The 128,590-nt window shown below is 41.3% G+C and overlaps 1 protein-coding gene across 1 annotated transcript; it reads left to right on the plus strand.

Moving 5' to 3' along the window:
• Nucleotides 1-60,793: 60,793 nt before the first annotated feature.
• On the plus strand, nt 60,794-118,697 carry NTF3 (neurotrophin 3). The gene is made up of 2 exons (XM_051770745.1): nt 60,794-60,993; nt 114,333-118,697. The coding sequence occupies exons 1-2, from the start codon at nt 60,976-60,978 to the stop codon at nt 115,122-115,124; spliced, it is 810 nt and encodes a 269-aa protein (XP_051626705.1). The 5' UTR covers nt 60,794-60,975; the 3' UTR covers nt 115,125-118,697.
• The last annotated feature ends 9,893 nt before the right edge of the window (nt 118,698-128,590 follow it).

The raw sequence follows: 128,590 nt of genomic DNA on the forward strand, positions 1-128,590 counted from the left end.
TCTGCCCCCTCCCTTCTTCATATTAAAATCAGTGACTACTTTTTTTCCCCCCAGAAAATCCCTTTTGCTCATTTTCTGCTTATATGTGACGAGGCTGAAAGGAAAACCCAAGGTTCACGTTTGTATATGGCCCGATTCAAGACTTCACTTGTTTTACTGTGTTGCCATGGCCATAGGTCCTTTCCAGTCCTGTGTAAACAGGTCTAATCATTTAAACATGGAGCACAAATTCAAGCAGTCTGGAAAAAGCAAGGCTTTTTCAGTGTAAAATGGTACAGAAGTTTGAGAGAAAAAGGCAAAGAAGACAGGTAGCAGAGGTAAACCTTCTGTAAGACAACACACTCCAAGATATTTACTTTCAAAAATGAATGCAGGTAAATATTTTATTTTGCCATCAAAAAAACCCAAACATCTAAAATACTTTCTATAGGCTACAAACTTGTTTATCTAAGTTGCACAAGCTTTCTAGACATTTAAGCACTGTTAATGCCCTCTCCTGCAAACTCTGAGGCATTAATGGTTCCTCTGTCCAATTCAGCAGTAGAAGTAATAGTAATACTGTAAATTTTTAGTAATCTGCAATAGTAGTAATAGCAATCTGCAAATTTTCAAAGGAACAGGAATCTGAAATAATGCTTTGTTGCAATGAATATTTTCTTCTAAGATTCAACATGCTCCCCTCCCTCTGTGTTCTCATGCTAAGCTGGGTGAAAGCCTTGCAGTTCCTGGAGAGCAGATCCACACAGCATTTGAATGCCATGAGATGTCTGAGACATTCAAGGTTTACTCAAAAAAAAAAAGGGAGTCATCATGAGAAATGTCTGTTTACTTCCCACTGGTGGAATTTGAGACAGTTCTGAGGAAGTAGCACTTAATAACAGTGCAACATTTTTGCAGTCACTGTGACATGAACTCAGTTTTTCTTGAGAAATTACATAGTTTGGAAAACTGTCAATGCATTGAGGGACAATACATCTTTTCCTGTTCCTTTTCAGAAAATTGTATTTTTTGGTATGGCAGGACTGTTTTAACACAGGGATATTCTAAGACCAGAAGGGATCTTTTAACAGTTATAGTGAGGAAAATCAGTCTAATTCATTATGGAAAGGACAAAAGTGATGGTGTCAAATTTTTTAAAGCCTAAACCAAAGTATAGTCTATGGAGAATCTTTCTTTCTTTCTTTCTTTCTTTTTCTTCCCTCTTTCTTTCTTTCCTTCTTTTCTTTCTTTCTTTCTTTCTTTCTTTCTTTCTTTCTTTTTCTTTCTTTCTTTCTTTCTTTCTTTCTTTCTTTCTTTCTTTCTTTCTTTCTTTCTTTCTTTCTTTCTTTCTTTCTTTCTTTCTTCTCTCTCTCTCTTTCTTTCTTTCTTTCTTTCTTTCTTTCTTTCTTTCTTTCTTTCTTTTTCTTTCCTTCTTTCCTTTCCTTCTTTTCTTTCTTTCTTTCTTTCTTTCTTTCTTCCTTTCTTTCTTTCTTTCTTTTTCTTTCTTTCTTTCTTTCATTCCTTCTTTTCTTTTCTTTTCTTTTCTTTTCTTTTCTTTTCTTTTCTTTTCTTTTCTTTTCTTTTCTTTTCTTTTCTTTTCTTTTCTTTTCTTTTCTTTTCTTTTCTTTTCTTTTCTTTTCTTTTCTTTTCTTTTCTTTTCTTTTCTTTTCTTTTCTTTTCTTTTCTTTTCTTCCTTCCTTCAGGATCTTACACGTACATGAACTCTTGCAAGTGTATATTCCTCCCTTGAGGTTTTTGCTATAAACTGGCATAGCTTTGTCAAGAGTCTTTTCCTTGTCCTTGAAATGCTGAATGATTAAGATACTCTGCTGTGAAGTTAAATGGGTTAAATGCTGTAGGGTAATTCATTAATTTCCACTTGGGTTTTCCACCTCTAGGAGGAAGATCTAAAGCACTAAGATCCTGAACTGAAACAGTAAGCAGCAGAACTAGCAAAATTTATTTTATTATTTAATGCTACAGCTCCACCTCATCACTACAGAGATTTTAACTCTTCCCACTCTCTGTTCTGTTGCCTTTCAAAACTTTTTTCATATCCATTCAAAAGACTTCAGGTGCTTTGAGATATGAACTAAAAAAATAAATTAGTGGGATAAATGGAAGAGGACTATCCAAATCAGATCAGAACAAGTGCTATTTCTTTTTCTGGTTTAGAAGATGAGTCATCTTTTTCACTGGATGATCAAGTTGAGTTGTAAATCCCTGGCTCATGTTAAAGAAATCTGACTTGAGGCCAATCTTTTTCCTCTTCAAAACAAGGGCTCAGATAACACACAGGAAAGTAACTTTTAAAAGCATTTAGCAGCTGGTGAATAAATAAATCAGAACAATGAGTTCTATGAATATAATATATTAGAAAGCTTGGAAAAGATATTATCTTCCTAATTACAGACTGTGAAACATCACTGCTTTGTGGTTGTAAATAAGTGTGAAAATTGACCTTGAGTCTGGAGGAATCATCTGTAGAAAGCATGCTGGATATGTATTTTTCCTATTTATTTTTCTTCACTTTTGCTGTGACTAGTAAATCAGACCTGGTTCATTATTGGGCTTGGTTCCTGTTCTCTTATTTTTTTTTTACCAAGTTTTCACTATGTCTGCCAGTCTCTACAAAATACCTCAGGGACAATTAGGAGCAACCTGCAATAAACTATATAATCTTAGAATTTATATACATGTGTGTATACTCATAATGGGTCTCACTTTGTAATTCTAATCTTTCTTTCATGTTTCCTGAGTAAGATCAGGCCATTTGTAAGCTCTGCAATCATGAAGGAGTGAGAATTGTGCAAGCCAAGGGGAATTTCAGATTCTGTAATTTATTCGTGCAGTGAGGTTGTCATTAAGATTTCATGAGGTTGTCAGAAGATTTCATTTCAAGAGTTGTTATTATTGTGTGTCAGGAAAACCTTGGGGTGGAGAAACCATCGTGTCTGTGTGCTCAGTTGCTGAAAGGAATTTAGTCTGCTATTGGCCAAGGAACTAAAAGTTAGTATCTCAGAAAATGAATAGGATCTGATTACTAATCTTCCAGGCAACAGCAGAAATCCATATTCCATTGATTTTGGGGCACCTATAAATAGACTTTTGCTATTTTAAGTATTGTTGAAGAATAACCATTTGAATTGTTCACCGTGTTGATAACCAGACCAAGATATGACACTGCCAGGCTGATGGACCGGCAGGATCTCACACCACAGCTCTACAATGCAAAAGAGTATTCCAGAGAGTAGAGGAAGACTCAAGATGAACCAGAATTCCAGATGTGGAAAACCAGGAAAAATGGTACAACATGTGACCATCAAAGACATTTTCTGTAACTCAAGGAAAGCAAATGAAAGAAAAAAATTGTGTCATTTGAAAAAAACACCAAACAACCCAAAACTAAAGCAGAAAAAAAACAAAACAACCTTTACATTGTAATTAAAAGTGAAGGCAGTTTGGTTTTGCAGATAGAGCAACCAAGAGCAGAGGCACAAGTCTTGACTCAAGAAAGAGATAACTGAAGACTTAAATATGAGGCCATAGGAGTGGGACCACAAACAGAAGGTAAGGAAGGACCAGAAGGAAAGGCTACATGCCTTCCAAGGTGTTTTCAACATTGACAAAATGTCTGGCATCATTTTCCAAACCTCATTAAGAGAGGGAATTTCCCAATGTACTAACAGAGACCAGATCTTTCAGTAGGCAGTGCCTTATCTTCGATTTCAGATACATTGCTGAATATTGATTTGCTGACTCCAATCAGGATGTTTTTCCAAGCAATTAGATCTTGTCTGAATATGTAGGAGTTGCTGCTTGCCTCTACTAATCCTGAGATTTCAATCAATACTCACGTACAAGATCCAACCAGTGCTAGAGACAATGTGTGATGACTGACCATTTTAATGGGCACTCTGTCCACTGTGAGACATCCTCACTCCCACACAGACTCATATCTTCCAGAGAAGCCTCCTGCCTTGAATCATGCCCTGGAGGAACTGACTTCCTCTGCTGTCTGCCCTGAGTAGTCCCTGGTTCCAGTGCTCAGTTTGATGTTAGTCATATATTTCCTTTTCACCCCCTGATCAGACTGCCTGGAGCAAATCTACATGGACAGCAATGAGGGGGAAATCTTTTGTTTCTTTGGCTGTTGCAACGTGGAGGGAATATCATCATTCACTTCTTCAAGGCACCAGAATATCAGTACCTTCCCTGGCCAGAGGATGGGGAGGGAGAAACTGTGACTCAGTAAAGCATCTCTGAGTCACTGCCCTCGCAGCAAACATCAGGGTGGTGCCACCGTCACCACCCTCCTCTCCCAGAGTTGCACTTGAACTCCCAGCCTGGCTCACTCCCTGTCTGCATGAGGCTGTTCTCCTGATGGATTGAGGTTCCTGCCCTCCTCTACCTGATTTGGAAATTTGGATGACATTCTACAAACTGTGGAATAAATGTAGAATCATTTCTTTGAAAGAAAAGAAAAAAAATTTACCTGACAAACCCATTGAAAATATCCAAAGTCAGCCCTTAAGCTGAGTCTTGCAAGACTTTAGGCACTTAACTAAACATTTCTGCATGCCAAATAATTCCCTTTCAAACTGGAAATAGGATGACACAAGGGAGATTATTTAAAACTGATAGAAAATCTGAGAACAACACAGAACTGAAGTTTTCCCAAACAGTTCTTCCCCTTTCTTGCAAATGTGACAGTGACATTCTTAGACACCAAAATAAAGACCAAGCAGGTGGTCTTGCCCTACAGCATGTAACCCTTATCTGCAGCTTCTCAGCAGAGTATTTTAATCACCCTCACAGCTTCTGCAGTGTCAGGTGCCCCAGCTAACACAGTTTTCATAGTAACTACACATAAGAATTCTTACAATCACCCACAGGACATTATTTTCAGGTTGAGGAAAGTTAAAAACCATTTAAAAGCTATAAACCAGACACAAAGGACATTTATACTGCCTTAAAAATTGCACTATTTTTGCACTATTTATGAGCAAATCTAGGAATGACTCAGACTTGGTTCAGACCCATTAAGCCAAGAATTATATGCAATGCAAGATATTCTCACTTGCCATTGATATCAAGGCATTCAGACTCCTCCACAGGGTCCTTTATTTACAGCTTCTCCAGAGTCAAAGCAGCCCCAAGACCCAGAAGTGAATCTGGGCTTTGTATGAAGAGTCACAAGGACAGCAGAAGTAAAAATTATTTGAGGGCCTGCTGCAATTCAAAAGAACTTGTGTAGTCCTGGCAGAGTTTGAGGTGCTTCTGTAGGAAATCAATTTATTTCTGGCCCAGAAGAGTCCTGTGTGCATTCTGAGAGCTGAATAGGAAAAGGAAAACACTTATAAATGCATCTGGATCAGTAGTTTTCTCTCCGTTCACTGAAACTTCCTTCAGGAATTTACAGGAATTGTTTTAGTTAGTTGGTAATTACCACTCACCCACGGAAAAGCTTTTATTCTTTCACATTTTGAAATAGGCCTGAATGAACATAAGCAAGAGGAAATAAATTTAAAATAGGAATTCTGTTAAGATACCAGAGGTCATGTATGATATGAGAAAAAATGAAGGGAAGGGAAGAAGAAAACAAAAAGTTTATGTCTCTAAGAATCAGTCTGTTGCATCATCATCTTCAGAGTCATTATGCCTGGCTTTTCTGTACTTATGTGTACTGCCATCACATTTATAGTTAGACCATCCCTGAAATGTGTATTTATTCAGCTGTACTCCCTTTTTTTTATTATTATTTTTGAGTAATATAAGTTCACCCACTAGTAAGAATGTGTATTCTGGAAAAGAAGCAGAAGCAGAATGGATCCGTGTTTGTGCTATTTGGAGCCAATAGAAAGTCTGCTGAAAATGGGACTGCCAGGATATCCCTACTCCAGAATCATCTGCCCTGCCAGCACATCCAATTTGCTCCAGCTCTGGATAGAAACGGTCCAGGGGTTTCTGCAGGGCACTCAGCAGGAGGTGGAGATGAGCCCCTGTTGCTGCACAGGGTTGTCACTGATATGTGTCATCAGAAACATCAATTTAGGCCATATAAGGATTCGGCTTGGGACAACCATTTGAAAAGCCAGACCCTTGGCAAGCAACTGGTGAGTGAAAATTCAAGGCAAACCATATGAAGGGAGCTTGGGCAGACCTAGGAAGTCTGTATCAGGTCACATTTGTATCCCTCTCACTTCAGCATTTTGTTTCTGACTGCAGGCAGTGCCAGTTATTTCAAAAGAAAATCATCTGTAGACTATTGCAATTTATGCCTGGGGAAAGCCTAGTTTTATATTTATGGCCTGTGTTTTGAAGAGAAGATTTATATCTCTTTAAAAAAAAAAAAAAAAGCTTGATAAATATTTGGTCTTTTGGACAAGACACTCTCCAGTCCCTGGGGAGAAGCATTTTGAAGAACCCTGGAAGGGGTGTTGGGGGCCTCAGACTCACTGTTTAAGACCCAAGCCTCAGGGGTATGGGAGGAGCTTACGCTCATGGGAAGTCACTTTAGGCTAGAAACAGGACAATTCCCTGGCAGATGGGAAATTCCCATCCATGCCACATGAAAAGCAAGTTTCTTTTTTCATGTAGAATTTGCTCCATGCTGACAGTGAAGACTGAAAACCACCCCACCGGTGTGAGGTGCTCTGTGCTTCCCAGGGAATACCCAGCAGCTTTCAGGGAGTTGGGTTCACCAGCCCATTCCCCTCTGCCCTGCCAAGCCCCACCTGTCCCTGGAAAGCAACAAACCCATCTGATCCACAACTGGGCTCAAATGAGTCCTCTAAACCTGCTTCCTCCTTCAGAAGCACTCAGCTGACTAAAGATTTACTGGGCTGTCAGGGCAAAACAAGGCATCCAGGAGACCCCCTGATCCCATCCTCAATCTCATTAACTTCCCGCCTTGCCGAGTGCCCCGGTGGCCGTGTGTTAACGAAGGGCTGTAATTGGTAAATGAAATTGATTACACAACTCTTCAAATGAGGCAAATTGTCCATCTCCAGAGAGAAGGTATCATTTTCCCCCCGGGCATAAATCAAAGGCGGGTCTCTTAAAAGCACTAGGTAAGTAGAGAGCATTTCAAATTGGCTACAAAGTGCTGGACAAAGCACTTGGCAGAAGGAAGGGCACGGGCAAAAATGACCTTAGCAGCTCTTTTCTCTCTCCAGTTTCTGTGATTCTATGAATTTTAATTCTGCACTGCACAATTTAATTACCACTTGCACAGAGCTGCAGAAAATGGATAGCCAGGCAGATCTTTTCTGTCATCTGTCAGCTGTGAGGGTGCTTAATTGTTCCTACAGAAATGTGGACATAAAATTGATTCGTGTCTGTCCAAAGGACTGTACATTAGGGCATAACAGCTAGAAAAAGCTGTCAGAGGTAGTCCTAAAAACCCCAAACCTCTCCTCAGTAAAACAATCTGAACCCTGCCATGTTGCAAGACTACTCAACACCTTGTCATTTAATCATGTTCATATCTTCATATATCTGGGTTTGAATTGTTGCAGAGAGAAGAAATCAAGAGGGAATCAATTCCTTTACTCACTCTATTTATAGTAGCCATTTTACTAACGACTAACTTTGCTTTTTCCATCTTAGCTAGAGGAGAAATGTGTTTCTAGGCTATTCTTGGAAAGAAGCAATAATTCCCTTTCTTTGTGAGATGCCCTTGTCACATTAATATCACACTTTCAACTCTCTAAAGGAGTCCTCCAAGCCTGGTGTCAGTTTTGTTCTGAATATTCTTCATATTATGCAGTTGCTCCTGAATCTGTAATGACAGCATAGAGACAGAAAGATCTTGGTGTCTGGCCATATAAATTCCTAAATTATGACCCTGCATATTCAGAGAATCATAGAATCATAGAATGGCCTGGGTTGGAAGGAAAATTATCTAGTTCCAATCCCCTTGCTGTGGGCAAGGACATCTTCCACCAGGCCAGGGTGCTCAGAGCTTCAGTTTAACAGTTTATTGCCTATGCATCCCTCAGCATTTCTGTTTGCTGCATCATGATTTTATGATTTTTTTGGGGTCATTTTTGCTGGTTTCAGAATTTCAGATGTTGCCCTTTGCAGTTGCATATGTGATCAACATCTGCCTTGTCCATTCCAGTTCTTGGAGCTTTCTGGTGTGCAAACCTGACGCAGTCCACCAGCAGAGCTTTCATTCCTAGGGCAGTGTGTCTGTTGTAAGGGACAGGTTACATAATTGAACATTTCTTGTGCATAAATATGAACCCTATTCTCATGCTGCACCTGGGCAGTTTCATCTCACGGATTCTGTTATTGCAGGAATTAAGGATCTGGGGGCATCTCTGATCTTCATACTTTGGGGGTTTGGCCTGTGCTGGTTGAAGGTAGCAGAGTGTTCTGTGAGAAGTAGTTCTTGGTGATGGATGTTCTTTCATTCACACTAAACTAAAAGCCTATCACTTGTGACAGCTGTGAGGCAGGTTTTACAGCCCAGATGATACCCTCAATTATTATCTTATTTTTTTTCCAAGTGGAGCTATTACTTTTAAATGATTAACCTGTGCTTCTTGCATTGTGCTTCTGTTGAAAATTTTTTTCTCTTAGAAGACCTAAAATGATCCCAGACAGAAAGTCCTTTCTCAGGGGAGACCTTCTCACTCTCTACAACTCTCTGACAGGAGGTTCAGGCTCTGCTCCTGGGTAACTGGTGACAGGACAAGAGGAAATGGCCTCAAGCTGCACCAGGGAAGGTTCAGGTTGGGCATCAAGAGGAATTTATTTGCTGAAAGGGTGGTCAGGCATTGGCAGGGGCTGCTCAGGGAAGTGATGGAGTCTCCACCCCTGGAGGTGTTCCAGGAACGACTGAATGTGGCACTCAGTGCTCTGGGCTGGGTGACAAGGTGGTGTCCAGTCAAAGCTTGTACTCAGTGATCTTGGAGGTCCCTTCCAACCTTAATGATTCTACGGTTCTGTGATTCATCCTCCAAGATTTCTAAAAATGCCTAAGGATGGCAGGTGTTTAAGATTTTCTTCAGTTTAGCTGCATTTGGTAAACTTATTAGAAATTATTAATTCAGTAGGGTTCCTTAGTCTATAAAGGACTAATTATAAAATTATAACATGAATTTAGACAGGAGGACTAGGACCTTGAGTAGCTCAGGTTATCTCAAAGGAAGTTAGAGTGAGTAGTTTTTGCAATGAGGCAACAAATAATCATTTGTACTCAAATGCTCTCACTTTTGATGACTTGATTTATTCCAACTCACTTGCACCAGAAGGGAAACCACTGTTTTCTGTGATGTGCTGAATAACGAAGCCTCCCTAAAAACCTAGTTTAACAGACAAATAATCATTTTAGCCATGGGAAGGCAGAAGCAGGAAGGCGTTGAGACTTGCTGAAAGCCACACCGGGTGTTACTGTCAGAGACCAGATTAGGATTTTGCAAGTCACTCATCAGCAATCTCACTTGATTTGGTATCTGGGAGTTACAAAGAAACTTGGCAAACTTTACTGGTTCTCCTAGCACTGGCACTGAGCTAGGATCCAGGGACAAGTTTGTGTAGGACAAAGATTCTGCCACAGCTACCTTTCCCTGTCATGTGTACTTGCAGTCTAAAGTGATTGGGCAGAAAGGTGCAAAAAGTGTGGGTAGAAGCTGTAGTACACATTCTGTGGGACTGTGAAGCAAGTTATGATGGGTGGTTTACTGAAAAATCCCTGCATTATGGTTCTGCTGGATTTGTTACTCAGGAATTCCTGTGGAACAGGAGGGAACCAGACAAACCAAGATTTTTTTCTAGTTACTGTGTTTAAGGATTGTGTCCCTGATGAAATAACGAAGATAAAGATTTATTAAATCATAGAATCACAGAATGGCCTGGGTTGGAAGGGACCCAAAAGGTCAACTAGTTCCAACCCCCTGCCATGGACAGGGACACCTTCCACTAGCCCAGGTTGCTCAGAACTCCATCCAACCTGGCCTTGGACACTTCCAGGGATGGGGAAAATGGAGAATAATATCCACACACCTTCACACACATGTACCACTCTATTCCTAGAATCACTAATGAGCGCTAGGAATAGCTTTTATGGGGATAGAGCAAAACTTTAAGAGCATTTCTACTCTCCTCTGAAATTCTGGTAACTCAACAACCTGTCAATTTTACTCCGTATCTTCAAGATAAAAGGCAAAGTTCCCTTTCGTGTTCACTCTGTAGCATTTCCTTGCACTCAGTACTTGCAGCTGAAGAATATATGACATTTTAATGTCTATTGCAATGTCCTTTTTCTCCACACACTGCAGTAGTTTGCCATCTCCAGTTCCTTCTGTGGAGGAGTGGGCAAGGATGGACAGCAACAGTTTGAATAACTAATGGCATTACCCCCCATCACACCAACAGAGCTGGATGTTCATGGTACACCATTCCAGTCCCAGGAGTTTGAGACCTGCCAAGCTTATGTTGCTCAATGAATGATTTAAATCACAGTAATAGCAACACATAAAACAATCTTCCCTAACCCAAGTGGAATTCCTAACTGGACACAGACATATTCCCCCAACTGCACAGTTCCTACAAAAGTACTATTGAAAACTAAGGGGTCAAAGACATTTGCAGTTAAATTCTACTGAAAGTGATAGTGTGAATCAATCTGAAATCCAATAAGTGATGCCTAAACCCTTTCCAACTACAGACAGGAAAGCCAGCAATGTGGTACCGAAAGTGTGAAATAAAAGCAACAATGAGATTGTAAGAGTAGAAAGTATAAATGGGGAAAATCTAAGACTGATCAGCATTTTAATTTGTGGCCCAGAGGGTTTTGTCACACAAATATTGCACATTTATAAATGCATATACACAATGCAATTATATGGCTGTGTGTAAACGTTTGGTTTCCAAAATGCAAACCTGGGAAATATTACAGATATGTCAGGCAGATTGGGACCCACCATAGTTTTCAAATGCCTCTACATTTTCAATATTATGAGTACTATATTGCTGTAAATTACTGGGTATTAATTTCAGGAACAATCAGAAGAGTTACTTGGTGGCAGGTAACCGTCAGCTGAAGATAATATTTGTACCTATAGCTGGGCAAATACTGCAGGACATTTTAAAGATTATATTTTGATCAACCATTGTAGGAACAATTACCTATTCTTAGAGATAAGAAAAGAAACAAACTTGTAATTATTCAAATATTTGTCAGGTGGATATTGATATAGCTCTTTGGAAATTTATTCCTTTTCCCGCTTTTAAAAGTTTTCATTGTCCAACCAGGGAACTTAAATATTAAAAAAAAAGAGATAACACCAACCTTAGACACAGTTATTAATAGAGAATTTGCTGGCAAATAGATGATTAAAAAAAAACAAAAACAAAAACAACAAAGCAAAACACAAGGTGTTTAATGGACAATTATAAGCAATAAAAACCTCCAGATTTTCACACTTCTTTCCAAACATGGTCTTGCTCTACTTGTAAAGACTGTGTGGATCCTATGGGATCAAAGTTATCGTGAAAGTCCGAGGGCTTGAATTAGAATTAAAATTCTGAGGCTCTTTGTTTCAAGCGCTTCAATGTCTCGGTGACAGCACTAAATAGGATATCTCGTGGCACAAAAACGTGAAGAGTCCTCCCACAACAGTCCCACATAGAAAGACAGCATTATTTCTCTCCATTATGTTTGCTGTCTGGAATCTTGCCACAGGGAACTGGGGAGACTTGTCATTGCTTTGACCTCAGTAATGAAAGCCATTGCTGTCCCATGTCCTACCAGTCAGCTGAACCAGCAGCACCAAAGCTACTGGAGCAGTTTGGAATTCCAAGCTCACACAGCAGGTCTTTTGGATATTTTGCTTTCCACACTGTTCATAAAAAAGATCATAAAATTCACCTGATTTGGAGCCTTCCTGTGCTGGCTGCTCACTTAAGCTGTTTAAGCTGAGTCATGTCTTTAAGCTTTATGTTGAGTGAACCGTGACCCTTGTTCAAACTATCATGGGAGCTGCCTAAAATTCTACCTTGAGACTGACTCATCTGTAGAAGGTTTGTGAGGGCAGATGAAGCACTCTGGGTTGACCTAGTTCTTTCTTTCTTTGGTAGGCCTTTGGGTTTTATGTAATGTACAGTCTCTAATGTGCTCTGGGGAGACCCCCCCTGCAGTGCTGCCTCCAACTCTGGGTCCCCAGCCCAGGAAGGACATGGAAAGGTTAGAGTGAGTCTGGAGGAGGCACCAAGGTGATCAGAAGGATGGAGCAGCTCTGCTGTGAGGAAAGGCTGAGTTGGGAATGTTCAGCCTAGAGAAGAGAAGCTTTGGGGTCAAGTAATTGTGTTCTTCCAGGACCTGAAGGGAGCCCACAAGGAAGATGGAGAGGGACTATTTCCAAGGGCCTGGAGTGACAGAAAAAGGAGGAATGGCTTCCAACTGACAGAGAAGAGGTTTAGATTGGATATCAGGAAGAAATTCTTTCCTGTGAGGGTGGGGAGGCCCTGGCACAGGTTGCCCAGAGAAGCTGTGGCTGCCCCATCCCTGGAAGTGTTGAAGGCCAGGTTGGATGGGGCTCTGAGCAACCTGGGGTAGTGGAAGGTGTCCCTGCCCATGGCAGGGTGGTTGGAATGAGAGGATCTCTAAGTTCCCTTCCAACCCAAACCATTCTAGGATTTTATGATTCCATGATTCTACGGTGAAGTGCCAGGCAAAGGTGAGCCGTGAATGGAAACTGGAAAATAGTTCCTTTGATCCAAACAAAAACTTGCTCTGGTACATTCAAAACCTACACATAGGCTGGTGTTTTACTTGGGACTCCTCTTCTTTTTAGAAATGGTAGCAAAATCCCAAGTCTACACACTCCAGAGTGCTCCATTTTTCAACTTCCATTATTTTTCAGCTTTGGCTTGTATCTTCAGAGCTGGTATATACTCTATCACAAATTCCCTTTGGGTAATTGAGAGAAGAATCATTAACTGTGTAAGTAGGTTGGTAATAAATAGATATTTTGAGACAGTAGTCAAGATGTGCACAAGAAAATAGGGAAGGAGAAGGATAAAACCAGCCCAGGGCACTTGCCTTAGAGGCATATCATAACTGTGAAACACTCAGTTCCCAGTAAATTTATATCTCTGCCAAGTGTCTGCTTAAATATTTGGCCCCATAATCTAGGCCTACCTTGAAAAGAGCTTCCTGTTAGGAAAACTCTCTATTATCCAACTGCCGTATTCCTTCTAGTCTTTGTTTTGCTCCAGTCAAAGTTGATTTTCATTTAAATGGGGTAAACATAACAAGCTCTTTCATGAAATGTTAGATGTCAGCTGAATTCCCCTTTTTATTTAGTATATATTTCTTTACTTCATTTAAAAGAACAATAGTAAAACCACAAACTGAAACCAAATATCATCAAGCACTGAAAACAAAAAGGTGCTTATGTGATTGGAGTGCTGGGGAAAAAACCATCATTTTATTTCGCAAAGTGTTTAGAAAAGTATATTTGATCTTCTTATTTCCTTCTTTGGGGCCTGATGTTTCAGCCATCGGTCCTGGATTTAATTCTGTGTGGTCCTGCCAGCAAATCTGGGATCTGTTCCTGATTGTGCTGGTCACCTACTGTGTGACATGGATTGAAGACCTTTAAGCATCTTGCGGTGCTTAAAGTCACCTGGATTTAAAATGGATGAAGAGGTGTATTTAATTTATTTTAATAAATTATTTTTATAAATTATATTTATTAATTATATTTATTAATTATATTTAATTTGTGGCTTGATGCCAAAAGGCTTAAACATAAACAGTCTCCTCCTATTCATAGTACCTAAATGGGAGATAAAGCAGAATCATTTTGTCTCAATTCTAATTTTTTGGGTTTGATGAACATGCAAGGTGTGATCTGGGACTGCCCAATGCAAATTGCTCTGCATCTTTCTTTCTCCATCCTCAATGCCTGAGCTCAAACCTGCACTTTGATTAAGTACTTTTTTGGGACTTCCTTTGCCTTAACCTATCTTATTTCCAGACTCAGGTACCGTTTTCGGGTGTCTCCTCAATATTTCTCCCTCCAGACTTATTACCTCAAACTTTAAACCATTTTTTAAAAAAATAATTCTAAATCAAGCTAAAAATACAGACCCCAGAAAAGGGCAATAAAGAGAAATCCCACCTCTCACATGTTTAATTTCTGTCCTTTTCTACTTTCATGCTTCATAAGATCTCTCTCATGTTTGGACTCTCTGTTCTGTCTTGTGTTTTGTCCACTCCAAGTCTACATGTGGGATATTTATTTGTTTGAATTTTGCCATGCTATTATTTCTGGTAATATTCTTTTAATTTAATTTTTATCTTTTTACAGTCCCAAATTCTGGAATATCCTTTGAAATTATTTCTGCAGGAAGGACTACTGGACTGTGCTTTTCTCTCACATCACAAGCCTTTAGCAGATACAACTACTCCATAAATAAACAAAATAAATAAGTTGAAAGATTTTTTGCTATCAGAACTATTAATTAGCATGAATTACCTTGGTTTATGTTCTATAGTTCTAATTTGTGATGACTTATATACATTTCTATAATTTTTATATTTGAGAAAGAGACATTCTGCCATTTTGTACCTTTTAATAAAACAACCTCCTTCCATGAACTTTCATATTTCAAGTGTTAAAATACCATTATATAAAAAAATACATTTTTATCCTTCTTAACAGAAGTATATCTTTGAAAAACAGAAGGATGTTAATTATCCAGCATTATTCTCCATAATCAGTCCTAGAAGCAGTGGGAAACATGAACATTGATAACTGGATAAACAGCACATTGACTGGGAATCTTGTTCCTTGGGTAGTCTGTTAAAAGCTGTAACTGTAAGTGGGATAAAATAAATTTGTATGAGTAAGTGTAAAAATATTACAGGAAATCTAGATAGAACTAATAAAAAATATTTAACACTGAAAAGAGAATTAGTAACTTAGTCTCATAACATGTTGCATGTGGGCTTCAGTGTCACATGTTAATAAACCAGACATGTCTCTTCCTTCATTTGAATCTACATAAAGCAAGTGTTGGTTTTAAAACTTCTGGAGCAGTCAGTCTAATACTTCAGAGTTTCCCTTTCCATTTGTATAAAATTATACCTGCGTGTACCCCTGTATTAAAATACATGATTTTAATTTACGTGCCACCTATGTATTTTTCTGTTCCATTCTCATGGTTTGGAAAGATTAAAGGGAATAGAACAGAATGGCAAGGCATTGGGTACTTGTCATGCTATGATTTTCCCTGAAAAAGCAGGATTTGCCACAGCAAGCAGGATTCCAGTACCAGAGACACTTAGACTTCAGAAAGGGTGTGTACAGGTATGCTTTTATGAACTTGATTTCAATGGGACAAGTTCATGTGCAGGATTATCGTGGATTCAAAGTAGGACTTGAATATCCTCATATTTCAGTCTTACAAAACCTCTGTAGATCATTTCCTACCACACAGCTCTGATAATAAACAACTAAATATGGTTGGAATGTAACACATGAGAAGAGTAGTTTTCAAAGGCTGCTTGCTATAGGTTAAGTGGGAGAACAGCAGTTTTTCATTTATTCCTCTGTAGATCTGCAGTCAAGAATTCCAGAGAAGGAAATAGATGTAGCAACAAACAGATGAAGTGGTTGGGATTGCTTGGTCTAATGATATTTTGCAAGGATTTTTTAAAAAATGGAGGCATTTGTTCCAGATCCTTATCCAAACATTTATTTGTTTAAGCAGTTTCCACAGTAATTGGCTGTTGCAAACACCCAGAGTCTTACGGGGCTGGCATAATGGGCCTGCCCTTAATTTGTGCAAATAAATCACAACTTAGATGTCACTTTGCAATTCCATTTAGAAAACTTATAAAGAATGGTGAAAATATGCTGGTTTACTTCCCTTTTTTTTTTTTTTTTCATACCGTGGCAATGAAATTTCTCTTCAAAGCTGAGCAGAACCTCAAGACAACACAACAACATTGATACTGGTTAGCACAAGCTGATACTTTGGGTCATCATTGTTTCCAGTGTGGAAAATGGCTTTTAGTGAACTGTGCATGACATAAGTCTTCAAGTTATATCCAGATATGCACAGATGCCATATAAATGAATATATTTTCTATGTAAAGTTATTCTCTGCTGGTAATTTTCTGAAGTTCTGTGAGCATCTTCCCCAGAACTGGTAACAAGTACCAGCTAGAGCTGACTGGAAGACAAAAGTTTCCATTTTTATTAACATCTTAGGGGCTTCACCATTTGTTTGGTCCTGCTGTTTTAGGGAAAAAAAAACCCCAGAAACATACTGGAATAAAAATTTCACTGGAATGAAATCTTTCTTTCTTAGGAGAAATGAGAAATGAGAAATCCCAGCCCTAAGACTGCAATACATATTGAGGGACATGCAGCACAACCGTGCCAGTGAAGGAGACCAAGGTTCTGTCCTCTGCTTTGTCTCCTTTGGACACTTGGATGACTGCTGTGGCCTCTGGGCTACAAAATGGTAGAATCACAGAATCAGAGAATATGACGAGTTGGAAGGGACCCACATTGAGTCCAACTCCTGGCCCTGCACAGACACTCCAACAATCCCACCATGTGCCTGAGAATGTTGTCCAAACACTCCTTGAGCTCTGTCAGGTTTGGGGCCGTGACCACTGCCCCAGGGAGCCTGTTCAGTGCCCAACCACCCTCTGGGGGAAGAACCTTTTCCTAACAGTCAACCTGAATCTCCCCTGGCACAGCTTCAGGCCATTCCCTTCACTCCTGTCACTGGTCACCAGAGAGAAGAGATCTGTGCCTGTCCCTCTGTTTCCCTTCCCGAGGAAGCTGCAGATGCTGTGAGCTCTCCCCTCAGTCTCCTCTTCTCCAGCTGAACACATCAAGTGCCCTCAGCTGCTCCTCACGCGGCTTCAAATCAAGGCCCTTCACCATCTTTGCAGCCTCCTTTGGACACTCTCTAGTGGTTTAATGTCTTTCCTATACTGTGGTGTCCAAAACTGCCCCAATGTTGCAGGTGAGGCTGCCCCAGGTCAGAGCAGAGGGGGACAATCCCCTCCCTGGCCCGGCTGGTGATGCCGTCCCCGATTCACCTCCAGGACAGGGTTGGCCCTCCTGGCTACCAGGGAACTGCCAACTCATGTCCAACTGGCCACCAACCAGGACCCCCAGGGCCCCTTTCCCAGCACTGCTTTCCAGCATCTTATTCCCCAGTCTGTCTGTACACTGGGGTTTGTCCCATCCCAGGTACAGGATCCGACACTTTCCCTCGATGAACTTCACAGGGCTGGTGATTGCCCAGTCCAGGTCTCTCTTTAGGGCCTCCCTGCCTTTGATGGAGTCAACAGCTCCTCCCAGTTCTGTGTCATCTGCAGACTTGCTCAGTGTCCCTTCCAGTCCTGCATCCAAGTCATTCATGTGGAAGAGCACAGGGCACAAGCTGGAGACCTATGAAATCCCACTAGTGACAGGTCCCTCGTCTGATGTCACCCCAGTCACTGTTACCCTTTGTGCCCAAACCATCATCCACCCATCACAGGATGTGTTTATCTACCTGTGTGCTGGAGAAAATCAACCTGTTGTCTCATTAATAGACTCTATGTTATTTATATAATTGAAAAAAAATGGCAATCAAAACAAACAGTCTTTGTTGAAATTGTCACTTCCAAACCTCCTGAAATATTTCCACAACAACAATATTTAGCAGTTATGCACAAGAGAACCACAGAAACCACAAACTCTGTATTTGTGCATGTAAAGCAGGACAAACTTTATCCAATGCACCAAAAGTTAGATTAAAAAAAAAATAAAATTTTTGCCCCCAGACAAACTTTTAAACAACAGATAAATGATAGGAACAACCATCCCTCACGTTTTTCACTAAATAATAGTTCTGTTTCTGAGCTGACAGAGATGATTTTGCAGGGAAGCAAACCTTTAAAATGTGCATCTGGAAAAGTGACACTTTTTACTCTATTAGATACTGCAGCAAACCGACCTGGTACAGATACTGGTTTTGTAGCTCATTGTAATCTTGTCACCCCCATGCTCCTCCAAAACATTTAACTACTCCCTTTCATCTCAATTCAAATGGAATCATTTAAGACCTTTTAAAACCTATATTTAGCTTTTAGTTTAACATTTTGACAGACCCAATTGTATGTGGTTTTTTTTTTCAATCATTTTTTCCTCTTTTCCAGCTATGCCCTGCTGGACGAAGGTGGTGCTATATTTCCCTGCTACACTTGCTTCTATTTCTCCTCAGAATATTACTTAAAACATCCCTACTATTAAGTTGTATTCTTCAAGTTTCACTTCAATTTCTGATGGCTTACAGTGAAGGTGAAATGCAGTGTTTGAAGTAGACTGTAATGTACCATCCTCCTGAAAGGACCTTGTAAGGCTTTTCCATCTCTGCTGGTAGTTGCTGTCACGTTTAAGATAACAGAAAATGCCTTGTAACCTGTCTTGTATGTAATTTTTGTGTTCTTAAATGGTCCAAAAAACCAAACTAAAGCCCTCTGTCATTCTGCTGCTCCAGAGATGCTTTTCTCAGCTGTCTCTCCTCTCAGTGTACGTGACATGCACTTGTTTGAAATATATCCAGTCAACAGCCAATTTTGACACTTAGGGAGACAAAAGGACACCTGCAAGACTGACTGGAAATAGCAGGTCCATGAATTTTAGAGAGGTGAGTGAGAAGGGGCACCAGGAAGGACTGGAATAAGCATTGCAAATCATGCAGTTTTGTTTATTTCGACCTATAATTCAGAAGCAGAGGGAAAGCAGTAGAATTAGAAGTCATTACATTTAAAACTGATTAAAGGGAAGGGATATTTCAGTTAGTGTCCAATTAGCTCCCCTCTATCTGTGTGTATTTTTCACAGCAAAAGAAGTGTAAAACCAGAAATACTCTATGTTCTTTTCATGTTAGAAAGTATAACTGAATATATCCCAGAAGTAGTTATATTAAGTAAAGAGGTATCAGACTTATAAAGCTACTGTAAAGCTTACTAAGCCAGTTACTAATAGAATCATTCAATTTTTAAAATACTAATGAATACATATTTAAAAATATATATTGCACAGTTTATAGTTACTATGAAGGAAGAACTCAAAATCTAATATATCCTTTAAAGTCACTTGTTTCTGAACATAAAATTTTTGAAATAATGAACGGTAGGATAATAGTCAGTCAAGACAAGGATGGTTTGAATACAGTGATGTGCACATAAATGGGAATGCTGTGTGTGAGGAACAGAGGATTAGGCCTGTTCAGTTTAAAAAAAATATTTTAAAATATTAAAAATCATGAATTCAAAGAATTGTAAGAAACCACTCTCTCTTTAAAATAATTGAGATAAAAAGTAGGCTGCCACAGACTTTAAGAAGTCACCCAGTCCATTCTCCCACCTCAGGCAGGGTTACATATAAGCAAACTTCAGTCTTATAACTCACCTGGCAAATGTTTGTCTAAATCTCTCTTTAAATCTCCAGTGAAAGACTCCACAAATTCCCAAGCAAGCTAATCCAGCGTTTCACTATCTTACCATTAAAAAGCCTTTTTTTTTTTTCTAATTCCCACCCTAACTCTGTTGAGGCAATTCAAACACATCCTGTCTTGTCCTGTTCCTAGTGGCTATTATCATGTCTCTCCACATTCTTCCCTTCCCTAGACTAAACAAACCCAACGAGTTCCACCTTTTCTCACAAGCCACGATTTCTGAACCTCTAATAACTCTTGTTGTTCATCTCTGGAGTCTTGCCAATTGGTAGAAACATTTCTCAGACTGTTACCTGTCCCAGATGGGCTTTATCCATTTGGGAAAGAAGAATTACTTCCCATATCTTCTATGTACTCCCCATTTATACAGATTGTATGAGGATTCCTTTTTTAGATCAGGGTAAATCTGCTAACTCACATTCAAATTCCCTTTTGTAGGTCTGCTGCCTTGGTCCACATCTTCTATTTGTCCCCTTGACTGTTCCTATCACTTGGTTTTCCTCATTATTTTTTTTCATTGGGGCATTTCTTTGAACTCTCATATTAAAAAAAAAAAAAAAAAAAGTAATTTCTTAGTTCAAAAGATGAGATGTTCCAATCCAAAAGATTAATTGTACATAGGTTTACGATGATGGAAAGACGGGGAAACAACAAACTTGCCATACAAAATTAGATTAATTTTCAGTACTCCACAGTTATCATTTTCAGTCTCTAATATCTTCTTATAAATGGTGAGAAGGAAGTGATCTCTGGTACAAATTGCTTCCTTCTGGCAACATTTGTATTTTGACTTAATGAAAAGAATCAATAACTTCTTACTTATCACGCATAAATAAAAAGAAAAAAAGTATGGGATCACTAAGCAAATGAATGAATAGAAGGACTTCAGAAAAAAGAAGTGAATGGATGTGTGGGATTTCCAGTGTTGTCCAGAAAATTTAGGAAGAGGGCAGCATTTTCTTCGTATTCTTTTAAGTTTTTAGAGTAAAATTTTTCATTCACTTCAAGTAAAAGAACAAGAAAAATTCCATATTTATATAGAAATACTTCATTCACAAGTCTTTGTCTTTCCTAGGAGCAAGAATTGTTCCATGATCAGCACAATGCCTGAAGCCTGATACCCCAGGTTTTGTGGTTGAGCTCTCCTCTCAATTACAAATTCTGGCCAAGCCTTGCTTCATGACTAGAGCACTAATATTGCCCTGCTGCCCTGGTTTCCAATAATATTTTTCTTCTCCAAGCTTTCTCTCATTAAGGATTGCTTTGGATCTTTTGTCCCAGCCCCCAGTTTATTGAAATTTGCGGTTTAGTGCCTCTGAAAACTGAGGTTATCTGTCAGATCTAGCTGAAATTGGAAAAGGGGCTAAGATTATGGATAGAAAGGACAATGGCAGGTATCAAACAGCTTGTTAACTTCAATCATGTTCCCATAGAAAATCAAACTAGAAAGTCTGCAGCTCTCCATGCATTATCATACGCCTTCCTACAAAATACAAACTGCTTTGTTCAGGCTTTCTAGAAATAAATGGAATCAAAAAGTAAGTCTTGCTATAAGGGAAACTTTTTGGGGATCTGGGTATGAAACAAGACAAAGGAAAATTCTCTGTTGTCCAGAGAGAGTTTGGGTAAAACTTGTATGAACACTGAGAAAAGGGGTAAAATGAAAACCCCAATTTCATGCTGAATTGCAGCTGGCATGAGGGAAATCCTCTCCCAATTCACTCTGTAGCAACATTATAATGACACTATCATTTAAATACCAGTGATAACACTGCTGAAGAACAGACACAGAATTTGAGCTGGTCAAAGATTTTAGGTTTTCCATTTCAAATGGTTCACACATTTCTGTCATTTACCCCTCTTCATTTAGCGCTATTGGGAACCCTCAGGTCAAAAGCAAACTGTGGAAAACACTAGGAAAATTTATGAGACCTCAGCCTAGAAGTTTTCTGTGTTCATGTATCTGAAAAGTGAAGCAAAAGCCTGCTTGTCAATTTTCAGTTCTGATGTATTTTCTTTTTCAAGGGTAAAGTCCAGTCCTCACCTCCTTCCTTCCAAACCAAAGAACTGTCAGAGTCATAATTACATGTATTTCCGCTTTAATATTTATTTCTGAGGAAAAATATTTTTTAAAAGAGTAAGACAGGAAATAAACTAGCAAAAGTATCTCTGCTCTGCTTTGAACTTGATCATTAAATTGATAAGTTTTCCTACCTTCTTGCTTTTCCAAGGTCCCCTCTGTCTTTCCTTCAGAAATTCCTTGCATTGTTTCAACAGCAGTTCCTAGTTTATTAATTCAGGCTTAGGCATCCAGTTCTTTTAAAACGGAGTTCCCTCAATCATTTTCTGGTCATGCAAGTAACCTTCTTCTCAAATAGTATTTTTTTTTCTCTCAGAAGCAAATCCACCAGTATTATATTTCCCTATCAGAGAACAAATAGATGAATTACAAATTCTTCCTTCTTCCCCCACCCTCCCCCCCCACAACAGCCCATTGATTTCATGCACACTTTCCCAGAAAATCCAGCAGCTTCGCATTCTCCCTGCCCCCAAATCCATCAAGTTTCCCATTCCCACAGTCTACTCCAGCCACTCTGAGCACACCACGCTTCTTATTCCCAAGGACTCAATAAACAGCCCAGGAGTGAAGTGTCTCCTCTGGCAGCTCCTCTGTGTAGCAGCACCAGCATGGCAGTGGCAGCAGATGGGCTGCCTTTGCAAACCCCTGTGAGCAGCACGACGTGTCAGACCAGTCTTCCTGTGGGGCTCCAATTTTTGGCTGGTTGGCTGGGTAGGAAGTGGGAGAATCCGACCTCCCTCGTCTCAGTGAATGAGACATGAAACAAAAGCCTTCCCCTCCCTCACTGATTTCAGGGGGAGACAGGATTAAGTCCTTCACGTTGTGCAGACAACATAGACCTCCCCATCCTCCTTTGCTGGCTGGAAATGCTTCCCACTGCTACATCACCTGCTGGAAAGGTGATTCCTGCTGTACACCTGCCTCCCTTGCTCCCAAACCACAGAAAAAAGGCAGAGATGTTCCCCTCATTCAGAAAAGAGCAAAATACAGTGTCTGTGTGTGTGTGTGGTAAAGCTCCTCAAACCTTTTGGAGATATTTGGTTTGAAAACAATACTAATTTCTATCATGATGCCTTGAGTGTAAGTAATTAGTGAATTTTCGAGTATTGTATTCTGTGAAGTTAAAGAAATATAATTTAGGTATTTCTTTTTTGCTTGTTGGATTTAATAGGTTCAGCCCCCTAAACATCTATGAATGTTTTTATATCACTTAAGTTATTATATGGATATCAGTCTAGGCAAGTTCATGCAAGCCAAAGACAACGGGTGTTAGGAAATTCAACTGCAAATTTGAGGTTACTATAATGAAAGACAAACTATTTCATTTGCCCTCATGGCAGAAACAAAATGAAGATCATGATTTGCAACGTTACTTTGAGGAACAAGTCCCAAGAGCTGCCTTTTAATACTCTTTTGAAGTAATTAAATTTATTATTATGCGACCATCCAAACATGGCTCATGGAACTCCATAATAAACAAAGGATGCTGTGTTTTGTTAATAAATATAACTTAATTAGCATTTTCATTCCAGTGACGCTAATACTTACAACATGAAAAATTATTTTATTTAGAGTATATCATAAAATCAAAATACCTGATTTCTCACAGTGCTGATCTTGTACAAAAACCGACTTTCTGTCTCCTTTCTCTGCTTTGGAAACACGCTCCAAATCTGATAAACTGAGAGAGCATAAAGTAGTTACAAGCTAATCCTTGTGGAGTGAGAAATCCTGAGATTTCTTGTTCCCCTCTCCCTTGGCAAGTATTAAAGACTTCCTCTTTCACATGGCAAATGTCCTTTTCCCACATATTTGGTGTCAGAGCTGTGTTTCACTAGGCCTTACAAATCCAAATTCCTTCAGTTCTCTTTTTTTTAACTGAAATCTATATTGTACAGGGAATACAAGTAGGAAGAATACACACACTCTTCCTCCTCCTGTCCTTCTCTTTCCGAGCAGTTAGTTCCTTTCCTTGCATCCAGTACCACACAGATGGGAACTAACAGCCTTGTGTTTGTAGGGTCATACATACCTTGCATATGTGCAGGAAAAATGCTGTGATTCCTGTTGGATCACTCATCCATGTCACCTCTTCCTCCATGGACCATTTACCCCTATTGCTCCCTTGCTGCTATTCCAAGGAGAGCAAACAGCAGAGTTGAAGAGGCAGCACAGATGTGGAAAAACATGGAGTAGAGGGTGTTTTGCCTCGATAGAGGAAGTTCAGCAAAACCAGAATTATTATTACTATTATCACTAGTTTCACATTGCTTAGGGCTTCTAGAAACCCTCTTGGTTCCTCAGTTGACACCTCCTTGCATCAGTGAGGCTTAAAACTGTCCATCTTTCACGTGAAAACCAGCTGCAAACACTGATGTTTCTGCATGAACATAACTCAGTAGTTTACTTGTAACAGTTCCCACCCTTTTGCCTTGGAAAAGTTGGCTCATGTGTTCCCACTCCCACTGCACATTCATAAGTCTCCAACTGCTACTTTTAATAAACTGATTATGCACAGATCTCTACAGCTGAACTTGATGTGAGTTCAAAACTCCCCTGTAAAATTAAGCACAGTGTTTTCAATGGGTTTGTAAGAGGTTCTGTGAGATTAGTCATATCTTAACTTTCGTGGTGTGAAAAGCACAGTGATTGTTTGTTCCTGTACTCATCTCTACTGTCTTTGGTGAAATGAAGCTGAATGGAAGGTGAAAGCTTTACACCTCCTGCAGTGAACCTAAAGAGAGAGATTCCTTCTAAGGCAGCTTCTGCATGGGAACCAGTAGAGGTATTAAAAGGGGTACACAAGTGACACCTCGGGTAGGAGATCCCACCTAAGTCTAAGCATCAGTCCTAATGTGGAACCAGCCTTGCCTTGAGGATCTTTTCCAGGCCCCTACTCACCTCTTCAGCAATACTTTTGAAGGGGCTTGACCTGCAAGAGTTTGCACTTCTTTCAGAAGCCAAGCTGACAATGATTTTGCTGTTAGAAATTGCTTTTTGTCCCACCTTCTGCATTAAAACCCTCACAGACAGCAGCTTTACAGAGCCACAGAATCATTAAGGTCAGAATGGACCTCCAAGATCAACAAGTTCAACCTGTGACCGAATCTTGTCATTTACACCAGAGCACTGAGTGCCACATCCAGGAGTTCCTTGAACATGTCCAGGGATGGGGACTCCACCACCTCCCTGGGCAGCCCCTTCCAATGCCTGACCACCCTCTCCATGAAGAAATTCTTCTTGATGTACAACCTGAACCTTCCCTGGTGCAGTTTGAGGCCATTTCCTCTTATCCTGTCCCTTGTTCCCTGGGAGCAGAGCCCGACCCCCATCTGGCTACAATCTCCTGTCAGGAAGTTGTGGAGAGTGAGAAGGTTCCCTCCAAGCCTCATTTTCTTCATTCTGAACACCTCCAGCTCCCTCAGCCACTCCTCATATGACTGATTCTCCAGACCCTTCCCCAGCTCTGTTGTCCTTGGCTGGACACCCCCAGCACCTCAATGTCTTTCTTGTACTGAGGGGCCCAAAACTGGACACAGGATTTGAGGTGTGACCTCACCAGTGCACAGCAAACCTCCATCTACCACATCAGAGATGCTCTGTGGATGTGCCCTGCTACGTGCAAAACATGCTCTACAACTCGAGCTGTGAGTGAACTCGCTTTGCTGGGATCTAGAGACATTGGCAGAAAAAAATTCCAGTTGCTCTTTTGAAGTGCAGTGGCTGTGCCAGAGCAGGAGCCTTAAAATGCACCACGCAGTTTAATCTGCCTTTGACATGTTTGCTTTTAGCCCAGTTGTTTCTTATTAGAAAGCACTTTCACTTCTTCTAGTCATTCATCAGCACTGCTGTATGAACACAGTGTTTAACACGAACATTGTGACCATCAGCTTCAGACATCAGCTGTTTTTCTGTTAAAAAAACCCAATCCTTCTGTGTTGGAATAACTGGGAAGTCATCTGAATCTCAAGGACACATTTTTATTAGCAGTGTTTAGGCTTATGTATTTTTATGTGCCCAAGTCACATGCACCCTGATTTACCAAATATATATTTCTACATTTGTGTAAGTAAACAGACTGAAACACTAACTTACAGAGCTCTGCAGTGAGTGTTTAATGGGAAACACACTCCCTAGCACACTTCTGGCTCAGGTTAGATATCCTTGGTGTGGTTCAGGGAAGGTGGTAGCCCAAAACCTGCATACAACAGGCACTTCAGACGCATTCAGGGTGGAAGAAGTTTTAAGCACATGGACAGAGAGCCAGATCGTGGCACTTGGCCCCTGGGCCAAGGCTGGTGCACCAGTCTGGGGCTGTTTTGTTTAGCAGTACAGAAGAAATCTACGTCCTATGCAATGGGGGTTTGTATTTCTCCTGCAAAAAATAACATATGGAAATAGGTGACTTTGATTAAAGGAGCAACTTAAAACACTCTACCACTAGTGTTCCATTGGCCACATTTCCCCTCTGCTCACTCTCAGAGATTTGTTTTTTTTGCAAAAGGCTTTAGCAGTGTCAGCAACACACAGCATTTTTGGAGGAAGGGGGGTGAGGTCTGAACTGATATACACAACGCAGAGCATGGTTCTGGTCAGGTTGCACAAGGTTACATGGAGCAGAACTTAGAACCAGTATATTATTATTGTATGTTACCTATTAGTTTGCTTGATGTCCAGAAAAAGAGGGGTTTTTTTGATCTAGAACCACTGCAAATAACTGGTTAAGTAAGTTTTACTTTCAGGTTTTTTTATAATTAAATTTTTGTACACAGTATAAGAATGCTCGAGAATCAATGGTAATATTAAGCAGTATTTCCATGTGGTTTGCTTGGGTTTTTTTTTGTTTTCTGTTTCTTTGAGAAAGCACTTTGGACAAAACTTTTTAAATACTAGACATGATCACGTGTTCAGGATTTTCTAGAAAAAAAAAGAGACCTTTGCAGAAAGCATAGCTGAGTCAAATTGTTTGGATTGCAGGAAAATCCTTTGTAATTACAACTTGTGAATTCAAAGCTTTCTTTTTTCTGCAGCTTTTTCTCTTGGTCTAATAAAAATGTTATCTGACCCTGCAAGGTTTGCCTGTCACTGTAAAAGCAGACAGGATATACACTGCATATTTAACTAAAGACTGTCATTTTCTAATCAATATGATAGGTTAGATGAGAATAATCTAGATTTAGACTCTCCAGTGTTTAGGATTTTGAACCACTAGTGGCTTTGAAAGAGTCAGTTAGTCCTACAAATATTTCAGGGCTTATATTGCTGTGGATTGGGCCACTTTTGCACACTGGTGCATAGATTGAGAAGCTCATAATCTGAAGATATAACTCAGAAAAGATTTAAAACTGTGCTTCATTTTACATGTGTAGGCAGTCTCAAAGAGATCAATGGGATAATTCATGTACATAAAGTTAAATGCACCCATAAATCTTTGTGAAGCTCTGACCCGAGGGGCCAGTCTTGTATTTATCTTCAATATAGATTTTAGTACTAGAGGCAATTTCATTGATGACTTAAATATGCTCATGCATAGTAGTATCTCATATTCATGTCTGAATGTATATAGTTGATCAAGTCCTTAGATAATAGAAGGAATGACAGAAAAGAGAGAACTCATTTTTTCAGTCTGCTCACTTTCAGTATTGTAACCCCAACCACCTTTAAATCCTTCTCTTTCCTTGCATTTTTACTCTTAAAAGTCAAAAGTCAGAAAATATTCATTAATTCTGAATTAATATGTTTCTTCAGTCTTCAGCAGGACTTCTGATTCTATCACTGATGGGTCTTAACTTTAGTTTATAAATAGATTATTAGTGATGAATTGGCCTTCTCCTTACCCAAGTTTGGACTAGATCTTATTTGATTTTTTTTATTATGACTGGTCTAGTGTTCCCTTTCCTATAGGAATTCACTTTCCCTTCCCCTTGGCAAATATTATCTACCTTCATGTAAACTGCCTTGGTTTTGACCCTTTGCCAGTCACTAATGCATAGTCAAGCATCTTCAATTAAATATAATGGGGTTCAAAAAAGGACTGACCTCTTATTTTTACAGCTGTATCGCAGTTTCTTCTCCATGAGGATTTCAAATTTTATTTGTTTCTACTGTATATAGTAACAAATTTTATTTGTTACTACTGTATATAGTAACAAATTTTATTTGTTACTATTCATCACTTCTTATTAAAGACGTATCATAAAGATCTTTTTTTATACTTATTGTGGGTCTCTGAAGCTGACACACATCCACCCTAAAATTCTAAAATTTCTGCTGTTTATCAACTCTCTTCAAAGAATTAATGGGATTCTGATCACTTTCCTTTGAAGGACTGTTACCTGAAAATTGTCTTCACAACTCAGTTCTGTAAACTTGAAACATTTTTTCCTAATGAGTTTCTTCATTAGTACCAATTGTCCACTCTGACTTTGAGCCTTGGCACAGTGTAGCTCTACAGAATTTAAGTAAAACATGCTGATATGAAAACACTGCAAAAGTAGAGGAAGAGACCACAACAATTTCAAATGTATGGCTTGGAACCATGATTCTGGTTTTCCTTCCTGAGTTCCACGAAAGATGACTTGTATTAACTGACAGAAGTCAGATTATGTTGGTCCAATAAAATATAGGATTGGAATCAATCCCTACATAAAATGATTAGACAGTTAGAAGCTGGAAAAAATGCAATCATTCATATTTACAATAATCTGAAAATCACTCTATATTGGTCTGAAGAACAGGCAGCACCTATAACCTGAATTTAACCAGTTAATAGGTGCCCATATGGGCCTTCAGTGACCACGATGCTTTAACACCCAGCCAAGGCCCCCTGTCATGCCCAGTCTGAAGGCAGGATTAAAAGGCTGTTAAAGCACAAATTTGACTGATAAATATCCAGAAGAAATAGACTGGAGATGACATGTATAGCAAGCCTGTGTAAGAGTATTCCCAGACAGACCACTTCATGGTAACGGGATGGCTCAAACAACAGCCATGTTCACTGGTCATGGGCCATAATGAAAACCCTTGGGATGAGCTTGGAGAAGTGATATACACCCTTCCTGGACATCTCTGGTACTGAGGAAAAAGGCAGGTGCTCCTAGAAATCACAAAATGCCTGTCTTCCAGGGAAAGTTTCAGATGCCCGAATTATTGATAGTTTTGAAGAATAGTACTGCTTTCTGATTAAAAACAACAGCAAAAAAAGAGAGAGAGTGAACAAACAGATCAGCCACAAAAGCCCCAGTTCTTTCTAAATGCACAATTAAGTCTGTTTGGAAGTTCAAATCACACAGTTCAGCAAAACTTGAGCCCACAAACCCTAGGAAATTAAGGCTGAGGGTACACAGCTGCAATTTTGCTGTTCCAAACAGTCTGCTAAAAATGCCCAAATGCACATCCTCTCCCTTTGTATTGCACAGACCTCAAAGGTCTCATGCAATTTAACAAGGCCAAGTGCTGGTGCTGCACCTGGGTTGGGGCAACTCCTGCTGTCAACCCAGGCTGGGGATGAACAGCTGGAGAGCAGCCCTGGGGAGAAGGACCTGGGGGTGCTGGTGGGTGAGAGGCTGGACATGACCCACACCAGAAACCCCCCATGCCCTGGGCTGCACCCAAAGCAGTGTGGGCAGCAGGGGAGGGGATTCTGTCCCTCTGCTCTGCTCTGGGGGGACCCCCAAGGTGATCAGAGGGATGGAGCAGCTCTGCTGTGAGGAAAGGCTGAGAGAGTTGGGATTGTTCAGCCTGGAGAAGAGAAGCTTTGGGGGGACCTAATTGTGGCCTTCTGGGACCTGAAGGGAACCCACAAGGAAGATGGAGACTGTTTCCAAGAGTCTGGAGTGACAGGACAAGAGGGAATGACTTCAAACTGACAGAAAGGAGGTTTAGATTGGATATTAGGAAGAAATTCTTCCCTATGAGGGTGGGGAGGCCCTGGCACAGGTTGCCCAGAGAAGCTGCGGCTGCTCCTTCCCTGGAAGTGTTCAAGGCCGGGTTGGGCATAGTTTGGTGCACCCTGGGCTAGTGGAAGGTGTCCCTGTACACAATAGTGGGGCTGGAACTAGATAGTATTTAAAGTTCCTTCTAACCCAAACCATTCTATGATTCTAAGAAGGGACCAACTCTTCAACTCCTTCGCTGTGCTAAAGCAAACCTGGTGTTCCAAACACATGCAACAAGCTGCATTTGCTGCACACTTTGGGCACATACTCAAATAATAACTCCTTACCTACTCCATTGTAGCACCCTTTCATGCAGCTTACCTGCTCACAGCTGTCAACATCCCTGGTAAAACAACCCCTGGCATCATTACTGAAATGGGCACCAACACAGCATCTGAGCACAGTAAAGCTGAACCTCTTGAAGTGTCCCTGCACCTGTTGCTTTTCATTCAGTAGCAGGGAAGGGTTGCCAGACATGACCCCAAATGACCTTTCCTCACAATCCACACTCTGTCAAGGTTTTGCAACCAGTGCCTCCCTTCCCCATCAGACCATTTACACTTAGTGAATGAAACTGGGTTTTATGGAGGTGTTTTTTAGCAGGTCCTAGTATTGGAAGAATGGAGCAATGGTTCATGGAATGGTTCATGGTTATGATACTGCACTCTGCAATTCAAATTACTCTAACTGTTAAGTCCTTAAAAGAGTATGAAAGGAAAGAGGGTGAAAGTTTGTTTACTTCTTAGGAGAAGGAAAGTCTGTGGAAGAGACATTTAGGATAAGACAACATGATTTAGGAGAAGGTGCCTTAATGTTTGGTTCTACTTCTGTAGTTTGTGTAGTTTACCTTCATCAAGTCACCCAGACCTTCAGGGTCACCAAGACCTCTCTTCTACCTCTTTGTTATACCTCCTGTTGGCAAGAAAATATAATTTCCATCCCTTACAATCATTCCATGGTTCAAAATTTATTTCTGAATCTCAGTAAATTTTTAATCTGACAAAACAACATCTCTGAAAACTGTCAAATAAAAATAGTCCAAAGTTCCGCTTACCAAATGTTGTTAAAATAATCAGTAGAATCACGTGGAAGACTGCATTCATCTCACATCACTTCACACATACAGCTAAGGCATTTAGGGCACACTAAAAGTCTGCCAAGACTTTTTCTGCAGCTGATGGGAAGAATACCTAAAGTGGCAGCTTACCCCATTTTTCTGGAATGATTGAATACATTCCTGGAGATGCTTTTCCTTTAATCACAAGGGCTGCCTAAATATCTGGTGTTGACTGGATACCTGTAAGACACTGATGTGAACTAATAATGTACAATCACTAACAGAACTTAAAAACCTCGTGAAATGAAACACAGCTAGAAAATTAACACCACCCCCCAATTTTTATGTCATGTAAGGAAATGGATTTGTCTGAATTTGAAAAGTCATGGATGGTGCTCATCCTTTTGAAAAATAGATGCCACATCTTCTTCAGTCAGACTGCCTGAAAAGGGTCTGGCAACATTTTTGGACAGTTATCATTGTAACCATGTGTGCTGACTTGACAAGGTCTCTGGTCTTTCCATGCTCAGTGCTGGAAGAGTGCCCAGCCCCAGGAGGCTGGTTTGTAGGGCACTCTGGTCAGCCAGGCAACGAGAACTAATTTACAATCTGTGGACTGACAAATTTTCTGAGTCTCATTAGGACAAGGTTTACACCATAAAGAAGCTCATGAACACTGAAGAAGCCACTTCCTATGCTTTGTACAGCCCCTATCACATCTTTTTTTATTGTTAAAATGATACTTAATGGACTTCTGAAGCTCTTGAGGACATGTATTATTATATCCATATTACTTTCATCTTCTTTTCCTGTCTGAGTGTCTCATAATATTTTAGCATTCCACAGTGGGATGCAAATTTTAGTTTTTAATGTGCCAATAAATTGCACAAAGTGTCTTTCATTTGTCAGAGAAAATTTCTATTGCTTTAATATACTGTTGTAGTTTTATGTCATTGCTTCTTTAGGCAATTTGCAGAAGCTGTAATGAGCCAGGGAGGCAGATATCTAGAAATTTCAGAAAAAGCCCTCACATTGCACAGATTTCTCTGACTCACTGTCTTGTTAGACTGTAGCTGAGGTGTAATGTGGTCTGTTTCTCTGTTACTGTTTTAAACAACTATTTCATAAAACTATCAAGCAAAAATGACCTATGAATCATTAACAATGTTGTTTGCAAGATGACTTTCATCTTCCTCATGTTTTTCTATAGTAAATTTCCACTTTAATACAAGCCACAACTCCACCCTTAAGTGGAAATTCATTACCCTTAAGCTGAGTGAGGATATCTGCAAACAGAGCTTGGCTTTTGCACTTGTTGTTAACTATTAACAGTTAATAGGCTCTGACAACATGTTCAGTCAAGAGCATGGCAGAACTGGAGGCAGTCCTCTGACTCTTGGTGGTTAAGAAAAGAGTGATGGGAGTAGCATGTTCGTGGAGACAGCTAGGGACAGAACATGGAGTTACAGGTACCTGTGGGGATTATTCAGATACTGATTCTGTAGATAACAGGATCCTGCCAGAAGCACAGACAATAAAAAATCCTACTATTCATTACTTTCACAGAATCACAGAGTGGGCCAGGTTGGGAGGGACCACAGTGGATTATCTGGTCCTACCTCCCTGCTCCAGAAGGGTCATCCCAGAGCACATGGCACAGGGTTGTGTCCAAATTGTTCTGGAATATCCCCAGGGAGGGAGACTCCACACCCTCTCTGGGCAATCTGTTCAGTGCTCGGTCACTGCACAGCAAAGAAGTTCTTCCTCATGTCCAGCTGGAACTTCCTGGGCATCAGTTCTTGTGCCATTGCTGGGCACCCCCGAGCAGAGCCTGGTCCATCCTCTGCCCCCTCCCTGCAGACACTGACACACATGGATGAGGTCCCCTCTCAGTGTCTCCTCTGGAGGCTGAACAGCCCCAGCTCCCTCAGCCTTTCCTCCTCAGGGAGATGCTCCAGTCCCTGAATCATCTCTGCAGCCTCTACTGGACCCACTCCAGGAGCTCCATGTCCCTCCTGTCCTGAGGAGCCCAGGACTGGACACAGCACTCCAGATGTTCCTCACCAGGGCTGAGGAGAGGGGCAGGATCACTCCCCTCGTCCTGCTGGCAGTGCTCTTTCCAATGCCCCCCAGGATCCCATTGGCCTCCCTGCCCCCAGGACACACTGCTGGCTCAGGGATAGATTGTTGTCCACCAGGACCCCCAGGACCCCCTGCAGAGCTGCTTCCCAGCAGATCACCCCCAGCCTGTGCTGGTGCCTGGGGTTATTCCTCCCCATGTACAGGACCCGGCACTTTTCTTTTTTTGACTTTCAGGCAGTTCTTCTCTGCCCATCTCTCCAACCTATCGAGGTCCCTCTGAAGGGCTACCTAGAACTCTGGGGTACTTCTTTATAGCTCAAATTTGAACAACATTGTGAGGAAATCTCTTTGATAGCCCAGAGGAGGAAAACTGGGATAGGAGCATAACACGAACAGTGAAGTCTGTGGCCACATAGAAAGTGATCGATAGAATTACTGGTTCTGAGGTGGCCACATTCATGTTTTATAGATCACTGGGCTGCCAGCCATGAATGATGGCTACTCATGAACAACACAGAGAGTAAGTTGGGACTGTGGGCTTTCCATGTAAAACTTTGCCTGATGGCTAAAGTTAGAAGCATCACAGGTAGCTGCTCTTGTGTTTTGACCTACGCTGTTTGGTGTATCTTTTGCCTGAATCTTTTCATTCTACCCTACCAAACCTTACCTAGAAAGCTTGCCTGGGAAGAAAGAATTTCAAGAATAGCATTTCCTTGCAGCTTCCTCAGACAAGGTTGACTGCAGTTTTCCCTGCAGGATGTAAAATAAGTGTAGACATTGCCAAACAAACAGGACTAACAGTGCTGTGAACTGCACTGTGTGTCTAGCAAGATGACTCTTCGCCAAAGTTCAGAGGCTGGATTCTGATTCAGAAGCTAATGGGAAAAAAATGCCCCTGATGTCCTCAAATGAAAGCATATTCTGTCTGAAGAGGAGTTTCTCTAGTTGTATGTGAAAAATTCCAGTCAGCAACAAAATGCATATATTGGAGTGGGTCCAGCAGAGGCTGTGAAGATGATTCAGGGATTGGAGTAGGGATTCCTCCTCTCCCTGAGGAGGAAAGGCTGAGGGAGCTGGGGCTGTTCAGCCTCCAGAGGAGGCACTGAGAGGGGACCTCATCCATGTGTGTCAGTGTCTGCAGGGAGGGGGCAGAGGATGGACCAGGCTCTGCTCGGGGGTGCCCAGCAATGGCACAAGAGGCCACGGGCAGGAACTGATGCCCAGGAAGTTCCAGCTGGACATGAGGAAGAACTTCTTTGCTGTGCAGTGACCGAGCACTGAACAGATTGCCCAGAGAGGGTGTGGAGTCTCCCCCCCCGCAGATATTCCAGAACAACCTGGACACAATCCTGTGCCATGTGCTCTGGGATGACCCTGCTGGAGCAGGGAGGTGGGAGCAGATAATCCACTGTGCTCCATTCCTGTGCATACCCATTCTGGAATTCTGGAATTATGTGACTATAGCAGCAAACATCAATCACAACAAATATATCACATCTCAGGGGAAAAATTGCTTCAATCAGTCAAAAAAGGGCAATTGGATGGCAGCAGTTCTGCTAGTGGAAGGTCACAATAATGTGTGTAAAGTCAGAAGAAATTATATACTTTAATCACTTTTCTGATTCTTTATTTTTTTATTTCACTTTGCATTTGGTGCCTAAGCTAAGTTTCTAACAGTGACATCTTCATAAACTCACTTGACGTTGGTCAGCAAAACCTTCCTGACTTCCAAGCAGCAAAGTTCATTTACAAGAGCCAAGGTGCTGGCCTAAACTTTTTTAATGTGTTCACATATCTTTATTCCTGCTCATCACCAGTTTTTGACTGCCTGTCTGTGTTATAAACACAATAGCCTTCATGCTCCCACATAAAGGTTTATTGAGAGTACCATGGAAAAGTTTATTACCTTGGAGTTTGAATGTGAAAATGTTAACCACAGACTACCCAAACAAAATCAGTGAAAAATCTGACAAGCAGTGACCTCTTTCTTAAAAATATTACTTTTTTTTTTCCCCTATTGAGAAATCTCTTTGGTTTCTGTTTCTACTTTTTCCTTTGGATATAAATTGAGGACTAGACCATAGACAACTCTGTTATGTTACAGAGATTGAATCTCTTTTCCTTCTCCTTCTTTTTCTTTTTTTTTTTTTTTTAATATAAAGTTCAAGGGCTGAAGTGTTAAACTTTACGAGGCCTGTAATAGGACCTTGGCCTGAAAAATAGTAAGGAATAAAAATAAATAATAATCATCTAATACCAAGCACTTATGTCATGCCTTTCATCCGAGGAAGTCAAACCACTTTATAAACAGCAATGAATTAATAGAGGAATGTTTTGCCACAGGCAAAAGAGCGAAACAAGAAACCATCCTTCTACTCCCTGCTGCCTCCTGAACCCCACAAAGGCAATAATTCTGTGAGTGAAAATTATGTCGCTGTTTGGTGCTTACTTCTTAGCACTTCTGGAAACTTGGATCTTGTTCCTCTACACAAAGTCTCTCAGTATGCAAAGAGCCACGTGGCAGGATCGGTTCAAGTAAATGTCAGGCCTCTGTAATTTTCTTTTCCTCGTCTTTCTGCTGTGCCACTGAGCACCAGGGGAGGAGACACAAATCACTGGTGCATTGATTTGTTACTCATTTGCTCCTTTTTTCTCTTAGTTGCACGTGGGTAGAAATAATTATTTCATGCTCATGAAAAATAGAGTGCTACTGAAGAAAGCCCAGAGTAAAGCAGTAAGAACAACTGGATGCCTAAAATATATGACCAGTGAGAAAAGGTCAAAATAGCTTGAAGTGTTCCTCTCAGGGAGGCATAAAAGTAATCATGGCAGCAACCATCAAGTGAGAAAAAATATTGCAGAGAAGAATAACCTGTTCTCCTGAGCATTGTAACTAGGATGAAGAACAGAATCATAGAATCATAGAATGGTTTGGGTTGGAAGGGACCTTAAAGATCATCCAGTTCCAACCCCATGCCATAGGCAGGGACACCTTCCACTATCCCAGGTTGCTCAGAGCCCTATCAAACCTGGCCTTGGACACTTCCAGGGATGGGGCAGCCACAGTTTCTCTGGGCAACCTGTACCAGGGCCTCACCACCTTCTCAGAAAAGAATTTCTTCCTAATATCCAATCTAAACCTGCTCTCTGTCACTTTGAAGCCATTCCCCCTTCTTCTGTCACTCCAGGTCCTTGTATGTAAACAGTCTCTCCTCATCTTTCTTGTGGGCTCCCTTCAGGTCCTGGAAGGCCACAATTAGGTCACCCCAAGCTGTCTCTTTTCCAGGCTGAACAATCTCAACTCTCTCACCTTTCCTCACAGCAGAGCTGCTCCAGTCCCCTTACCAACTTCACAGTCTCCTCTGGACTCACTCCCACAGCTCCATGTCCTTGCTGTGCTGGGCCCCCAGAGCTGGAGGCAGCACTGCAGGGGGGTCTCCCCAGAGGGGGCAGAGGGGCAGAATCCCCCCCTCCCCTGCTGCCCACGCTGCTTTGGGTGCAGCCCAGGGCACGGGGGGGTTCTGGGTGCCAGCAAACACAGCCAGGGCAGGTCCAGCCTCTCACCCACCAGCACCCCCAAGCTCAAGTCCTTCTCCCCAGGGCTGCTCTCCAGCTGTTCATCCCCAGCCTGGACTGGTACCGGGGTCTTTTTCTTCTTAATGATTATGGAAGAAGTCTGAGCTGTCTCATTTCCTCTTTTAAACACTTCAATGAGGGAAGTGCCCCAAGTACAAAAGCTTCATCTTTGTGGTTGTGAGAATGAAATAGCTCGACCTTATTAGGTAACATATAATTAAAACAATTAGTTGGATAATTAACTAGATACAAACACAAGTTTTTCTCTAAGATTTGATGAGACTTTCTTGTCTCAACAAACTTGGGACACCAAGCTCACAGTTCATGAAACCAGAATAATTTACTTGTGTTTTAGGGATTTTCCAGTCCTGAAATCAGACCTGCTCATTTCAGACTCTTTTACCAGCCCACGAAAGCAAGAGGAATCTTAGGCTGCATTTTCAAAATCTTTTACCCTTTTCAGAAAGCTAAATGTGCACTCTTATTTGTGTTTTTGTGCTGTGCTATGCATATACAGACATTTGGAAAACTCCAGCTTCAAACCTTGGTTGTACAGATTTTTTTCCTGCTCACAAGTGAGGAACAAGACCTTGATCCTCTTGCTCACATGCACTAGATCCCAACATATCAACTAATTAAAAGACGTATTTAGACTCTGACAGCTCATAGACTGTGAAATGGTAAAAAACATTGCCCTTCAGATTGCATACATTTTACCTAACTAATTTCCATCTTAGGTGGTTTTTTCTTCCTTTGAGTGATTCTAAGAAATACTTCATTATGATTTCTTGCATCTTCTGTTTCCAGTACACACACTCCAGCACTTCCTACCAGTTCAGAGACAGTAATGTTTTCCGAAGTGCTTAAAAGTCCTTTAAATTATGCTGACAGATGCATATTTTCAATAGAAGCTTCTATTTTTTAGTTCCTCTACTGTTGCGTGCCTCACACGAGACATGTTTGAGCCCTGCTGCCAAGACTAAGACATGCATTTAAAGCTGCCATTAATTTCTACAAGAATTAAAGGGTAGAGTCAATAAGGGAGTTGCTCATAGAAATTAAAAAAAAAAAAGGCGTTTTTTTTTTCAATATTTAAAGGATTTTAATTCTGCATAAATAGTGCATGACAAAAATTTGTCTTGCGGGCGTGGCAAGAACCCCACATAACCTGAGCCTGGATGTGAATTTAGCTCTGCCTTTTCTTATGAGTGGTCATGTCAAAAACATTGAACCTCAGTGTAATCAGAATACATAACTAGTACAAAGTCACTTTTTTAAAAAAATAAAAAAACTCTCTAGACAAGAAAAGTTCAAAAATCAGGAGGAAATAAAGAAAACTGCCTTGACCAAATGACCAGTTCTTTGTGCACCACATTCTTCCCTTTGGACTTGTTCTCAGACCAGCAGGTATTAGTACCTTCCTACATTTCCATAGGCTCTACCCAATTCCCTAGAAAATCTGTGCCTTTTGACCACCCTTGAGGTTAGGCTGTCTTCGTGTCCTTGACTTCCTCAGGTATTTCCCAGCATTTTCCTCCTCCATGAAGCTCCTTCCAAGGCATAATAGATGATTTCCAATCATAGGCATGTCATGCCTCCCATCAGTGTTGGAAATTTCTCTCCTTTCATGGAATTGTAGAATCATAGGATGGTTTGGGTTGGAAGGGACCTTGAAGATTACCTAATTCCAACCCCCTGCAATGGGCAGGGCACCTTCTACTAGCCCAGGTTGCTCAGAGCCCCTTCCAACCTGGCCTGGAACACTTCCAGGGATGGGGCAGCCACAGTTTCTCTGGGCAACCTGTGCATAAACACACACAGAGGCACAGTTTGTAAGGCAATATGTAGAGATAGGAATAGAAACTCAGTCCATTTGTCAGAGGGTTTTTTTTATTTCAATTCAAGTCCTGTGGGTGCATCGTTTGCTTCAACTGCATAGAATGTCTTACAGACCTTTTGGAGCTTCTTGAGAGCCAAGAGACACGTGGGTATGGGAAGTTACCAGCAAAGTCAGGTTCACAAATGATTCAGAAGCAAGAAGATTGACTGGAAGAAATGCTGAAATAAAATTTTGATAAATGCAAGCAAAAATATGTATTCAGGATTCATAAATCAAGGTAGCTTCTCACTCAGTGTGGGGAGGAAGGAGTTGAAAACAGAAGGGTCATGAGGAGAGAAATCAAAGTTGGTTTTAGAGTTGTTTTCACTCAGGATTGGCCTTGAGGCTGGAAGGTGTTAAGAATATTCAGTGTGGGAAAGTTCTCGCATTGTGCTTGCTTTTGAATTGTTTTCTGTCTGCCTTAAGAAGTGGAGTTTCTGCATAAGATAACAAGATATTGTGAAAACCCAAAAACATTCTCTACAGTCCTGGGCCTTCGGGTGGCAGGGAAGAGAGATGAGAAGCTCAAAGGTTGTGGAAACACAGCCTGGTGAAGTGATGCACGTGTGCCAAGCATGAGTTATGATGGACATCTATAAAGTAGCAAACTATGTAAATAAAGTGACTGAGGAAGGATCATTCCTTATTTCTTACAGAGCAAGAACTCAGGAATACCAGAGACAGGATACAAATTAAAAATCAGAAATGCTTTTGCACACAGTCAAATTACATAATTCATTATCCCAGGAGACTATGTACACTGAATATATATAGACACACTTAACAAGGTACAAGAGAAATTCCTGGAGGCTACACAGTTACTAAACATCATCTTAAAGATACAGCCTCCAGATGTGGAAGCTTTTGTTTATGATTGTTAAATAATATGGCATCTCAGAATACAGATTACTGTACACATCCATTATTTCCCTGTATATTGGGCCAGATGGGTCTTTGGTCTCCCCTAGCACACCATATCTCATACTTCATTAATATCTGTTATCCAGGGTCTGTTCACCAAAGTAAATCTTCTGGGCTTAAGTGATGCTTGAAGATTGATTACCTGGTTTTAGAGAGAGTGTATTTTATTTGTTCAGAAATAATCTATATCCTTTTATAGATTTAATTTAGTCTTTCAAAACCTCCATGAAAACTTGTATGAAAATACCTTATCAGGTATCTGTCATTAGAGGATTTTAGAGTAGGTCAAATCATCATGCAATAGAAGGACTATTGATATATATTTATTGCAAGATAAAGTTGTGATTCAGGAAATTACTTCCTCAGTAGACAAAGTTACTATTAACAGCAATACACCAGAAATTCAGGCTAGCATTTTATGGGTTGTTCCTCAGACAGTTAGCAAAAGAAAAGACATTGCTATGTCAAACCATTAAAAAATAGGTGTAAAAGTAAGGAATCTGCTGTTTACAGTATCATTGTACACAATTAAAGATAACAAACCTTTCAGGGGAAAAAAACCCAGCCTCGACAGGACTGGAACTGGTTCTCCTGAGAAATTGGGGTCTAAGGAAGATCTGCAGCAGGTTCATTATGTGATTGCACAAATGCTGTTCCAAATGGTTGTGGACATGAAGCTCCATGTGCAAATGTGGAAGGAAAATGAAGAAACCTTTAAAAATAAAAAAAAATAAACTAAAGAAAGATGTTGGGACTGACTCAGGGCATTTGATGCTGCTAACATTGTACAAATTGTTTGGAACAAGACCCATATTAGTGCTGGGAATATTTGCTGGCATCAAACCAGCATCTTGTAACTATGCCAGAAAGAAAAGAGATGTTTGAGGGAGAGGACAGGCACGGGAAGAATTTGGTTGCATGTCACATTCTAGGTGATATGACGTGGTTTGGCAGCAATTCCCCAGATGACCTCTGAAGTCAGGGTGAGTTAGAGCTGGCCAAATGAATTGAGAATTAGAAATAAGGCAACAGAAGAAAATTGCATAAAAACCACTTCAGATTTCATGCCAAACCAAACCCCTTTGTAAAATGCTTAAAATGCATTTGGAAGTCACAAGAAAGTAAAAGCACACCAAGAAGAAATACACAAAAAGAAGAAGAAATTTAATATTTTTTTCATTATTTGAATGTAACTAGTGTTACAAACTATTTCCCAGGCTGTTAATTGTTCAGGAAATGTCACCTCCATTAACATTTATTCCTTTAGTTTGTGGAAGACACAACAAAACATAATATGTCAAATCTAGCAGATATATCCAATTCACACATGCAAAAGGAAAAATGCCTTGTGAGCACTTACACAATGATTTATCTTTACTCATAGAAGTAAACCTACAGAGTTTGAAAGAATACTTTAGGGAATTAAATTAAGCCCTGTATGTTTGGGTGGGAGAGGAAAGTTTTAAACATCCTGCAATAAGGTAAGATACCCTTGTGTATAGCAATCTGTAGGAAAATTAGTCATTTCAATCTCTTTTCTTAAGGTATTGCAGCTGCACAGCATTTAGTCATATTTACAGAGCTGCAGATAGGTGCCTTTGTTAGTTGTTGTGTACCAATGTACTGGAGATAAACTGGATGGAGTTCAAAGGGAAAAAACCCCAGCCCTGATCAAGGGGCTGGAGGAACTGACACAGAGGGAAGAGGCAGAGAGGTTAAGTAAGAGCTGACTAAGGCAGGGGGAATGTCTGTCTGAAAACACAGAATGTACCACACAGGGAATGAAACTTAATTCAGGAAGTTATAATGGAATGGAGCTCTCCACAAAAATAAAAATCTGTTCGGGTTTCTATTGCTTTGACTGTTATCCAGCAATATCCAAAGTCTTCCAGAGATACACATTACATAAATACTTTTTTTTTTCAATTATTGATGATATTTCCTTACAAACAGAGTCATAAAATGGCATAGTTGGAAGGGGCTTTAACTATCATTTTGTTCCAACCCCCCTGCCATGGGCAGGAACACCTTCCACTAGACCAGGTTGCTCAGAGCCCCATCCAGCCTGGTCTGGAACACTTCCAGGGATGGGGCAGCCACAGCTTCTCTGGGAAACCTGTGCCAGGGCCTCCCCACCCTCCCAGGGAAGAATTCCTTCCTAATATCCAATCTAACCGTACTCTCTGTCAGTTTGAAGCCATTCCCCCTTGTCTTGTCACTCCAGGCCCTTGGAAATAGTTTCTCTCCATCTTCCTTGTGGGCTCTCTTCAGGTACTGAAAGGCCCCAATTAGGTCACCCCAAAGCTGCCTCTTCTCCAGGCTGAACAATCCCAACTCTCTCAGCCTTTCCTCACAGCAGAGCTGCTCCATCCCTCTAATCAAACAAACTTGCAATGATCTATCATTTAAGAAATGAAGCTTCAGACAAACAGTTCAAGCCTGTAGGAATTCCTCCCCATGGCTGAATGCCAGGATTGAGCTCTCCCCTGGGCAGCACCTTCCACAAGCCACTGGCTCAGTGGGATGGCAGTTTCATTACAGCTTTACAGCGTTTATAGAGTATTTAATTACTTTCTTACACCCTGTTCCTGTTTTAAGATTTGTTTAATCATTTGTGTCTCTATTTCTAATGGGGATTTCAGTTTCAAAATGGGCTTGAAGCCAGAGATGTAAATAGAGGGCACAATATATTGCTTCCTGAAAGATGAGACGGGGTACAGGGGAGGAGAAGAGGAGAGTGCAGAAAGAGAAAGGAGGATGGGTAATGTGGGAAAAAATGTGTTCTTAAGATTCAGGCTAATTGAACACACCAACAGAAGAAGATAGATGATCCTCCTGGGCAATTAGCAGACTAAGCAATATTAATAAAAGAGTCTCTTAGAGGGGACCTTCAACAGAGATAAAATGGCTCAGATGAAGGAGCTGCAAAGAAGAACTCTGGAGAGTGATGTGGGAGGGAAGTGGGATGCACAGAGCAGCCATTAAATCAAAGTAGGTGGATTTGCAGCATTAAAGATAAGTAAAGACAAAGGTGATGCTTGACAGACAGGGTTGTCCCTCTGAACTTTACAAGGATACAATTCAGGAGGGATTAACCTTCTTAGATATGAAGAGTTTCCAACAAGCTGGGACAAGCTAATGATAGATTCAGAGTCAGCATTGGGTCTCTGTACTAAGCAGTTCTTCCAGTGGGATTTATGCCTGCCTGGCACAAATGTTCCATCCCACAGGAATCACAGATTGGGTCAGGTTGGAAAGGATCACAGTGGGTCATCTGGTGCCACCTCCCTGCTCCAGCAGGGTCATCCCAGAGCACATGGCACAGGATTGTGTCCAGACAGCTCTGGAATATCCCCAGTGAGGGAGACTCCACACCCTCTCTGGGCAATCTGTTCAGTGCTCGGTCACTGCACAGCAAAGAAGTTCTTCCTCAGCTGGAACTTCCTGGGCATCAGTTCCTGCCCGTGGCCTCTTGTGCCATTGCTGGGCACCCCCGAGCAGAGCCTGGTCCATCCTCTGTCCCCTCCCTCAGACACTTGTATACACTTATTTTCTCAGTTATCCTCTCTTCTGAACTGGTTTTTCACCTGGTCTTTTTTTTGCACCCTAACTGCTGTCTCAGGGAACATCATCCCATCCCAGCAACCCATGGAATTCTACCTTAAAAACTGCTCAGATTATTGCCTCACATCCCCTTTGCTCCTGCTGAGCAGCTGTTGCAGGAACTGCAGTCCTTGAGAACTTAAGAATTCTTATCAAATTTCCAGCCTGGATGTATTCCTGTCTAGGTTATACCCACTTGTTCTTGTGCCAATGTTTTCCTTTAGTTTGATCACTCTTCTCCCTTCCCAGTGTTTACTTAATTGCTTTTATCAGCTTGATTTAAGAGCTTGTTATGAAGTGGGTTTAACTGTCTTTTAGTTTGTTTCTAACTAGACTGTACAATGCCTCAAGGGGTTTGGCAGGGGCTGTATGTTGTCATAATTCTCCGATTATTCTTAATCCTGTGAGCCATTCCTCTATCAAGGATGGTATTGAGGTAATTAGAAACAGCAATGTTATGGTGTCACTGCTTAGACCAGGTTACTAAACCAAGAATATGCTGCTAACCAAAGCCCAGTCCCATTGACAGCTGTGAAAATTCAGAATGCAGAGTCATTTGGGGTCTGTGGGCCCCCATGGAAATGATGCTCTGGAATTTTTAAGTTTAGGGTGACTGAACTGCTGCTTGGTCCAAGGAATAACTGGCCACTGTTCAAGTGGTTAGTGATGTTATTCAAATATGACTGGGATCTGAGTAAAGTGTTAGCTTTCAACAGATACGCTCAGAAATAGCAATAATATTATTGATAATATTCCTGCCACTATTTAAACATTTATCTAAATAAATATACATTTAGATCTCAGTGTGTGTACAAGAACACTCTGCTCCTCTCTTTCTCCAATATACTGCCTCTTCTTTACCAAGTGGGCTTGGTACCAGAAGGTAAACATTGTCCTTTCTCTTTAGTGTAATTCCTGCAGCGAGATGATGACCATGCCTTTTGCACTGTGGGCACCTAAACCAACAGCCCTTTGATGGAAATGTTTTACATGTGGAAGCATCACATCAGTAAAGTGTCTGTAAGACTGGTACCTTACAGGGAGTTTTTGGAGCAGTTCCCCTCCCAGCACACCCCTGATTGCCCCAGCTTTGTTGGGACCCTGCAGCCCGGGTGTGCTTGGCTCAGCTGTGGGAGCAGGTGAGAGAGAGCTGTAAGCTTTCCATGTACCTGCTTTGCTGCTCCTAAGCCAGCACAGAGCATGTGTGTTTGATTTATTTAATGAATGATAGTCTAATTATAAAGCAGAGGAAATCACCGAGGCATAAATTTGTGGCCTCCCTAAGATCACCTCACACGCTGGCAGGAATTAGTGGTGGGAGTTAGTGCTGTGGCAGCAGCAGTGATGGAAGGAGGAGGGAGGATACCTGGAGGCTTTCTGTGACTCCTGGGTGGAGAGGAACAGGGTTGAGGAGGTGGCAGCAACAGAAGAGGCTCAGTTGGCAATGGCTTGCAAGCATCTCCTTGAGTCAGGGCGTTATGACAAGAGAAATAGGGACACTTGGATAAAAAGTGCAGAGCATTCTGACAGCAGTCTGTCCAACTGTTTGGATACAGCATGAAAAACTGAGCCATAAAGGACTGCAGCTATACAGTGTAACTTTGTGCCCATTTTTGGCTACGTCTTGAATTACAAAAATTACAATGACTTCTTAGAAAGGAAAGCCTTGTCTTTCTACTAATATGCTGTAATATTCCTGGAAGGGAGCCAACGTGTCGGTTTAAGTACCCTCGCAAAGTGCGAGGGGCTGTGATATTTCCAAGTCACAATGCCAGCTCCAGCCTTTCTGGAATGGGTGCCAAAGTCTTTCCACCAAGAAGAATGCCTCACATTAAGCGTGTCATCCCTGGGCTGGCCCTCAGCTCCCTGCCCTCCTCTGGAGTCTCAGCTTTAACCTTCATTCCTGTATCCCATTTCCTCAGCCCCAAGGAAAAAAAAAATTGCCGTGGAAACATCCCCCACCCCCATCTTCCCTTTACACATTAATGTGAAATGAAACATTCTCATGGCTGGCTGTTGAACAAGACAAAGCAATCCCGAGGGGGGAATTTTAATGTCACATTTCTTTCATAACCTGGATGCTGCCAAACGAACTCATCACTACAGGTTATGATTTGCAGGTGTCTAAGGACCCAGCCCTGCAGAGGTGATGGAAAGTATGGAAAGATCCAAATTTGAGGCCATCAGGATGAAAAACAGAAGTTTTGTCTGGGTACAGCATATTACAGAAAGGCTTTCTGAGATAACTTTGTCCATAAGACCATTTCCAGACTTGTGCAGCAATACAACCATCTATGGATACATTAGACATTTAGAAATCCAGTTAAGCATCTTGTAGTTTAATGGAAATGAAAGTACAGCCCATTTTATGACTGATGGAAACTCAGGCCTTTAGAAGAATATAATTAGATATATTTTCAAAATAAGTCAATATTTTTATGAGGTCAAACTCACAACAATTAATGATTCCTGAGTTGCACAACAAGAAATTTAATCTACTTTGTATGAGTATTTAAAAATAGCAACATATTGGTCTGTATCCTGACTTCTTTGGGCCTCAGATATTTTTCATTTTGCTAAAACATTGGAGACAAGGGTTTGTGTGTATGCGTGTGAGAATAAAAGGGAAGACACAAAAAAATCCATCCTCTGCAAGCACAGAGCAAGGAGAATTTGCACTTTTTCTGGAAAAGGGGAATGATAATTACACTTCCACTGTCATTACTGGCACTGCTGATTTCCCTGGTTTCAGTTTCCCTGACATGCTGAGGGTCTGTTACAGCAAGAAGATGAATCTGAGAATGTCTTAATTCACAATTAATTTAAGTAACTTTCTATAGTACTAGAGTGGGGAAAAAAATCTCCAAACCGGCCTGAGGAACTACAAGACAATTACTAAAATAATAGGCTTTTAAAAATATGCATTTTAACTCAATTTACAATCTAAGGAGAAATATTTTTAATATTTTGCTTTGACAGTGCTGCAAGATCAGTAAATAAAGAAGAGTCCCCCAGCTAATGGACTGTGGATTGTATTGCATATTTTGATTGCTTTGCTTGCATTCCTATTACAGCCTTTAAGACAGTCACCAGTACACTGCTTTTTAACTATAAAAATTGAAATGTCAGTTGTATTTTTGCTATTCTAGGTGTTGGCAATGATATTATAAATTCCTGTTTGAAAGTCTAATTGTGGGATCAAGGTTTCTTTCATATACAGAGAAACATCACCTGTTTCATCAGGCAGTTTCAACAGCCTTGGTGCCAGAACATCAGAGATTTGGAAAAAAAATACAGGATATCACAACTTAATAGCAATGAGAAATTCACAGGAATGTTGCCTGGGTGTGGAATTATTAGATAGGAAGAATTCTGCTAGGAAAACAGGACTAATAAGCCTAATTTTGTAAAAAATAAGAGTTAAATGACCCATTTTCCTCTAGGAGGCCCCCATACACACCGTACTTGTTTTCAGCTTGAGTGTATGTTCCAAGGTCTGAAAAGTGAGACCCACCATGGTAACACCATGATATTTTACCCCCTACTTGGCCATCATTTTAGCATCATTCTCAAGGGATTATCATCATTTACAACTGATATATCTTGTTCTTTAGTGGTTTGGGGATTTTGTTTTAAAGAAAAGAGTTTGGAGAGATAAAGAGTTAAGTACCCTGCAGCTCCCCTGGAGATGTGAAATCCAGGCAACTTGCTTTGAATTCTTCTGGATTTCATTTGTTATTCAGTCTATCACTTTTCCTTTACAATTAACAGGAAAATATAGACTTTTCTCCCTCGTTAGATATTTTCAGTTTTTTATTTTGATTTGGGGTTGGGTTTAATAGATTTACATTTACAGATATGTGAATTTAGTGATATTTAATATTTAATATTTATATTTAGTAATATTCATATTTAGTTAGTAATATTCATATTTAGTATATTTACATCAAGAAAGTTGCTTATTTGCCTGGATTTTTGGCACTTAGGGGAAAGAAAAAGAATTAAAGATTGACTTTATAGCTGTGAGAAGGTAGGTAGAATAACACATATCAAAATTTGGAAATCCACATATGCACAACAGGCTGACCATGAAAAACCTTGGAGTGCCTTTTGCCAGACTTTCCCTGGGCGTAGTTTGTGACCCAGTAATAAAATCTGACAAAGCACGTGTTGTCACTTAGCAGTCTTTGCTTAGGGAGCCAAAAGGCTGGCTTGGCTTCTCCTTCTGCCTGAGGGAAAAAAATGTTGGGGACTCACCTTCAAACACAGAATCACAGGATCACTGAGATTGGAAGAGACTTCCAAGATCATCAAGTCCAGCCTGTGACCGATCCCCACCTTGTCACCCAGCCCAGAGCACTGAGTGCCATGTCCAGTCATTCCTTGAACACCTCCAGGGCTGGGGCCTCCACCACCTCCCTGGGCAGCCCCTTCCAATGTTTCACAATCCTTTCTATGAAGAAATTCCTTCTGATGTCCAACCTGAACTTCCCCTGGTGCGGCTTGAGGCCATGTCCTCTTGTCCTGTCAAACACAGCACGGTCTCAGGAGTAGGGACACTACACATGATGAGCTGGGACAGTCTTACCTTTTCTTTGCAAGGGAGAGGATCAAGTTGCTTGGAGTTTCCACAGACAACAGAATCATAGAATCACAGAATCTGCTGAGTCAGAAGGGACCCACAAGGATCATTGAGTCCAGCTCCTGGCCCTGCACTGGACCATCCCTAAGAGTCACACCATGTGCCTCAGAGTATTGTCCAAATGCTTCTTGAGCTCTGTCAGCCTTGGTGCTGTGACCACTGCCCTGGGGAGCCTGTTCCAGTGCCCAACCACCCTCTGGGTGAAAGAATCTTTTTCTAATATCCGATTTAAACCTCTGAGTCCATTTCCCACACAATTCTTTGTTCCTACACTATCTTTAATCTTAGGCTCTCACAGACACCTTTAAGTCCCTCCGAAGAGGGTTGTGCTCCCTTCTCAGCTATGCTGATGAAAATCCAGAGACTGTTATGGAAAGATTTAATCTTTAATTGACTCTGGCTACCACGGGAGCTGATCCTGTAAGAGGTCGAGTCCTGCTATGAAAATTAAAGGCTTTGGTTGTGATTTCACTGCTGCAAACCCACTGCTTTAATCGGGCCTGTTATTGGTTTACACGTGCGAGGGCCAGAGCAGCAGCTGAATGAAGTGACCCCCATGGAGGGCCTGGGCCTGTGGTTTGTTTATGGGAAACCGATCCGGGGCTGGAAAGCTGGAGTGGTGATTACACAAACCACTCGCCTGCTCCAGCTCCGGCCCCTGTGCCAACAACAACAGCGGAGCGCGCCTTCGGAGTCAAACCTGCTCGAGAAGCTGGGGATGAACGGAGGCAGCAGTCAATGAGTGGGACTCCTGCCAGCTCCCAGCCAGCAAGGGTGTTTTGTTCCTGTTTAATCCACTCAGGAGCCAGATTACGCTTGTCCTGATACGGGGTGCAATTCAGAGGTACCGCAGGAAACCAACAGGAATGTTTTGAGAGCTTTGGCACCATCCCCAGCGGCAGCAGAAACCAACCACTCGGTGTTATCTCCTTCCTTTGTTCATTCCTTGATGCTTCCCAGCTCCTCTCAGCTTCTAATTTAGCTTTGCCACTGAATAATGTGCTGCAGCTTGTTCGACTCCGTCTTCACTTTTAAAATTGGAATGATTGCATCGTCTTACAATATCGATTAGTGAACTTCAGACACAATACTGTGGAGGGAAAAGTCAGCAACACAAATAGTATACATAAAATAAATGGAATTAAGCACAGTTACCTTTAATGTCCCTATATATATATATATTTACTTTAATATCAAGTGAGAGAGATTTATACATGTATAAGCTGCCTGTAAGTAGTCTCTAGAAAAATCAATGTTTCAAAAGACATAAATGCTTGTTGAGGAGCAAACAACATTTAGTTCTTCATCATTGAATGATGTGACAGAAATGGAAACAAGCCTTTGAAATCACTGGATAAATTATATGCTGTACTGCTCATCACAGAAAGGACAGAAGTCATGGGAGCAACAATGAAAAGGAGCTCAGAGGCAAAGATCCTCACCTGCAATAAATCAATATACCTTCTACTGAATCCACAGGTTCTTCAATCCTATGATCTTCCCACGAAAAATAGTTTCTTTGAAAATTTTATCAGTGCATTTAGGGAGGGAAAATGTTGGACAGTTGTTTATTCAGGGAACACAAACAAAAAGGTGCAAATTTTAATGTTATAAATTCTTGTAGCTCCTCTGAAGCAAAAGAAACAGCTGCTTACACCTCCTGTTGATCTAACATAGCTTAGCACCTTTCTAAAACATCTTCTAATGTCTCCAAGAACTCTCATGAGGTTTTGCCATTTTGTTTTAATTAGATAGGGAGGAAAAAAGAACCCTCTAGAAAGATAAAGTGAAAGGCTGAAAGGAATGTAATGCAAATCTGTGGGCTAAGAAAAAAAAAAAAAATAAAATTAAATTTTAAGCCGGGACAAAAAAGGCAAATGCTAAGATTTAACTTGTAAATTTATTAACACTATTCAGAAATTGCAAAATGCTTTAAATGTAAGACTCCTTAAATTTTAAAATTGATGTTAAAAAGGGGATACAAATAAATATATATGGAGAAGTTTATCAGAATTACCACTATTTATAACATTTTAAGAGAATATATGACTTTATGAAGTTTACATTAATAATATTTGCTTCACATTTTTTCAAAGGCACAAAACACTACTCACTCTCTCTCATATACATAACTAGAAAGTAGAGGCACAGATAAATAGCACTTATTATGCTTTTAAGGCTGTTCAGAACTGACCTGAGATATGCTTTACCCCCCTGACATCTGTGACTGACAGCTTTTTAGACCTTGGGGTTGGATGTGATCAGTCATGCAAAGAGTTTGGCCTGCATAGGAAACTGGTATTGTGAGATAACCTGAACTGCAGCTCCCAGGAATATTGTAGGAGAAAGGGAGAGCCTAATTAGTGTGGAACTAACCCAAAAAACCCAATTCTGCTTCGAACATATGTTTTAGAATAACTAATATATTACTTTTTATCTTACCTTTTTTAAAAAAATAAATATCTTGTTTTTTTTCTACTTTCCCCCCCTCTTCAATGAACAACCAAAACGGGGGGAAACTTTGTCTTCCTTCCTGAAAAGAAATCCAGTGGTTTTCATAGAAATTCAGACAAATATCACAAGGCAAGAGTCCAGTTTATGCCGTGGTCTCACCCTGGTGATGAAGAGGAGATATAACATGAGCAAGAAATTGCATTGGGCTCACCAGTTTTATTGATTTGTTTTCAGCTGAGTGTAAAACAATTTTATTCTCAGTGGGCTTTAAACACTTTGACTGTGGGAGCATAAAGAGAGTTTCTGAACTGCCTAAAACTTGATAAAGGGGTCATTTTACCTCCCTGGTGTTCTCAAAGCAGTTTAAGGATCAGTAATACCTACTCCATGTTCACAAAGCCAGCAGAAATCCACAGTCACATCTAGTAGAAGAAAAAGGTCTTTTTCTCCATGCCTTTGCTCCAGTAACCCAGACCAAAAGCCAGGACATTTCTCAGCAGAGCAGCCAGCAAGGGATCACAGTGTTTATCCACTTCCCTGGGGGCTGAAGTGTGTTTTTCCTTTCTTGTTATGTTAACCCCTGATACCAAATGTTAGTCTTGCCTGCCCTGTGTGTGACATTGGCAGGCACAAGGGAGTTACAAAAAAATCAGTCAAAAAAAACCCCAGATGATTTTGGCTCTTCCCAGCAAAATAACAAGGATGGACCCTTTGTGCAGGCTTTAATTTCTATCCTGTGATCACTAAACATTTTTTGTGTTTTCTCAGTCATATCTATCCATAATACAGGAGCTCTGGTGCCTAATCCACGTTTGAAAAGGTGCAAAGTGCACATTTTTTTTGAGTTTTATATATGGAGAAGCCAGGAGAAGATTTGCCATCGCCCTCCTACTCTCTTACCAGGAGGAAAGGTCAGAGCATAATCGTGTGAGTCAGCCAACTCCAACTCTGCTCTGGGAGAAGTTATTAACAAAATATTCAGGATCAGATTTCCTGAGTCATTTGTACTGCACTTGGCCAGAACAGTCATTAAAGGGTGTTAACATCTTAATGCAAGCTGGGTGGAAATCTATTCGTCAAAATACAATTTTTGCAATAAATACATAATTATAAGGTAAGTATTACAGTAGCATGTCATTCTCATTTAGGTTTTCCAGTCTTTTAGATTAAAATACTGACTGAACACTTTTTTAACATCTGATCCTGACTGGTCTTACTGTTAACTTTGAAATTCTTAAGTGGACTTTGAAAGCTGAATCCTTTTGAGTACAAAAGTTTCAAAATCAAATTAGTCTGTTAAGTAGAAATTCCAATAGTAGAAATTTTTCCTTGTGTAAAATGCTACTAAAATATTTTTTTTTTGTTTCACAGAAACAAAACCATTGGTTTGGTTTGGTTTTTTAATCTGGTGGCAAAGTAAACATCTCATTTGAGATATTGGAAATGTTCAGTACCAGCACAAGCTGTTCATCCTAATCTGGAACTAGTGGCAAAAGAGTGTTTTTTCATGTCAGAGCTAGACTTTGGGTGCCTTTTTGAGTAGAAAGAGTGACTATTCAATTGTAGCTTTTAACAACTGGACTGAGTAGGCGGGAGTGTAAATAGTTGCAAAAGTGATTGTGCCTCAGGCCATTGTATAAGTAAAGTCATGTCTTATCACCTTCCTCTGCGTGTTGACATGATTTTGTAGCCTGAGTGTGCACAAAGTGTTATCTTTGTTTCTCTAAATTCCTCTGGCTGCAGTTATTCTTGTTCTTTTCAGTATTATTTACTTTTCCAACCAACTATTCCATCTACTTTTTTGTCTTCTTGTTTGCCTCCCACTTCCTACACACTCTCACTCTGCTTCACTTTTTTTCCCCCGTACAACTCTCAGAATCATTCTTATAAAAGGGTAAGTGGCATGTTAAACCCTTGGTTGGGACCTCAGACTTGTGTTCTGGCACACAGTGCCAGGAGTGCAAAGCAGGAGGAGATGAAATGGTCTGTAAACTGGGGTCGGTGATAGTGGCCTGCACATGGGAGAGCTGCAGTGATAGATCGGCCCTACAGAAAGAACCACAGAGTCACAGACTCACCAAGAATGGAAAAGACCTGCAATATCATCAAGTCCTACTTGTGCCTGATCCCCACCTTGTCCCCCAGCCAAGAGCACTGAGTGCCACGTCCAGTCCTTCCTTGGACACCTCCAGGGATGGGGACTCCACCACCTCCCTGGGCAGCCCATTCCAGTGCTTGACAATCCTTTCCATGAAGAAATTCTTCCTGGCATCCAATCTGAACCTCCCCTGGGTTAGGTTGATGCCATTTCCTCTTGTCCTGTCGCCTGAGAGAAGAGTCCGACCCCCACCTGGCTACAACTCCACTAGGTTGTAGCAAGCTGACAGAAATCACTGTAGATCACACAGTACTGGCACATCCACCTGGTCTGTGCTGGAAGATGAAAAAGAGCCATGAACTGAAAATCAACCAGAAGATTTTATCCCGAGGCACCAATTCTGTGCAAGCTGAAATTCAGAAGAACGAAATGCACCACACAGACACCCTAAAAAGAATGAGCCTATGATCCCACCAGGCATCTGGGCAATGGGGACCTCTCTGTTGACATGTTGCTTCATTAATTCACACTCAGATGCTATCCCCAAACTCTGAATGGTTTTTATATCTTTCTTTGACTCTGCCCTCTTTTCCTTTCTGATGCACCCATCAATCAGTGCATCCCACGCAGGCACACACAAGACAGTGACACAGGCATTAATTGCTAACCAAGCTCCACAGTAGTGTGTGTGTGTGTGTGTGTGTGTGTGTCTGGGGGTGTTTTAACATCACAAGCCGTTTATGTGTGAGCAGGGACATGCTTACTGCCTTTTAATAAGTAATCCAAGGACAATTTTTTATGTTCTTCATTTTATTAAGCTGATTCAGGATACCATCCCTGGGAAAAGCACAGTGAAGCATGGAAATTGCCTTAAAGAACTTGAGACAGCAGCAGAAATGACATGTGGCATTTCTCTCAGTGCAAAGTAAGGCATGCTGCATGGTCATTTTTTTCCAAGTGAAACAATTATGACTTGCTGTAGGTATCACATCACAGGACAAAAGCCTGTGTGTGGGGGGAGGACTTAAAACTGTGTTGCATGCTGGGGAATTTGTTGGTTCTAGATGGACATTTTTTAGGATTTTCTGCTATTTACTTACCTGCCCACTAAGCCACCAGATCTGTTACCTCATTAGATACAGTAAAATATCCATTCTTTTCTTGAGATATCTTAAAAAATACAAGTTATGCATAGAAGAAAAGAAAAGGTTGCAAAAAGCTAAGGGAAGATACAGGGAAAGTATTAAGGTGTGATGAGGAAAGTGAGCTAATCACTGAGGATGTCTAGTTTGGTAAGGACAGATTTAAACAAGTGATTGTTTATTTAATATTCTGGGCCTAGCTCAGTATAATCATGTTTCCAAAAAGAAATTAGGGATTCCTGGAGTTTTGTTTTATTTGGAGTTGATGAGAGACAAAATATTTGTCTTTATCAGCTTGATCTGACTGTAACACTGACTCGTACCTTGCTGCAAGAACAATCTCTAATTTCAGAGAAAGTAACCATGCAAAAGAACTTTATCTGCTCTCATGATAAAAAAATTCATCTTATTCACTTCATGATGTTTAGGCAGAGACCACAAGAATTAATGGAAAGCCAAGATGCTTACTTAGATTATAAACAGTGCCATAAAAACTGTCCTTAGTATCTTTAGATTGCAACTACATACACACATTTCAAGCCACTATCAATGATCCTTGTGAGTCCCTTCCAGCTCAGCATATTCTGTGATTCTGTGAACATAATGATGTCTTGCTTTATGTCAAAAGCAAAGCTGGAAGGGATAGAGCCTGTCTTTAACAAACACTGCTGGCTACTGAGAGAAGCCATACTGGGGATTTGCCTTCAGCAGGAACTTCCCAGCAAGGAGAAAAAGCATCAGATTAATCACTAGAGGAAACATGAAAATCAAACACAGCATGTGCACTGGAGAGAACACACATGGCATAACCTCAGAACAGTTGTGAAGCCCCATAAAGTTTCCTATTGTTACTTGTGTGACCAGGCCTGTGTGACTCATGCACTGGCTTTGCCAGTCATGGCCCATCGTGTGACCGTGCCCATCTTCCTGCAATAAACACCCTCTGTGTCCTCTGCCTGATTCCTTCATTTTCCTCCCTTGCAGGGCAGTAACCTCAGTTGCTATTCTGGTCCTGGTGGGGCTTGATAAAGGAATGGCCCAACTACAGAACTGGAATGGGACACAGGACAGACAGCAAAACATGTGAGCAGGAACCTTTTATACAATTGTAGGCGTGGGTTGAACATCGATGATGTTTGGGAAGAGAGATTTGCCATGACCATGTAGCAGAACAGTATTTGGCATGAGCTGCCTCAGAGGAAAGAGAGAAGAATTACTTATAAACTAAGAACTTAGCTTAAACTTAGCTTCAGGCATGGACAGCCTGAAGCACAATCAGCCTCAACTGTCAGTAGTACTATTCAATCAAAAGAACACGCCGGATTTTTCCATTCAGCCTCTTTTTTTAACCACTACTCCCACGATGAGAAATGGGGTCAAAAGCCATAAGGTCCTCAGACTGAGAAGAAATTGTAATTTTAAAACCCTCTGTGCCTTTGCTTCTTTCCTTATCCCCTTACGGGCTGAACTTTTCATTCCAAATAAAAGTGGGGAGGGATGGATTCTGGGCGAAAAACATTTATTTGATTTAAAAAGACACACATGGCAATGAATAAAAGGTGTTCTCTTTCTTTTATTTGAGTGCCCTGCTGCCTGTTCACAGTTCTTGATGAGTGTGTTGGTGCACCCTTGATCCTCTCTCTTCCCGAGTATCTCTCCCTCTGGATGCAGAGCAACAACACGTACCTTGCCTACAAGAGGGTGGGGGCACAGAGGCTGACCTGGAGTGGTCCAGCTGCCAGATCTACCTGGAAGTCCCAAATCAATCCAGGGAATTCTGAACAGTTTATTAGTTCACAGACAATCACAATGAGCTTAAACTTAACACTGTGGGAAGATGAATTAAATGTTTTTTCTATAGATCCTCAAGAGTATTTAGAAAGCAACATGAGTTTACCAGGCTTTGGAAATACCTTCTTTTTGTAAAAAAAGATAGGCCAGGATTGACAGAGAGCATACTTTGGCCTAGAGTTGTTTAAAACCCCCTGCCTGTACATCTGCATTAGCTCAAACAGGACTTCAGCTTTCGGCTGTCTGAAAGTTGATCCATACCACGTTTGCTGCCCTGCCCCTCCTCCAGCAGATGTGATTTCACACTAAGCTTTTAGAGAATTAAAATGTAGAAGCTCAGCCAAATGGGCATCAGCATCTATCAGATAAAAAGTTTGAATAAAAATTGCATTAGTTCAAATAAAATTGCCTTGTAAGGTCAGAACACACAAGTACTGCCTACAGGGGATACAAGCCAGTGCTGAGAAATGTCCCACTGACTGCAAAAGCTGATTTCTGCTATTAGATACACCTTGTCAGTTGTATTTTGAATCAAGACATTTTTTTTTCTGTTCTGAAAGACATAATCTCGGAACAAAAAGAGGAATCTTAACTAAATTATTTTATGAAAATAATCATTGCCCAATTGTATTTCCATTGTTACACCAACTTTTGGTTCTGCATGTAAGGGAGTGAGCAAGGCTGGGGAGCATTGATTTTCCTGGAGTGTTTTACTATCCAGCCTTCCTTTCTTTGCTTTGACCTATTTTCTATGTCTTCTGGTACTGACAAATGAGAAGGACACCCATATTGGACACTAAGAGTGGGAATGTAAACACAAACGTCAGGACATATTTCTCAGCAGCTGGAGTATGATCAGATGTATTCTGTGGAACTGAGCATTTCATTTCAGTGATGGGTTAAATTACCTGCTTGGATCCAACAGACACAGATGATGAAACCAGCGATGCTCTGAGGCCCTTCATTTTGGAACTGCTTGACCTCGTGGCAGATATTTTTATTTTCATTTTGAAAAAGTTAAACTTCTTGCCTTCTTTCTCTTCATCCTCTTTTTCAAGTTGCTTCCAATATTATTCAGGTTCCACTCCACCTGAAAGATGCAGAAGCATCAGTCCAGGAGAGAAAAGCAGTCCTGTGGTTAACCTCCCTACTGGGAAAATTCCCCCAGTGACAACAACACTTTATGTCCCAAACCAAGGATATGAATATCTAATAGAAACTTCCTGAATGATTTCACTGGGAAGTTTTCTTCCAAACCTTGGTCAGAGTCCTGAGTATGTGATGTTCCTGAAAATATCGATTTTTCAAAGATGATCCAAGTCATGTAACCATGGGAGAGATGGGCTGAGAGAGATTACCTAGACCTTGCCTTGCCTCAGTGCAGGATCAATTAGAGCCTTGTGGGTCCTGACAGTTTTCTTTACTCTGTTGGGGTGGACCTTCAATGAGGCAACCAGATCTGGAGCTTGGGTCTGCTTTTTCCTCGTGTCTAACTTGATTAAATCGTGCTGCAATTTCTTCTCCCAGTGGTTCAGGATGTGATCTGCTCTCTTGGAGATGCAGAATTGCTCAAAGTATTCAATCATAACACCTTGCTAGTTCTCTCATCTTTGATAAGCAATTACAATTTTCATTTTTCATCATACTGTGTGTTTCGAACTATCTTTAATCATGTTAATATATCTTTTAATCATTGCTTCTGTCATTTTCCAGGTCTTCTCTGATCTGACTATGATAAGAGCTGGATCCTGCATCCCAGCTGACATCTTACCAAAGTGCTTTATATGTCCCAGATTGGAATTTTTCTTCCTCACAAAAGAATGGTGCTGTTACTGGGAGTAACATTAAAAACTGAACCATTAAAAACTGAAGGCACCTTTTCCCAGTTCCAGAACAAATATTGGAACCAAACTTCTTCATAAAGCTTTAATTTGATTTTTTTCCTTAGGGTTTTTTTTACAGATATTCATGGAAGTTCTAGTTTGGCAATCATAACAAATGAGTAAGGGCTGCAAAAGTAAGCTTATGGCTACAAGGAATAGATTTCATCTCCCAAAATGTTGCCTATCATCAACTAACTTTGTCCTGCTGCAGCAATTCTGGATTGCTCCTGCAATAAAGATCGTCTCTGAAAAAAATTAGATACCATCAGAAAAAGGCAAATAAGTAAGTAAAAAAATATAAGTCCAAAATATGTGCTAAGCTAATAAATGATGTAGCACATTAGTAGTAGAGAGATTTGTAATCATCCATAAATCTAATCCAAAAACACAGCTATATATTGGCAAGTGTAAGTTCCCTCTTGTATATTACTTAATATATGGCTTTATTTTGATATAGGAGTACAGATCCCTACATTCCAAGCAACAGGGAAACTTTGAAATGAAAAACATTTGTAAAACACTTAAAAATTTGTGTTGTGTATGTAAAACTGCTGTGTTGTGTATGTATGAAAAACATTTCTCACAAAAAAGTACTAGTAGTTGTAATTAGTAGATGCAAAATAGTCTGTTGCTTATTATTTTAATTAACTCTATTTTAAAGTCCCATCTAATCTCACTTTGCTCACTCACTGTCAAGGAAATAGGTTTGCATAAAAGCTAACTGTAAAATGTCTTGTTTCAGGAAGAGGTCTAAAGAACAATGGCTTTTAGGGTGTGACTGCCATTCCTGCTTATTTACATGCATTTTTCCCATCCTACCTCTTGGCATGGCCACAGTTCTGGGTACCTGTTTGCCCCTGTGCCATCCTTGATCTACCATGCTAGTTGTTATGAGCTGCTGTAATTATTTTGAGAATTTAGCAGATTATTTATTTTGAGAAAGAGGAAAAACTGCAGAAGATAACTTCCAAGAAATCCATGTCAGAACCAAGTTTGACCTTGTTTCTGAATCCTGCTTGGAATTTTTATTTAATTTTTCTCACCTGTCTTAAAACAATATTAACATAATGTTTAAATAAATATTTTCTGAAATAACCTATTCTTTCCCACCACCATTTCTACCACCATAAAACCATACTTGAATTCATTTTTACTTTTAATGAAGCATTTGTAGCACATTTCAAGTAAGAAATTTTTCTAGAGATGTTTTCAGACCCTTCAATAAATTCTGGAAACCTGAATAAAAGTGATTTTGACATTGGAAAGGCGAACATCCTTCTGCATTGAAGATCTAAGACAAAATGTTCAGAGTTAATCTTCTGCTTCTTCTTTGCCTTTTCTTCAAAACTACCCTCTTATGAAGGGAGGACCACGTGGCTGGGACATATTTCCATCTCAGGTGTGTTTGATGATGGATATAAAACCACCATGGGAACTGCTCAAACTTGCTGAGGCTCATATAGTGTCCCTACAGTCACTTCCCCTTTCAGGATCTATTTGGGATTTCAACCACAAAGTGGTGCTGTTGCAAAAGCTAAACATTATGACACACACCCCCTGCTTTTAGAATGGCCCAAGGCATGCATTAAACCCAATAAAATTTTTATCTATTTGCATACTCACATGCATATCTTCCCTATAAATATTCAATTTTTTATCATCAAACACGATCACAGTGGTATCTGTTAATGCATAGAGAAAAATACGTGTCTTCAAAGTATATATAATATCACATGTTTTGAAGTCTGGTCAAGTGCCTAATTAATCAGATCAATGTCTACTAATTATTCCAATTAAAAGTACCAGAATTCAAAGATGACTTTCCACAGCATGCTCTGAGCAATATTTCAGATTCTTCAAGGCAGAACAGAGCCTTGTTCTTGTTCAAAGTAACATTTTTTTTTTTTTTATTTTGCCATGTCAGAACCTCAGACCCAAGGGCAACAGATGAAATAAGGTGACCATTTGGGAGCTTGATTGCTTCTCATAAAAAATTCAGCATAAAAGAAATCCATTTCTACTAAGGGTTAGCATCAGGAAAAAACCACCCCACCCCCAGAATAATGGATGAAAAGGCGAAAATATGTAGAAAGAAGCAGCCTCTGAACAACATAAACATCTGCAGAAGAAAGGTTAGAAAACTTGAAGGACCAAACATGTCTCCATTTTCTGTAGCTGTGAAAACACCCTGCCTACAATGCTTTTTGCAGCGCACACGTATTTGGCAAGATTAAGGTGTCACGTCTCAAATTACAAGGCCTCTGATTGCCCACAGACCCAGACACAGGGTAAAACCCCTCCACTTGTGCTCTGATAGGTTTGCCTCCCACCAAAGGTAGGCAGCCCCTCTGCTCAGGACATTTGCTTCTAGACTTCTCCTTTTCCTTCTTTTTTTTTTAACTGGGCTTGCTGCAAATGCGAAGTTCCCGGGCAAGGGCTGCCTTCACATGCTTAACCCTTTGCCTGTCTCCAGAGGAACGTTCACCAGCCACAGGAAAGTTCTTCTATTCCTAGCACTGTTTGTCTACTTCAGGAGATTAAAAGCTGAGTCACATTTTAGGCATTTCTCAGATCTGACTGCAGTACTAGGGCTGGGTGGGGGACTCACAGGATTTAATTCTAGTTCCCTCCTCTTAGATGAAAAAGCACTAAATAGGATGAAAACAGCACTTAGGCACAGGGAGAATACAAAACCCATTGATTCTAGAGTTATTCAAAGTTTGAGTGGTTTTTTGATTGGTAGAGCAGCAAGTTTTAGTAAAGAATTCTTAGGAGGCAGTGGTGGAAGATGACTCTTTCCTTCTCAGCAGCCAAAGGGAACAAGCGATTCAGGCAGAATTTATGAGGCAGATACAAATTGTAAAGTCCCCCAGAGAGTATAATTTTATGGCTGAAAACATTCAGGTAAAGGGCAACAACAACCAACATCATCCATATTTCAATCCATGGTGGAAAATATTTCAACAAAACTGTGACGAGCCTCTGGGTAGATTGAAATGTCTTAAAGAAGGTGGTACAATGCTTTGGCAGAATGAGAGGACCAATCATCTTTACACAGGGAGGGGAGAAAGGAAAAATTCTTTAGTTAAATAGCAAAAGAAAAAACTCCATTAGCTAGTAAAGGAAGCATTCTTTAAGGAAACAATCTGGCAACCCTTAAGATTTAAAGTGTTGTATCACATCTTATATGACCACGTTCTTTTGGTTATGACTTGCTCAATTATGTTTGAATCAAACAGAAGATGACTTAAGCATGTAAATTTAGAGGGAGACTTTGAGGCATGCAGCTAAATTTATCAGCCATCTCTGTGAGTGATCACTCTAAATAAAAAGTTTGAAAAACCAGTCGCTGCTGGTTGCTGATGAACTTTCCATGTTTTTGGCACTTCCCATCCTTTACTTAATGGACTAATCTGCAAGTCAAAACAGGAGGAATGGACACAAATACATCCTAAAGCCTGTCCTTAACAGTGGATATTTCTTGCAACACTTATTTTTGTGTCATGGTGGGTGACTTCATTGACAGAAATGCTGAGCAAAGAAATAAACTTGTCTGAGATTCACAAATGATAGAAAGAAAAAAAAGAAAATAAAAAGAGGAACCAGAGCGAGAAAGCTTACGGTATTCTAGTTCCATGTCTCTATTTCACCTGTTTTACATGTCCTATAATGACTTCTGAATATGGGTAAGAATAGCAACACATGCTGGCAATTTGAGCAAAATGTGTGCATGTGTGTCAGTGTGCATGTGGGAGACAGAGAGAGCGTGGGGGAGAGGGGGGTGGGGTGGGGGGAGTGCATGGACCATTAGAGTGCAAACACAGAGACATTCCTGCAATAAAATACTCATCTTCTGAGAATTGCAGTCTGGAAGAGATGGTTATGATTTAACAAAAGAATTCTCTAAAATGTTCCCTGGTGCTAATACTGTTCTTAATAATATGAAAAGATTTTGCCAGGAAGAGGAATAAGACCGTCAATCAGATTTAAAAAAAAAAAAAAAGAAAAAAAGAAGAAAATAGGTACAAGATGGTTTTTTTAGGGGAAAAATGACCTTTACGACAGTTTTATCATTTTCAAAAAAATGCCCTATTCTCTGAATTTCCCCAGCCAGGCGAGGTAGGTAGAGAAAGCAGAGTGTGGCAATAAAGGGGTTAATCCACGGAGCACAGAGCCATCTGGCTGAGCTGGTTTGTTATAATCGAGCAGATTATGTTCACGGGACTCAGAGTTTAAGGCTCCTCTCCCATAGAGCAACTCTGCACAGCCCAAGCAGACCAACTTTGGGACTTTGAATGAACGTATTTACATCCACCTTTCTCTTCATGTCGACTTTTCTGGAAACATTCACACGGATGCCATGGTTACTCCTACCACGGTAAGGGAAATTTGACGTTTTCTAATAGGGTCCTAAGAGGGCGGGGAGGGGAGGGGGGGAGAGGGGTCTTTTAAAGAAGTATAATGGGGAGGAGGTGGGGGTCTTGTAAGCAGCAGATCTGTCCCACATGTTGCCTTTCCCATTGTGCCTCCTCCTTCCCCCACCCCTACTTGCCCTACAGTTTAGTCCTGAGGTTCCCCTCTCCTGCGGCTCCTCACGCTGTTGTTCGGGTCCCTGGCAAGAAAACAGCAGAGGAGAAATACAAGGTGCTAAAGGAGTCTGGTTTAAGAGGCAAAAGCAAAGGAGACTCTTCTTTTTAAGAGGGAAATGAGCAAGTTCAGATATAACAAAAGGCGTTGAAAGTCTTGACCGTGGGTTTGCAAGAACCAGCCTCAGTACGCAGCACGCTCGCCCTCCGGCAAAGTTAGAGCCCCTGACAAGCAAAGTCAAAATTCCCAGTTTCTAGACCTCGTCTGTCTCAGGTAACCAGCTTCACTGGAGCTTTCTTTTTGTGTGTGTGTGCGTGCCAGACACTGGAAACCCCTATTCATGACCTCTGAATCAATCCTCATTCTCCTCAAACCCAAACACTAAATTCTCTGCGAGGAACTGGAGATCAAAAGGCTCCCTGCACATCTGTGTCTAGGTGGAAAAGAAACACTCACTCTGTGCTAGGATGGCAGGGAAACTATTCCTACGCTGCAGGTTCCAGCATTTGGTAAGTTCCTTCTAGGAATGCAGCACACAACTAATCAACGTAGACGCACATATAGAGAGCAAAATAGAAAGCTGTTTCTCATCTAAACAGCTGAAATGCAGCTTAGAGCGTCAGTTACTGGCGAGTCCTTATGGAGACACCAAACTGCTCTTAGCCAAGAGGGGAAAAAGTCCTTGAATGGTTCAGATAGTTTTCTGATCAGTTCTTAATCCTTCATTAAAATAAACGGGAAAGCTCTGTGTTGGTCCTATCTCCTGAACTATAAATATGCAGTATCTGGAGAGATGGATATTTTGGATTGAATAGGGCTGCTATGTGCACATTCTCTGGTTCCTATATTGCAAAACCAGTTATTTAGAGATGACTCTGTGAGTGTGAGGGGGGTTGCTTCTCCCCCCTCCCCCCTTTTTAAATAGACAGGGATGTGTGTTATATGGTCCAGACAATTGTTATGAGCTACAACCTTTCAGAAAGCACTCTTTGCTCTCAGTCTTGTGTGATTTGTTGCATGAGGAGTGGAAATGGTATGTAAAGTCTTGCCTTTACATTGTGCCTTCAGGAAAACATCCAGACAAATAGGAGAGACATTCTCATGCACAGAAATACCTGATCTGTGCAAGCCTGTAAGTGGAGGAGTGGTGCAAGAAACACCCAAAAATGGGATGTAAGAAAAAGGAAAATCTAATAATAATTAAAAAAAAAAAAGGCAAAAAAAAGCCTTGCTTTGTGTCAAGGCAGACAAAAGCAGCAGAGAATGGAAGGGAGTTCAGCATGGTTCCAGCTGCTAGTAGTAAAAAGACTGGTCTTAGATACACGTGTCAGTACCAGGAGCTCTGTGTGTGAGTGTGGTGGGGGGAGGAAAATTAGGCATGATTGCAGGTGGTGGACCCAAAACACAGGGAGAAGAGGATGGACCAGCAGAACCAGGAGGGGAGTGCTTTGTGGAGAAGGGTGCTGTATGCTGAGGCACGCAAAATAAGTAGGTTTCAGAGGTTTTGTTTGGTTTGCTCTGTTGTGGGTTGTTTGAGTTTTTCTTTTTTTTTTTTTTTAAGGGAAAGAAAAATGAAATTTTACATATAAAGGTATATAAAAGGAGTCTGAAGGGAAAGTATTATATATCAGGAATAAGGTGCTATGTATTGTTGTGCATCGGGCTGATAAGGGCAGGTGAGCTGTGCAAAGGTGGTCAACTCAAAAAGGAAACTGCTGCAAGTCAACTGGAAAAAGAGGATCTTTGTGGGTGGAAAAAAGTGTAGAAGCTCGGAAGGGGAAGTAACACTTGAGAGAGATGGCAAAAGGTACAGGCTGGAGGCTGGGTGAGGATATGAAAGGGACAAACAAGGGTGCCAGGGTCTGCAAGGGGGAGGTTGGGTATGGAGTGGGAGTGGAGGGAGAAAGGTGAAAGCGCAGGGCACAAAGGATGTTTGGAGGAGGAATTAAAATGTGAACTATTGGCTATTTGGAGAGAGGTATGGAAAATAATCGGCTACATGATGCTCGTGGGGGGCGTCAAAAGGAGACACCTTTGATTCTGTCAAGAAATAGATACGAGGATGTGTTTACAAGGAAGGGGCTATGAAAGGGGAGGCTTGCATGGTGGTGGAAATGTGCTGAGAACAGGAATGCAGAGGAAAAAATGAGCTGGATGGAGATAGGGTGATATGAGGGGAAAGGGATATAGGGTCCCATAACTATGAGAAGGGGTAGCTCATTAGAAAAATTTCAAAGGAGATTGGAAACCTGCTGGAGTGTGCTGACTGAATACAAGGGAGACACAGAACTGAAGAAAAAGCCATGGGAAGGTGCTGTGAAGAAATTCAAGATAGTGGAAATCATAGGGGCAGGGTGAACAAGAATATAAAGACGTGGCAGGTGTTGAGAAAAATGAGAATGGGGAAAAAGTAAGGAATGTAGGAGGCATGAATGAGGAAGGAATGAAGAGCTGGGTTTTCTGTAAAGATGCCTCAGCAAGAGGTGGTTTAGAGGAGACACAGGGCAAAAGAGCAGAGGGTGAGAGGAAATTTAGGATATTATTGCTTAGTAGGCAAAGAGAGGAAATAATGCAATGGTGCAGTAGTGGTTTGGTCAGCAGAACAGAGGATGCCTCCTGACTGGGCAGGTGGACTAACACAGGAAAAGAACTGGCAATATGTTACAGGGAAATCATTTGAGGCCAAAAATGGTGAGTGAGGAATAATGTGAAGACTGTGGGAGGAGGAGAACACATACACACACAAAAAAAATGAAAGAGCGATTTTCTGTTACAACAGACGTAGCAAATGTGTTTATATCTCTGTGGTAGGTACTGGCTAAGTGAAACAACAAGAGGGAATGGAACAAATGTGCTCGTGGAGAAATGACTAAAGATATCAAGGGGTGAGAGGAGAAGGAACGGGAGGGAAAACTACCTGGAGGGCTGTATAAGCCACATGGCTGTTCTAAGGTCAGAAATAAAGTGTGAAGTTTGTGGGGAGGAGAGTGGAGTTGGGAGCTGTAGAGCATGAAGTGGAAGTGAATGGGAATGACAGTTCATGTTACAAGGGGTGAGAAGCTCAGCGTAGGTCGACACACAATGGTGTGTAAGGGAGGAAGGTACCTGTCACCCCGTGCCTGCTTGTGAGGGCTGTGGAAAGAAAGGTGAAAAGTTGTGTCTGATAAGAGAGATTTGTGCACACAGCACGGTCTGAATAAATGAGGGAAGCACAGGTGAGGATTGCAGACCTGGGTGTGGGGTCTGGGAGAAGGAAAACCGCTTATGGGGGAGGGAAGAGTGATGAGGAGTGAGAAAAAGTTTATGATGGTTTAAGCCATCTGTAGTTATCTGCCTCTTAGTTTAAGGCAGGCTGAGTGAGCAAGGGGCCCTACGAGCATGCAGAATGAGAGCAGAGTGGGAGTTCAGTGCAAAGGGAGAGAAAGCAAGAGGCACAGGTAAATCCATACAGTCATTGACAATAAGTGCATGGATATATGGGATGCTGGTTCTGTGTGAGGGTCGGGGACAGATACGCCCAGCGAGTGTTTTGCTTGTGCGACTGGTGGAGTTGCAGAGGCGAGCACGAGATGAGAACAACACAGGGAGAAGCTGAAACCCTTTAGGGGCGTGTAAGTGTCCTGGAGTGCTGCAAGGGCCTTGAAGTTCCAAACAGCCACCCAGGAAGCCATGCTGGGGGGTAAGATGGCTTTCAGAGGCTGACTGGAGGATCACGTGTCCACCGCGCTTGTGGCACAACGCTCCGTGTCGAAATCAGTTATGTAAGGCACAGCACAGAGGTGAGTTTCGTGAGTGCTAAGAAAGAAATGTTTGCATTTAGAAGGAGGGTAGGGAAAGATGACTAACAGAGAAAATGGTTTGGTGCGTGGGTAGCACCGAACGTGTGCTAGAGGTACTTGCCTTCTGCTCGACTTGCACAGTAAGCAGATGCTCCTCCAGAGGTTTTTTTGGCAGGGTTTTTTTTGGTGAAAAACTGCTGAATAATCCTGAGAAAATCCTAGTATGTCTAACTACAATATTTAAACCGGCTTCGTTTTGAAGCGTATTAATGTAGCTTATTTTTGTGAGTTAAAACTTCAGTGCTGCTGGCACAAAAAGGCAGGGGGATTTCTCTGGGACAAGTTAACAGGGCTACTAGGTAGTTAACAAGGTTCTTGGATGAACAACCATTGGTTTGAAGTGTACATAAGGACTACAGATTTCAGTCAAAGGAAACAGGACTAGCTTTATCCATGGCTTGAAGCAGTGCAGTTGGTTGAAGGTTGGAAACATAGGATACATCTTGGGTGTGAGAGAGAAACACTAAGAATGTCTTTCCCTTCAAAACAAATGCATCTATTTTTCAAATGTGTTCTACGAACATCTTCAAATTGTTCAGCTTGCCTAAGGCTTCAGTGTCTTCTTAAGAGCTGCCCTACACTGGATAGGAAAGTGCTCATTTCCACCCATAGCTGGTCACAAGATTGTGAGTAATCCTGGGAGACTTGCACTGGAAGAAGTCAGACCGATCACAAAGAACCTCTAAGCTTAAAAGTTGAAGCCTCTGAGCCCAGACCTTGCATACCATCAGTCACATGGATCGTGGTTCATGGGTCCCTTTCCTGTTTATTCCAAGGATCCATTCCTGCTAAAAAAGATAAGCAGGTTGTAAAATAATAGACAATTAGTGTTTGTGTAGCCATGGGTTGTGTAGGGAACCCATTGTCCTAGTTTTTTTACACTTGTTTCCCACTGTGGAGTCCAGCTCAAGCTCTCCAGCTGGATAGTTTTCCTGGCAGTGCTTGCAGCTGGTTGTTGTCTGCAGAAAGCACCTTTCTCCTGTGGTGGGAGTGAACTTCCCATCATGGCAGGCCGAAGGTGGAAGAACAGTGGAGCATTTGTCCATGAGGGGGAGATGCAGTCCCAGACACCAGGATTCAACTTGCATGAACTGCAGACCACAGCCTGCTCAGCCCACTGCCACCAGTGTGACCCAGGGTGATGGCCTGGCCTCTGGGAAAACAAAAACCAAACCATGGCATCAACCTGCCAGCTGGCTGAGAAAAGGGAAAGGGACTGATGGGTACAATTCCTTCTGGATTGTTGCAGGAAGGGGATCAAAGCGAGAGCAACTGAGCTGTGTGGGGGGTGTTTGTGCCTGCCTGGACTCCTTCGCAGCCACGACACAGCCAGACAAATGTGTTTGCAAGGGCTGGGACATCTGGGTGTCCCTGCAGATGTTTGCTGGTGCAGGGCCATGTGTGTGTCCCCCCTGGTGGTGACTGGGAGTGGACAGTGGAGAGCAGAGTGGCGTGGGCAGGGATGACAGAGGTGGATGGCAGCTGTTCCTGTGTGGGAGGGTGTTCGTGCATCTGTCGGTGGGGGATGTGGGATAAGGCACTTTCCGAGGGGACAGATGGGATGTGCGTGTGAAGAGAGAAGCCGTAAGGGTGGATGTGGAGTAGTTTCAAGGTTGTGCAATGAGTGCTAGAGGGAATACACACAGCTATGTTCCTGATTGTATCATGTCCATAGGGGAAAGGGGCTCCCCCACAGAAAGCCTCAAGGAAGATTATACTTCCCTTAAAAGAAATACCACACTCAAGCATCCACTTCAGTTAAGTCTCCTTTCTTCACATTGTCCAAGTAAACTAAGCAAGGTGGCCCTTTCCTTCAAGGCAGTAAGCATTTGAAAGGTCAGAGTAGGACCATACACTCCTCCCTCTCTTATCTTTCTCTGCCTCTCTCTTCTCTTCACCTTTTCACGCACAGGCAAAAGGGTCTTTCCCAATTTGGCTTCTAAGCTGGTGTTCAGAATTTCCGTCTGAGGGAATGTGTGATGAAGATGTGTGTGAATGAGGATGCTGGTGTGTTGGGGAAGACTGTGTGTCTGAACATGTTGAAACAAAGTTTGTTGGGAGTTACCTGTGGCTCAGAGAAGTAATGCACTGGTTGCACTTCAATGCACATGGAAAGGGTAACAGAGTATTCCATGTCTCCATCAGGCAGTGCTGGGAAACCAGTGTACATGGCTCGTTGCCAGTCTGCTGGTACTTCAGAGGGAGTCACCACTTCCTAACCATGTAAATATACAGATTCTGTAGAACAAGGTCCTTCTGTGTTATCTACATCAAACCCACACCAGAGGTGATGGAAACGCTCTTGGGGAATTGCATCCTACAAGGAAAGATTTGCAGCACTCCTCCAACATTTCCTGTGCTTCCACTGTGCATGTCACCCATAATGGAACCACTGCAATAAATGGGCTTCTTCTCAGTTGCTCTTTCACTCCTTCCAGCAATAAATTCCTTTATTTTGAGTTTGCCCCTGCTATAGATCTTACATGTTTTATCTTACATTAGCTGAGTTAGCATGTGAAAAAGTGTTAATCTAGTTAATTCAAAAATATGTATTTCTAGGCAGTGCCCTACAAAAATTCACCCACATTTGCCAGAAGTCTGAATCGATATAGTCAGAGGTAACTGGTAGTGAACTGTAGAGTTGCAGAAGGAAGAAGTACTTTGTGCTCTATGTAAATTTTTAAAGGCCTGTCTATGCTCTGAAGTGAATTAAGGTTGTGAGCATGAAATTTAAACCCAACAGCTGCTTCTGAATAGCTCTGTGGTTAGACAAGTTCTAAGATAGCATCCTCTCCTGTGGCTTCTGCCTCAACCAGGAGGTGGACACACTTGCCACAAAAACAGACTCTATTCCCTCAAGAAATGGGATTTGGGCAATGTTTTGTTTCTGCTTCAAGCCAAATCAAATACAGACCTTGTATATATGAGGGAGACATTTCACCAGTTTCCCCAGTGAGATAAACTCATAGTACCACTAAATGGTGAGATCTGTGTTGAGATTGGTTTCAGAAATCCTAAATGATAATGATAAGAGTGATGTCTTAGGGGAATAATATAAATAATATATAGTCAGTTGAGTTAAAAAATAAAAAAACCCATTCCTTAGATGCAATGGCTACGGCAGAAATATTTAAGAAATGCTCTGGAAGAATGTGCAAACATGTCTCCATGTGTCCTTTCTGTAGCATTCCCTGCACTTTCCTACACAGTCCTAGCACATGGTATGCACAAAACCAAACTGCAAGGTAGCAGTGAAAATAAACTCCACCTTAGAAACAGAGAAATTTTACCTTGCACTGGATTACGTAGCAAACCCACAGCCATTAAGAAGGATATGTCATTTCACATGGTGGGGGTGGTCTTTCCTGGATTTGTATATCCAAAAGCTATAAAATATTTATTCACTTCAATGTTTTCAGCTCCTGTGATAAGTAAAAAAAAATTCCTCCAATCACTCATTTCTTAAATAATTTGCAGAGTCTTGTTTTACATGACTGACTTTCCAAATGAATGATGCAGATAATTTCACAACATAAAAAAATCCTCCTGAAAGGATAGGTTTTCTTTGCTGTTTATACACATTTGCACGTTATTCCACTTGGATCCCCCAACATCTTGAGCAACGTTCCTTCCTTGTCACTGTTTACTAAATATATTCCTCAAATAATTGACTTAAGCTGTCCTTTGTTTAATTCCATTCTTTATCTTACAGAGTTAAAATGTTGGGTTTTTTTCTTTAAACTTTTTTCAGTTTTCTGACTTCCCTCAATTTCATTCACAACTTTCTGGCACTAGAGTATTCAGGAATAAAGGTGATGTAGGAAAAACAGGAGAACTCTTTCATTTCTTTGTCTGCCTTCTGTAATTACACTGACTTTTGCACTCTCTATTTCTCTTTTCCCTGTCTTCCTTCTACTATAAAAGAACATCTGTCTAATAAATATAGCACTAATTCATTGTTTAAATCACAGCTAGCTAATTTTCAATATTATGCTTTTCCAACTTCCTCCCTGAAATTTAATACAGGTGCTCTGAATTGATTTTCCCTAGATCTATTATCTTAGGCTCTTCTCCTCTGAATCTCTTATTCTCTGCCCATTTTTCTAACCAATTTCTGTCCTTCTATATAAAATTTTTTTCTAACCTTTGCATCCTTTCTATCCATTTGCAGCCCATTCCTTCTCCTCTGTTCCGTTTTATTTCAGCTTTGCCCTTTAATGCTTTCAGACTGCTCAGTGACACAACTGAAAGGAGTGTGAGCTCACCAGACACTGCTCCAACTGCACTGCTTTTACCAGCACCCTGTTTTATGTCTTGCACCCAGTTTTCAGGCCAGGTTTATTTTGCAGATTAGAAGGGAGTCACATATAAGCTGAATGTCCATATGTGCAGGGACAGTGTAAACATGCAAGAATGTGAATGGGAAGAGGTCAATATGTGGTTGGCATCTGATTTCTTTGTCCTCCTCTTCCTGCCCTTCCTAGCACTGCCCTTGCCCTCCCTCTAGGCCATGTAAGATTGCCATAGTTTTGCTCTTTGTTGCATTGACCAACTTTTGGAATTTTTCTATAAATTGTGCCTGCTTTCCTCTCAGGGAAGTGTCCAAGGCCAGGTTGGATGGGGCTCTGAGCAACCTGGTCTAATGGAAGGTGTCCCTGTCCATGGCAGTGGGGTTGGAATGAGATGATCTTTGCTGTGCCTTCCAATCCATCCCAGTCTATGATTCTGTGATCTTGTCATCACAGTGGTGTTCTGCTGTATTTCACATCCACCTCAGCTCTGTCACTCACACAAGCAGCATCTATGCTCAGGCCAGACTCCCTCACAGTGGTCCCAACTGGTCCTTCCTGACCACCTCACATAGTTGCCCTCTAATTTCAGTTCTCTCTCAAGCACCAATTTCTTTAGTAACATAAAAAAACCCGAATGACTTAGGCTGGAAGAAGTGAGATCCTTCAAGATTTTGAACAAAATAAACTTCTTTTTTAAAATAAGAGGTGAAACCGTATGAGGAGTGACTGAAGTCTCTTGGTGTGTTCAGCTGGAGAAGAGGAGACTGAGGGGAGACCTCACTGCAGTTACAACTTCCTCGGGAGGGGAAGCAGAGGGGCAGGGACTGAGCTCTGCTCTGTGGTGACCAGTGACAGGGCTTGAGAGATTGGCTTGAAGTGGTGTCAGGAGAGGTTTAGGTAAGATACTAGGAAAAGTTTCTTCCCCCAGAGAGTGGTGGGGCACTGAACAGGCTCCCCAGGGCAGTGGTCACGGCCCCAAACCTGACAGAGCTCAAGGAGTGTTTGGACAATGCTTTCAGGCACATGGTGGGATTGTTGGGGTGCCCTGTGCAGGGCCAGGAGTTGGACTCGATAATCCTTGTGGGTTCCTTTCAACTCAGGATATTCTATGATTCTATGAAAAAAAAAGGGGGAAGACATTTTCATCTGATGAGCAATGAGTGGTATTATAACATCTCTGGATTAACAGGACAAAGGGCAATGGCTTCAAACTGACAGAGAGGAGGTTTAGATTGGATATTAGGAAAGAATTCTTCCCTGTGAGGATGGTGAGGCTCTGGCACAGGTTGCCCAGAGAAGCTGTGGCTGCCCCATCCCTGGAAGTGTTCAAGTCCGGGTTGGATGGGGCTCTGAGCAACCTGGGATAGTGGAAGGTGTCCCTGCCCATGGCAGGGGGTTGGAACTGGATGATCTTTAAGGTCCCTTACAACTCAAACCATTTTATGATTCTATGACTTTTATGGAATAAAACTCCTTCTGAGAGAGATGGCAAAAATCTCACCATATTGGAACACCTTTAGGAAATATTAATGTCTTTCTTCCTACGTGGGCTCTATATGGACTTAGAACAATGTATTAATACAAAAGCTATTCATGAAGCAATCAGGGAAGAGATTTTTTTTTTTCCTTTTTGCTGAGAGGTTCCATTTCTGTGTTCACATTGCCTCTATATGTTTGAAACACTCAAGAACTATGTTTAGGTTTTTTGTTGAAAGGGTAACTGTTACAGTCTCTGAGAAAAGTAAAACAATCTAAATACTACTGTGAGATGAGTTTCAGGTGGAGCTTTTGTTGTTGTTGTGTTTTTCGATGAAACAAAACAAAAACAAACAAAAACTTCATGGAGTTAAATCTTGCCCTGAGAAGCTAAAGCTGCTTTTCACATCTGCTAGGATAGGGAGTGGTCTCCCTTGGAAAAGTTTGCATTTTGGGGAAACAGATATGTTTTAAAGTCCAGTGATTTTTCTCTTTTTTTTTTTTTTCTATCTTTCCTCTACTAAGAAATCTTCCTGTTAATTTTACATTTCTGTCATAAGTTGCTCTCATTTGCCTCATTTGTCTGAAATAAGAGCTGATGAATTTTTAGTGTTATCAGTCCTTTGAACCACCATTAAGCAAATTATGTTGGTTTAGTTGTTCACTGGTGAGTTCATTTTTTTGCCTTAATCTTTCTCTGCACCTCCAGTTCAGATTGTGCCTTCACTGACTCGGTGTCTGGTTTGACACCAGCATGTCCACTGAACTGCATTTATTTCTGATTGACACAGAATCAGGGGTCCCCAGCTGAGCAAACACAGAAACCCACCTGACTGCAGGCCAAATTCTGCCCTCAGCTGCACCCAGGGAATCCTACTAAAATTAATGGGTCTGTAACCTTGAATTTGCATATTTGTTGGGTTTTTTCCCAAACAGTGAATGCACATCCAAAACCTTTTAGTGTGCTGAATCATAAAAATCAGAGAGGGGGGAAAATATGCTTATATTGGATCACTGGTATATTTGTTCAGGAAAAATTGCAATAAATCCTTTTCTTTGTTGTTTTCTTTTTTTTTTTGCTGGAATTTGTCAGTTCCTCTGAAACAAAGCATTCCCCTGTTTGTTCTACTAAATCTCAACTAAGTCCCCGTGGATGCCAAAAAGTTTAAAAAGCTGGCAGGCTTCCCCCTTGCTCAAAACCCAGTGTCCTTGTTGACCCATCTGTTGGCTGTTAGAGACACCAGCCATCCATAGACCAGGGAACTGGTACTTGGAGCTGCAAGGATAACACCTGGAACAACCAAGAGCATGATATTGTTCCCCCACAAGAGAGTCTGAAAGCTGCTGGGCTTGGAAGGTAAAGTGAAATTCCTCAGGACTGGAGAATTAAACCCAACAAAATCTATCTCCTAGCACGGTCTAATATCTCCTAATATGGTCTGTGGTTCTAAGATCCCAGCCAGCTAGATAGCATATTCTTCAAAGCTCTGTCATATCTAATTTTAAATTCATCAAGTGACTGGGCTTCCACCACTCCACTTAAAATTTTCATACCATCCCCCATCCAACTTGAGTGCCATTCATTACTACAGTGTTGAGTGCTTTCCCATGTAGAGTTGTTAGCAACAACACGGTCCTGGATGGCAGTAGGACAACTGGCAACAGACCTCTTTAGAGTAGCAGTTGGGTTCCCATTTAATTTTTCTTTAGTTAACTTCTAGAGATCATTTTTTGTGATGGCATTCTTTGAGGAAGAAGTGAAAATAAAAGTGAAAATATCATTGTTGAGAGCAACAGAAATATTTTAATAAATAACTTGTTCATGGAGAACAGCCCTTTCTCAAAAGAAAGAGGTTGCAGTGGTGGGGCTGCACCTCAAGTCCTGTGTCCAGTTCTGGGTCTCTCACTTCAAGAAGGACATTGAGGGGCTGGAGTGAGTCCAGAGAAGAGCAATGGAGCTGGGGAAGGGTCTGGAGCACAAGTCCTGTGAGAAGCAGCTGAGGGAGCTGGGGCTGTTTAGCCTGGAGAAAAGGAGGCTCAGGGAAGACCTCATCACCTTCTGCTGAAAGGAGGTTGTAAGCCAGGTGGGGTTGGTCTCTTCTCCCAGGCAACAGGACAAAAGGAAATGGCCTCAAGCTGTGCCAGGGGAAGGTTTAGGTTGGACATCACAAAGAATTTCTTCACTGAAAGGGTGATTAGACATTGGAATGGGCTGTCTAGAGAGGTGGTGGAGTCCTCATCCCTGGAGATCCCAGAAATCACTGGACGTGGCACTCAGTGCTCTGGGCTGGGTGACAAGGTGAGGATTGGGTACTGGTTGGACTTGGTGATCTTGGAGGTCCTTCAAAACCTAAATGATTTTGTGAGTCTGTGAGAGGTTTAGTACCATCTCCCAAAGATAATTGATGTATGTGTAGCCCAGGAACAACCATGACAGAATTCAAGAAGGTAACTTTATACAAATTAAAATGCCTACACCTTTGCTTATGGAGAGTCTCCAGATCCTCCAATCTATTAGCAAAACTGCACCAGGAGAAGTAGCCTTATTTCTGCTTCGATGACATTGCAGAGATCTCCAGAAACAGATTGCCAGAAACACTCTGCAGATTGATGTTAATACATCCCACTGGGTACAGTGGTCCCTTCCTCCACCAGGTCAATGCAAACACACCGAGGGTCCTCTCAGGTAATCAGGCTGATGGTGGGACACATGAAATAAGCCATAGCCTGTTTCCAGTTCCCTCAGGACAACATGATCTTTTAGGATGACTGGAGTTAGAAATCTTCTTGGTCCTCCACAGGAACTGTGCCAAAGCACAGAGAAAGGTGTAATCAGCTTCTCACTATCACAGAATCGCCTGAGTTGGAAGGGACCTTAAAGATCATCTCATTCCAACCCCCTGCCATGGGCAGGGACACCTTCCACTATCCCAGGTTGCTCAGAGCCCCATCTAACTTGACCTTCAACACTTCTAGGAATGGGTCTTCCACAACTTCTCTTGTGTCAGCCTATTCCAGGGCCTCACTACCCTCACAGTAAATAATTTCTTCTGTATATCTAACCTAAACTTCCCTTCTTTCGGTTTGAAGCCATTGCCCCTTGTCCTGTCACTACAATTCCTGAAGAAAAGTCCCTCTCCACTCTCCTTGTAGGCCTCTTCACATACTGGAAGGTGCTGTGAAGCCTCCACAAAACCTTCTTTCCTCCAGGTTGAACAGCCCCAGCCTTCTCAGCCTGGCTTCATAGGGGAGGTGATCCTGTCTCCTTATAAACTTCATGGCCTCCTCTGGACTTGCTCCAACAGTTCCATGTCTTTCTTATTTTGGGTGCATCAGAAATGGAGCAATATTCCAGGCAGGGTCTCACAAGAGCAGAGTACACATGGGCACTACGACCTTCCTTCAGTAAGGTCCATGCATTTGATTATTTTAACTTTGATTTATTAATATCCCTAAATATTTATGGCTATTTGGGGAGTCTTGTTTCTTCTAATTGTTTTCTGAATGTTTTACTGATTAACTGATATTTTTTAGTAATACATGGAAACTTATAGACTACAAAGTAGCATCCAAAATTATTTCCTGGTTACCTGGCAGATTTCCATTGATGGATTTTACTTTGGGGTTTTTTTCTCTTTTCCCATCCATCAGATTCTATTTTCCTCCTACTAAATTTTCTTGAATAGCCAGTTGCTAGCTCTGGAGATAACTAGCTTAACAGAGGCCTATTTCTGACCCCACTTACATGGAAGAAGCCTAATGGACCCCCAGGGAATAAGTTCATCTTGAGGCAGTAAAAATTTAGACCAGAGTCAAGACCTGAGAACTCAACAGAGAAACTATTAGAAATAACCAGGGAAATGAGAGTGGTTGTTTCTGCACAAACAAACAAACAAAAAGTTTTCTCAGTGTAGAAACAATTTTCCGGATCTGAACTAGCAAAGCTTCATCTGAAATTCTGCTCTGACCTGTCTACTGTGAGATGGCATCAAATGCTGGCTAATCACAAGTCTGATACTACTCTTGTTTGTTTGCTTCCTTGCTTGTTTTCTCTACGCTTTTTGCAAGTAGGTGCTGATGAGGTGACTCCAACCCTTTCAGTTTTTCCATCCATGTATTTCATCCAGACGAATTATCTCAGGCAAAATATGAAACCTGAAACCAGCATTTCACCTTTGATCTGAGGGAAATCATCGTAGGTGCCATCACCAGCCTCGCACTGGAATGTGGTCCAGAATAAAGGACTTGAAAAGAACCTCAAAGATACTTTTAAAAGCCATAAAATGTTTTAGCAATTTTGGTTTTCCCTTCCTTTTTCTTATTGAAAAGGAACAGATGGGAACAAAAGTAAACTCTGCCATCTGGAAAGACTGAAAGATTAGTATGAAGAGAGCCAGGTGTCAAGTTTGTTCATTGCCAGCCAGCTTTGCCAATTATCAACATCAAAACCTAGTGTCAACAAGGCCTAAATTACATTAAAGATAAATGATTTTGCAAAGGCTTTTTTTTCGGTATCTCTTTGTCTCTTAATTGTTCAACTATCTTGAAAACTACACATTTAGGCACAAAATATGACAGAAATTAATTTGAAGACTTACCTCTTATGCCACAGGAAATTTTCTGCCTTGGTCTTTCCGATGCTACTTTTAACACTGCAGTCTTCATTTCAGTTAAAGTCCATCAGCTCCATCCTAATCGTTTAATATTATGTCAATTAAAATTTATCTGTAGTTAATTTGGACCTTGTTTTTATAACAGTTTGAAATGGAAATATAGCACCTGTAAATCTTTGCGTGGGAAATTAGAAGCATATAAACCATCACAGAGCAGTTCAGTCTCTGGGTATGGTCTGATTCACTGTCTTTTCTGCTTTAAATATTGGAAATTACTTGTGTATATATTAATATGTATATTTAAAATAGATATTTATATGTACACATACATATGTGTGCATATATATATATATATCTACATGTGTACTGACTGGACACAGAACAAGAATGAAGATTTCATGTTCCTTAACTTAGTAGATTTTCTTTTTTTTTCTTCTTTGCATTTCAATTTTGAGAATTCACACCACCTCTGGCTTTAATCTTACGACTACATGTGTAGGTGTCCTTCTTTTAAATGTCCCTGAAGGACATTTGAGCAAACAACACACCTTCAGCAAATAATGAGACTGGTAATGCAGATCTCCAAAAATACAAATATTGAACCTGTGCCAACCTTGGCCCAGATCTAAGTTCTGTGAACTCACCATCATTGGTGACATGAATTCCACTTTTTTAAAAGCTTTTCTGTTTGTGTTTTGATTTTCCTACACTCTTTTGAGGTAAATATATTGCATCTCTTCCTCACATTTTCCACTTCTGCGTACCTACTTCTCTTAAAAAAGTACCCCAGAGTATCTCTTAACTTAGCTTAGGGGCAACTTTGGAGTTAAACACCTTCACATAACATCATAGCATTCCTTGAGTCTTTTCCATCATTTCAAACTTTAACCTGGATACAAAGGCAAAATCTGTAAGTCAGGAAGTTCTAATTTGGATTCATGGGAATGAGACTATTTCCAAGGGCCTGGAGTGACAGGACAAGGGGCAATGGCTTCAAACTGACAGAGAGTAGGGTTAGATTGGATATTAGGGAGAAATTCCTGCCTGTGAGGGAGGGGAGGCCCTGGCACAGGTTGCCCAGAGAAGCTGTGGCTGCCCCATCCCTGGAAATGTCCAAGGCCAGGTTGGATGGGGCTCTGAACTACCTGGGCCAGTGGAAGGTGTCCCTGCCCATGGCAGGGGGTTGGAACTGGATGATCTTTAAGGTCCCTCCAACCCAAACCAGTTTATGCTTCTATGACTCTAATATGTATATGTATATATAAAGTTATCCAACAGTTTCAATCAATACTTCCTTTCTTCAGCCACACAGAATGCTCACACACTGAATTTTTTATGAATACCCTTAGCCCTCTTTTGCCATCTTTTGCAGAACAATTTCGCTTCTTAGTTGCAAAACAAATCTTTCCAAAAGCTGGAGCTGCATAAACTGGTACTGTTTTTCCATGCATAATGAAATCCTTTATGCTTCTTTTACAAACTGGCTTTGATTGCCTTTTGTCAAATTTTGCTTGTAGTCCTCAATTATCTTCTCTGTCTGCATGTTCCTATGGGTTTGTGGTTTGGTAACCCAGTCAGCTGTGGTCGTCTCCTGCTTTTCCTCCAAAACATGCAATTTGTTTTGTTTCTGCTGTGCAACCTGGCAACTTTTCATTACTTTTTTTCTCCCCCTAAACATAGATCAGGAGTTTGTAGTTTTCTTTTCCTCAGTTTGATGCCTCTGTGCCCCAGCACCATCTTAACAGATGGGGGCCACAAACTGCTCTGAAATTTCCTATTTGATTGAAAAAGCCTCAAACATGTGGTGTAAAAAATCTTCTGTCCCACCAATTTTTTTTTTTTAATTTTATGTGGTGCTGATACCTTTCAAAATGTCTTTACCACAGGGTGGTCACTGTCTTGCTCTTCCTCTCCTAATGCCATGGTATGAAGCATATCTATGACCTCTGACCAAGCCCCCAAGACATAAATGACACAATTATTGTTGCTCATGTCCTTTTTCAATGCATTCCTTATTTTTGTGAGAAGACAAACTCCTGTTTGAATCCTTTCTTCTTGACTTCAGAAAAGGTTAGGCTCTTTAAGGACCTTTGGCATCTCTATTTTCTCATCATCTTTCTACTCTTCATGCTTTACATATAATCTACTTTTCCTCATTTTTCTCCTTCTACAATGCACTGTGCCTTGATGCTGGTTAGACAGAACTCAGACAGAAAAAGGAATTAAGGACAAAGGCATCACTGCATTCCTCTGTTGCAAAGAGAGAAATTGAAACCATCTTTAATGGTTAAAATCAAGGGTTTTTTTTTCAAAATTGTTTAGAGGCACAGAAAAAGAATGACTGTATCAGACTTCTGCACTACATCTCCATCAACATAATCAGATGATGATTTAACAGGTTTGTTTACTTGCCTTCCCATTTCATGAAAGACTTTGACCCTTGTTGTGTTCCCTCCTAGATGTATGTACAGATTTAGTGTAATGGTTGTGTCTTAATCACAGAATTACCTCTCCACGATAAAAATTGTGTCAACTTTTCTTCAACCTTATTTCTTTTCTTCTCGGCAATATCTAATTCCCTTACAATAAATATTTTTGTTCATGTAAAAAATATTTGGGTTTTTTCCCCAACAACAAAGAAATCCCAAACTTTAAGGTCAAGCCTAAAGTGTGAATTTAAAGCAAGCTTTAATTTATCATCATGTCCATGTGTACATAATCCATTCTGGTATAAAAGTGCCTGGATTTGAGTTTAACATAAATTATTTTCCAAATAACAGCTACTAAGCCAGAATTAGTTGTTTGTTGGCAGTTACATGAATGAAGTCTGGTTTCTTATCACTTGTCTCCTGTGCCTGTACTCCTTCCCTGAGCTTCACTCCCTTTCATTCTGCTGCACCTCAGCTTCCTCCTCCTGTCCTTCCCTCACCTCCCTGCCCTGTGAGCACCTAAACAGTGTTTTATCTCTTTTCTATGTTCTCTGACTTCCTAAATGTGCTTTAGCTATTTGAGAACTCTGCTTATGCACGGTTTAAAAGCTACTGAGACAGACACTACCCTGAGTGTCCTTTTTCCACCAGCTATCATGAAACTCATAGGAACTTGGTGTTTTTCAGAATTTTGCACCACTAGCGGATTTGCTTGAAATGAACCTGAGTATTTAGAAATTAGTGGGAGGGATTAGAGGCAATGTGATCCTGAAAAATTTTTTCCTCAACACAACAGGCTAGAAAGGCGCAGTGGGAGTGTATAGGGGAATCTGCAGGGTACAGCAATAATCATAAAATTATAGATTCATGGAATAGTTTGGGTTGGAAGGGACCCTAAAGATTATCTAACTCCAACTCCCCTGCCATGGGCAGGGACACCTTCCACTAGCCCAGGTTGCTCAGAGCCCCATCCAACCTGGCCTGTAACACTTCCAGGGATGGGGCAGCCACAGCTTCTCTGGGCAGCCTGTGCCAAGACCTCACCTCCCTCACAGGGAAAAATTTCACTCTAATATCCAATCTAACCCTTCTCTCTGTCAGTTTGAGGCTATTCCTCCTTTTCCTGTCACTTCTGCCCTTGGAAATAGTCTCTCTCCATCCTTACTGCGGGCTCTCTTCAGGTACTGCAAGGCCACAAACAGATCACCCCAAAACCTTCTCTTCTCCAGGCTGAACAATCCCAATTCTAAAGCAATAACTATATGGCTAAAGAATATTTCTGTTCCAAGAAATATTTTCATGTTTATTTTGTGATCATACCTATTTTTAACCACTGTTTAGGAGCAACTGGGAGCTAGTCCAGACTGTCTCTGTGTTGGGAAATTCTGGAAGACCAACCACCTCTTGATTCTTATTTTTGTTTTGTTTTCTGATGGTTACTTGCACCCAGATAATTTGAAGATAGCTTTCTCTTTTAGTCCATAAGTAAGGTCAATTTGTTGTCCTGTTTAAGTTTATTCACTGCACATTGCATCAAGGGAAACAGCCATTCACAGCCTAAACTTGTGATCTTCAGTGCTGACAGCCCAGTGTGTACAGTTGTCCTATCTACTGCCCCTGTAAACCCAGCGAATTCAAAGGTTTTAGTGGGGCCCTGGTACTGGAAAAGAAATGTATTTGTCTGACATCCTGATCCATCTTTCAGAGGGATCAGCAGTCCCTGAGAGTTCACACTTGTGCTGTTGGAGAAGACTGGGACCAAAGCTTTCAGGCCAATTCACCCACAGCAAGTAGGAACTTGCACTAGCTCATAGCTTTAAGTGAGTAAATTCCTTTTATCAGCAGGCTGTAGAAGGGTGTGCATCTGAAAAATGCAGCCCTTCTCACTGGGCATGGGGGTGTGATTTTTTCCCAAAAGAAAAGGTACTACCCAATGTATCATATTATAGTGGGAATCTTTTCATAGGAATTCAACTTCATCTGTCAAATTCCAGCTGAGTTTCCCATATAACTGGATGAGAGCCTTCAAGTCATGGGCTGAAGATACCAGTTGACAGACAGCTAATGCTCATCACAGCAAAATCCCTATATTCTTTAAAAAAAGATTGGATTACCTTTACCATGTGTTTTTAAATCCCCAAATATTGACTCATTAGGATATGTATTTTCATGTCAAACTCTTGCATTACAAATATTTTGGGGTGAGAATCTCTCAGGCAGTGGTCTGCCAATGTCATACCCACACAGATTAACTCACATCCAAACCAGTTTGAGTGAATGCTTCAAGGAAGATTTCTTGAGCTGTAATTAGTAATGCATTGCTAGAACCCAAGTACTGCATATTTAAACACCCTTCCATTGGCTCTTATTAGTAATGCATTGCTAAAACCCAGCTTAGCCTTCTGTCATTCATTCAGTTGTTTATTCATTCATTCATTCATTCTTGTTTCTTTTATTTTCGGGGTAGGTTGATTTCTTTACACTTTTCCATTTCTACACTCAGCTCTTGAGATTCACTGAGATGAACAGAAAGTTTTTGAGGGATTTCAGCCGGATCAGACTTCACCTTTCATGGATCAGGTGCAAAGCTCTGTTCAACCTCCATCTCTAAAACTCCACAGTATAAATTTTGTGGACTCATTGATACAACTCACCTTGCTTTCTAGATATAAAAATGCCTTTTATGTTGACCTATGCAGTTCCAGGTTATAGGTGATGTGTCTCCTAAAAAAAATAAATATTAATAACTACAGTTTGAGGAACAGAAGCATTTCTTCATGAACAGAAAAAGAATTGCCTATCAAGATCATTTTGCCAGTGTTTAGTGTCCCTTTTTGGTTTGCTTTCCATAATCACTCCTTTAAGTTCATGCACTTCTGAAGGAATTCTGGACTTTGAGCTGAGAGTAGTTATCGTAAATCCGTAAAAATAAGTGTCTGTATGGAGACTACTTGAAAGTGGAGTGTGTTGGAGAGGGTGGGACAAACCCATTTCATATACTTAGCAGTACAGCCTGACATTTAAGCAGTACATATACAGCCTAGCAAGGAATAAGGTGATCAGGGTCATCACTTCAGAGAGGCTTCAAAAGGGACACGTGGCAGAGCCATTGCCCTTCTCCAAAAGGAGGGCCTGGAGATCTTTGGGGGTGCAGGAGTCTTTGCTGGCAACAGCTGGAAGGAGCCCAAAGCAGAGGGAAGGGTTGCCAAAACAGGCTCCAAAGTGTCTTGCTGTGACTCTGACCAAGTGCTTACAACAAACTCTCCAGGAATGAGTTCCAGCTCAAAAAAAAGCAGTCACTCCGTGGAGGTTATTTGGCGCGTCTGCCTGAATAACAAACACACTGGGGTGGTGGCAGGGGGGGTCATAATTCACTTAAAACTAGCTCTGAAAGCTGAAGTTCACCCCTGACAGAGACCCGGCCATGGGCTCTTTCACCAAATTGATCATACAGCCTGTTTTTCCAAGAGTTTTCCCTGAGCCCAGCCTCCTTCCTAGTCTTCTAGCTGAGGGAGTTTCAGACAGAAGGAAAAAGGGGAATTCATTGAATATATTAATATTTTTGACATATTCATTCAGTTCTCCACACCTTAATGTTCTGCATTGATCCAGTGATATCTGGGCCATGTGTGGTGGTGCCAGCAGTATCCAAATTTGTGCAAATACCCATGAAACACGGCTTGTTATGCATAGTTTGGCAGTTCCGTGTAGATAGCCTGCCAAAAGCAGACAGGAGCCTTATCAGAAGGAGACAGGAAATTCTCAAGCAAATTTGGGAGTTGACTTTTGAGATAGGAGTGTTGACAGGCACAGATCCCTCTGTCTGGCAATTATCAATTCTTCTCCCTTATAACTACAGAGCAAACACAAGTGCCTTCAGATTCTGCCTGGGCAGGAGGTGTATTCAAGGCCTGGCTCTCCAGAGCCATTCTAGTTATGCAGTGCTGGTTCTGACCTTGATCCAAAAGTGCAAGGGTCACACTTCCATGCTCCAGAAATCTCACAGCACCTTTTGTTTCTCATGGAATATTTCCACCCAATATGGCAGAAGCTTCTAAGCATATCTGACAAAGCTGCAACATTGTCAAAAGAAAATATAAACTCAACACTAGATTGCATTTAATCTGGGTCTAAAGCACTGTTTAGGAAGCAGGAGAGGTGCTGCTGCAAGTCAGGAGGCTGTTTTTCCTGTCAGGTGCCTGTGATTTTTTTTCTGTTTCTCACCCATTCATCCCTTGGCTCTTCCAAGTGCTTACATAGCTGTGGTCAGCTCCAGCCATGAGGACACTGTCTTTGTGTTAGTACCTTGTGTGATTGCTTCATCACCAGACAATGCATTCAGACAGCAGTAGGAGTAAGATCAGACACAAGGTGAATGACAGTTTTTCTTGAAGTGGAAAACTTCCTTGATTTTCCGTTAAATTATTCTGTCCCTATTGGCAGTTTGCTATTTCCACAGACTTGGCTCATAAATATTGGATGTCTGCCTAGCTGGGAAATTGCATTTCCATTTTCAACACCTGCTATGTGCTAGACTTCTACTAGAGGGCTTGTTGGCTTTCTGCAAGGATGGGATACTTACAGTTCCTATTGTTACCTGTGACTGTGGGTAAAACATTGTCCTCATCCCAGTTTTTCCTTTCCAACAAGTTTGTTTCGGTTTTCTGTGTATTTTGAAGTATTTGTGAGATTCTTACTGGATTTTTTCTGTTCTTACAATGGAACTACTTAACCATAATTCATGTAGGCATAAAAGATTCTGAGACATGATATTCTTGGCTGATATCCCCCTCCATACACAGCCTTTCACAGCATGTTTGCTAATGGCTGTTTAGGAAGATGCAAGTGTTTGCATTCCATGGCACTGTATGTATAGAGGCTGCAGAGAAGTCAGCAGATCTACTGAGGTGTCATGTAAACAGAGGACATTTTTGATAATTGTAATTATATTATTGCATACAATTATCCAAGGAAGTTATGAAACCATCGTTACATGTTTTGTTCACCAGTTCTCAATAACTGTTTTAGTAAGACAGAGAGATACAGGGCCAAATGCATTCCCTCTCAGGCTGGCAAACCTGGATTTCTGCCCATACACAGTGTGGGTTCAGAATCAGCGTGATATTCCATGTTTTTCTTACACAGTGATACATAAATAAGTAAAGGAAAAAAAAGTTTAGGAAATCCAGCAAACTTAATCTGATAGTTTTGGGAGTTAGACTTTTTTTTTTTTTTTTTTTTTTAGGATCTGTTACCTTTTGCTTTCCAGTGAGTTTACAAAGGCAATGAATTGAGAAATAGACATTCATACATAACTTGAAATAACATATCATAGTATTTCTGTGCAAGTTCTGTCATCTGTTAACCATAAATTTGCAAACACGTTCTTGTGCATGAGACACAACTCTCTCTCCTCTTGCAGCAGCCCTAGAGCTCTTAGAGAGTAAAAGATCCAGTTAAGAAAATCCCACAGGGTCATAAATGGAAATGAAGAGATCACCATCCTCTTGCTCAAAGATTCTTTCTGTGAATAAATATCTGTTCATCTATCCTGTTCTTGGTCACCTCCTGTGAAGAAAACTAAATGCTTTCTAAGAAACTTGTTGTTGTTAGAAGGACATCCTGTGCCTGCCTGATCCTTCAGCCAAGCATTTCTCCTCTTGCTTCACTGTCACATTAGGAGGGACAAAGATCTGTACCAGCAGCTTGAGCTAATTATCAGCAAGGGAAACCCACATGGCAAGATCTGGAAAGCATGAACTATGACTTTTCTCATGTGAAATACGTTGTTAATGCCACATACCTTGGAAAAGTAAAGCAAGGGGTTGTTTGTTGCAACATCACTGGGATTCCTTCTCATAGCCAGTCAGGAAAAATGTTCATGTTTTTGAATGTCTTAAGAACTATATGAGATGCCTGAAACATCCATGCAAAGTTTGTTCTAATTTATCAAAGGCCCTTCTAGAGCAGTGTGTCTTATTGGAGACTCTGCAGAATTCCTTTGGGAATACTGAATGGAAAGAAACACCAGTGGGTGGGCACCTGAGTAAAGCCCTTATCTATCTCGGGACAGTTATAAGGTAAAAGGTCTTTACTCCACTGGTTCCTGTGTTGAGAGGTATCAGGAAATATCTACACTTATTTCCATGCACTTTTTTGGCTCATATCTTAATTTTTTTCCTCATGAAACAATCACTTAGAAAGAGAGGTATTAAGTAAGGTCTCACTCTGTAACCAGGTTGTATCAGTAGGTGGATTTGGATGGAAAATTAACACAAGTTTGCTGAACATGTTGTTTATACGACCTCTTAGTCTCAAATGCATCATTTGGCTTGATCCTCAGGTATGCAGTCGAGGATCTTCTCCATTTCTTAATCACAGAATCGTAGAACGGTTTGGGTTGGAAGGGACCTGAAAGATCATCTCGTTCCAACCCCCTGCCATGGGCAGGGACACCTTCCACTAGACCAGGTTTGCTCAGAGCCCCATCCAACCTGTCCTTCAACACTTCCAGGGAGGGGCATCCACAGTTTCTCTGGGAAACCTGTGTCAGTGCCTCACCACCCTCACAGGGAAGAATTTTTCCTAATATCCAATCTAAACCTACTCTTGCTAGTTCTAGCACCAGCAGCACTGTGCAAAGCCTCACCTGCTACTTCTCACAGATGCATCATGTAGGGAAGACTCCTCTTCCATATGATACAACCATGGAAAATAGAAGCACAGAGTTGAAATGACTGATGAGCACAGTGGCAGGAGATTTCTGTGCTTAATGGATTTGTTGCTATAGCCTTCAAGTACGGGTTTAGCTTACAGCTGGCGGAAGAATAAAGATGAAAATGCAATTTCCTGCCTCTCAGACTGAGTGAAATACACCTGGGAATGAACAGGACTAAGGAACACAATCATCTGGAGTCCCTGGAATGGAGGCTGGGTGGCACATAAGTTTTACTGTCTCGCTTTTCATAGAAGCACATTTATCTGCTGTGTTCTTTCCTCCAGCCTATGCTAAAGGTTATCACTGTCCTAGATTTTATGCACATTTACACATTAATCAGCAGAGATATGGCACAGAGCTTTTCCTTGAAACCTCTACATATTTGCTGTCTTGCATGACATATGTATATATCATTAGTGGATGTTGATAAGAACAAACGAGAGGGAAATATTTAACAGACGCAAACAAGCACTATACTTAGCTTATGATTTATAAGTTTAAAATGGAGTCCAAATGCTAGTGGTGGGAGCCTTGCAAACTGCATATGCAGTGTTATGTTCTGAATCAGCACTTAAAAATGAAAAATTAAACATTAACTCCGCTTACTTTGGTTACAATGAATATCTTCTGTGCTTTATGAATTACCGAGTCCAGCTTACATTCCAAACTAGAAGTAAAAAGTAAGAAACCCAAACACCTACAAGAAAACTCTTCACTTTACAAGGCTTCTTGAGTCAGAGACCAACATGTGCTTATGCCATCATAGTGTAGTCTGAATAAGACAGGACAAAACAAAGCATTGCAGAGTACACGAAGGCAAATTAATTCACTGGGAAAGCCCTTTGCAGGTCAGTCCTGGAAGGCAAAGAAACTGATCTCCATACTCAGCACTCTGCAAAACAATCACCCAGCAGCATTTCAGAATGTCGAGTCAAGTGATGTCTGCAGGAGATGGAACCAGTGGAAAAACTTTCAGTATTAGATCATCCCCTATGACAGCTGAAAATGGGGGGTTTAATACAGAATAGCAGTGAAGGGAAGGAAAGGAGAGTTTTCGCATAAAAGGAAATCATAAACAGAGAGAACATTCCTTCAGAAAAAAACAAACAAAAAGTAGTTGGTTTTTTTGCCCATTCTGAAAGCAAAGATATTAGTACCCCATAGACCAATCCAGATGAAGTTAGTGGAGAGAATCCTTTGGTGGACTTTAGAGTTACACTGAACTTCTTGGACAGACTAGTGGAATGTGGGTAGGAGGGATCCAGTCCTGTCCATCTCAATCCAGAAATAACAAAAACAGTTGAATACAAACCTATGAGTCATGACCTGCTTGTCCCATGGAAAAAAATAGGTAGGCTTTTGTGGTGATGGCACTTTTCTTCCTCTCTCCCCTTCACAATGACTCTAAACTGAAAAGAGGCACAAAGCAAGGTAATAGTGTTGAGGCAGATAGAAATCAAGAACGAGCTATTCTGGCTGGTGAAGTTATGGTGCTCAGGGAGACATGAAGCGTTGCTGAGATGGAGTGTTTACAGAAAAGGATCCCACAGCTCATATTTGTATTATGTATTTATAAATTCCTGGAACTCAATTTTATAGGGTTTTTGATTAATGGCTGTGCTGCAGTTCAGCTCCAAGCCGATTGAACTTACTGTACTGGAACTGAGAAAGACATGCACAAGCCAAATATGAGCACTACTACTGGGCTGTGATTTAGAGGTGGTTCGCCGCTCAAAGGCATTGCTGTGGAGGCTCTGCTTATTGTACATGTAGAGATCAAAGATAAAGGAGGGCCTCTCAGCAGCCTTCTCAAAATCAGAGTCAGACATATGTTTGTCTCAGATACCTCCATGGCAGAAGAGCCGAAGAATAACGAAAAATGCTGCCATTTCTCCAACACTTTTACAGTAAAGTAGGTGCAGTGCTTGTTGATGCATGGATTCTCCTAATTAAGTATTTATGTCACTTCAATCACAGTATCTCCCAGGAGCATGGCCAAATGCTCCACTTTCTTATGCTGGTGTTGTGTGCCAAGTGTTCCCACACTGTGGTATTTGACATTAGCGCTGTTTCTCCCACACTTCAAGGAAGACATCTGTGGTTATGGCTGGCAAATGCCAACTTAATTGTTGATTATCATAATAATGTAGTCAAAGCAGTCTCATTCTGCTGAGGTGGGAGTCACTTCATTAAATACAGTCCTTATGGCTGTTAGGATTTGTGAGGAGAAACTTGACGCCTCTGATCTACTGGTGTGCCAACTGGAGCCAAATGAAGGCAACGTAAAAAAATGAAAACAAAAAACCTGGGTGAGAAATCTGAAGATTTGCCTATGCTGAGAGAAACTTCTACAGTCCACAACTTGGGTTGTGGCCTCCCCAGACAGTGTAGCTTTCAACTGTAAGATGGAATCACTTTAGGAGGTGAAATCTGTGTTTGATCCCAGGGCTGGAATGCGAGAACAGGACCCCTGGAGTATTTCATCCACCCTCTTACAATCACTTCTAGTGAAAAATGAAATGGAGGATTAATAATCGTTGTTGATAGTACAAATCTTTAAAAAACATGAGGAACATTTGTACTCCGTTTGAAAACCTAGGAGTTAAGGCAACCAAATCTGTTTTACCTCACTTCTTTCTGAGTATAGCATAAAACTGAAGCTCCATGTCTCTTCTTCCATCCACTTCCATGCACCACGAGAAGGAGCCCACCCCCTGCTACATACAGAGTAAATCCTGAAAAACTGAATTTGCAGGTAAAACTCAATACTGAAAAATTGTTTCAAAGAAAGAGTTTCTCCTTTAGTTTTGACTTTGTGTTTATAAAAACAAGAAACAGTTACAATGATGCTGGCTTATTAAATAGCCCTAGACTCCTGAAAAAATTAAGAGGTATAGAGTTGCTGAAATTCATTTAATTACACTTTTGCAGCATAATGGGCTTAACATGAAGACAAGCCTTAGTCTGTTTTTAATGAAAATGTTACTAGTTTTTATGAATGCTTGCCTTTGGATGGATTCCTTTATTGTTAAGTATAAATATTATACATAGGTAGTTAGCATGACCTATTTATGGTAGAATTGCATCACTTTTTCTTCTTTATCTGTGTCAAGTTTCTTCAGTACTCATCCTCAATTTACTTTATTTATACTTAGCTCTTCTTATTTGCTTTGAGCTTTACAGGACATAGTGGCTGTGTTTCCTTCCTCAGGGCATTTTGAAAGATGACTTGTTTGGAGTGACTCGTGTGTTCTTTTTAAAGAAAACTTCCATTTGTGCCTGTTGAGGTCCTTGTTCCCGGATGGTTCAAATATAAAGCAGCATTTTTCTTGCTGTGCCACACTGTGATGGCTTAGTCACAATTAATATCTGTCAGGCAAACGAGACCCTGATTTGTTATTTCAGAAGTCCCTGCTGTAAGATTTGAGGGGGCAAAGTGGGTCAGCCATCAGTCAGACATCGCAGCAGACGGTCCAGCTCAAACAGGAGTGACAGACAGTCATAAAGTTGCCATTTTAATGGGACAATACTGTGGAAAAAAACCACATTCTGAGCACGTTAAGTCTTGGGAAAAAAAAAGTGATGCTTTAAAAAGGAAGGGCAAAGACATCAGGAGTGTGTTCATACATATATAGGCGGCCAAGATTTGAATTCATACATGTTGCCAGGCTTTTCAGGCCTTCAAAGCAGAAATTATGTCAGGTAATGTATTTGAAAGCACCAAAAGTTAGAGCTTAGCCTAAGGATGCAGAGGACCATTCACACTGGATAGTTAATATTCCTAAACTGGTAATCCATGCCATCCTGGAGGTAGTCATGCCTGGGAGCATTAGGGACCAAAAGGTGGAGGAGACATGAGTGATCTCACTCTTCAACTCCCAGAACTTGCATCCCTTGGACACAGTGCTGACATGAATGATGTAAAGAGATTACAGCCCCCACTGTTTGGTATCACTGTGGGTATAGTGTGTTTAGAGGATAAATTCTGGTCTCCAGCGTGTTGACATATTGTAGTACTGAAAATATGAAGGATTAGGGAATACCAGAGGGATTGTGTATTTTCATCCTGACTCATTAAGTAATTCTGAGTAAGTGTCCCCAAAGGTTTCCCCAGTGTTTCTCACAGCTTTATCAGTCCCATTCCATGTCTCCAAAAGGAGACAGGCAGACTCCCACTAATTTCTTTTGGAGCTGGATTGGTCCTGAAACATGTTGTATAGGGTATACACAGCTGTTTGCTTAGAAGTCCAAAAAATAACTAAAAACAATTGACAAAGTGCATGGATGGTCCTTAGCTGGAATTCTTTTTTTATACATTGTGTTCATTTTATTTTTCATGTTTCTGGCTGTCAGATTATAGATCAATGATCAACAAAAAAGTCATAAAAGATGGAGAAAAACACAGGATCACAGTCTCTAATTATGTCATGTAACCTGCATGAAAGAAAAACAAGGAAAGTCTACCCTTGGGATCAGTGAAACTATGACCACTTAACACTTCAGACTTCTAATTCACTTCACTGTGTCCATTTTTTAGGGTGATAAATTGGGGATTTTTTTCCACTAACATAATTTATCAACTAGAAACCACTTTCATGCCTTCTGTTATCAATTTAGTGTGAAAACTGGAGGAGAGGGCTTGATGAAAAATATCGCAGTGATTCCACACATTAACCAAGAAACGTATTTTTTTGCAGAACAAACTTATCAACCAAAGGTAGTTCTACTCGAACTTCATGTGCTAAATCTGTTGTTGATACAGTTTATCTGTGTAGGGAATATAATGCTGGATTCTATTTTTTATCAATTCCACATTCCAGGAAAGCTGCGTCTTTGACAGACGACACAACAGCAGGACTTGTCCAGACAGTGGATGCAAAGCATAGAGCACTATCTCAGTAATACTCCTCAAATATCTATACTGTTTAAAAAGGTTGAACCATTTTTCAAAGACCATCAGAGGATGGGGGCTTTAAAGTTATTTTTACTTCCCAGAGTGTTTGGTAATTTGTTCTGAGACCTGTAAAAGCACCAAAGCACTTTCTGGCAACTGAAAGAGATTGATTCTACGTGGCCTTCCAAAAATCGAATAAGAATCTGTGATCCAAAGTTAGTGCCTAGATAAATCTTATTAGCAAGATCAGTATCATCATCAGTATCAAAAACAAGCCCAAATATATGAAGGCCAGGCTGGATGGGGCTCTGAGCAACCTGATCTGGTGGAAGGTGTCCCTGCCCATAGCACGGGGGTTGGAACTAAGTGATCTTTAAGCTCCCTTCCACCCCAGGCCATTCTATGATTCTGTGATTTTATGATCTACTGAACCATCAGCAGAAAACACTGTTAGTATCCTTGTGGAGGTGAGGAGTGAGTGGGTCCACACCTTTCTCAAGCCCTGTTCAGACTACCCACAGAGCACGTGATCACTGTGTACATCAGTCACAAGTCTACCAGGTCTGTGTCTATCAGTATAATTTACAGCTACATTCATGTAAACCTTTGCTACAGATACCCTGCAGATAGGAAAAGAGTGGCAAGCAATAGCCTAGTTTCCCTGTAGTTTTTATTTTTAGTTATCGTGACACAGATGAGTGAAATGCAGAGTTGAAACAAATATCTAAATATATTTTTGTCCATATATGAATATATCCTTGGAACCTTGGGTACAGAGTTATCTTCATATCCCACAATGGCTCCCACAACAAATACAGTCTGTCAGCTTTTACACTGTACTCAACAGTGTCATGGAGAGAAATCTAATTACTATCATGCCCATTTCCTAGGTAGAAAAGTATCTTTAGAAAGCTGCATTCTTCTTTTACTTCAGAACCACTAAATGCATCCTAGTTACAAAACAAACAAACAAAAGCTTCAACTGTGCTGCTGAATCAACTTCAGCAAATACACTTCAGACTAAAGCTAACATGTTTTGTCTTTACTGGTATAACATGTAGCAACTACGTGTTCATCAGTAACAGTGGAGTAAAAAAATCAAATTAATTTTAGCAGTGTAAACAAGTCCTTAATGTCTTTCCCAAACTTATAAGGGCAATTCCCATGGGAGTTAGGGACTGAACACAGGTTAGTGAATTTAACTGCTGGACTCTCAGAATCACAGAGTATGCTGAGTTGGAAGGGACTCACAAAGACCACTGAGTCCAGCTCCTGACCGAGCACAGGACCATCCCCAGGAATCACACCACGTGCCTGGGATTATTGTCCAAAGGCTTCTTGAACTGTGTCAGGTTTGGTGCTGTGACTGCTTTCTGACTAGATGAGCACTGAGAAGAAATCCTGCAAAACTTCCTGGAACCATCAGCTTTCAGTTGGCCTCAGCAGGACTTGCAGTCAGGAGCAGTTGGAATGCCACAAACACGATGCTGAAGCCTAGTTCTGATGAGGCCATGGATGTTTGTCACATTTTTATAAAACCATATAAAAAGTCCGATTTTAAATCTATTGTCCATTATTCGGTTAGTTATGGTAGATTTTTAATTGCTGTTACAATAACATCTGGAGGCCTTCGTAAGGATCCACTGCCCCAAAAGCACGCAAGATGCAACTTTCCTGCCTTCTGGTGGATGAGACCCCGCAGACTTCATCATGCAAGGGGAGAGGAAGTGGGGACATGCTTCTGGCATCTGGGGCTGGCAGGCAACCAGGATGCTCTGGGATTGTCCAATGGGCACATATCCAGTCGGGAGAAGGGCCATCAGCATGAGGCTGCAGCTGAAAATAAAATCTTCTCCTACTTTCACACACAACCCCGAGAGGTGGAACGGTTCAGCTGCAACATGACGTTCCTCCTGCTCCGTGACCTCAGTTAATCCAGCGGGCAGGTTCACAGGGCAGGAGAGAGGGAACAGCAGTGTTTGGGAAGGACAGGAGGTTTGGGAGTGGTGGGAACCTCATGCTTAGTGCCCAAGATCTGACAGCACTCACGTACAGCCATGAGGGAAGACGTTAGTCTCCCTCCAAAATCGGAATCCAACAGAATCCAACAGAAGAGATTTAACACACAGCTTAAGAAAACAAGGCAGGGGAGGGGAGAGGCTGACAGGAGAAGGGGGTATATTTATGTATGTGCTCCATTCACAGATATGCCCCCAGGCAGTCTATACCAGCAAACACAGCAGTAAGCTGTACTTGTAAATATATATATTTTTGCTTACTCAAACTGTAAACAGTGATGACAGCTGGGAGAAGAGCAAAGATGGGTAGGAGGGAGGAGAAGAGATTTTTTTTTTTTTTTTTTTAATTTATCATGAAGAAATACATTTGCCAATCTCAGAACTGGTGAAAAAGTGCACTGGCACCAAACCAAAAAACAGCTCCTGCGTGACACATGCTGACAATCAAGATTTGTTGGATTTTTTTCACTGAAAGATATAATTTCACAAAGCATTGGAATATTTTCAGTTAAGGGCCAGATCCTCACAGGGATGCAAACCACTAGTCAGTGATGTTAAACTGCAGAAAATATAACCTTCTAGGCAAAATTCAGATGCCTGTATTGTCAGACAAAATAGACTTCCAAGGCTTTTACATACTTGTCCCTCAGATCCTTTGGACAATATTGTAAGATCTCATGATTCCACTGTAATGGCATTATCCTTCAGGTCAAGGATTGACTGCAATGACTTGCAGCAACCAGATGAGATTCTCACTTTGCAATAAACGCACCATACAGCCCAGTCTTCCCAAATTCATGAAATGGTTTTGAATCAGAAAACTAATAAATTAAATTCAAACTGTGTGGAAGGAAAACCTGTTCACTTCAAATAATTAAACAACTTGTACTTCTAAACGTATTTTTTTTATATATTTCTTTTAAAGTTCAAGTCAAGCAAGCTGTTTTGATCTGTTGCATTGAACCCAAAATATTTTCAGATGGTCAACTTGGAAACTTTTTGATATTGACTCATGTTTTTCTTTGGCCAATTCATAACTTTTAACTCTTTGACACTCTCTCAGCTTTTGGGATCACTCTTCTCCATAATAAACAGTACTTCAAATCCCAATTAGTTTCTTTGTACCCAAAACAAGTTCCAGCAATTTAAAGCATTTTTGACTCTTTGCAATTCCTAAATTTAGCTTTAAGAAATGCCACTTACTTTGTTTGTTTGTTCTATGTTAAATGTTGTTTCTTTCTCTACATACAATTGTAGTCAATATAGGTTCCTACACTCTCTTCATCAGTAGAGTATGTGACTGCACTTTGATTTGGTGGGATTTTTAAAATTTTCTTCATTTTGAAAGAATGTTCTACTCTTCTTTACACTAAAAAAAGACTGTTCAACAAAGTAAACTTTTTTTCTGAGCTTAAGCAGGCTGACAGAATCCTGCAGTCTACTCAGAAAAGTCAGCATTGTGGCAGACATTTCTCCTGAGTGTGAATAGAGGATTTCTCATCCTTTCATGAAGGGCTTTGTCTTAAATATCCTATAGAAACAAATCAAGATAATGATAAAGAACAGAAATACCTGAGAAGGAATTCATGCAGGTTCTGGTTATAACATAATTCAAAAGGGATAAATCAAAACACAGATTCAGTTCCAAGGATACTGAGTTCAAAACTGAGATCCTGACACAAACTTTGGCTTCTCAATCTTTATTTATGCCCGAGAGCCAATTTGTACTCAAATCAAAGACATGCACTATTCCTGAACACTACAGAAGTGGTGCATCACAAGTGATGTTTGAGGGGATGTCAGACTGCTGTTCTCTCAGAACCAGAAACATTCCAAGTAGCTAAGATCCTAACACCAACTTCTTCTGTACTCCTCAACACCATCTCAACTTTGCAGGGCTCTAAGTGACTATAAACCAGTGTAAGAATTGGAGTAGAGGTGGAAACTTCAGTTGTTGCCTGCTAATTTGCTTAATTTTCTGCTTTCAAAGCCTGTCCTCCTTTGCCTACCTGAGTTAAAGCTTTCAGGAGCTTCTCTGGAGTAAGAATGTACCTGCCTAACAGCAGGGGAGCAGGGGCCTGGGTTTTGTAGCTCCTATCCTTTCCTCTGGAAGCTGTTGTGCAGAGATGGCAGAGAGGAATGTTTCCTGCTGTTGCTCAGGACTACTGGTAGAGTAGACACCAGGAGGAACTGGGGGTGCAGCAGAGAGAGTGAAATAACAGCTCTGTGCAACAGAGACCCAGAGGCTACAATGGTAAAGGGGCAAATCCCAGAAGTGATCTCCATATCTTAGCTCTTCTCACCCAGTTTCCAGCAATTTCTGTAATATGTGAGGCTTATTTGGTGATAAATTCTATGTGTCTGTTCCTCAGTTCCTCCTGATAAACTTTTAACTTGGCCATTGTTGAGAGAGGATCTTAAGGTGTTTGACTTTTTTAAAAGTCGTGGAAACAGAAGGGCAGAGAGAAAAGGTGGGAGTGCTGTGTTAGTGCTCTCACTGAGACAAGTCCAGCCAAGAGAGTGAATCCTGGAGACATCAGTAGCAGACAATCCCTGCAGCATAAGAATTTAAGAACATCCCAACTGCTGCAGGAGTTTCGGTTGCGGTTTGACTTTTTAGGAAACCAAAGAATCCAACCACAAGACACTACGTTACAGCAAAACAATTTGGTACCACTCAAGCAAGTGTTCTGCTGCAGGAATCAGCAGGTCCAAACCCAGAAGCTTCTCTGGCCATTGCTTACTTTGGCTCATTTCAGTCCAATGCTGGCACACCACGGGCCTCCTGCAGGCCTTGGCAGGTCAGCTCGTCTCTTTGTCAGACAGATTTGCACCTGGAAAACAGGAATAATTGGAGAAGAGTTCAGTTTGATGGGAATATCATGAAAGCACACACTATGGAGATACCAAATCACAAGTTTTCTAAAGCTGAGGAGAACAGAAGGGGTTGTCTGGAGCCATGATTCTTCCTGTCGCCCCTGCCAACAAAGCTCTCTAATGGGATGACAGCACATGACAAGAAAAGGGATTTAACTACCAACAGAGCCATGCCCTTTCCCAAGAATAAACTGTACAACACAAGGCCTTTGCATCAGCACATCTCTGTCCATGCTGTACAGGTAGACCTTGCCTGACAGCAATGTTCATTTTAAAACATATGTAGGTCTGGCCTGGGCCTACAGTGTGTTTGCTGGCTTGATTCCATCAGGAAACAGCCACCAGAGGCAAAATCACGTATAGATGGGGCTATTTTCCACCAGCAAAGCACACTGGAGAAGGGAAAATCCATTTTTGCCAGGGGGGATTTAGAGAGCCTTCTGCCCATATAGTTGTGTCAAAGGCAAGAAGAAAGAATTGTTAAGGTTGCAAAAGACCTAAGATCATTGAGTCCAACTGGTTACCCAGTTCTCCTGTGTTCACCACTTGAGGACCTGTGTCCTCAAGTGCCATATCCACATGTTTTTTGGACACTTCCAGGGATGGTGACTCCACTACTTTCCTGTACAATCTGTTCCAATGCTTTACAATCCTTTCCATGAAGAAATTTTTCCTAACAGTGCAGTCCCTGACTGATCCTGGTATAAACCAGTGTGGTTTTGACACAGGCTCAGTTAAAATTTGAACTGGTGCAACTTTTCTATGTGATCCATTCTAAAACAATTTGTTTGATCTTTTTTCCTACCAGTAGAACAAACACAAGCTAAACTGATAGCAAGCAGATTGACTCACTGAAAAGACACTTTGTCAGGGTTATAGTTTTGGATATTTGACGAATGTGAATATTGGGAGAACAGAATCAGAAAGAGAGGGGGCCCTTCTTTTCTCATGTGTGCTTGGTTTGCACAAGTTTCATTTTATCAGCTGCACTGGAGCTTCCTCCAGCCTAAACTAGTGTTAGAGAAAGAGGTGAGGTGCAGGGAACAAGAGTGAGAATTTTTGAATCAGTGAACTGAACAATCTGAACAATTTTTAGTGCATACATTTCTTACACAGAAGACTAATGAGAAAGCATAAAGAAAAAAAAGCTCGTGAAGATGCTAAATGCAATTTATTCCAAGAAATCAGATCAAAAGAAGCATTTGAGCAGGAAAAAATTTGCGTTGTATGGAAAGCATAAAAAAATACTTGGGAAGCCACTGTTAGCAAAACCAAATCCTCTTTGGCATCTATTCCAGAGAATAGTAACCAGGAAAAAAGAAGATAATAAGCTTCTGTGTTGCATTACTCTAAAAATTCACTTGAATGAAAGCAAGTAGTATAATAATGAACTGAGTCAGGAAGCACTGTTCAATTAGAGGTAGAGTTTAAGGGAGTTTATAATAGCAACACTTACCAAAGAACAACTTGGTTGGGCTTATTGTTATGGAAAGGGGGAAAAAAACGTTGTGGTGAGTTGAATGACATTTATAACATAGGAGGGTCTCATCAAACTGGTCCAGATTAGTCCTCCACAGCAGTAAGACCTTAAAATTGGGTCAGGGGGGGGAAAGGAGAATTGTGTCTAAACTGTTTCATACAAAGGCTATGTGACATATGGAACATGTTACCCTAAAGGGTAACTAAAGCAAGGAGCATGAATGTTTTCAAGAAAGAAAATGACAGGGAACTCCATAAGGAAATTTCTAACCATGGAAGCTTCAAATACAATTCTTATTTATTTATGTATTTATTTAGGGGAGTCAGCCATTATCTGTGTTCTGAAGAGAAATAATGATAAACATTCTTCATTCTTCTTTTAACCTTTCTGTGCTGTTTGTAGAGTTTAGTTTCTTCTGTTTTCATTTGGCTGCAATTTTACCTTCCCAGAACACAAAGGACAGGAGCTAATAACATTTTAAAGGTTATTTTTTTTTTAATGTTCAACATGTAATGTTTTAAAAATCTTCTTTCTTTATATTCTCTTTTGCTTTCACTAGGAGTTCTATAAGACTTCTCCCATACAAAATGGGCATTTTACCTTTTTTTACCTGTCTGGAAAAAATTCATGTCCTGGAAATGTTCTCATGGTTTAGTCTGTCTTGAATTAGACACCAGAAGGCAATCACTAGAACAAGACATGGGGCAATAAGGTCGCTTTGAAGCCTTCTATTCTCCAGGCTAAACAATCCCAATTCTCTCAGCCTTTCCTCACAGCAGAGCTGCCCCATCCCTCTGATCATCTTGATGGACTTCTCTGGACTCCTCCAAAAGATCAATGTCCTTCTGTTAATCCAGAACTTTTATTTCAAATCTCTAACCTAATATCTTATTTTAGTATTAAAATTTCTCTTCAGGTAGAAACAAATAAAGGACAATTCAGAGATCATATATTGTCTTTATTCTGTGCATAAAACTCTATTTTTCACTGCCAGGTTAGGAAGAATGCAGGAAAATTACTATATGTTTTTGCGCAGTGATACTTGCATTTTAAGGAATTTCTTTCATTAGAATGCAGACAAACCAGTCCCCTTTCTTGCAGTAATGCTATTTTTTTTCCTTTCACATAGCTGTAGACCACGTGAACCAGCAAAACAGACCACTTCAAGCTTTACAGTGGAGGCTCAGCATTTTTCCCAAATTTAAGGAAAAGGAAAGAATTTGGAGAAATGCTGATCTTAGTTTTAACTTGTTGATAGAGCATAGAAAAAAGAAAAAGAAAATAAGTTGGGTTTACTACCGTGTTCAGAATTTTCTATATGCTTTCTAAGTACTTTTGTCTGAGATCTGTCATGGAAGGTCTTCCAAACACAAAGTCACGTTTTCTCCAGGTAAATCTGAAGTAGCACCACTCAAGTCTACAGAGTTATTTTAAGTCTGTATGAACAACTTTTAATCAGAAGACACACCATTGTTGCTCAAATTCCTCCAGTTTATTTGGAATCATGTTGATGGTGAGCATTAACACCGGGCCCATTCCCTATTGGATTTCCTCAGAACAACTTACCAGGACTGATTTTAGCTTAGTAGAAAAGTGAGCCAGCTCGGACTCAATGCCAGATTATGACCTCAGTTACATGCAACTCAGTCCACAGTCGCCTGCTTTCTGCGTGACCAAGAGCAGAATTTGGCCTCGAGCTTTGATTTTTGAGAGTTGCATACACACAACTGTCTCCAAGCATAATACCATTTAATAGTTTAAAACGGGAATAAATGTTCCCAGTAACTTTCCTTAATTTCTAGCAGTCCACAAATATGTGTCTTATCTTTTCTAGACAACTCTAGCAAATTATTTTGCTTGTAAATATGATTTCTGCACATGCACTCGAGTTCCACAGTCCAAATGGTCTGAATCCCCCAGGCTTGACTCGCCAGGTTCTATTCTGCTATCCATTCACCTGTATCCTAATCAAAGCTATACTGAAAGTCTGAAATCACAAACGGTACCTGCCTTATGTGTGCTGAAAAGAAAGAGGTCTTCATGACACGGTCAAGGAAGAAACTTCTAAGGATTGAAGTGTTTCCAACCCAGAGATGCTGGTTTAGGGTGAGATGATGGGAGCACAGGTCAGAAAAGACGCATATGTGAGGGGTTTTGTTTTTTCCTGGGAGGGCACAGGAGATATTTCCTGAATGTGTGTAAGCTTCCCATCAGAGCCAGCCACAGGAAAAGTTGCCTACCCTTGAAAAAGCCCTTTAATCCTGCATGTAGCTCAGCAAAGCTCTTTGCGTTCCCACTGTCAGAAAGGCCTGAGAACTTTCTATCCCCTTTACATGCAGTTATCCCAAGATGTTGACTGACCTCTCACCTTGAGTAAAGAGTTTCCCCATATGTTTGCCTCCCCAAAGTTCCTAAGGATGTGATTGCTTTGTTTTGTTTGTGCAATGGGCTCCCTTCCATATTTTCTAGCAACAGACTGAGAGCAGGTTAGGAAGAGGCTGGGCTTTCACAGGTTTCAGGATACATGTTCCCTCGTTTTCCAGCACTGGTAACATCCTGTCTCATTTTGACATGGGTCTTTACTTGGGAATCTATACTGAATGCACTTGCTGGGTTAAAGTCACCACAGGTTGCCAGTGCTGGCATTCAGACAGGAATATAAGAGAGAGGAAGGGAGGGAATGAGGAAGGAGTGTCCCTCCCTCTCCCCCAGCTTTGCTCCCAGGACTGTTAAAGTTAATACAACTCTGCCTGCAGCAAGAGGAGCAGGGACTGCTCACCCAATACTCCCTGCTGAGAGGAAGTGGGTGGAGAGGGGATGCTGAGATGACAGAAGTGCAGAGAGCCCAGGCTTCACCCCACTCCGCTTCCTCGCTAGCCAAAGGAGCTGGCTGGGAGCATGGGAGAGAAAACTGCTCCATGAAGAAAAAAAATGAAAAAAAAAATAAGGATGAAGTAATTGACTTTTGTAGCAGAGCAAAGGGAGTGCATGTGGTGGTGGAGGGAAGATAGGGAGGAACTGTGACTGACTCACAATATATTCTGTGCTCTGCTCCTGGGGAGATGCAGCTGTGCATCTCCCCTCGTATAGGCTACACTGTAAAGTTACACCATCGTCCAAAGTAAGCATTCCTAATTCTCCTACTTCCTGAAGCACAACAGTCTTTGGCTCCTTTTTAATCAGGGATTTCTACTGTGCAAATTGAAGTCTAGGACCAGGCTTTTCCTAAGTGCAGAATTAAAAATCCCTCCCCTGATTGTTTTGTTGGTTCCTGGGGAAAACTACTGAACTGTTACAACCGATTTACATTGGCCTGATCCTTTTTTAAAGCTCATTCCAAGTTATTCTTAATTCCTCAAGGCACCTGAGATCTTCTGCATGAGCCAGCCATGGACACCTTTGGCAATATTTTCCACATCCTTTTTCCTCCCTTTGCTTGCTTCCCAGTCACTTTTGACTTTGCTAGAGTAAGGACTGTTTCCTTACCACTTCAATAGGAAGAAATATTGCATGGAATTACTTTTGGTTTTGGCTAGATGACTCAGTGGACTTTGGTTGAGGTCAGCAGAGTTTGGGGAAGAACCTGAAGGAAGAGGTTAGTCCAGGGTGTAGAACTAACCACAGCCTACACCTCAAGAGAGGAAGGTCTGAATGCCCACTCTCCAACTGTCTTCTCACATGACCTTGGCCTCCAATGATCTGGGAAAAGTCACACAACCTGCCTGGGCTTTAGTTTCTAAACTGTAAAACAACAGCAAAAGCACTTGGTCAACAAAACCACTCTTAGTTATGAAGAAAAGCTGCCGTGCCTGCAGCAAGGCTGCCAGCAGCCTCTTCTTACCCTCTGTTAGCAAGGGGGTTGAACTAGATGATCTTTAAGGCCCCTTCTTACCCAAATCATTCTATGGCTCTGTGATTCTATGAATTTTGTGGTGGTTAGATGTCAGTAAGATTTTTTCATGACATAAACTAAGTGTGCATACAACAAGAGGTGAACAAAAGTCTGTTAAAAAAATTAGTTTCCATTCCTTGTTCTCATACCCTGAAAGTTACTTTAATCCTGACCTTCCATAATTTTTTTTCATGACCAGAATTTCTTCAGTAAGGAGAAATTTTCTAAAAAGACATACTAATTACTGACTGTTTGAGGAGAGGCAAGGCCAGCTGCTGTGCGTCTCATTTGCCTCCCTCACATGCCCGGTTAAAACCTTGCTTTTCTATGAAATATCTGGAGATCATATACTTGGTGAGAGAAAACATGTGCTAAAGCATTCCCAGTTCTAAAATTCCCCTTTCAAAGATTTTTGGCAAGGGGGAGGGGGAAGGCATTGTGTATCAACAGCAAAATGGCATCTAGATTAAAAGATAAGGATAAAGTAAAACCCAAGGCAGTTTTCAGATGAGCTTTGGACCTGGCAGAGGGGCAGAGCTTGCATTAGCACAACAGGAGAACACAGAGATCATTATTTGACTTCAGAAATGCTTGTAGAGACCCTAATTTGTCTGCAAATTAGCAGATTTTGGATGCAATTTAGCAAAGCATTCAACCATGAGCTGAATGTGTGAGCAATCTACATTGCATCAGGGCAACACACAAATTTAAAAATCATACACTGCTAGCCTGAGACCAGAATAATCTCTCCACCCCTTGAGCATTAACCCCTAAATATAGTCAATCTCACAGCAAAGTGTTAACTGAGAGTTAAAATTGGAAAACTTCCATGTCTCGAGGAGAACTGCATACTGGAAATTTTATCCACATGTACATTGATGAACCAGGGGACTCACAAGCAAAGTTCCACTTCAGGCAGATTTTTACAAGCAAAAAAAATGCAGAGTAGCCCGATTTACCAGAACAGTCTTTACCCTCAGGACAGGCCTACATGTAAACAATTTGCTATAAAGTAATGCCAATTAGTAGAATGACTTTTTTTCTCTAAATGGGCAATGGCTTTTTGAAAGATTCAGACACAATGTGAAAAAACACAAGCCTTTCATGGGCACACATTGTATTCATGAGCTCTTCTCCACAGGAAGGATTTGGGGGTCTCACTGTGCGGCTGGGAGCAGTTCTGGGAGAGCCCTCATGATTTCACAGTATAAAAGTGAGAAGGGTTTTTGGTGGAGGTGATCTCTCCTCTTAGCCAGCTTACTTAGCTGGTCAGAATAGAAAAACTTTTACTTATACAAGCTCTTTTTGAAGTCTTACATCTTTTGCAAGGAAGCACACTTTTCCCTTTTTCCCTCCAAAGCACTAACCTGTACTTTATCAGAAATACAAGATTCCCTTTTCTCTGAGAATAATATTAAAAACCTAATTTTAAGTTGGTTGTGAGCAAGCTACTGCATCTGTGCAAATGGCACGGAAAAGATACTAATTATACAAAGCTATTCTAATTGCTCACGTGGTCCTGATGCAAACAATGCAGTTGCATGCTGCATGTATGATAAAATAAGGATCAAACATCAGCTGTGTGTGTTCACATTGTCATTCCCCCACACTCCTCACTGTGCAAAAGCTTTGTCCAATTCGTGCTGAATTCAGTGAGTTCCTGTTGGTGGTTTTAAGGTATATGGATCAGGCCTGGGGTCCTTTGCTAGAGAATGCTGCATCAGATACTTTGCACCTGCAAGCCTAACAAGAATTTTTTATTTGGAGGTTCGTGAACCCTTGAGGAACAGGGAATATTCAAAAAGCAGACTTTGATTCATGAAGTGGCCATGGATGTATTTGTGTGGCTTCAGAGAAACCCAGAGTCATGAGCTTTTGAAAAGCAAACACAGGTGCAGTTCTGGATGAAATGAAGCGTTTCTTCCCCACCAAGCCTCTTGTGTCCCAGCTTGTCTCAGTCCCAGTCCCATGGAGCACACGTGGCATGAGGAGGCACAGCAAGGCTCACACAGAGTCAGTGACTGGGACAAACTCTCGAGGAGCAAAGCTGTTCCTTCAGAGAAAATGGTACCTAAAAAATCTGACTGGGCCTTGTAAGAGGTGGTGCTGCTCTCACACCATCCCCTCTGACCTGGGCACTGTTGAGGCCACACCTCAAATCCTGTGTCCAGTTCTGGGCTTTCACTGCAGGAAGGGCATTGAGAGGCTGGAGTATGTCCAGAGAAGGGCAATGGAGCTGGGGAAGGGTCTGGAGCACAAGTCCTGTGAGGAGCAGCTGAGGGAGCTGGGGATGCTCAGCCTGGAGAAAACAAGGCTCAGGGGAGATCTTATTGCTCTTTACAACTCCCTCACAGGAGGTTGTATCCAGGTGGGGGTCAGGCTCTGCTCCCAGGGAACAAGGGACAGGACAAGAGGAAATGGCCCCAAATTGGGATAGGGGAGGTTCAGGTTGGACATGAGGAAGAATTTCTTCACTGAAAGGGTGGTCAGGCATTGGCAGGGGCTGCCCAGGGAGGTGGTGGAGTCCCCATCTCTGGAGGTGTTCAAGAAGCAACTGGATGAGGCACTCAGTGATCTGGTTTAGTTGACAAGGTGGTGATCAGTCAGGGCTGGACTCGATGATCTTGGCGACCTTTTCCAACCTTAAGGATTCTGTGATTCCGTACTCTCAATGCAAACATTTGTATTCAAGGGTCACAGCAGAGCTGTCAGAAAACCAAATAAATCCTTTTTTTCCTTGGTCTTAGGTTAACTTAAGGATCTATTTTAATTCTAACTGAACAAAAGCTTATTTCATTTCTAACTAGCATTCCCTATTACAGTATTTCTGTTTCCTCATGGGTGGGAGTCCTGTCTGTACCCATAAACTGGGATTAGGTGTGCAAGATTTTTCACAATGAGACTAACATTTTTGAAGTTGGACTCTTTGCTTTTTTCTCTTTGCTTGCTTGATTTCACTGTTTTCTCTACTTCATAAATGAAAACAGAAATGGAAGGTATTAAAAAAGATGGAAGAGGAAGTTTTCAGCTTCTGAACGAAAACAAAAGAGAAAGCTTTTGCTCTCCATGCAAAATCTTGCAAAATAATGATATATTAAAATTGAAAGTTTAAGTTGTCCCTTTGAGATTCCTAATATCAGAAAAACTAACAAATAGCAGTTTAAAACTCTCTTTTTAATTTCTTTCTGTAACTTTTTTTTTCCAAAAAAATGAATTGACCAGTGGGAATATAAATGCAAAAACATTCCAGATTATCCTACATCACAGGGTCTCCATGAGGCTGGCCTTTCATAGCCTAAGGAGAGGGACAAAATTCTAATCATCTGAGAGATGTTTCCCTTTCTCCTCCTGCTACCTAAACAGACAAAACCCACCTCTGGTATTTATAAATAGAACAGTGAGAATAATCTGTTATAAGGCCAGGCTTGAACCCCTCAGAATTGTGGGGAGGTGAAAGAAGTGAGTTTCGTCTGGGAGACTGCTCTCAACTTTAATTATGGAAAACTTAAGCCCTCAATGGCCTGATTTTAATACAAAACAATTAATCAGCCGTGGTTGAGCCAAAGTAGGTGCAGGTTGACTTGAAAGGTTAATGGATCCTCAAACTGTTTCAAAAAAAGACTTAGATGGAGTTTCAGGGCTGAGACGAAACATGAAACCAGGCCTCTTTGGTGTGGCTTTGGGTTTGTTACAAACATCTTGCAGAGCTGGAAAACTGCTTTTGATGATCAGCCTAACTTCCCTTTCCTTAGCTTAATCCCAGTTTTCCTGATTGCGCTCTTTCGCCCCACCCCGAAGTGAATGTTCTCTTTCACCAATGCTCATGCTTTCCAGATCTTTACTCTGGGTTTTTTCTCATGGCCTTTCTGTTAGCTCATAGCAAAGCCTTGCACCTTCAAGGCAATTTCCTCAGAGGTCAGTTTTCCAACCCTTTCAGTCATTTTTGCTGTTCTTTCCCAATTTTCTTTTCATATGACAATACCTTACAGCTTTCAAGCAGCTTTCCTAGTTTCACTCCTGTGCTACAAAAAGCTACAATTCCCTTTTAGCTCTGCAAAGAAATGCCTCAGTATTTGCCTTTATTAAATACTGTGCCTTTCCTGGGTCTGATCAGGTATTACTCCTTTCTAAGTTTCTTTCCCCCTCCGTATATCACTGTTCAATACCAGCATTCCCACAGCATGTTAGCTTTCAATTTCTACTTTGACTTTCATTTTGCAGTTTTCTGCCAATATTTTATGTCTCCATCTCCCCAGCAGAGATTGTGTTTCTCTTTGCTTACTGCTGTTTGCATCCCCTCCAAATTCAGCTGCAAATTTAATTTGTTTGCTGCTTGGCCCTGATGCTATTAACAAAGAGTAATGAAAATATTAACTAACACACAGTATATCAGCTTAAATTATCTGCTACCATGATTTACTTTGGGCAGTTTTCAGAGCTACACAGTGAATAATATGTAGAAATACTTCAGCTTTTGTGGAAATTGTTTGCTCAACCACAGCTTTATTTCTTTCCCATGACTAAGAAAATGGCTTTGTTTTTCATTTCCTTGCATTTCACTCTTGTCATTGATCAACCAAACTTCCATACAGTATTACAGGTTGACTTCCCTGACCAGTCAATGCAACATGAAAACCCCAATCTGTATGACATTACAAATATCATGTGACTTCTGAGTATTCTGGTTTATGCTCTTTTAAAATGGGAGCAATGGCATCCCTCCTACTTTGTCAGTATTAATCAAGATAAATATTTATGGACTGTTCAAATATCAGTGATGTGAGACTCATAGAATGGTTTAGGTTGGAAGGGACCTGAAAGACCATCTTGTTCCAACCACCCTGCCATGGGCAGGGACACCTTCCACTAGCCCAGGTTGCTCAGAGCCCCATCCAACCTGGCCTTCAACACTTCCAGGGATGGGGCAGCCACAGCTTCTCTGGGCAACCTGTGCCAGGGCCTCCCCACCCTCATAGGGAAGAATTTCTTCCTAATATCCAATCTAAACCTACTGTCTGTCAGTTTGAAACCATTCCCCCTTGTCCTGTCACTCCAGGAAATAGTCTCTCTCCATCTTCATTCTAGGCTCCCTTCAGGTCCTGGAAGGCCACAATTAGGTCACCCCAAAGCTTCTCTTCTCCAGGTTGAACAATCCCAACTCTCTCAGCCTTTCCTCACAGCAGAGCTGCTCCAGTCCCCTTACCAACTTCAGTCTCCTCTGGACTCGCTCCAGCAGCTCCATGTCCTTGCTGTGCTGGGCCCCCAGAGCTGGAGGCAGCACTGCAGGGGGGTCTCCTCAGAGTGGGGCAGAGGGGCAGAATCTCCCCCTCCCCTGCTGCCCACACTGTTTTGGGTGCAGCCCAGGGCACGGGGGGTTCTGGGTTCCAGTGCACACAGCCAGGGTAGGTCCAACCTCTCACCCACCAGCACCCCCAAGTCCTTCTCCCCACAGCTGCTCTCCAGCTGTTCATCCTCTAGAATGGTAAAAGTACCCAGAGGATGATTTACACTGTGTACATTTATGGAAATATATTTGTTAAGATGTCTTGTTACTCTCAAAACAGACATGCAACACACAGGGTATCCTACTGCACTGCTATTGTGCCTTGTGTGGAGAGAAGAAATTCTTACTTTTGCTTTCTCAGTAGGGGAAAAACAGGCAGTTCTTGGAGTGAAAAACCAAAGGATGCCAGGGTATATATCTAGGGTGATAAAACCCCAACATCATTGCACAGAATTTCTTACTTTGCAGATATAGAAAGTAATGAAAAGAGATTTAGACTTGGCCAAACTCTTCCAAGAAATCAGAGAAACTGGGATCCCAGCCTTCAAACTTCTTCTTCCGACCTTGTCAATACACAGAGTAATCAGTCGACTGGTTAATGCAAAATCATATCACGGCAGTCGGAGCAGAGACAGACAGGTGTAAATATGTAAACGTGTCACATAAATGTCAGTGAGGAAAGGAATTAAACCAGAGAAGAACCTCATTGTGACTGAGGAAACTTCTGTGGCTGGTTATACAGCTGGGGATGGAGCTTATATGGCTGACATTATACAGGACATTATTCATGGCTGAGCCCCTCAGTGGGATGGCCAGGGGATGCTGGGGAGTGTCAAATGCCTCCAGGGAGGTCTGAAGTGCCCTGAACACCACCCGATGTCGGTGGCGGGGGAGGGAGGTGCAGGGCCAAAACCTAACAGAATTAACTGTGCACAAGGTGTGAGAAGCAGCTGCTGTTCCAAACAGTGAGGTAAGCACTGAGGAACTGCTCTTGACCTTTCTCTTGGAAAAGGGCAGGTACGTGTAAGGCAACCACATCTTCATCCCTGAAAAGATACAGATATATTTGTGGTGGAAAGATCAAATGTAGACACACATGCTGTTGCAATCACCTCTGTGAGTGAATAGATGTTGCTGTGACTCTACATAGCTCATTTAACTGCTCCAAGAACAGATTGCTGCTTGCAGAAGATGTATTATTGCAAAAGCGTTCCTCAGGAAGATGTCACCAGTTGGGAAAGCTTTCTTCAATGACAAGTAGGGTCATGGTCACAATGATAATCATAAGTAGCATTGTAGATTGGTTCAAAGTGCAGATGAGTTTTTTGTGCTGGAGTGAACTGTCCTGCTGTGTTTTGCTCCGCCAGTCATTTAAAGAGGAAAAGGAAATGTCAGTAACTCAGTAGGCTGAACTCCATTTCCATGAGAGATTAGGTATATGCCAGTCACTGGAGGCTGTTTGGGCTTAGTGCTCAGGTGTGTCTTTTTTGAAAACAGCCTTGAGTAAAGCATGATTAAAGGCAATTGACCTGCTGCAGAAATTAAGAACCTTTGGTGGTCTCCCCCAGTTGGAGTGTGCAGCCGCTCTCCCCTGCCCATCTGCAAGAAGGATGAATTAGTTTTAAATTCCTTCTTTCTAACTACAGTTTGGTTGGCACCCAGGATTGGAGGGTTAACACTCAAGGCTGCCATAACTCAGTCCCACTAGATTTTGTCTCTGAATTCTTTGGCTTCTCAGAGGGTCTGGCTCTTGTGAAAGCTTCAGCTTCAATCCATATGTATTGAAATTTCCGTATCCTGAGAAGTAGAAACATTCAGGAGGGTCATAGTGCCTGTAGGGACATTCAGCACTCTGCAGCAATCTACTTCAATAAATCCTTCTGCAGGCACATGTTGTGCAAATAGTCAATTACTACTCTGAAATACAGTGCAAATTTTCATATGCAATTATTTCATATTCCCATCTTTTTGAACATTGAGAATGCAGTGACACTTTTGTTCTGTACCCTCTGCATTTTCCCCTAAGCACAAAGGAGAAGAGCTGCATTTCTTCTCAACACACTTATTAGGAAGAGAGAATCAACAGGGCTTTCCACTGCTTGAGAGTATGGGAAAGCAGTGCTTAGCAAGCAATGAGTTTAATTACAGTTATGTAATTAAATTAATTACACTTTGGTAAAAGCCTGAAAAAGCTGTCAATCCCCACAAATGATCATTAGTTGCTTGGTCTGAAGAACAGAAGCTGCTCCTAAATTTTTTAGAAAGTAGCAAACGCTTCAAGCTGACTTACACAAATCATACCAGGGAGCAGACTTCAGGCTGCTCAGGGAATTTGTAAGTAAGGTCCCCTGGGAAAATGTTTTTGCAGGTGCTGGGGTCCATCAGCACTGGTCACTTTTCAAACATCAGCTCCTAAGGGCACAGGAGCAGGCAATTCCCAAATGTTGAAAGTCAAGCAGGCGAGGCAGAAGGCTGGCTTGGCTGAACAGGGATCTTGTCTTGGAAGTAAGGCAAAAAAAGGAAGATGTATGCCCAGTAGGAGCAAGGTCAAGTGACACGGGAAGAATTCAGAGATGCTGCTTGCTGCTGTAGGGAGAAAATCTGTGTGCCCGAAGCTCGACTGGAGTTGAAACTGCCAGAAATGTGGGGGACAATAAAAAGAATTTTCTCAAATATTGAATGGCAATAGGCAGCATAGAAATATCCTTGATCTGTTACAGGATGGGGATGGTCACCTTACAAACAGGGACAGACAAGGCAGTGGTGTTTAATACTTCCTTTGCTTCAGTCTTCAACATGGATGACAGACCAAGGGGGTCTCAGTGCCCTTGACTGCAAGAATGATCAACTCCCAGTCGACCCTGAAATTGTGTGGGATCTGCTGCTCCAACTGGATCCCTACAAATCTATGGAGCCTGATGGGATTTATCCAAGAATCCTGAAAGAGCTGCTGATGTCATTGCAAAACCTCTTTCGATGATTTTTGATCAGTCTTGGGAATCCAGAGAGGTCCCAGCTACCTGGAAGCTGGCAAACATTGCCCTGAAGGGCAAGAAGCAGGACCTTGGAAACTACAGTCCTGTCAGTCTCACTTCAGTGCCTGATAAAGTCATGGAGAGGATTACTCTGGGAAGTATTGAAAAACACCTGAAAGATAACACAGTCATTGGTCACAGCCAGCATGGTTTCATGAGGGGAAAGTCCTGCTGATCAAACCTGATTTTCTTTTAGGACAAGGTGACCCACCTGGTTGATCAGGGGAAGCCAGCTTATGTGATCTTTTTGGATTTCAGTAAAGCTTTGGATACTGTCTCTCCCAGTATCCTTCTGGACAAAATGTCCATTCCACAGCTGGATAAACTCATCATGTGGTGGGGGAGCAATAGGCTCATGAGTCTAGTACAGAGGGTGACAGTGACTGGGGTGGCATCAGACGAGGGACCTTCACTAATGGGGTTCCACAGGACTCCCTCTTAGGCCCAGTGCTCTTCAACATCCTCATAAATGACTTAGACCTAGGACTGGAAGGGACACTGAGCAAGTTTGCAGATGATACAAAACTGGGAGGAGCTGTTGTGTCCCTCAAAAGCAGGGAGACCCTGCAGAGAGACCCTGATAAATGAGAGTGCTGGGCAATCACCAACCATTTGAAGTTCAACAAGGGAAGTGCCGAATTCTGCCCCTGGATGCACAGACAGACTGGGGAATGTGATGCTAGAGAGCAGTGTTGGGAAAGGGCCCTGGGAGTCCTGGTCAGTGGCCAGTTGGACACGAGTCAGCAGTGCCCTGGCAGCCAGGAGGGCCAACCCTGTCCTGGGGGGTATCAGGGACAGCATCTCCAACCGGGCCAGGGAGGGGATTGTCCTGCTCTGCTCTGACCTGGGGCGGCCTCACCTGCAACATTGGGGCAGTTTTGGGCACCACAATATCAGAAAGATATGAAGCCATTAGAGAGTGTCCAAAAGAGGCTGCGAAGATGGTGAAGGGCCCTGAGGGGAAGTCGTGTGAGGACACTGAGGGCACTTGGTGTGTTCAGCTGGAGAAGAGGAGACTGAGAAGAGACCTCATTGCAGCTACAACTTCCTCAGGAGGGGAAGAGGATGGGCAGGCACTGAGCTCTGCTCTGTGGGGACCAGGGACAGGACACAGGCAATGGCCTGGAGCTGTGTCAGGGGAGATTCAGGTTGAATATTAGAAAAAGGTTCTTCCCCCCAGAGGGTGGTTGGGCACTGAACAGGCTCCTCAGGGCAGTGGTCACAGCACCAAGGCTGACAGAGCTCAAGAAGCATTTGGATGATACCCTCAGGCACATGGTCTGACTCCTGGTGATGGTCCTGTGCAGAGTTGAGTTGGACTCAATGATTCTTGTGGGTCCCTTCCAACTCAGCATATGCTGTGATTCTGTGATTCCAATGCTGAATGTAAAATTCACCAGTTACTTTTCCTTCTATTCCAGTTCCTCTTAGCAATGACTTACAAGTAAATACTTAGGGAATTTTCATAGTACTAGGATTTCATTCTTTTCACAGAATATTTTAGATGATGCTTTGCTCCTCAGCTGTGTAGACTGTTCAGAGGCTGATCAAAATAAAGTAATCCATTTATTTTTTTCAAAATGAAGCCAAGCTTTCCTCTACTACATAAAGTGTCGAGTCTGAAAAGAGCAGAAAGTGATTTGCCAGAGGTTATTGAGGATTTAATTTATTGATGGAGGGAAGAGGTAACCTTATTTACTTCTCCTAAATTTAGACCTTCCTTGGACCACCAGACAATATTAGTACCCCACTGACACTGTAGTGATAGGCAGGAATATAAACCATTAAAATAAAGTAAAACTAAGCCACAGCTAGAAGATCAAGCAGCTTTGCAATGCATGAGCTTTCCTTTTCTGTGCTGTTTGCTTTTACCTGCTGTGCCACAATGTCAGCAATGTTTGAGTCAAACTTGCTTAGTGCAAATTAGCAGTCTACTGCTAATAGGATATACTGGTTTTCCAGCCATACTGTGATATATTCTCCCACAAATCCTTTGGACCATTCATGATGCTTAATGTCACTTAGTTATAGTCCTTGTTCCCTTCAGGATCTTCTTTGTTTCTGTTGCCAAGTCTGTAATCACTTTTGAAAGCCAGTGTATTTCTGAAAGAAGAGCTCTGCAAAGGGACAAACTCTAAGAATCCTCCTACCTTGATGTCCAGTGCTTTTCCAAACTGCACGTAGCAGAGTGATTTCCAAGCACACTCAAGGGCTGATATGAGAGCCATATGCTCCTCAGCCTCTTTTTAATTACTTCTAGCCAGAGTTCAAAGCATCAAAGGTGTGACCCAACATCTTGAAGGGCACAAAGAATAGCAGAGTACGACAGCAGAACTCTTCTCAGCAGCTCAGGAAAAACAGTTTTCTGGAATATTGGAGCTGTTCAGCACGGAGAAGAGAAGATTGGTGCATGGAGACCTCATAGCAGCCTTCCTGTGTCTGAAGGGACCTACAAGGAAGCCAGAGAGGGGCTCTTCATCAGGAATTTTAGCGACAGGACAAGTGGGAATGACTTCCCAGTAAAATGGCTTTGGGACACAAACTCAGATCCTAAATGTAATCTAATCTGTACTACCTGTAGGAGTGTAAATAAGTATTCTGTCCATTTCTAGGGCCATTCAGCACATTTACTCGGCTACCAACAGTCCACATGGACAGCCAAAATGAACTTTTGTTAGGAATTTACATGTGGAAAATCTCAAGAAGAACCTTGTAGAACAACAAAAATATCTCGCTGATATCAGCTGACTAAGAAAACTTTGGCTTGAACAAAATCTGTCTTTCTACCTGAAATGAATCATTTGAATTTAAGCAAAAATTAACGAAAGAACAGAAGAAGTCATGTGAAGGGCTGAATACTTGGGAGATTTTTATACCATTCTTCAAAAGGCCAAAGAAAGAACTTTTCCCGAGATCCATATAAACCCACGCCCCAGGAGCCTGGAAGTTAAGTCAGTCTTCTCTTAGACAGGATACCTGTGTTGAAATCTTACCTTTAATCCAAGTCTCCTCCACAGATAACTTACTCACTGGGCTACTCTGAGTAAGCACTTGCTCTGCTTTGTGAATTCCATTGTGTAACATCTGAAGCATGTTCAGAAACATCAGAATGATTTGCTTTGAAAATATGAAAACATAAACATTTTGAAGTTTTACATTTTCCTCTGCTTTTTATGGATTTAACAACACATATGCCAAAAAAAAAAATACTTTCAAATTATCTTCAGTTCGGACAGGCACAATGTTCCATTTTGGGCAAAGGGCCATTTATCAAAAGCAATTCTCCCCAGACCTACAAACCTATATACTTTTAAGGTGTCTTATGACCATATTAGAGCCAAGGCCATAAAACAGTTGTGGTTTCCCAGTAATGTCCATTTCTCCCACCTAAAACAGTGTCTTATATTCTGAGGTGTTGGACTTTATGGACAGACTGACTGTTTCTAGTCCTGGAATTTCTGAACACCACTGATGAACCTTCCTGGTGAATTGTCTCAGAAAAACTCCCTGAAAATTGTAATCTTACCAATCGTTTGTGTCTCCTGTCAAAATTTTGCACCCAGAAAAAGGATAAAGGTTTGTTCTGGCATATTTTTACTTTTGCAGCAAATAATTTGCCAACTGTAAATCAAACTACACATCAAACTTCAGAGTAGGTTAACATCTTTCCCACCAAATCCATAAGACATATCACATGAAGTTCAGCAAAATACTTTTAGGTATTTTTCCCATTAATGGAGTTCCTCCATGGAAAAGAAAAATAGCTTATTTGAACTGTTCCAGCTCCGAGGTCCCCAGCCCTTCTTTTTTGTGTGCAGAATGACATTAAAGAGAGTCTGCAGGAACTCCAGTCTTACTTTTCCCACCTCATCACCTGCTCCAACTTGTGTATTTTGCTAGTGCCACTTAGTTTTGAGACTAAGCAGAGCAGTGATTGCATGCAGCTGCATGTTGGCATGAATAATGCTTTCAGCCTTTGAGCAGAGCGTTGTCAGAGCTTTGCTCACCATCCTATAGATTTGTGTGTCATGCTGCATGTGGGTTTGCTCTCCTGAGTGCTGCAAGAAATCTGCTGAATGACATCTGTTTAATAATATTTTTACTGTTTTTAAAAGCAAATAATTTTCTGAGAGAAGACTAAATTGCTCTGCAATTTTTCATACAGTACAGTCTGGGCTCTGAGATCCATCTACATTAAGTTAGTATTTATTTAGGTGTGACAGTAATTGTATGGTAACTGAACATCTTAGATTTTTTTCCCCCCAAAGCAAAACATTGCTGCAAGCAACAGTCTAGATTTAGGTGAACTCATACTGTGACAAACTGAGAATGGAGAAAACACATTTCTTGTCCATAAAAGGGCAGCTCACACATCCACAGAGGGTAGCTCTGATTTTGCTGCAGTTCCAAACTATGAAGTGGGGACTCAATCTTGCAAAAAGGAATTTTACTTATTGTGGATAGAGGGTTGTGCAGTAAAATTTTTTTCATCTTTTTTTTCTTTGCCTTTTTATACAGAAAATGGTTCACTCTTTTAAACAGAAAATTATGATTATTTTTTTTTTAAAGGGGAAAATTTTCTGTTCAAGATGTCTGATATTTCCACAGTTTCTCTTGTGAAAAAAACAGAGTACTCAGAGTGTTGCCAGCAGGTCAAGGGAGGGGATCTTTCCCCTCAACTCAGCACTGGGGAGGCCACATCTGCAGTGCTGTGTCCAGTTCTGGCCAACCAGTACAAGAGAGACGTGGATGTACAGGAGAGACCTGGATATACAGGAGCTAGTCCATGCAAATGATTAAGGGATTAGGGCAACTGCCACATGGGGAGAGGCTGAGAGACCTGGGGCTGTTCATGCTGGAGAAGAGAAGGCTCAGGGGGATCTTATTGAAGTGCAGAAATATCTGATGGGAGGCAGTAAAAAAGATGGGGCAAAACTCTTCTTAGAGGTGTCCCATGAAAGGACAATAGGAAGTGAGAACAAATGAGATATAGGAAATATTACTGAAACATGACAATTTTTTTTTTTTAAGTGCAAGAGTGGTCAAACACTGGAACAGGTTGCCTAGAGGGCTTGTGGAGTCTCTATCCATGGAGATATTCCAAACCTGACTAGGCACAGCTCTGTGCAAGCTGCCCTGGCTGATGCTACTCTGAGCAGTGGGATTGGTCTAGATGATGTCCTGAGGATCCTTTCAGCTCCATCTGTTCCATGGTCTGTGACTTTGTGCCCTCATCCCAGAGTGCTGGAGGTATCAGACGTGTGGTGGATGTGTTTGCTGTGCAGGAGAATCATATTCAGGACTGTTCTGAGTCACTTGAATCAGTGCTACAGCCAGAGTTTATTACATGGGATGAAGGTGCTCTCAGTTTGATGTTTCATTCTTCAATCCACTACTTATGCAACAAGTTCATAAAGGAGGTGTGCTCTGAAGTGAATGGTTTGCTTCCATCAGTATTTTTACATTGAAAATTGATTTCCTTTAAGTATGGGTGCTAATACAAAATATGCAGGTGTCCACAGGAAATAAAAACACCTCCTTAGATGGATGTGCATGGTTCTCAACTACACAAAAAAACCCCACAAAGGCTTAAAAAGAAATTACAAAGGAGCTTCTAGAATACGGTCTGAAGCTATAATTGAAAGGACACCCACAGGAATCTACATATAGCAGTGGATGGCAAAGAAGTAACACGTTTCTATGCACAGTTTTCAAAATCTTCAACCTTTGAACTAAATTCTTCTTTTTTGAGGGGGGTGGGGAGAGGGGTGTCCTCCACCTGCTCTTGAATATTTCTAATTACTGTCAGTTTTGTTCCATTTTATATAAATGTAATGAAGCAACTTCATTTAACAAAAAAACCCAAATGGAACAAAATAAAACAAGAGGTTCCAACTCTGCAAAAAATCACTACCAAAAGATCTGTGGATCCATCTGAATTCCCTACTTTTACTACAGGGGCCTAGCTAGTATTTTCTGAAGTTTAAAATACTAAAAACTCCATTTTGCTACTTGTCTGCACGATTTTCCTTCAAGAGTATTTTCCCTTATAGCACCATAGAGAGAAAGAGAATGAAAAAAAAACCCTCAGAAATGAGTTGCACTCTTTATAAAGTGTAACAAATATCTTCAAAGAAACACATAGCCTGTGTTTCTGTATCTATATATATCTGCATCTATAAAGTGCAGATGTTATAATAAAATCTCCCAATTTTCATGTTTGCAGCCTCTGAAAAACTTCCCCCTTTAATTGTTTTTATGTTGACTTTGTGTTTCTTTGCAGATCTTACAGGTGAACAAGGTGATGTCCATCTTGTTTTATGTGATATTTCTCGCTTATCTTCGTGGCGTCCAGTCTACCAACATGGATCAAAGGAGTTTGCCAGAAGATTCGATAAATTCCCTTATTATCAAACTTATCCAAGCAGACATTTTAAAAAACAAGCTTTCCAAGCAGATGGTAGATATTAAGGAAAACTATCAAAACACGGTGCAGAAAGCAGACGCTCAGCAAGACATGGACGGAGAGGAAAATGTGAAATCAGACTTCCAGCCAGTTATCTCAGTGGATACAGATCTCTTGAGGCAGCAGAGACGCTACAACTCTCCCCGAGTCCTCCTGAGTGACAACACGCCGCTGGAGCCGCCGCCGCTGTACCTCATGGAGGATTATGTTGGGAATTCCGTGGTGAACAGAACCTCCCGGCGGAAGAGGTACGCGGAGCACAAGGGCCACCGAGGGGAATATTCCGTTTGTGACAGTGAAAGTTTGTGGGTCACGGACAAATCCTCTGCCATCGACATCAGAGGGCACCAGGTAACTGTTCTGGGAGAAATTAAAACGGGCAACTCTCCAGTTAAGCAATACTTTTATGAGACGAGGTGTAAAGAAGCCAAGCCCGTGAAAAACGGCTGCCGGGGCATCGATGACAAGCACTGGAATTCCCAATGCAAGACATCCCAAACTTATGTTAGAGCACTGACTTCAGAAAACAACAAACTGGTAGGCTGGAGATGGATAAGGATAGACACCTCCTGCGTGTGCGCGTTGTCGAGGAAAATAGGAAGAACATAAATCTGCATCTCTTTGCTATATAAATTATTACTTTAAATTATATGATATGCATGTAGCATATAAATGTTTATATTGTTTTATATATATTATAAGTTGACCTTATTTATTAAACTTCAGCAAATCTACAGTATATAAGCTTTCTCTCTCAATAAACAAGAGCAAAGGGTGTGTGCCTCTGCTGTGGGCAGCTCCAGGTTTTTTTTAGACTATGTTTGTGACACTGCTTGTCGGCAGCATACCGTAATCTTCCTGTAAAATCTGTGTAAAATCAGTATTTTTCATTCAGTATTGTCAAACCAGTGACTGTCATTTAGTAAACTTGTTAAAAATCAGATCAATGCCAAGAGTTGTGTACATATTTATATTCCCTGCTCTATACATCCACATTTAATTGGATGCAATGTTGACTCCTCACCGCCAAAACAAACATGGACCAAAGTACGTGCTGTAGCCTGCAGATGATGTCAAATTTACAGACGTCAGGTAGCCCTAAAATAAAGTTTCTGTGTATTATGCCAGTTTTGCTAGTGAAATTACCATTTTTCCTCTGTTAGCATTTCAGGATGGCTGCTAATAATCCAGCAACTTCCGTTTATGTTTCTGAAGCACATTTGTTTTGCAACTGTTTCTAATGCTGCCAGTGCATCATTGAAAAAATATGAAAAAAATATAAAATATTTGTAGCTGAAACTTACTGAAGCCAAGGACCAATCTAAACGGATCATTAATATAATACATGAAAGATGGTTTATTGTGATCAGCCTCCTTCTCCTCACATGAATCATTATCTTCTGCTTGCATTGCTGGATCGTTTCTCTCTGTCAGAGTTTTCAAATTGGAAACAAAGCTGGTGGTGTCTCGACCTGAAAAGAGCCCTTGGCTTGGAAATTGTAGAAAAGAAAGATACGATATCCTGGCATGGATATCAAAGCCACACACCCATACAAAGCCATTCTTCTCAACAATCCATTCTTCATTTTTCACAGGGTGAAAAATGTTTAGAACTGCTGGAAAAACCTGGTACCTTTCACAGGAACTTGAAATGGATGGTGACTAAAATCCACAGAGTCTGTAGTAATAATGAAGTTCCTCAATTAAACAGATTTGTTGCTTAGGACAGACAAATGTACTTGCAAATATATACCTCAAACTCTTCTTTGGATTGTCATGTAGCTCCACTGGGGACAGGAATAATGACACTACTTGAAGAGAAGGTCTATTACACGCTAGCTGTGTAATGCCCTGGATGGGATCCCACTCCCATAAAATAAAGTAGAGTCCATGGCTATCAACAGAATTAAGATTGGACTGCATGTTATCTGTGTCTGGATAGATCTAACACCCAGGCAGGGCTGGAAAACACCAGCCACTCAAACAGCTTTACAGCTGTAGTGTCTGAAGGTTTCCCACTCTGGCTCTCACTGCGTGTTCAGCATCACAAATGAAAATGAGATCAGAGCACGCAAACCCGAGGTTTCAGGATTCTTTTGTTCGTGCAGCTTTCACTCCTGGAAAACCAACTTCAAACCTGCAGCAGGCCGTGACAGGCAGCAAATTGTGTGGTCTCCCCTAATCCCTTACAGAGAGTGTTGCACACCATAAAACCACCGGAGAACCAGAAGGGTTGCCCATGAGGCCAAGCACTGGAATAGTTGTGTCTCTGGAAGCCAGGCTGGAGCGTGTAGGTGGTGTTTCTGCAGGGGAGGCCATAAGCAAGGTTTCTGAGAACCATCTCAATTCTCAGCATGAGGCCGGGGTATTTACCTCCCAGGAAATATCATCACCTTGCAGTACTAAATCCTTACTTTGCTTCAAGCAATAAGAACTTCAGAGGTCCCATACCAAGGCAATCGTTAAAATGAGAGGATGTAATATAACAAGGAACTCAGTATCTGATAGATCTGACTAGAATATTTCCAGTTTTCTCATTCCCTGGCAAACATTAAAAAAAAAAAAAAATCCCCCACAGAGATTTTGCTAGTTTTACTAGTAGGAAAGCTTAAATTTCAACTAAAATTTTTTAGCTTGGGGGTAAAAGCATATTTTTCAGAGTCTTGCCCCACTGGATTTTTTTTGCAAGTTAAAAGCCTAATTTTGCACCCTGAATTCCCAAATAAAGATCATTTGCAGATGCTGGGAGTAATTGAGAGCTGATATTGTCATGGATCATTAAGTTTAGAAATCTTGTTTCACCATGCCAGACAGGTCTATCTCCATGTGAGAAGAGGAGGTAAGAAGACTAACTTAGTTTGGTTAAATCCTATTAATCACAAACTACCTTGTTCCTGCAGTGAGGATGCCACTTTTATTTACATCACTGTAAATCCAGAGAAATTCTCTTGAAGACAGTGGAGAAAATGTAGCTTTATAGCAATGTAAACAACATCAGAGTTGATCCTAATACCTTAGTTTCTTCTCAGTGAAAATCAAGGGAGGTTCGTTCTTTAAAGGCTCAAAGAAAACCAATTGTCGTTTTCCACTGTAGATCCAGTAAGAGGAACTGATCTTTGACTCTTAACTCTAACACAAGCAGCCAGCAAAAAATGTCTCGGAGTAAATACTCCTGTCATCTGAAACACATGAAATGAGAAAGAAGCGTGGTGTGTAAGGCTTTTAGGTCAGCTGCCTCTTTCCCACCCCAGGAAAACAATGAACGGAAGTGTTACCCTCTGGATCTGATCCAGCTTCCACTAAAGTCCATGGAAAAACAAAAAATCTCACCTTCTCCAGTGGAAGCTGGATCAGGCCTCAGGTGAAGAAAAACCTGCAGATCTTGACCAGAGAGTGGAGCAATCACACACATCAGTAACGCGTTCCTGTAAATCCTGTGTACGCATAAGATGCTGTATAATTTTGTAACAAGTTTGTAAACAAAGCCTGTAATAAATTTGTTAAGGTCTAATTCTGCTTTCACTGTAGCTGGGGATGGTTTTATTGTCAACTTTGGTCGTGGCACAGTGAATTCAAAATTCCTATCCAACTATTTGTTTGGATGTGTTAAGTAAATAAGTAAAATATTCAGCTCGCAACGCTTGTTTAATTTAACCATTCTAAAAATCACTTCCAATAGGCAGCTCAGATGCTCTGTCAATATTGTTTTGCCAATGGATCTTATAAACACACATTTTACTTAGATTTTCTCCCAGATGACCAAATGCTATTCTGAAATTGCCTGTCTGTGTCAAACTGTATTTTCTCTGGTTTTTTTTCCCCCTAGTTTTTTTACAGTCCATTTAGTAACAGCAAAAAATGCTCCACCGAGGTTTTGGGAAACCATCTGCATTTATTTTATCACCTTTGAACATGTGTTCAGGAATGAAGTCTGTGCAGCGAGTTTACTGCTACCAAGAGATTTGTGCGGCTGCACCAGGAAGAAACTTTGACTGGACTTTACAGAGTGTGTGCTCAAAACCACTCTCCTCATACTCTGTTATTTCCATCCTTTAGCAACCCGAGTCCTTCTCTCTGCTGTACATTGTGTATCTGCAGACAATACCAAACAGGAAACGAGCCTGATTGGGAGTTTCAAAATTAAAAATTTGATGATAATGACCTGCTATTTCTGACCTTTCAGCGAAGCAAAAGCGCAGAAACATTCGTTTCCTTTAATAGAAACATTGTGGCAAAATCAATGGGATTCTGTGTTCTCCACGCTTGGTAAGCGTGTGTAATTCATCATGCATGTGGGGCAGGGGGAGGAGGAAGAGGAGGAGGAGGAGGATAGGATGATAAGCACTACAGCTTGTGAGAAATAAAAGGCTGTTCTCTGGCTTGGAGCATTTTAAAGTGTGGAGAGGTTGTTCTCTGAAATGCTTTGTCTGTATTTTGTTACAGCAGATGGCAGAATGACGAAGCAAGCACAGATGTGGTGTAAAAAACCCAAGCAATACAAGGATAACAAAAAACTTTCCCGAGAAAGTTGGCCATTCACTACCACTGTAGGTCCATGCAGCTCTGTGCAGGTTATTGCAGAGCTCAGTAATGACATTCCTAGTTTAATTATGTAACTAACCTCTGTTTCTTACTTCCATGAGCTGGAAATTTTTTTTTTCCTTTTTTTTTTTATTGTTGTTGTTGTTGTTGTTGTTTTGGGTTTTGTTTGGTTGGTTTTGTTTGTTAGGTTGGATTGGGGGGTTTTTTTGTTTGTTTGGGGGGTTTTTTGTCGGGTTTTTTTTTGTAATCTCTAATTGCCCTGGTGCCTCTGGCAAACAGCAAACGGTAGTGCTTTGCATGAATGTTCCCAAATATAGATTTCTCCTTTGTTTTAGTGCTGACCTTTGAAGGCAGCGGCACCTGAAAGCCATACCTTCACTACGGAACTGGCCTTTTGATGTCATGACCTCATGTTTCCGGACATTTTGATCACAGGGTCCTATTTTGGAGCTCTTACCCACACAGTTGGATGAAACCACGACCAGGCTGCTCTAAATCATGGTTGAGAAGTGTCTGTGTACACAACAGCAATGAGCAAAGACAGAGTGGGGCAGCCCTGGGCCATCTTCACATCCGCCTTCACACACCTTTCATTTCTGAGCTGCGAGTTGCACAATCAAGGGCCGGTGATCAAAGCTTTCTTTCTGCATGTCCCGGGGTTCAGATGCTCAGTAGATCACATAATCATAGAATGCTTTGAGTTGGAAGGGACCCAAAGATCACCTCGTTCCAACTCCCCTGCCACGGGCAGGGACACCTTCCACTTGACCAGGTTGCTCAGAGCCCCATCCAACCTGGCCTTGGACACTGCCAGGGGTGATCTTGGACAAAGGACAGTTTCTCAGTTCACATTTTTTGCCTGCCCAGGAACATGCCTTATGTGAATCTGGATAGATCTTCTGTAAAAGGATGCTGTGGTTGCAGCAGATCGATTGACCCTCTCTAAAACACAGCATGTTGTGACTCTTTAGCTGTGTCACAGGGAGGAGAGAGAATCACTGACAGACCAGCTCCATTATTTGTACATTATGTTGAGACCATTTAACAGAAAACATCAGTGCTTCCAGAAGACGCTCCTAAGGAAGAATGTAGGATGTTCCTTTCCTCTAAGCAAAAATATTTCACACCCATGGAGGGTGTGAAAAAAGGAAAGTAAGTGCAGAAAAAAAATAGGGAGTCAAAACTGTTGGGTGGCAAACCTCTTGCAGAGATTTAGGAAAGCAAAGGAGAATTCAGCTGCTCAACGGTAACATCAGATGAAAGGCTCTTTCCTGCTATGATAAGGGTTAAATAAATACCATTAGATCATCTGAAACAGTAATTCAAAAGGAAAATGAACCTCTATTAATTGGGGTTAATCTCGCTGTGTTGATGAGGAATTAACCACGCTCACTGAGCACAAATGATGAAGCCTTGCTCTCACTGATCCTCTGCAGTCCCCATTGTCAGCACTTGGGATGATGAGGCTCTTAAGTGAGGGCAGAATTTGGCTCAGAAGGTATTAAATCCAAATTGAATGCATAAGGGGGAGCCTAAATTGAAAGCATTATCTACCACACAACACAAGCCAAGGTTTTTTAACATCAGTGTCATAAAAATTGTTCATTACTTTGTCCAGTTTCAGAGATTTAGGTTTTAAAAAAAGTTTTGAACTGTCTGGTATGACCACTACACACATATTTAGCAGCAATTTACAAAAGAAAAAAACCCTGTAAATGGAAGTATGCAGTAAAATATTGTCTAGCACTGTAAATAACCTCTGCTGATTCTTATTTATGTTCTCAGTGTCTGAGAAAGGAATTTTAATACGAATCCTGGTTTTGTTTTACACACCATATTTTGTACAATAACCACCTCAACTTACCGCTCATAGATGTTTGTGGTGTGCAGTCTTTGTGGATAATGAAGTAGAAACATGGCTCTAAAGCTGCTGGGCAATGTAGAAGTTTCAAGTCCCACATTTGTACAGTAGACAGTGAAACCAAATGTGTGAAAGCGACAGAATTGGTTTCTCAGGCTCCGAGATTAAATATGTTTTAAAATATCGAATGACAGCTTTTGTCAAGTTATTACAAATAGCCCTAGTCAGATCTGCATGTGACACAGCCCACTGGTCATATGGAGGATAATTTTTTTTAATCTTCGTTATTGCACAAATCTACTAAATGTGATTCTCGTTAAGTTCAGAAAACAGAAATTTGCTCATTTCCACGCTGCTGGCAGAGCACACAGAATAACCCCAATAGATGAGCCAAAGAACAGGGCAGAGCAGGATCTCTGGACTCATATCCTAAGGTAAAAGCTACCAGGAAGGAAATATTTCTGTTGGACAGAGAGTGAGAGCTCAGCTGCCGCAGCCACAGTGCCTGTGCCATATCACAAGGATAGTCAGGTCTTGAGGGAGTAGGATCTGATCAGCTGAGGAGCTGAAGGGTAGAAAGAGTGGGATGGGGGGCAATAACTATTACCCTGCTTCCTTGAAAATTAGATCCTTCAAACACATAAAACACAGCTGTCAGGATCCTCCTGACCTCAGGATCTGACTCAGAGGCACATATTCCCTGGGTCAATAATCTCGGCCGTCTTGGATTCCTGAGACTTGGCATCGGGACATGGTACTTGTCCTAGGCGGGGGTAAAGGTGAAAAAAAAACCCTTCTCCCACAATAATCAGATAACAGCAATTATGGAAAAGGGAGTTCTCATGGGAACAGTTTTGTCTCAAACTCTCATGGTTTTTTCTTATTTTGTTTTGGTTTCTTTTTTCCACAGAAATGGAAGATATGGCTTTCTGAGAAAGGCCTGCTGCATGTAGTTTTCTCAGAGTGATACGAGGGAGCTGGAGAGCAGAACTTTGACAGAAAGAGGAAAATTCTCATTAGCAGAGTTATTTAATGATCTATTTTCTCTTTAGGCTTCCTCTTACAGTGGTGGTGGTTCACTACAAGATTTCATGGTGAAGTCTTCTGATGCAGATCTTGCTGAGGGGAGGATTTGCATGTGAGTGGAAACCAAAAGCACAGCAGTACCGTGATGGATTGAGGAGAGGGGCTTTTTCTAAATTCCAGGGGGACTTGAGGGTGTCAATTCCATTCTCTCAGAGGCTGATCCCAGACAGGTCCTTCACCTCCTCCCATGGGATCTCTAAGAGAAGGATCCATGCTGCCATTTCACACATCAAGTTTAGGAAATATCAAGGCAATGCTGCAGCCTAGACCTGGCTCACACAAAGTGAAAGACTAAAGAGGAAGGCAAAAGTGGGTGGGATTTTTTTAGCAATATTTACTCTTGAACAGTTTAACTTGCATCTAAGATGTACAGAAAAAAACAATGTGAATAGTGGGAAGTGTTTAAGTCACACATACAACTAATAAAACCTTTATTCCAATCTCGCGCAGGTTTAATGTCTGACTTCAGTGGGATTTGTCCCAGTTTTTACTGATGCAATAAAGCTTGGGATTACATCTGTGACATTTTAGAGCAGGTGGTCAGCTCTGTACTAGTTCAGACTCTCAATTTCTATATACCATGTGACTGCTGTCTGTATAGCTACGTGATGAATGCCAATGGAATTATTTAATCTGATAGATTATAGGGGCCTACACTTCTGTGCTTTAAACTACATCTGCCCTGCAAGGAGGGATAGTGTTGTCAGATCTGAGACTGATTCAGTGCAGCTCCCCAGGCAAACCCCAGGGGCTTTCCATGTCACCCCCTGAATAGTCTCCCCTGAGAACCACAACGCAGAGCATTCAAAATTAACTCCGATTCTTGCTTCAGATGGAACTTCAGTGGCCTTGTTTTGCTTGCAGAAATGGTAAGAACTCAAAATTAGATTTGCAGGTACTGACATTCAGAATTAAATTCTGAAATTCCTAGCTATTGTCAACAAGGGAAACACTGGGAAGTTAAGATAGCATATACACACTACAAGCTCAGTGAAGATGCTCTTGTTCAGAAACACAACAGCTCTAGGCAACAGCAGACAAAGATCCCAGTCCTACTGAACAGAGCTGCCTACCTCAGCTTCTTTTTCATTCACAACAAACTTCATGTTTTGTCTTTTTAAAGCATTTTTCCTTAGGTAAATATGGAGTATAATTAGCATGATAACTTTCACAACATGAGAAACATCCCAGAACTATAATATGAAATAAACTTAAATGATCAATTATGGCTAAGCATCACATCCTGGATTTTGTAGCCTTTACCAGCCTTTAGCACTTGCTTGGTCTACAAACTAGAGTGTACAGCTTGAATTTGTGGGCTTGGAAAAGTTTCATTGAGATTTTTCTCTTCATCTGCTTCTCCATAATATCTTCATAAATACCAAAAATTTTACGATCCCCAAACATAATCTAAAGTGTCTGTTTCTGTCAGGCCTGAGGTTATCCATTATTCCACGAAGTGTTTACTAAATATTCCATTGCCCCAAGCAATGCCTTGCTCAGTGAGAACAGTGAAGGTTCCATAAGTGAAAAACTACAGCTCAGGAGGTGTGAATACAGCAAATAACACAAAAGCTGATACCAGGAAATTCACTGCAAAGCCAAAACTAGAGTTTAATAAGGACAACTATAGAAGAGTAGGAGCTGAGAAAAAAAAAATCCAAAATTTACAATCTTAGGACAAAAGATCAGCTGACCTTTGATTTTTATTTTTTTTTCCTCATAGGGTTCATTCTTCTCTGATTATTGCCTTGTAAAATCCATCCCTTTCCAATGAAAGTAAAATATAACAGTTTGAGCTGAAATTCTGCTGTCAGGAAGGATTTCATCCTTAAAGCTTTTAGTGGGTCTCTGCTGAGAGTCTCTGCAGGAGTGGTTTATAGATCCATTTCCCCGCCCAAAAAACACAAACCACAATCAGGATCAGGATTTACTGAGACCCAGTTAAATGGATTTATTTCACTCAGCCTGCCTGCACAGGTCTTGATCCAAAATAGCCCTTAAGATTATGTTCAGTTTTAAAGAGAAGAAGAGCTGTCTAGAAGCTGGTAAAATTAACCCTGTGCTTAAAGCTGAGCACATGGACAAATATTTTAGGGCCTGGGGTAATAATAAAGTTCCTTAGGGATTTTATTCCTGGAAATGATAGCTATTCACTAAAAAAAAACCACATGCAACAATAATATGAGCAAAATTAATAGTTCCCATCCTATAAATTTTGCTTAAAAATCCTAATACAATCTACAATCATTTAAGATATGATTCAAGGTCTATGGAATTTTGCAAAAAGCTTAAAAAAAATTTTTAGTGAGTCCTGAATTATGTGCTTAGTAATTGAACCATGATCAATAGCCTGCCATGGATTTATAGGACAAAGAAAAGAAAACACCTAAAAAAACCCCTGATCATTCATTGTATTTAGAAATCAGACCACAAAATTAGCAGTAAAGCACTTGGCAGTACTTCACAAATTCTCACTTGAAAAAGTCATTCAAATAGACTTGGGTATGAATGTGATTGCCTGGACAGGGTGTTTGGGAAAGGGGTATGAGTTACATGCAAAGGTAATTGGAAATTCCAAGGAAAGAAGTCATTCAGTGGGTAACTGTGGAAAAAGCCTTAGACCTGGGCTGAAATTATCAAGACCACCCTAGTGACTTAGGTGCCCACATCAATATTTGAAGGCAAATTGGACACTTCCCTTAAAATAAGGGGTTTGACACCAGCACTTTCTAAAAGGTGCTGAGGAACCAGAAAATGTTTCAGGTAATGATCTGAGATTACTTTCTCCTTGCCTCATGACTCCTGTTCATAGAGCTGCTTAGGAGGTTCTACAACTGCAGGTGAATATTTTAGTTACATGTCCAAGAAACTTCCCTGCTGTTTCTCTGAATTTTTCCCTCCTACCCTTAATACACCCCATTCAAGACTTGAGTTGGTACAACGAGGTCCTAAGCCCTTCCAGGTCCTTAATGGATGGCTCCAGAAATCTATGGAAGATTTAAAGCAAACACACAGAAAGCTGAGAGATTCTTCTAGCATAAGACTGCTTGTCTAGACTAAAAGGGTCCTTGTCACAGAAGTAACTTTTCTTCTCCCTACATAGCAAGAGACCTGGGAGTGGGGTCACCCCAAGCAACGTTGAGCACTTTTGCCTTCTCATACTGTTTTGGTGAGTGTTTGTTGTATAGATAAGGGAGGAAATCACCATCCACTTACAAATGGAGTGTCTTATAGGCAAAACAGGTCCCATTTTCTTACCTTTCCTCTTCTGCTGATAGTTGGGTTCAGTATTACCTTAACTCAGAGCCAAAAATGCTGTTGCTCCCCTTATTAGAAGTGATTGTCACTATAAGTTGAGTGGCAGAGACTGGGACACAGATCTGCAGCTTGGCCTCCCCGGCTCACAGTCATGAGCACTTTGCATCAAGGTGTCAGATTAGGTGCAGTGGGGCCAAAACAAAGCACCCATCTCTTCCAGAGGGAACTGGATCAAGCCTAAAGTGGCCTGAAAAAGCAAGATATCAGTTGTACAACACGATTGCTCCTCCCTCTCCCAGTTTAACATATATGGGACAAACACAAGCAAAAAGAAGCAATGTTTAGTGGCACTATTTCCATTAAAAATAGCTGATTCCAGCCTCCTGCCTTGCTGGCCGTGAGTGCCATGCAGATGATCCATGCAGACTTACTTCAGTGCCCAGCTCTTGCCCAGCCACAGCTCTTGGTGGCTGCTGGAAAAGGAACATATGATCTGCCCTTTAGGAGCAGAAAGGCAAGTACTTGTTAATGGGGCACTTTGGAGATCTCCTCCTCACCCAGGGCAAACTACTCCAGCACAGACACTACTTTGGCAGCAGAAGAATAAAACCCTTGAGGAGACTTTTCAAATGTTTGAAGATGGAATTTGGATAGGACCACAACAAGAGAGCTTGGGAGATTTGGGGTTCTTACCAGCAGAGGAGACTATGTAATAGGAGAAATGGGTGAACAAACACTCACCCTCTTTTTGTCTCTTGTGATCTGACTAGTACTCCAGATCCTTAAACTTTATGTGGGATAATGAAAGTACTTTGAATCAAAGAATCACAGAATGGCTTCAGTTGGAGGGAATCTCAAAGATCACCTCCTTTCAATCCCCTGCCATGGGCAAGGACACCTTCCACTAGACCAGGCTGCTCAGAGCCCCATCCAACCTGGCCTTGAGCACTTCCAGGGATGGGGGAGCCACAAATTCTCTGGGCAATCTGTATCAGGCTATTTCCTTTCTGCGTCCTCCTGTATGGCTCCTTCCTGTGATTTTTTACTTAAATGCTGTTTGATGTCATCCTGGATATCAGGATAGGTGAACATCCTTCACTGTGGAGATCCAGAGGTGTTCAAAACAAAGGACTAATAGTTGTCACTGCAGCTGACAAACTGCTGTTGGACAATGTTCACACTTGCCTTAAAATCTCTCTTCCCTAACATTTAATTTCATGTTCTGGATGGATGTTCAGGATGTTCATGTTTCCTGGTTGTTTCCTTTTCTGTTCTTTTCTGTCCTAATTAATTCTCCAGATTAATTTATCAGCTTGTCACTCATATGTGAGGGACTCAAAGGAAAGGTGGCCAAACCAGACTGTGAGATTAATTATTTGGCCAGCTGGAAGCAGTTTGTGTGCTACAGGCTGGGCATCCCTGTCTTAGGGAGTGATGAATTCCATCAAAGACTTAAAAGAAAGACAAAAAGAGGATCTATCAGGATCACAACCCAATTTGCAGACCACTTTCCTCCCAGCTTGATGTACACCTACAGATTAAAAGTAAGAGCTTCTTACTTTTGGGGTGTTCGGGCTAATTGAGAGAGATTTTTGGTACTGGCAGTCAAATGCTGAGACAACATGAATCTATTCCATAAAGGTATTAGTTTTCTCTTAAAATAATTAAAAATATAATAGTTCATCACAGGTAAATATACATTTATATAGTTATTGGTTACCTTTTTCCCCATGAGATGGCTGTGATTTTTGATTTCTTTTTTTACAGACCTACTGTACTCTGCAACTCCAAAAGCCTTCCACAGGCTGGAAGACTTGTCCCTGCTATGGTTTGTCTACAAATCCCTGTTAGGAAAAGGAAAGTGGCATGGAGTGAGAAGCACAAGGCCAGCATTTCAAATTAAGGTGTTCTGTCAAGAGGAAGAGTCAGGTGTTTGCAGCACAAGTGTGAGCTCTGAAAATGAAGTTAAAGGTGTTAACACTTATTGAAAATTAAAGGGGTTATGCAGAAGGGTGCATAGGAGATGGAAATCCAAAGGGCAAACAGCTTCAAAGAGTGAAAAAAGAGAGTGTGGAGAGAGAGAGGGATGTCAGGAGAGAGTGGAGGGGAAGAGACATCTTTGGACATTGGGCAATGGGGACAAAATGCCAGTCCTCAAATGAGCAGTTTACAATAGAAATGACAAATTGGGTGCAAGACAGTCAACCATTTCTGGGCTGGGCAGGGGACAGGATAAATCAGTAAAAAGACCAAGCAAGGTTAAGCATTGGTTGAGGCCAAGGAGCTGAAGGCCACCCACTCAGATCAAACGGGAAAGCACTAATGGGAAAGACATTTTGGAAGTTAAAAATATAACCAATTCCTGAATCTGGAAACACAGAGCTGTAAAATAACAGCTGTACAGCAAGGCAGAACAAAGTTTTCTTTGGTGGTTGAATGAAAGGTGGTTGAATGGGAAGACACCGTCTGCTTTATCAGAAATAGGCTCTGCCAGGCCCTCAGCCAGGACAGTTTCGTGGGGAGAAAGGCAGGATCACGTTCCTCCAGGGTGGCAGCACAGCTCTGTCCCACAGGCCAGGGCAGCAGTCTTCAAAGTAACAGTGAAATATTAGACGTTTTAAAAGGATTTCCCACTATATTGATGTTGTTCCCATAACACCAGCCAAGGAGTAGGAAGGCAGCACATCAAAACACATTTGCATGCACTTGGGAGCAGGCGTCTCTTCTGTACCAGATAATGCTTTCTAGTGCCTGTAAAGGCAACATTTGGGCTGCAAGTCCACGGAAAAATCTTCCTGTGGCACCTGCACCAAAGGCAGGATGCTGGGAAAGCAGCCTTCATTGCTGCTGGGGTTTGAAGTAATTAGTGAAACCCAGGGGCATGTTGAACCCCAGAGGGATGAACACTCTCATTCTGCCCCAGTGCCACTCTGACCATTTCCACTGCTTCCAGGGCAACACCTGGCCCCGTGATTTAGGATTGCTGTGACTGTCCATGAGCCAGCAGTGTGTCCTGAAGGCCAAGAAGGTCAGTGGGATCCCAGGGTGCACTGGTGTAGCAAGGAACTTGCCATACACAGTATGGAAAAAGTCCTGTCAGAGATGTTTGGCTAAACCTGGCACAATCACTAAATACTGACTCTATCTGTCTCTCTACCTTAGATCCCTCTCACCCTTTTAAGACCTGTCTGGTAGGAATCCCCTGGACACCCAGTGAATGGGGTAATTTTAGAAATCGGTATATCCCCTGGTGTGATGACCACGATCAGTTCAAGAATCCATTCTTGGACTGTCTCACAAGACCAGCAAAAACTTCACATGACAG

Source organism: Manacus candei, unplaced genomic scaffold, assembly GCF_025592945.1.
Source record: "Manacus candei isolate 608988 ecotype Guabito, Panama unplaced genomic scaffold, ASM2559294v1 h1tg000124l, whole genome shotgun sequence".
NCBI classification, from domain to species: Eukaryota; Metazoa; Chordata; class Aves; order Passeriformes; family Pipridae; genus Manacus; species Manacus candei.